General features: G+C 47.9%; 26 protein-coding genes across 26 annotated transcripts; 10 read left to right on the top strand and 16 right to left on the bottom strand.

Moving 5' to 3' along the window:
- Positions 1-65453: 65453 nt before the first annotated feature.
- UV8b_07659 (uncharacterized protein) lies at positions 65454-66306 on the top strand (the record flags this gene model as incomplete). The annotated part of the gene is made up of 2 exons (XM_043145156.1): positions 65454-65594; positions 65653-66306. The coding sequence occupies 2 exons, from the start codon at positions 65454-65456 to the stop codon at positions 66304-66306; spliced, it is 795 nt and encodes a 264-aa protein (XP_043001091.1).
- A 1263-nt stretch (positions 66307-67569) lies between these two features.
- On the top strand, positions 67570-68936 carry UV8b_07658 (uncharacterized protein; the record flags this gene model as incomplete). The annotated part of the gene is made up of 4 exons (XM_043145155.1): positions 67570-67979; positions 68042-68493; positions 68547-68648; positions 68803-68936. 4 exons carry the CDS (start codon positions 67570-67572, stop codon positions 68934-68936), a joined length of 1098 nt encoding a protein of 365 aa, XP_043001090.1.
- Positions 68937-69627: 691 nt separating this feature from the next.
- On the bottom strand, positions 69628-71244 carry UV8b_07657 (uncharacterized protein; the record flags this gene model as incomplete). Its single annotated transcript, XM_043145154.1, has 2 exons — positions 69628-71085; positions 71140-71244. The coding sequence occupies 2 exons, from the start codon at positions 71242-71244 to the stop codon at positions 69628-69630; spliced, it is 1563 nt and encodes a 520-aa protein (XP_043001089.1).
- A 396-nt stretch (positions 71245-71640) lies between these two features.
- Positions 71641-72366, bottom strand: UV8b_07656 (uncharacterized protein; the record flags this gene model as incomplete). Its single annotated transcript, XM_043145153.1, has 1 exon — positions 71641-72366. One exon carries the CDS (start codon positions 72364-72366, stop codon positions 71641-71643), a length of 726 nt encoding a protein of 241 aa, XP_043001088.1.
- A 665-nt stretch (positions 72367-73031) lies between these two features.
- UV8b_07655 (uncharacterized protein) lies at positions 73032-74345 on the top strand (the record flags this gene model as incomplete). Its single annotated transcript, XM_043145152.1, has 1 exon — positions 73032-74345. One exon carries the CDS (start codon positions 73032-73034, stop codon positions 74343-74345), a length of 1314 nt encoding a protein of 437 aa, XP_043001087.1.
- A 329-nt stretch (positions 74346-74674) lies between these two features.
- UV8b_07654 (uncharacterized protein) lies at positions 74675-76155 on the bottom strand (the record flags this gene model as incomplete). Its single annotated transcript, XM_043145151.1, has 2 exons — positions 74675-75380; positions 75509-76155. 2 exons carry the CDS (start codon positions 76153-76155, stop codon positions 74675-74677), a joined length of 1353 nt encoding a protein of 450 aa, XP_043001086.1.
- An 878-nt stretch (positions 76156-77033) lies between these two features.
- On the bottom strand, positions 77034-78396 carry UV8b_07653 (uncharacterized protein; the record flags this gene model as incomplete). Its single annotated transcript, XM_043145150.1, has 3 exons — positions 77034-77756; positions 77894-78121; positions 78244-78396. 3 exons carry the CDS (start codon positions 78394-78396, stop codon positions 77034-77036), a joined length of 1104 nt encoding a protein of 367 aa, XP_043001085.1.
- Positions 78397-79106: 710 nt separating this feature from the next.
- On the top strand, positions 79107-80693 carry UV8b_07652 (uncharacterized protein; the record flags this gene model as incomplete). Its single annotated transcript, XM_043145149.1, has 4 exons — positions 79107-79206; positions 79286-79403; positions 79466-80240; positions 80334-80693. The coding sequence occupies 4 exons, from the start codon at positions 79107-79109 to the stop codon at positions 80691-80693; spliced, it is 1353 nt and encodes a 450-aa protein (XP_043001084.1).
- Positions 80694-80857: 164 nt separating this feature from the next.
- On the bottom strand, positions 80858-82076 carry UV8b_07651 (uncharacterized protein; the record flags this gene model as incomplete). The annotated part of the gene is made up of 3 exons (XM_043145148.1): positions 80858-81007; positions 81159-81196; positions 81572-82076. The coding sequence occupies 3 exons, from the start codon at positions 82074-82076 to the stop codon at positions 80858-80860; spliced, it is 693 nt and encodes a 230-aa protein (XP_043001083.1).
- A 500-nt stretch (positions 82077-82576) lies between these two features.
- UV8b_07650 (uncharacterized protein) lies at positions 82577-83924 on the top strand (the record flags this gene model as incomplete). Its single annotated transcript, XM_043145147.1, has 2 exons — positions 82577-83641; positions 83742-83924. The coding sequence occupies 2 exons, from the start codon at positions 82577-82579 to the stop codon at positions 83922-83924; spliced, it is 1248 nt and encodes a 415-aa protein (XP_043001082.1).
- A 733-nt stretch (positions 83925-84657) lies between these two features.
- On the bottom strand, positions 84658-85511 carry UV8b_07649 (uncharacterized protein; the record flags this gene model as incomplete). The annotated part of the gene is made up of 3 exons (XM_043145146.1): positions 84658-84720; positions 84768-85195; positions 85265-85511. 3 exons carry the CDS (start codon positions 85509-85511, stop codon positions 84658-84660), a joined length of 738 nt encoding a protein of 245 aa, XP_043001081.1.
- A 245-nt stretch (positions 85512-85756) lies between these two features.
- On the bottom strand, positions 85757-86506 carry UV8b_07648 (uncharacterized protein; the record flags this gene model as incomplete). The annotated part of the gene is made up of 1 exon (XM_043145145.1): positions 85757-86506. The coding sequence occupies one exon, from the start codon at positions 86504-86506 to the stop codon at positions 85757-85759; it is 750 nt and encodes a 249-aa protein (XP_043001080.1).
- Positions 86507-86829: 323 nt separating this feature from the next.
- On the top strand, positions 86830-87327 carry UV8b_07647 (uncharacterized protein; the record flags this gene model as incomplete). The annotated part of the gene is made up of 2 exons (XM_043145144.1): positions 86830-86853; positions 86920-87327. The coding sequence occupies 2 exons, from the start codon at positions 86830-86832 to the stop codon at positions 87325-87327; spliced, it is 432 nt and encodes a 143-aa protein (XP_043001079.1).
- Positions 87328-87541: 214 nt separating this feature from the next.
- On the bottom strand, positions 87542-89595 carry UV8b_07646 (uncharacterized protein; the record flags this gene model as incomplete). Its single annotated transcript, XM_043145143.1, has 4 exons — positions 87542-88816; positions 88910-89277; positions 89361-89379; positions 89461-89595. The coding sequence occupies 4 exons, from the start codon at positions 89593-89595 to the stop codon at positions 87542-87544; spliced, it is 1797 nt and encodes a 598-aa protein (XP_043001078.1).
- A 1224-nt stretch (positions 89596-90819) lies between these two features.
- UV8b_07645 (uncharacterized protein) lies at positions 90820-91186 on the top strand (the record flags this gene model as incomplete). Its single annotated transcript, XM_043145142.1, has 2 exons — positions 90820-90945; positions 91007-91186. The coding sequence occupies 2 exons, from the start codon at positions 90820-90822 to the stop codon at positions 91184-91186; spliced, it is 306 nt and encodes a 101-aa protein (XP_043001077.1).
- Positions 91187-91633: 447 nt separating this feature from the next.
- UV8b_07644 (uncharacterized protein) lies at positions 91634-93399 on the bottom strand (the record flags this gene model as incomplete). The annotated part of the gene is made up of 7 exons (XM_043145141.1): positions 91634-91788; positions 91852-92076; positions 92146-92255; positions 92329-92407; positions 92479-92543; positions 92609-92895; positions 92992-93399. 7 exons carry the CDS (start codon positions 93397-93399, stop codon positions 91634-91636), a joined length of 1329 nt encoding a protein of 442 aa, XP_043001076.1.
- Positions 93400-95395: 1996 nt separating this feature from the next.
- On the bottom strand, positions 95396-95699 carry UV8b_07643 (uncharacterized protein; the record flags this gene model as incomplete). Its single annotated transcript, XM_043145140.1, has 2 exons — positions 95396-95401; positions 95457-95699. 2 exons carry the CDS (start codon positions 95697-95699, stop codon positions 95396-95398), a joined length of 249 nt encoding a protein of 82 aa, XP_043001075.1.
- A 2623-nt stretch (positions 95700-98322) lies between these two features.
- UV8b_07642 (uncharacterized protein) lies at positions 98323-98639 on the bottom strand (the record flags this gene model as incomplete). Its single annotated transcript, XM_043145139.1, has 2 exons — positions 98323-98328; positions 98391-98639. 2 exons carry the CDS (start codon positions 98637-98639, stop codon positions 98323-98325), a joined length of 255 nt encoding a protein of 84 aa, XP_043001074.1.
- A 1462-nt stretch (positions 98640-100101) lies between these two features.
- Positions 100102-100380, bottom strand: UV8b_07641 (uncharacterized protein; the record flags this gene model as incomplete). The annotated part of the gene is made up of 1 exon (XM_043145138.1): positions 100102-100380. The coding sequence occupies one exon, from the start codon at positions 100378-100380 to the stop codon at positions 100102-100104; it is 279 nt and encodes a 92-aa protein (XP_043001073.1).
- A 529-nt stretch (positions 100381-100909) lies between these two features.
- UV8b_07640 (uncharacterized protein) lies at positions 100910-104845 on the bottom strand (the record flags this gene model as incomplete). The annotated part of the gene is made up of 3 exons (XM_043145137.1): positions 100910-101534; positions 101606-104704; positions 104790-104845. The coding sequence occupies 3 exons, from the start codon at positions 104843-104845 to the stop codon at positions 100910-100912; spliced, it is 3780 nt and encodes a 1259-aa protein (XP_043001072.1).
- Positions 104846-109160: 4315 nt separating this feature from the next.
- On the top strand, positions 109161-116314 carry UV8b_07639 (uncharacterized protein; the record flags this gene model as incomplete). The annotated part of the gene is made up of 6 exons (XM_043145136.1): positions 109161-109449; positions 109516-109900; positions 109966-110144; positions 110223-114979; positions 115066-115386; positions 115466-116314. 6 exons carry the CDS (start codon positions 109161-109163, stop codon positions 116312-116314), a joined length of 6780 nt encoding a protein of 2259 aa, XP_043001071.1.
- A 545-nt stretch (positions 116315-116859) lies between these two features.
- On the top strand, positions 116860-117421 carry UV8b_07638 (uncharacterized protein; the record flags this gene model as incomplete). The annotated part of the gene is made up of 2 exons (XM_043145135.1): positions 116860-117000; positions 117062-117421. 2 exons carry the CDS (start codon positions 116860-116862, stop codon positions 117419-117421), a joined length of 501 nt encoding a protein of 166 aa, XP_043001070.1.
- Positions 117422-118279: 858 nt separating this feature from the next.
- Positions 118280-119308, bottom strand: UV8b_07637 (uncharacterized protein; the record flags this gene model as incomplete). Its single annotated transcript, XM_043145134.1, has 1 exon — positions 118280-119308. The coding sequence occupies one exon, from the start codon at positions 119306-119308 to the stop codon at positions 118280-118282; it is 1029 nt and encodes a 342-aa protein (XP_043001069.1).
- Positions 119309-119727: 419 nt separating this feature from the next.
- UV8b_07636 (uncharacterized protein) lies at positions 119728-121770 on the bottom strand (the record flags this gene model as incomplete). Its single annotated transcript, XM_043145133.1, has 1 exon — positions 119728-121770. The coding sequence occupies one exon, from the start codon at positions 121768-121770 to the stop codon at positions 119728-119730; it is 2043 nt and encodes a 680-aa protein (XP_043001068.1).
- Positions 121771-122347: 577 nt separating this feature from the next.
- On the top strand, positions 122348-122841 carry UV8b_07635 (uncharacterized protein; the record flags this gene model as incomplete). Its single annotated transcript, XM_043145132.1, has 2 exons — positions 122348-122407; positions 122458-122841. 2 exons carry the CDS (start codon positions 122348-122350, stop codon positions 122839-122841), a joined length of 444 nt encoding a protein of 147 aa, XP_043001067.1.
- Positions 122842-123257: 416 nt separating this feature from the next.
- On the bottom strand, positions 123258-125324 carry UV8b_07634 (uncharacterized protein; the record flags this gene model as incomplete). Its single annotated transcript, XM_043145131.1, has 4 exons — positions 123258-123518; positions 123747-124870; positions 124919-124976; positions 125034-125324. 4 exons carry the CDS (start codon positions 125322-125324, stop codon positions 123258-123260), a joined length of 1734 nt encoding a protein of 577 aa, XP_043001066.1.
- Between the last annotated feature and the right edge of the window lie 15734 nt (positions 125325-141058).

The following is a 141058-nucleotide window of genomic DNA, read 5'->3' as shown; positions in this document are numbered from 1 at the left end:
TTCTGCGTTGAGATATCGCGGTGGCTATACCAGGCGCTATGGTGGGGTATAGCGCCCCACAACGCCGATTACAGTGGGCCACAGCGCCGGTCACGGCACCGGTACAGCGACCCATATCCGGCCATAGCGGCCGGTCACAGTGGGCCATAGGGCCCACAATAAGCGGCGTATTTCTACGGGATTACTAAATGGGCAAATCAGCACTTTCGGCCTTCTACATACAGTCACCCGCTATACCGCGCCTTTACGGCACACCGGTATAGGGCTTCCGGCCCGTACGGCACACCGATATAGGGCTTCCGGCCCGTACGGCAGGCTGTTATAGGGCATGCGGCACACCGCTACAAGCCACTGGGCTTGGTTGGGTAGGCATTGGGTAGGATATTGGGCACAGACTGGGCACGGTTAGGCAGACCGACTTTTCGTCGGGTTTTTTCGCTATTTTTGCGGTTTTTTATTATTTTCAACCACTTTTTCAAGATGGTAGAAATATGCCCAAAATTCCCTCTTTCTAGCTAGAATAGTCACCAATAATTAGAATCAGATTTCCCTGACATCTTTGCTCTGGTCAACCTCTTGTGCGCTTTAAATCTTTAACCAGCTCTTTGTTTTATTCTGCAACGCCTTGTACGCCACTGTCGGTATCTAGTACATTTCCAATAGTGTTCTGAATTACCATTTTGCAACAACTACTATCTAAAAGAAAAGAAAGGAAGCAAAAGAGGGTAATTACACGATATGGCCTTTTTGTGCGTGTGCCATTGTCACGTGCATTAGCGCAGTCGGGCCGGGCTGCCCGCGTGCCCTACCGGGCTCAGGGGTAAAGGGGCAAAAGTAGCTATATTGTGCGCAACGGGTGTGCGCGGCACATCCGTCGCAATGTGCCTAATTGTGCCCAATTGGGCACCTTGCGACAGCGATTCCGACAGATACGTTATATCAAGCCTTACTAAAAATAAGGCCTGATAGAAGCCTACCTTATTTGGTATACAGTACTAATCTACTGAAAATCCGGAAGGTAAATGGTAACGGCATAAGATTAGTAAGACTACCGTAAGTCCGGTGGGATAGTCGTGAGTCCAAGAGACGGTAGAAGGGCCAGCAGTCTAGTAGACTACCGTAGGATTTTAATAAGAAAATATCACCCTTTATAATATCTAAATAATATATAGGGTCTAGTATATGTCGGAATGAAATTATTTATTGTTATTTTATTTTATTATTTTTTGGATATCTATCGCCGACAATCTCTACGCATCGCCGCATCATCAGATTGAAAAAGGTATTAAGTATTCAGTACTTATATTAATATCGCGGCTGCTAGTAAAGTTGAGTACCCAGTACTTACATACATTCCCTTACGCGCAAATGTATAATGCATCACAAATTGATCACACCACTTTATCGTCGCAAATCTCAATGCACTACAAATGCACATTTCGCCACATATCTATGATATCACAGTATGGTCAGGATATTTACGTCAGATTGATTTCACTAGGGATGTTCTATGTTGGAATATTATATATTTAAATCCCTAGATATTCCTACCCAAATAGTAGGAAGGAAGGATGGATAGATAGACGCAAGCAAGTATACACAATTAATTCACATTAGATTGTCCCTACGCCTTAGTCTCGTATCTTATCTGTGCCGTTACCTTACTGCGATTTTACCATTCCACTGCCTTTATCTTTCGCATACTGCATCATTATCTTAGCAGGCGAAAACCCGTTTGACAGTTATGAGCCCGGTTTGCACCCGGTAAATCGCTTTATTCTATCTATTTTATCCTATCGATTTCTCTCAGACTATTATTCGCGTGCATTTATTGCCAGCTGCACGCCGACAAATTACCAGCTGGTCCGACGGATTACCAGCTGCTTCCCCCTTTTTATTATACACGCAAACAACTGCGTACTGACTTTAGCCAGCTGCACGCAGCTGTGCATAGGTTTGCAAGAGTGTAATTACGCATTCTATGTAATATCAATCTTTTCTTGCTGCTATATTTCTTATACTTCTGTGCTAATACTATTACTAGGACTATACAAACGCGTGATAAATAGCGTGCAAACCTGCACAATCGCGCATTTTCATATTACAATTCTGTTACCTTATTCCGACCTTTGCCGCGCAATAGGCATACCGACTGCTTACCTGCGCACCTTCTATTATATCGTCGCTATCTTGCCAGACGATTTTCTACGATTAAATATTCTTTCCGACGAAGAAATCAGCCTCGGGCAAAAGTTCTGCTAGGGCACCCGTGCCGCCATACAAATTGCTAGTGCAAGGCATAGCCCAAAAGAACGCAGCAGTGCCGACACATTTGCCTGCGCGAAACATTTCTTCTGACTTAGGAAGCCGGCAAGCGACTTTTGACTACTAAGGCCGGAAGACCATAAGTATGGTATATTGTGACTGGATTAACTGAATTGACCACCTGGATAATTGATCCCTTTTGCCTAGGACTATTTACCGGGACTATATTTTACCCTTTGGATTTACTTGGACTTTTTATTCCGTTGGATTTTCTTTGACTAAAGCTAGGTTATTATTCTTTCCTATTGTTATTCTTTCCTATTTATCTTACCTATCCTACCTATCCTACCTATCCTACCTATCCTACCTATCCTACCTATCCTGCCTTTCCTACCTGTTCCACTATGGCTACTAATACCGACCTGGGGAACCCAGCAAACTTCTAGCTGCTAGGCAGTAAAGACTAGTTTAAATGGATATCGATAATTGAGAAGTTCGCTGTTAACAAAAATATCTGGGCCTATATCAACCCTTCTGTAGAGGAACCTAGTAGGCCTACCTTATAACAGCCCGTTGAGCCTACCGCTTCTACTATCAAGCCTTATATTTCCTCTATCCTTGACCTCAACAATTCTAATTTTACTAGGTTGCAGTATATAACGAATATCTATAGGACTGCCCTATAGGATTATAAGGATAAGAAAAAGGCCCTCGTTAATATCTAATGCTGGATTATCGCAACTATAGGCAACTACTACAATACCATAAGCCAGGAGAATGATGTTGCCGCACAGCTATACCTGTTAAAACAACGCTTGCAGCCTACCACTTGGGACCATGAAAAAGATATCCGTCAGCGCTATACAGCTGTACTGCGAAGTCCTAATAGGACTAAGATATCCAGTTGGATTACTTCCTACAAGAAAGTCTTTGCAGAAGCTATTAATATCAACATACCAGATACATAAGGACTCCGACCAACCCAGGATTTTATCGATGCTGTGGAATCTATTGCACTAGCCTTTTCTAATTATTGGAAGAATAGAATCAAGGAAAAGCAACGCAATAATAAAGAAGGATGGGAGAAGAAAATACCCGACGGTCATTATATCAGTGATTTATTCGAGCAAGAGTTTGCCTCACAACAACAAAGAGCATAAGGTGCCTTTGCCTCTTTCCAGGATATGGACACCAATAAAAATCAATAAAATAATGAACAAAAAACAACTGACATTACCAAGCCAAAACAACCATGCGTTTGTGGCTTTTTTCATCGCTAGGAAGATTATTATGTTTTAAACCAGCAAAAGGCGCCTAAGGATTGGAAGCCCAATACCACTATACTTAATAAAATCCAATCTAAGTTTTCATCTGATCAGCGCTTTAAGGATATAGTTATTAAAGCATTACAAGCGAAAGGAATCACGATTAATCCTATTATGTTACAGCTACCCTCTCCTTCTATATTACTTGGAATTGCGTTTGCTAGTAAGGATAGTAATACGTTATATAACCTTGTGCAACCCGAACCGACTATATCGTTAACGACTATTACCAGCCCATAGGCAAGCCCATAGGCATCCCTATCTATTACCAGCCTATAGGCATCTCTTTCAACCACACCCTATCCACTCAAAGATTCCTGGATACTGGATAGTGGTTCCAACACCCACATCACCAACAATAAAGACCGGTTATTGGATTACATTCTAAATATCGAGCCTGAAATAGTATTTACTAGTGAATCCAATCCTTCTATATTAGGATATAGAAGAGTGCGATTAAATACTAATAAAGGTATCTTTGAGCTACTATATATAGCATATATACCGATGTTTCATACCAATATGGCAAGCCTGGAGCGATTTATGCGTGCGAATTACCATTGGAACTCACAGACTGGCTGGATTACACACAATAAGGACCGTTTATTTTATACCAACCGGATGTTTGGCCAGCAGGTTATTGAGTATAGCGAAGTCGCTGTTGCTGCCACTACTATTACTACTGGGGATACTACGGTATTTTACCCAACTCGCAATACTACTACTACTGAGGATACTATGGTATCTTGCCCTTCCACATTTACTACCTCTGAGGATACTACGCCTCCTTCATCTATTATTAGTAGGGAAGACCCTACTATACCAGATAAAAATATGTCTCCGTCAATCAATAATTTTGCGGCTACACACTACACATCATCTCCTCCTATTCCAACCACTATAGCGCCCGCTATAGTAGTGGCTATCTCGAAGGATACCCAAAATGCGTCTGCCTCGGAAGCTACGGCTACAATATAGCATAAACGACTAGGCAACCCTAATAAGGAAGCCTTGGAAAGGATAGTCCAGTCGACTACCGGCGCTAAAATTAAGGGATTACTTACTATTAATTGTGAGTAGTGCTCACTATCTAAGGCCACTAAGATTATCAGCCGGCAGCCCCATTTACCTAGCCTAAGACCTTTCTGGCGGGTATATTGACATATTTATACTGGACCAAGCTTACAATGGTGCTGTTGCAGTACTATTACTACGGGATAACAATACTAAATTTATCTTCTATTATCCTTTATATTCTAGGACCCAATCGGAAATCCTAGGAAAGCTAGCAGACCTTAATAATTATTTATAGCGCTAGTAGAACCTTACTATCTTTATTGTTTATCGCGATAACGACCCTACTTTCTAGCAATAATACCATAATTGGAAGACATCCTTAGGTATAGAGGATGAAGTTATAGCGCCTTATACCTTAGCCTAAAACGGCCCAGCTAAACGCTCGGGGGGTATTATAGGGACTAAAGCTAGGACCTTACGACTAGCTGCTAACCTACCTAAAGATCTATGGCCAGAGCTATGGAAAGCCGCAACCTTCTTATATAATCGCACACCACAATAAGGCCTTCAGTGGATTACACTACATCAACGACTTCATTCCTAGCTAGCTAATAACGCTAGGGATACCCAATATACTAACCCTAGGCCTTCTATATCATTCCTCAAGGCTTACGGTTGTAAGGCCTATCCATTGACAATAATAGCGTTAAAAGGCACTAATCAACGAGAATTAAAGCTAGCACCACACGCTAAGATAGGATATTTAGTAGGTTACAATTCTACTAATATCTACCGTATATAGATTCCCGACCCTTATAAAGTACAACGAATTCGCAATATTACCTTTAATGAAAACAGTTTCTATAGTGGTAAAGCCACTATCACTATACCACAACGACTTGAAATACAACTACCACAATATATCGATAATGCATATGAGTATAAGGATATAGACGAGCTCTATATATCTCACCCTTCTACTACTGTTATATCTGTTCCTTCTACCCCTAGTCCTACTATGCCTTCTACTAGCATACTATTACCTTCGACTTCTATACCTACTAGTAAACAAGCTATTCTTAGTAAACAACAATATCTTACAGTCTAGCTACCTACCCCAGCTTCTATACATCCTTCCGAAGCAAGTGCTAAGACTAGTAGCAGTCCTATACTACGAAGGTCAGCTAGGCTGGCTAGTAAGAATGCTTCTAGTACGGCTTTTATTAGCAGTTTTTTTCTAGGCACTAAAGAACGCCTACACCGATTATCCCTACCGCCTGAACTAAGGTTTTGAAAAGACCTAAAAGGTCACCATTTCGAACCAGAATTTAAAGAGGCCGAAAAGAGCGAATTCTACGATAACTAGAATAAAGGAACCTTCAAGCCTACCCAACTATCAGACCTTCCTAATAATTATAAGCCTATACCACTTACGTAGGTATTTAAATACAAGTGTGATAAATACGGCTTTCTCACTAAATTTAAAGCCCGAATTTATATGCGTGGTAATCTTCAACCTTATAGTGATAAAGAGACTTATGCTGCTACGCTAGCTGCTAAGTCCTTCCGAATCTCAGTAGCTATTATAACGAAGTTCGACCTTGATACTATATAAATAGATACTGTATCGGCATTTACCAATAGTCTATAGGACGAAGTCGTCTATATCGAATATCCAGATGGATTTAAAAGACCTAGATAGGCACTATTATTACAGCGCGCCTTATATAGTCTTCGCAGGTCCCCTTACCTTTAGCAATAAGAGCTTTTATCAACCCTTACATCCCTCGACCTTACTCTTATCACAGAAGACCCTTACATTATGATTACTACCACTGTAGTAGTCTTTTATTTTGTGGATGATATAGTAGTACTATTTCAACCAAAGAATCGTCCCAAAGCGGAATCCCTCGTCAATAAATTAAAAGCAGCCTATAAAATGAAGGACCTTAGTACTCTGAAATGGTTCCTAGGTATCCAAATTATACGGCATCGGCCTATTAAGACCTGGCTATTATAAGACTCTTATATGGAAAAGCTTGCGTACGACTTCTTAAAAGAAAGAAATATTACACACAAAAACTATCCAATCCCAGAACAGCCTCTTGATAAATATACTAGTATCGTTACGGCACACGAGATATACCAGTACCAAAAGCTTATAGGCTCTATAAATTACCTAACTACTATAATCCGACCTGATACTGCTGTGGCAGTCTCCCGCCTTTCAGAATATCTACACAACCCTTCTCCTTACCATTACCTACTAGCCATAGGGGTCACAATGTACCTCTATATCACACATTACTTAGCTATTCAATATACTACCATATAACAACCAAGTGATGATATCCAGCAGCAATTATCTACTAAAGAGCTATTAATATCTTCTGATACTGCTTTTGCCGATAATAAAGAGACCCGCAAGTCTACCTAGGGCTCTTTCTTTAGCCTATTTGGCGGACCTATTAGTTGGGAAGCCACTAAACAACATACCGTTACTACATCTTCCACCGAAGCAGAGCTACTAGCACTATCGTCAACTGCTAAAACCACTATATCTATAACCCGTCTCATGGAACAACTAGGACTTAAGCTTAATCATAAGGTCATTATTGAGTGCGATAACTTACAAGCTATACGCCTAGTAACAACAACAATGCCCCGTATTAATACTGCATTAAAGCATATTGATGTCCACAACAGCTGGCTGCGACAGGCTTATCAGCAGGGTTTATTCGATATTACTTATATCCCTACTAATAATATAGTAGTAGATAGGCTCACAAAAGCTCTTATAGGTCAACGATTTACTACCTTCCGTAACTAACTAGGCCTAGTAGATATTAAAGACCTAGTACGAAAAACAGAAGATAACGAAAGTGATACCGACTAGCTAGATAGAGCTATATCCTAGCCTATCTAGGGGGGTATGTCAGAATGAAATTATTTATTATTATTTTATTTTATTATTTTTGGATATCTATCGCCGACAATCTCTATGCATCGCCGCATCATCAGATTGAAAAATGTATTAAGTATTCAGTACTTATATTTATATGGCGGCTGCTAGTAAAGTTGAGTACCCAGTACTTATATACATTCCCTTACGCGCAAATATATAATGCATCACAAATTGATCACACCACTTTATCGTCGCAAATCTCGATGCACTACAAATGCACATTTCGCCACATATCTATGATATCACAGTATGGTCAGGATATTTACGTCAGATTGATTTCACTAGGGATATTCTATATTGGAATATTATGTATTTAAATCCCTAGATATTCCTACCCAAATAGTGGGAAGGAAGGATGGATAGATAGACGCAAGCAAGTATGCACAATTAATTCACATCAGATTGTCCCTACGCCTTAGTCTCGTATCTTATCTGTGCCGTTACCTTACTGCGATTTTACCATTCCACTGCCTTTATCTTTCGCATACTGCATCATTATCTTAGCAGGCGAAAACCCGGCGAAAACCCGTTTGACAGTATAGCCCCTAATATAAAATGCTATACTGACTTTGCCCTTTTATAGGCAATATAGTTAAAATCAGAATCCTTTACCTTACTAAGGTTAGGTAAGCCGGCTATAGCGGCGTAAGTCTTCTTGAGAAGTTGGATTCCGATATACCCTAGCCTGACGTGCTAAAGGCCTGCTAATAATAGCAGCTTTTGATATGCTGTATTAGCTGCTGGTATAAGGGCGACCGGGGCCCCCTGTGGTGGTTAGGCTGTATTAGGAATAGTAGCCTCTGTTGGTACTACCGAAAAATCAGGACTAACTAGTGGGTCAGCTAATAGGATTTCTTGCGAATTAACTGGTAGAAGGTCTGAGTCAGCTGGTAGGGTAGGTAAATCCTCTGGCAGGGGATATTTCTTATATTCTTCTAGGTTGGCTAGGGCAGGTATTTTGACCAAGATATTATATATAGCCGGGTGATTTTGGCTGGTATAGTATAAAAATGGCGAATCTACCCCTTTTTATTATAAAAAGAAGCTATACTTCTTTAAATTAAGAAGCCTAATATACTTATTATTGCTATTAATTAGGCTTTAGCCTTAAATACTACTATAATTTAGATAGTGTTTAACGCCGCTAAAGATATTAATATTAAAAGCTGATATAAAGAGGGCGTTAGTTAGCTCTAAGGTGCCCTACTAAGGTGGGTTGGTGCCCTATAGTATAGTAAAACGCGCTATGCCCCACCCATTAGGCTTGATTGGGCTACTACCTATGCTAATAACTGGTCTATTTCTAATATAGTATTAGAAATAGGTGAAATACTTCTTATCGTTAATGATATGTACTATAAAACTAGTATTATAGAGCAAAGAATCTATTGGCGTTTTCCTACTGGATTGTGCACTATAGCTAGTAGCTAAAAATTGCATATATTCGCGGTCCTAGAAGGAAAAATAAGCTATCTTACTAGGTATAAGACTTAGAGTATTATGATTCCTTAACATAAAGGAATTAATAGTCTTTTCCTTTTCGTCGGTCTTTTATAGGGTATCTGCTTTTGTTGCAAAATGGTGATTCAGAACACTGTTGGAAATGTACTGGATACCGACAGTGGCGTACAAGGCGTTGCAAAATAAAACAAAGAGCTGGTTAAAGATTTAAAGCGCACGAGAGGTTGACCAGAGCAAAGATGTCAGGGAAATCTGATTCTAATTGTTGGTTACTATTCTAGCTAGAAAGAGGGAATTTTGGGCATATTTCTACCATCTTGAAGAAGTGGTTGAAAATAATGAAAAACCGCAAAAATAGCGAAAAACCCGACGAAAAGTCGGTCTGCCCAACCGTGCCCAGTCTGTGCCCAATATCCTACCCAGTGCCTACCCAATGCCTACCCAACCAAGCCCAGTGGCTTGTAGCGGTGTGCCGGATGCCCTATAACAGCCCGCCGTACGGGCCGGAAGCCCTATACCGGTCTGCCGTAAAGGCGCGGTGTAGCGGGTGACTGTATGTAGAAGGCCGAAAGTGCGGTATTAGCAGGATTTGCCCATTTGGTAATCCCGTAGAAATGCGCCGCCTGTTGTGGGCCCTGTGGCCCACTATGACCGGCCGCTGTGGCCGGATGTGGGTCGCTGTGCCGGTGCCGTGACCGGCGCTGTGGTCCACTGTAATCGGCGCTGTGGCCCATTATAATCGGCGTTGTGGGGCGCTGTGCCCCACCATAGCGCCTGGTATAGCCACCGCGATATCTCAACGCAGAGACGTCGTATGGTGGCGAGACCAGTACCAAAATACAGCTAAAAAGGCGCTGGTTTCAACAGCTTTATTAGCTAAATCTTTTTTTTCTTTATTCTTCTTTTTTTCCGGCTTATTATATAGCTGAAGAAGACCTTTATTAGGTAGAAGACCCTTGTTTATTCTTTTTGGCGTTAGTATTAGTATTTTTACCACCCTTACTAGTATTATTACTAGCTGGCTTGCTACTATTGTTTGTATTAATAGCAGTACCTTTGACCTTTGCAAGGTAGGTAGTAGCCTTTGCTATTAATAACCCTTTAATGCGTTATTCTTCCAGTAAATCAACCATATAAAATTGCAGGTTAATATTTAATGTATTTCCCTTAGTATAGGCGATTCTTATTATTGTGCGGTGCTATTCTGCCTACTAAAAAAAGACCCCTTCTATAGTATGTAAATACTGGCTGATTTAGTCAAAAGGTTGTATATAGGAGCCTAAAATTTGCAGCCTAGAAAGGTAGCTATTAAAGGAGGCGTTGAAAGATTTTAAGGTACCCTTATAGCCTATAAAATTTAGTTAATAGAAGGCAGGGTATAGGTAGGTCCGCTATACGTCTAATAAGTAAGAATACTATTTAGTGAGTAATATAAAGGCTGACTCTAGGTTAATACACCAGTTAATTACTATAGCCGGTCCTTCTATGCAATTATTCTTAATAAGTAATAATAAAAATGCTTACTCTAAATCGTTAAAATTACTAGCAATAGAAGGATCTTCGATAAATTTAGCGATATTAAATGCCTTAAGTTGAATTATAAGGACTTGTTTCTATTGGTTGAAGTTAGATGCCCCTTTTAGCTTTTAGGATTCTTAGAATCTATTGGCTGTTTCAGCTAGTTTCTTAATAGCTATAGCGCTAACTTGGCTGCTAATACTGGTTAGAACCGGCAGGGGTTGCTACTGGGCTTTAGGTAGTAGTATATTTCCCTTACCTATAGGGGTTTAGAAGGTATCTACATCCATTATATTTTGTAATAGTGGGCTAGCGATAGGCTTGACTAGTCTGTCTATTAAAGTGCCTATTTTATCAGCCAAAAAATCGGTTTTAGAATTAATTCGATTAAATTTATAGTTGAATTCTTTTCTTATTTCCTATTAGTCTTCCCTAAGCTGGGCAATTTCCTGGTTATTATTAGATTCTTCTACCTCTACTATATTGGGGATTTGGTAGCCTGGGTTATTGTGGCCTGGGTTATTGGCAGGAACGTTCTGACTGGCCATTATAGGAGTAAAAAGCCGGAATATCTTAAAAATACGAAGAAAATTAAGACTAAAAATCTAGATAAAACTAGAAGAAAGCTGCATTAAGGAATAACCTTAGAAAATCCTGTTGCAAAGGATGTGTTGCAGCTTGGTGTAGTAGCTGGGTTCCTAAATCTGGGATGATCAGTCCCTTATTAATTAGATTTTTGGAAGGTTAGCTGCCAAATGCATTAAAATCCTAAGTTAGCGTAAAAAAGTCTTAAGCTGGAAGCCTTGAGATACCGGGCTCATAACCTGTTGCAAAATAGTGATTCAGAACACTATTGGAAATATACTGGATACCGATAGTGGCGTACAAGGCGTTGCAAAATAAAATAAAGAGCTGGTTAAAGATTTAAAGCGCACGAGAGGTTGACCAGAGCAAAGATATTAGGGAAATCTAATTCTAATTATTAGTAACTATTCTAGCTAGAAAGAGGGAATTTTGGATATATTTCTACCATTTTGAAAGAGCAGTTGAAAATAATGAAAAACCGCAAAAATAGCGAAAAACCCGACAAAAAGTCGTCTTGCCCAACCGTGCCCAGTCTATGCCCAATATCCTACCCAATGCCTACCCAACCAAGCCCAGTGGCTTATAGCGGTGTGCCGGATGCCCTATAATAGCCTGCCGTACGGGCCGGAAGCCCTGTATTGGTCTGCCGTACGGGCCGGAATCCCTATATCGGTGTGCCGTAAAGGCTCAATATAGCGGGAGACTGTATATAGAAGGCCGAAAGTGCTGGTATTAGCAAGATTTGCCCATTTGGTAATCCCGTAGAAATGCGCCGCCTGTTGTGGGCCCTGTGGCCCACTATGACCGGCCGCTGTGGCCGGATGTGGGTCGCTGTACCGGTGCCGTGACCGGCGCTGTGGCCCACTGTAATCGGCGTTGTGGGGCGCTATGCCCCACCATAGCGCCTGGTATAGCCACCGCGATATCTCAACGTAGAGACGTCGTATGGTGGCGAGACCAGTACCAAAATACAGCTAAAAAGGCGCTGATTTCAACACTATCTTAAGATAGGCAGGCTCTATAATAGCCCTACCCTCCTTTACTGCCTTAATCTAATTGTGCAAGATGCATTATAATATAGGGTTCCCTATAAGATATTAATTAAGCTATACGTAAGATATATAGGCATTAGCGCAGCTCTTATACCCCTTTGCTTTTCTATAACGCTTATATATAGGCAGCTCTCCGGTCGATTATATACGCTTAGTATATTTATCATATAAAAACTCTTTATCCTTTGCATACTAATACTCTTTATCTAAAAAGTCCCCCTCTAAAAGGTAATTACTAATAGCGCGGTATAGCTTCTAAGGACGAGTAGGACCTAATTCCCCCCTAGTAGGGGCACTATTAGCAGCAGATAAAAATATATTCGGGTTCTAAATAGGGTTAGCACAAGATGCTCGCAATATAGGTAAAGACTTAAGACCTACTAATAGGCTTCACAATAGGCTAGACCGGGTCTTACTATAAAAGGAGTTAGTAACTAGCTATAATAGAGACTAATTTCAGTAAAGAATACTAATACGATCAAAACAGAAATAATACTTTAACCGATTAGCATATAATATAGGCTTAACGCGGGATAAACTTACAATAATAGGGACCTTTGATATTTATTAATAGCCTTAATAAGAAGAAGGGAAGAAGGAAAAAAGCCCCAAACAAAAAATAATAAAGACTATAGGGAGATTTCTAGCCGACAGCTAGCAAAAAAATTTTTATAACATTCCTAGCTATATCGGTTAACCTCTAGCTGGTAATACGACGACGATCTTCTATATGCTTCTACTATACTATTACTAATTGACGATTATATGACTCCTATTAATTATATAGCCATATCCGCTATACTTATAGACGAATCCTTTTTATACCCGGTAATTGGCCTATATATAGATTTGAGGATATCGCGGCGTAATAATTGGCGATATAATTAATCCCTAGTAGAAGACTAATTGACGATAGAGGGCGATTTTCCGACTCTAAGGCGGAGGGGGGGGATATATTACGGGCTCGGGCTACGCCCGCGCCATAATGTAGCTAGGACTCGGGCTATACCCGCGACTAGCTTAGGGAGTATCGGCACGGGGTCACGAGGCCTTACTAAAGACTTGGCCTATGCTACGTATAGGCATAAATAGACTACTCAGAGGCCCCTATTCGGGTCCTCTCTCTTTTCTCCTTAGTATAACGAAGTAGCCCAAAGGGCCCTAAGCGGGTGCCGCGCACATTGCCAGGTAAAAACCTACTCTCTTGACCATACGGCCAAAAGAGTACGTATTATACTAAGTTACTATTACTTGGTACAATTAACAATTATATCATACTAGCCGCGCGCACTTACTATAAGCTTGTCCTTAGTATGAGACGGGCGTAGCCTAAATCCTTAACATAGCTTCCCTCTCCGCAGGCCTTTTAAGCTCGTGCAGCTGGCGCCGACCATATGATACCACACACCCCCCAGAGGCTAGTAGCACGTCCTCTGTAAGCCCAGGTGAAGAGCACCGTATGCGGGATTCGAACCTGTGACCTTAGGTAACTTGGTATAAATGTAACGAAGTAGCCTAAAGGGCCCTAAGCGGGTGCCGCGCACATTGCCAGGTAAAAACCTACTCTCTTGACTATACGGCCAAAAGAGTACGTTTTGCACTAAGTTACTATGACTTGGTATAATTGACACCTATATCACACTAGCCGCACACACTTACTATAAGCTTATCCTTAGTATGAGACGGGCGTAGCCCGAATCCTTAATACTTAGTCTATTTAATATATTCATTTGATGCCTATCCGCAGTAGCCCTAGAGCTAGTCCTTTACAAATTCCTTTCTTTTGCCTCTTTTTCCCTCTTTTAATAGATAGTCATTAGTAAAGTAATAGAATACCTTTGCTTAGTGATCACCCGGTACATAATACTACGCGCGCGACCTTACGTACAACTGGGTATACCGAGTTTATATCAATATATTTAATTCACGTATAGTACGGGAAATCAAAGGCAAAGGCACAGATACCCTATATAAGAAATGTAGGCTTATAATATAGGGTCATAGTGATAACGAGAAGCGATTAATATTGACTCAATCCCTTATAATTCAATAAGCTAGTTAATAGCTACTAATATTAATAGCTCTATTACTATAGCGGTCTCACAGCCTATTCCTTTAGATACGGGATATCACGTAGGCTTACGTATAGTTATTTACAACCCTTAATCGGTTAATTATTGCTAGGCTACCTAAGCAGATAGCTCACTAATACCCTAATAATACTATTATGGAAGTGGTCAAGCTACTATATGAAATAGCTGAGGCAGGCACCTACTAGTGGGCAATATACTTCCGGTATTATTGCGAGAAATTGGGCATAACCATATCGACCTACGACCCCTGTTTGCTAATATCTGCCGGTGATAACCGCAATACTAACCGTACTAGCGATACCATATGCTTCGGTATTATAGGCATACAGACTAATAATACCCTCGGCTTTAGTGACGATGCCTTCTTCTAATAAGAAGAATTAGAGCTTACTAAGACAGGCTTCAACGCTAAGCCTAAAACGAAGCTATTACCAACCGTACCCTTAATATTCAACGGATGTATACTAATAGCTACTACCGACGGCATAATAACGTTATGCCAGAAAAGTTAAAGTAAGAAGATCATGACTATCAATAAGAATACGCCTATAGCCTAATATAATTATATCAAATAATATACTCATAGTGTCGGAATCGCTGTCGCAAGGTGCCTAATTGGGCACAATTGGGCATATTGCGACAGATGTGCCGCACACACCCGTTGCGCACGATATGGCCACTTTTGCCCCTGTGCCCCTGAGCCCGGTAGGGCACGCGGGCAGTCCGGCCCGACCGCGCCGATATACGTGACAGCGGCACACGTACAAAAAGGCCACATCGTGTAATTACCCTCTTTTACTTCTTTTCCCCTTTCTTAGATAGTCATTAGTAAAGTCAATAAATCCTTTACTTAGTGACCTCACGGTATATAATACCACGCGCGCGACCCTATATACAACTAGGTACCCCGAGTTTATATCAATACTGATCAGTGGTGATAACTACCACTCATAGGATAATTATATCCCGCAAAGAACGGTGCATTATAGATCAGTAAGATTACTCTCGAAGAGACGATTTCTATTGTAAATCGTGCTAATTAGGAAGGCAGATAACTTATTCCATTGAACGGTTATGCTGCCAACTAATTGGAAAAACGATATGGACCTCTTCTACCTCCGTCTATCACGAAGGAAGAAAATATACTAACTATCACGATCTTTAAAGATATCCTTAGTATATATAGGAGGCGGCTGACCCATTCCGTTAAACGGTCACCCTGCTAACTATAAGAGGCAAAAATAACCCATTTTATTGAACGGTTATCTCGCTAACTAACTCCTTCTTTTCTTTCCTTTACCCCTACCGGTAAAGGCCGACCCTGCACTCTTTGCAAGAGGATCGAATCTTATACTCCTTATAAGAGGATCAAATCTTATACTCCTTGCAAGAGTAAATATTGCACTCTTTGCAATATATCCCCCCCCCCCCTCTCTTAAACCCTCCTCTCAACACTATAGCATAATTACAATTATCAATATTACAACCAGTACTGCCCAAAAGGCTACAGCGATTTGCCCCCTTACTCGATAACAATTAGACCACTGCGATAGAGCTAATTACGCCCGATGCCACTACTATAGCATTACACAACCGCCTGGCCTTCTTGATCTATACCTATAAGAAGGATTGTATAATTGACAATAACCTATGGGAACTATTCCACGAAGACTATAGTAAATAGGATGAATAATTATTCAACCGCATTAATCCTCCATTCCTACGCGAATTCCGCATATATCTACGGGATTATAGCGTATATATCGGAGCATTAGGCTCCATTATAATACCTACTTTGATGGAATACTTTTAATAATAATAGAACCCTAAATGGCCTTAAGAAGAGATCGACCGTTAATTAGGGCGTAAGATATTCCGGTTACGACTCAACCCTTATAGGGAAGTATTAGTACCTATCGGCAATTTCGACCAGGAAGTTATAGGCTCACGCATAGGCTTACGGAATTCATTACGAGCACCTATAACGGTCATACAAATGCCCTCGCTAAGGCTCTTAAGACGACCCTCATAAGCTTTAACAATAAAGGACTTCATAACACCAAAGGTGGCCCGATTACAGTTACAGCAACCTATTATCCCCCCCTCAATATCGAAGAAGCCTTATACCCCTGCCCCTATTGAAGAAGAAGAAGATAGGGGCCGGTCCTAATAACGAAAAGGGAAGATGCCTATTTATAATAGGTCGCTATTCAAAACAGGGGAAAGCTCCCGCTATTAATAACATATAACGGCCGACGATAATTACAGCCCGACCGACTAAATACTTCACCCTAGGGGTTATACCCCTAGCCGGGCTAGCCGAGGCGGCTACCTTAATGCCCCTCGAGGTTATAGTATACCCAATAGAGCTCGGGTTATAGGCCCCGATAATATGCTTCCTTCCATAGAGGACCCCGATAATAATACCCTCCAAGCTAATGCCGCTAATGCCGCCTGTAATACCAAATATCGGGCCTAAATGCCTTATCCGATAATGCTAAAAATAGGCACGGCACCTAGCCCTTCCCGCCAATATCGGCCTATTTAGGCCGATAAATAGACGGTTTTAATAGGAGGAAACAAAGCCCCTGCGAACTTCTTACTATAGGGCAATAACCGATAAGCTGTTCCGGAATACCCTCCGGAATACCCTTAAGATCACACCCGAAAAGCCTACGTAGAGGCTGGGTTTAACTAAGAAGATCATTCCTAAACCGGGTTTAATAATATATCGAAGAAGATATCTGACCTCTTATACAGCTATCGTATAAAGGATAGATATAGCGGCAAAATAGATGACTTTATTATACCAAAAGTCATCTCTTTTAAGAGTAAGTGCTGCCTACTAGGATTACCCAATAATACATTCGCTAGAGCCTTCTAAATCATACTTATCGGCGATACTAAGACCTTCTACTTTAATAATATTGAATGTATTTGCGATACCCTCACTTTTGACGATATAGTCCGCAAAGTCAAGAGCCATTTCGAAAATGAGAGCATAAAGTAATTCTATTTATACCGTTAGAACAGAATAACGCTCCAATTAACTATCGCGAAACATCCTAATAAGTCAAAGCTAAAATGCCTTAATATCCTATTAGAAGAACTTTAATGCCTATATTATAGTCTTTTTCCCCCCTTTACAGCTGATATAGAGCTTTACCAATAAGTGCTTAACGCTATAAGGGATACCCCTAAGTATAGCCAGGCTATATATCATTATGCCTCTATATTTAAAGGCCTCGCCGCTAACCTATGGCAATCCCTTTCTATCTATAAGTTAATTCATACAAATCAATAGCATTATTTCCTTTAATAATATTACGATACTGATGATGTTGATAATAATATGGCGCTATTCACTAACTGTAGATATAATCAATCCTATAACCGGTATCAACGCCCCTAACGATATAGACCCCCTTAACGCCGATTTGGCTTATAGCAATAGTATCAATAATAGAATCGTGCCCTTCTAAATAGGCCCTATTAAAGAAGATGCTTTATTTGCAATAAATTAGGATATTAGTCATCTAACCATATTAATAAAGAGCAATAAGAATTAAAGGCACGATAGCTAAAGAACTGCTCTAACCGGACCGCCCCTAATGATAAGAAATTCCGTATTTTCCTACAGGAATACGAAAAGACTGCCGACTAAGACCTTAATAATGCCGATCTTAATGATATCGCTAAAGATATTGAAGTAATAATGGCAGGGGTTATACATTAGGATACAGAGGACGCTATCGCACTACAAATTATAGCCACTTAGTATTTCTTAGCCCCTACGCAAATAGAACCGTCACCTTCTTCATCTATTGCAATATTATAAGCCTTATAGGATGAATCATGCCGATATGCCTTCCTATAAATTGACCCCTTCCGAATGCCCTCACCAAACCGTAATTCTGCCTTTCTAGAAGAAGAACGCTATAGTGACTATACCTTCTGCGGAATCCTACCGGATACCGGCGCTTCCGGCCTATTAATAGCAGGCCTAGGTTAAGTAAAGGCCCTGATGAGATTGATAAAGACCCTGACTATCGAGGCGACTAATAAAAAGCATACGGTAAACTTTAGCGCTAGCTCTACCATATCTTCCGGCATACTGAATATTCCGACGATATTCAGTAATATCCCCTTCCACGTCCTTAATAGCAGCACCCCCTTCCTTTATTCTATTACAGATATAGATAGGATGGGCGTAAAGCTTAATAATATTAATAACCTATTAATCTAAGGGAACATTAAGGTTCTAATTATTAGGAAATAGGGACATCTATAGTGGACTCTCAGTGCCATAGATACTGCAGCCTTCTATCTATCGTCATAAGAAATCTATTAGCTATATCGTCGATTCGGACATCCCTCTATCAATAGGCTTACTAAATTGCTTTAATGCGCCAGATATAATAATAATATTGACTGCAATATCATCGAAAGGATCACCTATATATGCTATTAATGCCAAATGAACGTAAAGGCACCTAGCCGATTCAAATTCACACTTAAGGATGACGATACCAGCTAATTCAACTACGAAATTATCGTCGATATCTTTTATATTAATAATCGGCCGGTATTATATATTATAGATGCCGCGATAAGCTTCTAGGCAGCTAGGTTCCTTAATCCATAAAGACAGAAGGCCTGAGATATTTAGAATGCCCTCAAGGAATGCTAGATCGATACATACCTTGGCCCGCCGGATTAGATAGTCCATAATGCCAGTCTAAACTTCGCCTCTGCTGAATTCCATTATAATGCCTGGCTTCTATCTATCAATATAGATGAAATTCCTATAGAAGCCCATAATAGCATTAGTAAAGTCGAAAGATATCACGCCTTATTACGCCGAGCCTATACCATTATTGATAACAAAGTAGGCGACCTAATAACAAAGGAACAGAAATTACAGCTTGCTGTAAAAGCTGTCAACGATTCCGCTAGACCTAATAGTCCAATGCCTATATTATTGGTCTTTAGAGTATATCCTCGACTTACGGATGATTTACCCCCTAGTTTATTAGTATTATAACGCGCCTTAACGTTACGAAAGGCTACTGACGAAGCTAGGAAATGTCTCGTAAGGCGTTAGGTCTGCAATGCCCTCAACTAATAAAACGGCCCTAATATATAGCCTACCCACCGACTACCCCTATAGTCCGATGTATAGGTATAGCGAGAGAAAGGTGGCTGGCACGAGCCGTACCGGCTAGTCAGCCTTAACGGTAAGACCTGCATCGTATAGATGCTATATGGCCCGGTCAAGTTCCGGTTAATGGTCGTCAAGCTATATAACTACGATCCTAACGATGCTAATGATATTATCTATACTAAAGGCCCGACCCGCCCCGGCCGGATAGAAGTCAGGATACCAGCTGCAGCTATACCTCCAGCCGCAATAATACCTGCAGCCGAGACATTATCGACACCTGCAGCCGCGATATATCCATCGCCAGCTACTAGGTCTGATTAAGCCAGGCCACTATCACTATCACCAGCAAGGGTGGTATCCGATGTCATAATCAATAAGGACTAAGAAGAAGCTCTCGTTAATACTATAGCTTCTAATGCCGTTATTGATATCTTTTTTCTAACCGCTAAAGAGTAAGCCGACCTATAGCTTACTAGCTAATTACGCTAAAAAGGGAAGATCATAACCCCTAGAGCCCATTTCGAACAGTCTGACTATATAGAGATAGAAGTATTATAGGCCCGCGATATATTCCGATTTATCACCTTTAATATCAGTCAATATAAAGCCCAACGCCTATTTAACTTACATATAGTACGGGAAATCAAAGGCAAAGGTATAAATACACCGTACAAGAAGTCTAGGCTTATGATATAAGGTCATAGTGATAACGAGAAGCGATTAATATTAACTTAATCCCCTATAATTCAATAGGCGAGTCAACGGCTACTAATATTAATAGCTCTATCACTTATAACGCTCTCACGGCTTATTCCTCTAGATATGTGATATCACACAGGCCTATATGCAGTTATCTACTACCCTCAATCGGTCGATTATCGCTAAGCTACCTAAGCAGATAGCGCACTAATACCCTGATAATACTATCATAGAGGTGGTTAAGCCGCTGTATGGAATAGCTAAGGCCGGCACCCACTAGTGGGCGACGTACTTCCGGCACTATCGTGAGAAGTTAGGCATGACTACTTCAACTTATGACCCCTGTTTGCTAATATCCGCCGCTATTGACGATACTGACTATACTAACGTTCCTGACCGCACTAGCGATACTAACGATACTAGCACATGCTTCGGTATTATAGGTATGCAGACTGACGATACCCTAGGCCTAAGTGACGATACCTTCTTCCAATAGGAAGAATTGGAGCTCACTAAGGCAGGCTTCAATGCTAAGCCTAAGACCAGGCTATCACTAATTATGCCCTTAATATTCAACAGATGCATACTGACGGCTACTACTGATAGCACGTTGACCTTATACTAGAAAAGTCAAAGCAAAAAGATTATAACCATCGATAAGAATACGCCTACGGCCCAGCATAACTATATCGAGCAATATGCTCGCGATGCTTATATAGCTACAGTCTGCTAGCCCGAGGCGTCTTTTGACCTGTCTATCGCGGTATAATACTAGCAACCTGACCCTAACGATATCGCGAGGTTGAACAAGCGCCTTCAATAGCAGCTCGATAACCAGGGTCGTAGCCTACGGTATATCAATTTGGCCCTTAATATAGCTAAGATCTTTATATTTATTGACGGATCCTTTGCCAACAATAAAGATTTAAACTCCTAGATTGGTTACGTAATTATGCTAAGCAACGAGGAAGATACTGCGGATAACGCCTTCAACCTAATAGGTAATATCATTACTTATAGCTCTACAAAGAGTAAGCGTGTAACACACAGCGCACTCGCTTCGGAGCTGTATAGTATAGTGCAAGGGGTCAATATCGCATATGCGATAGGCACGACCCTGAATATAATTACCAGCAGGTTGGGACTACCAAAGATTCCCACAGTAGTATACATAGATTCTTTTTCGTTATACGAATGCCTTATTAAGCTAGGCACTACGAAAGAGAAGAGGCTTATAATAGATATTATAGCCTTGCGATAGTCATACGAGCGCCAGGAAATCTATAAGATTTACTAGATTAACGGGAATAATAACCTCGCCGATGCAATAACTAAGGGAATAGCAAATAAAGCCCTTAAGACCTTCGTCGACTAAAATAGGGCTGTTATACATATGGAAGGGTGGGTAAAGAGGCCGGTCAATATCTGACTGCGTTTGGGAGATATTAGTGATATCATAGGTGGCAAGTGTGTGGATTTCCTTGTGTTCAATACTGCATTTAATGCTTTTATTGCGTTTACTACTGCCCCTTGTTTTGCCCCTTTGTTTTGGCTACGATATTCAGCATACCGGCTGTACGGTATAATGCTGACGCGCGGCGCGACAACATTATCGGCGGCATAACCTGCCGAGACCGCGCCGCACTTTCTTTTCTATATGTGCGCCTTACATCCTAGCGATTCCAATGTTTGCTTCTATAAAAAGAGAAGCTGCTAGTGTCGGAATCGCTATCGCAAGGTGCCCAATTGGGCACAATTAGGCACATTGCGACGGATGTGCCGCGCACACCCGTTGCGCACAATATGGCCACTTTTGCCCCTGTGCCCCTGAGCCCGGTAGGGCACGCGGGCAGTCCGGCCCGACCGCGCCGATGCACGTGACAGCGGCACACGCACAAAAAGGCCACATCGTGTAATTACCCTCTTTTGCTTCTTTTCCCCTTTCTTAGATAGTCATTAGTAAAGTCAATAAATCCTTTACTTAGTAACCTCACGGTACATAATACCACACGCGCGACCCTACGTACAACTGGGTACCCCGAGTTTATATCAACACGTAGCGCTTATATTACTACGGTCTGCCAGCCCGAGGCATCTTTTAACCTATCTATTGCAGTATAACGCTAGCAACCTAACCCTAATAATATCGCGAGATTAAATAAATGCCTTTAATAGCAGCTCAATAACTAGGATTATTGTAAAGGACTGGCCCTAGGGCTACTATGAATAAGCGTCGAATAAATATATTAAATAGACTAAGGAGGGAAGAGAGAGGACCCACATAAAGGCCTCTGAGTAGTCTATTTATACTCATATATAGCACGGGCCGAGTCCTTAGCGAGGCCTTATAACCCTATGCCAATACTCCCTAGGCTAATTGCAGGCGCAGCCCGAGTCCTAGCCATATTATAGCGTAGGCATAGCCTAAGCCCGTAATATACCCCCCTCCTCCGCCTCAGAGTCGGAAAATCGCCCTCTATTATTAATTAGTCCTCCGCTAAGACCAATTATATCGCCGATTACTATATTACGATATCCTTAAATCCATATATATGTCACGGGCTCGGGCTACGCCCGCGCCACAATGTGGCTAGGACACGGGCTGCGCCCGCGTCTAGCCTAAGAAGGGCAACAGACGGAGTTACGGGACTATACTAGGACTCCGATACGTGTCATAATCGGGATATAAATAGACTAGATAGAAGGTTCCTACTTGGATCCTTTTCCTTCCTCTTTAGTCTATTTAATACATATCATTGACGCCTATTCGCAGTCGCCCTAGGGCCAGTCCTTCACAATATAGGCTAATTGCCGGGTATAAAAAGGATTCGTCTGGAAGTATAGCGGATATAGTTATACAATTAGTAGGAATCGTATAGTCGCTAATTAGGAATAGTATAGTAGAAGCGTATAGAAGTTTGTTATCGCATTACTAGCTAAAGGTTAACCGATATAGCTAGGAATATTATAAAAAATTTTTCGCTAGCTGCCGGTTAAAAATCTCCTTATAGTTTTTATTATTTCTCGTTAGGGGCTCTTTTCCTTTTTCCCTTCTTTCTATTAAGGCTATTAATAAGCATTAAAGGTCCCTATCGTCGTAAGTTTTATCTTATATTAAGCCTATATCATATACTAATCGGTTGAAGTATTATTTCTGCCCTAATTGCATTAGTATTCCTTACCGAATTCTATCTTTATTATAATTAGCTATTAACTCCTTTTGTAGTAAGACCTAGTCTAGTCTATTATAAAGCCTATTGGTAAATCTTAAGTCCTTACCTATATTATAAGCATCTTATATTAACCCTATTTAGAACCCGAATATATCTTTATCTACCGCTAGAAGTGCCCCTACTAGGGGGGGATTAAGTCCTACTTATCCCTAGAAGCTATACTATACTACTAACGATTATCTTTTAGAGGGGGACTCCTTAGATAAAGAATATTAGTATATAAAAAATAAAGAGTTTCTATACGATAAATATATTAAGCATATATAGTCGACCGGAGAGCTGCCTATATATAAGTATTATAAGAAAGCTAAGGGGTATAAAAGCTGCGCCGATTTTTATATATCTTACGTATAGCTTAATTAGTATCTCGCGGGAAACCTTATGCTATAATGCATTTTACGCAATTAGATTAAAGTAGTAAAGGAGGGTAAGGCTATTGTAAAGCCTACTTATGCTAAAATAGACACGTAGAAAGCGTATATTACTATCCTAACCCCTAAGTTTCGGGCTTTAAATAATTAATAGTATTATGCTTTCGCTATTGAGTAGTTAGCCCCCCGCGCCTTATATTTAGCATTTGGGCTAAAAGATACCTCCGGTATAGTTTCTACTATATTTGTGGTATTAATGCTCTCCCGATGCTAGGCTAGATCTATTATAGATCTCGCCCCTATACTGAATATTATAAGAGAAATATAAATAGAAGCCTAGGAATATTATACTAAAATAGAGCAGTATTAAGTTAGAGCTTAATGCCTTTTGTTGAAATCAGCGCCTTTTTAGCTGTATTTTGGTACTGGTCTTGCTACCGTACGATGTCTCTACGTTGAGATATCGCGGTGGCTATACCAGGCGCTATAGTGGGGCACAGCGCCCCACAACGCCGATTACAGTGGGCCACAGCGCCGGTCACGGCACCGGCACAGCGCCCCACAGCCGGCCACAGCGGCCGGTCACAGCGGGCCACAGGGCCCACAACAGGCGGCGCATTTCTACGGGATTACCAAATGGGCAAACCAGCACTTTCGGCCTTCTACATACAGTCACCCGCTACACCGGTCATTTACGGCAGACCGATATAGGGCTTCCGGCCCGTACGGCAGGCTGTTATAGGGCATCCGGCACACCGCTATAAGCCACTGGGCTTGGTTGGGTAGGCATTGGGTAGGATATTGGGCACGGTTGGGCAGACCGACTTTTCGTCGGGTTTTTCGCTATTTTTGCGGTTTTTCATTATTTTCAACCACTTTTTCAAGATGGTAGAAATATGCCCAAAATTCCCTCTTTCTAGCTAGAATAGTCACCAATAATTAGAATCAGATTTCCCTAATATCTTTACTCTGGTCAACCTTTTGTGCGCTTTAAATCTTTAACCAGCTCTTTGTTTTATTCTGCAACGCCTTATACGCCACTATCGGTATCCAGTACATTTCCAACAGTGTTCTGAATCACCATTTTGCAACAGGTTATGAGCCCGGAGTCTTAAGGCTTCCAGCTTAAGACTTTTTTACGCTAACTTAGGATTTTAACGCATTTGGCAGCTAACCTTCCAGAAATCTACTAATAAAGGACTGATCATCCTAGATTTAGGAACCTAACTACCACACTAAGCTGCAACATATCCTTGCAATAGGATTTACTAAGGTTATTCCTTAATGCAGCTTTCTTCTAGATTTTTTTTATCTAGATTTTCAGTCTTAATTTTCTTCGCATTTTTAAGACATTCCGGCACCTTTTCTCTTCCTATAATAGCCAGTCAGAACGTTCCTACCGCCGATAACCTAAGCTATATAGCAGAGGTAGAAGAATCTAATAATAACCAGGAAATTGCCCAGCTCAGGGAAGACTAATAGGAAATAAAAAAAGAATTCAACTATAAATTTAATCGAATTAATTCTAAAATCGATTTTTTGGCTGATAAGGTGGGCACCTTAGTAGATAGACTAATCAAGCCTGCTACTAGCCCACCATCCCAGGATATAATGGATATAGATACCTTCCAAACCCCTGTGGGTAAAAGAAATAACCTACCATCACTACCCAAAGCCTAGCAGCAACCCCTGCCGGTTCCATCTAGCATTAGCAGCCAAGTTAGCGCTATAGCTATTAAGGAACTAGCCAAAACAGCCAACGGATTCCAAGAATCCCAAAAGCTAAGGGGGGCATCTAACTTCGACCAATGGAAACAGGCCCTTATAATTCAACTTAGGGCACTTAATATCGCCAAATTTATCGAAGAACCTTCTATTACTAGCAAATTCAACGATTTAGAGTAAGCACTTTTACTATTACTTATCAAGAATAGTTGCATAAAAGGACCAACTGCCGCTATCAACTGGTGCACTGACCTAGAGTCAGCCTTTATATTACTCACTAAATAGTATTCTCACTCATCAGACGTACAGCAGACCCACCTATACCCTGCCTTCCATCAACTAAATTTTACAGGCTACAAGGGTACCTTAGAATCTTTCAACGCCTCCTTTAATAGCTACCTATCCAGGCTGCAAATTTTAGGCTCCCACATACAACCTTTCGACCAAATTAGCCAGTATTTACATACTATAGAAGGGGTCTTTTTTCAGTGGGCAGAACGGCACCGCATAATAATAAGAATCGCCTATACTCAGGGAAATACATCAAATATTAACCTGCAATTTTATATGGTTGATTTACTAGAAAAACAACGCATTAAAGGGTCATCAGTAGCAAGGGCTACCACCCACCTCGTAAAGGTCAAAGGTGCCGCTACTAACAATAGTAGCAAGCCAGCTAGTAACAATACTAGCAAGGGTGGTAAAAACACTACCACTAACGCTAACAAAAAGAAACAGGGGTCTTCTTCTACCCAACAATAAGGGTCTTCTTCAGCCACATAAGGCAAGCCAGAAAATAAGAAGAAGAATAAAAAAAAAAAGATTCAGCTAATAAAATAGATACCCCACAAAAGACCGACGAAAAGACTATTAATTCCTTTATATTAAGGAATTATAACACTCTAAGTCTTATACCCAGTCAGACAGCCTATTCTTCCTTCTAGGACCGCAAATATATACAATTTCTAGCTACCAGCTATAGTGCATAATCCGGTAGGAAAACGCCAATAGATTCTTTGCTTTACGATACTAGTTCTATAGTGTATATCATTAATGATAAAAAGCACTTTACCTACTTCCAACACTATACCGGAAATAGACCAGTCATCAGCATAGGTAGTAGCCCAATCAAGCCTAATAGGTGGGGCACAGCGCGTTTTACCATACTACAGGGCACCAACCCACCTCAGTGGGGCACCTTAGAGCTAACCAACGCCCTCTTCATACCAGCTTTTGATATTAACATCTTTAGCAGCATTAAATACTATCTAAATCGTGGCAGTATTCAGGGCCAAAGCCTAGTTAACAGCAATAACAAGTGCATTAGGCTTCTTAATTTTAAGAAGTACGGCTTCTTTTTATAACAAAAAGGGGTAGATTCGCCGTTTTTACACTATAATAGCCAAAATCACTTAGCTTCGCATAATATCTCGGTCGAATTACCTGCCCTAGCCAACCTAGAAGAATATAAGGAATATCCCCTACCAAAGGATTTACCTACCCCACCAGCTAACTCGGACCTTCCACTTCCACCAGCTAATTCGCAAGAAATCCTACTAGCTAACCCACCAGTTAGTCCTAGTTTTTCGGTAGTACTAATAGAGGCTGCTATTCCCAATACAGCCCAACCACCATAGAGGGCCCCAGTCGCCCTCAACCCAGCCCCAGTTATAATACCAGCTGCTAATACAGAATATCAAAAGCTGCTATTATTAGCCGGACTTTGGCATATCCGGCTTAGGCATATCGGAATCCAACTTTTAATGAAAACCTATACATCAACCACAAGGTTACCTGATTTCAGTAAGGTAAAGGATTCTGACTTTAACTGCATCGCCTATAAAAGGGCAAAGTCAGTTCGGCATTTTACATTAGGGGCTATACCAGACCCTATGCATTATTTGGATATTATAGAGGGTGATATTTTCCAAATTAATCCTCTTCTATATAATAAACGCCCTATTTGCCTTATTTTAGTTAACCGGAAATCACGCTTCCATTAGGTACATTTACTACCTAATAAAGAGGGACCCACAGTATTCCCAATATTACAGGGGTTCTTCTAAGGTCTTAGGAATCACTACGGCAAATCAGCTATTAAATTCTACTATAATAGTGGTAAGGAAATCAACAACGTCATCATAGCCTGGCTAGCTCTTAAGGGCATAGATTTTTTAACCTCTTCCCTTTACATTTATAAGCAAAATGAGTTAGCAGAACGCTCTATATAGGTTATCGTTAACCGACTTAGAGCTACTATACTTTAGTCTCGGTTATCTTCTTACCTTTAGTCTATAGTAATTCTTAGTATTACTACCTTAGTAAATCTAATAGCAGTCTTAAACCGTTCCTCGTTACCTTTCGAGGAATTAAAGAAGGACTTTCCGGAAATTATATACTACCACCTACCCGACCTTACTAGCTTTAGGGCTATTAGTACGGCTATAGAGGTGCTAATCCCTTTAGAAAAACGGGTCATCAGCCATAAGCTAGCCCCCCGGACCGAGTCAGGTAGGTTACTAGTTACGCTAGGTAACAGCACCTACCTCATCTACATCCCATATCGCCAGGTCGTCACTAAGACCTCTTTCATTACTTTTACCTACCAAAATAAAAGTATAGGCCCTATTTCAAGTGGCCTAGAGGGCAAATTCGACTTCCTACCGTCTTCCATTTTAGAAGGGGTAAATAACAACCAAATTGCCTTAGAAGAGCCTATTTGGAAGTCGCCTCGCCTAAATATGCCTATTTCAGGCCTAGTCGAAAGCATAGGCCTACTATAGGCCACGGATCCAATACAGCCTACGGATCCACCACAACCAATAGGCCTACCAATTAGCCCGCTATAGCACTCTGCAACATTTCCCAGCAATTCGCCGTCTTTCGATTCTAAATCGCTTCAGTCTAACTCAGCTTTTCAGCTTAGGCAAAACGGTCCTTTTTCACCGGCTAAGGAATTTACGCCTTTTTCCCATACAAAAAGGCTACAAATACTAGGAAATACAGAAAGCTCTCGTCACCAGGAATCTTAACCACAGAAATTTTCTAAATCCATCACAAAAGTAGGCATACCCCGCACATATGAAAATTCTGACTCGCCCCACATAGAAAATTTTCAATAGTCTGAATCTCAAAGCCCCACACATACTGATTTTCTGCGACTTTCCGACATAATAGATTCTGCCTTTTTGCCCGGCTTCCTAGTAAATACAGCATTTCGCCATAGTAAAACACTGCCTACACTAGAATATCTAAAATTCGAGAGTCTAGATATCGCCTTAAATAAGAGACTATAGGAGAAAATATTTCGAGTATCAAAAAAGTTGCCTATTCAGCCATACCAGGTTAGGGCTACTAGGGGTAGAATTCGAGGAAGAATACAGCCACAGATACAAGACGTACAAGGTATCTTAAATTACGGATACTATAGGTCACTTTCTAGCCTACAAGCGGACCAATAGGGCTTTTTCCCACCCACACAGCCGGAAAACAACGGCATTTTCAGGTTCCCACCCACCCAGCCGAAAAACGACCAGATTTTCGGATACCCAGGCAGCCCCCCAGAGGCTTCCACACAGGATTTCCCCCCTTCCTATGCTTTTTACGATATTTACTATGCAGCAAAGATTAAGGCTGTAAAACGGGCCCCAGAAGGTGTGCCTAATAGCTAGAAGGAAGTCTTACACAGCCCACATAAAGATAGCTAGGTAAAAGCCTTATTTTCGGAATTCGAGCAATTAATCGATTTAAATATCTTCCAATTTATTCCTAAGACTAATATTCCTACTAGTAGGAAAATATTACGTAACCGGCCTGTTTTTCGCGTTAAGAAAGATGCGAATAATAACCCGGTTAAATATAAGGCACGATTAGTTATCAAAGGCTTTATGCAGGTATTTAGGCAAGACTTTACGGAGACCTATACCTCTACTTCAATCCCACCAACATAGAGGATTATCCTTACTCTTGCTACTACAAACAATTAGGAAATAAAGCAGATCGACTTTATTAGTGCCTTTCTAAATAGTAAACTACTAGAGACGATTTATATAGAGATTCCAGCTGGTTTTCTAGAATTTGCAGAAAGCCTACTCTCACCTAACCCAGCCTTATGGTCTAACCAGCAACGTCGTCGACTTCTAGCCTTACTTACTAAGGTTGGATATAACCCCTCTGCATTATAGGTCATACTATTAAAGAAAGCCTTATATAGGCTAAAACAAGGCCCTTGCGAGTAGCAGTTACGGTTAAAAGACCTTCTAATGCAAGAGGGTTTTAAGCCGTTATTTTCTAATGCTGCCGTCTTCTATAATAAAGGAACGCATACCTTTATTGTGACCTATATGGATAACTGCTTAATTGTTGGTCCGGATCTTAGCTATATTAACCAGCTTAAGACCAAGTTCCATAAGGTTTACGCTATAGAAGACCAAAAACCTGCCTCCTTCTTTCTTAGAGTGCAGATTATTAGGGATAGAGAAAAGGGCCTATTATGGCTACACTAATCGCAATTTATTGCGGAAGTCCTTAAGAAATTCAACCTTAAGGACGTACGACTGCATCTAATCCCACTACAGCCCGGTATACTTGCTAAGTCTAAGGCTGGTAATATACCGCTAGATGCTAGTAATCAACACTTATTCCAGCAGCTAGTAGGAACAGCGATATGGTTAATAATGATATCAAGACCTAACCTTGCCTTTCCAACGCAATACCTATCACGATATATGCAACAGGCTTCCATTACACAGCTTAATGCTACTAAAGGCGCTTTTCGCTACTTAGCTGGTACAGCAAATACAGCCATTTATTACCGTTACCGAGCCGCTAAAGCTACCATAGTATTAGCTGCATTTTCTGACAGCGACTTTACTAGGTGCCGGCTGACTTCGAAGTCCACTAGTGGTTATCTTACTACCTTAAATAGTAGACCTATTAGCTGGAGGTCAAAACGGTCTTCGACTGTGGTTTTATTAACGCTTAAAGCCGAGTCTGATGCAATGCTTAAGGCAATTCGCGAAGTGGAGTGGATATCTAATTTATTTAAAGAAATCCAGGTCGATATTTAACGCCCGATACTACTATACTGCGATAACCAAGGGTCTATTTCTAATGCAAATGACCTAAATTAGTATGCCCGCACTAAGCATACCTTGCTTAAATTCCGGTATATACGTAAGAAGGCCTACGGTGGCCTAGTAAAAATATCTTATTTACCCACGATAGATATGCCTGCGGATGGACTTACCAAACCACTTCCAAGCCCGAAATTCCCTATATTTCGGCAGCTATTAGGGCTGCAATCCCTATAGCATCATCATCTTTTTTTTCTAATTTTTTATAGGGTTTCTTTCTTTTATTCTAACGCTAGGATTGGCTATGTTGCTAATCAGAGGGGGTGTTGAAATCAGCGCCTTTTTAGCTGTATTTTGGTACTGGTCTTGCTACCGTACGATGTCTCTACGTTGAGATATCGCGGTGGCTATACTAGGCGCTATAGTGGGGCATAGCGCCCCACAACGCCGATTACAGTGGGCCACAGCGCCGGTCACGGCACCGGCACAGCGCCCTACAGCCGGCCACAGCGGCCGGTCACAGCGGGCCACAGGGCCCACAACAGGCGGCGCATTTCTACGGGATTACCAAATGGGCAAACCAGCACTTTCGGCCTTCTACATACAGTCACCCGCTACACCGGTCATTTACGGCAGACCGATATAGGGCTTCCGGCCCGTACGGCAGGCTGTTATAGGGCATCCGGCACACCGCTATAAGCCACTGGGCTTGGTTGGGTAGGCATTGGGTAGGATATTGGGCACGGTTGGGCAGACCGACTTTTTGTCGGGTTTTTCGCTATTTTTGCGGTTTTTCATTATTTTCAACCACTTTTTCAAGATGGTAGAAATATGCCCAAAATTCCCTCTTTCTAGCTAGAATAGTCACCAACAATTAGAATCAGATTTCCCTGACATCTTTGCTCTGGTCAACCTCTTGTGCGCTTTAAATCTTTAACCAGCTCTTTATTTTATTCTGCAACGCCTTGTACGCCACTGTCGGTATCCAGTACATTTCCAACAGTGTTCTGAATCACCATTTTGCAACACCTTTAATTACCCCTACCTCTATTTCGGCCTACCCTCCCTATATATTACGTAGAGGTGGAACTATTATATAACTAGGGCGGCTGGTATTATATAGAAGCTCTACCGCTGCCGGCATAAGGTTATCTAATATAACCCCTATAATAGTAGGCAGATCCTACTCTATAGCCTCTTATGCCTTTACCGTTTTTATTATAGCCGCTACTATAGATATTGTATTATCCGGCCTTATCTTATTAAAGGGTCTTATTGTCTCTTAGTATGCCTTTGCCGTATTCGCCTTATAGTAGCCTATAGACTCTATTATATTATAGATATATAGGGAACTATCCCTATTTAATATATAGCCTATAGGCGTGCCTTATCCTATAAAGACTCATACTACTATTAGCCTATATGCCGCTATAAGAATAGGAGGAGGCTTAAGGAGATAAAAAGTGGCCCTAAAAGGGGGCATATTAAGGGTAAGCCTATATCGGCCTTAGTTTAGTTTATTATATTTTTTTTAAAATATTTTTATTATTTTATATTTTACTTATAGTAGTAGGCGTTCGGCATTATTTATTAGTCTAATAGACCCTATTTTAAGACCTAGCTAGGCCTATTATAAGTCCTAATTGTCACGGACTCGGGCTATGCCCGTGTCATGGATTGACGGACTCGGGCTATGCCTGTGTCATGGATTGACTGAGGCTCGGGCTGCGCCCGTGCCTAGTCCGGAACGGATGATATAAGGTAGACGCGCGGGCCTATAAGGGCAACGCTAGGGCTCTAGCCCGCGCCATACACGGATGTATATAGACTGCGGAAGGGACCCGATTCGGGCTCTTCTCCCTTCCTCCTTAGTTTTATTAATATATCCGATTAATGCCTATTTGTAATCGCCCTAGGGCTAGTCCATTATAATTAATAAAACTCTCTTAACCCTTATTGTTATACTATATATAACTGCCGATAATAGATATAGGGCCCTTATAGAATACTACGGGCTTAGATAATGCCTAATGTGCCTCCGCTTATTAATAGGCCGTTTAATAGGAGTCAATTACTAATGCTATAGAAGTCCTTAATATAAGGTTCTAAGAATAGCTATCCTAAAGCCAGAAGAGTGAGTATTAAATGCGCGCTTAGGCCGAACAGACCGAGCGTTAGATACTAGCCCTTATCGACCAAATGCAATAATAACTATCGCTAGCCCTTATAATAACCCCTAACCGGTCTTAGACTGACTTTATCCTAACCCTAAAGGAAACCTAACCTAGGCGTAAGCTAATACTAGTTGGGGAACCCGTTAACGGTAAAAAGGCTATATTTACTGTATAGAAGACCTTTATAGAGTATAAATTAGAGATCGATTGGGACTTTATTGGTAATAATAAGACCTAATAGATATTTATCTATTAGAACCTCTTAGCTATAGTCTAATCTTAAGTTGCGGTATTTTTTGAGAATGGCGTGGCCTTCTATTACTACCCTATAGCTTTCTTTAACTACTTATAGCGACTCTTTGAGGACTTATATTAGGAGGAATATGCGATTAGCGAGCTTAAGTATACCCTCTATTAGGCGCTAAAAGAACCCTTTTTTACCTTTTTTATATATTTTAAAGAGAAATTAGTATTAATAGGGGGGCTTAAATAGCCTAAATCGGTTAAGCTAGAAATACTCCGATCCGCCTTTAACCCTTATATATTAGATAAGATTATCGGCCTAAGGGTCTCTCGTAAGGATTATAATACAGCCGTTATATAGTACCGTAAAATCGCTATCGACCTAGAGATAAGCTTTACCGCGAAATGCTATACAGACCCTTATCGGAATTATAACGATAACGCCTAGGATCTGTAGGCAACCGCTTAGGATAAGGATAGTAATATGCCTATAATAGGCGTTAATAAATTAGGTTCGAAGGGCAAAGAGAAATTATCCGTTAAAAGGGCAGTATAGGTTTTAAAAGAGGTCCTTAAGGAGTACTACTAGAAATCACTTTATACCCGATGTAGAGATACCGGCTATAAAATGCTGGAATATAAGCTAAGGCCGGCCCGGCCTCTACTAGAAATAACTATAGCTTTTATAGACCTAAAGGCCGTAAAAGCCTTATAAATTGCCAAGCTTAGAGATAGTAATAATAGCAATCCCTAGGGAAAAGACTAGCCTTTAAGCCGAATCTCGCAAGAAGGCTTAAAAAACGCACCTAGCCTCTAGCTAGGTTACGATAGGAATACTATATAAAAGAGACTAATAATATTAAGGACCGTATAGATAGACATCCCTTTTTAGTCCCAATATTATATAATAATTCTACCTTTATTAATACCCTAATTAATTCTAATTATAACTACTATAGTGCGATAAGCGAAAGAACCATCTAAAGGTTAGGACTCTAGCCTATCTGCCTACCGTCTTATAGGAAACTTAGAACTATAGTAGACGTAAAGAGTCGATCGGGGGAGCGGTAGACTACCCCCTCGATTACCTATACTATCTATATTAATATTAATATCGATAGATAGCTATTAGCCATAATACTATATATTATCCTAGGCTTTACCCGCGATATTATCCTAGGGTTGCCTTAGATAAAGTACTATAATATCAAACTTTAGGTAAAGCGGTATTAATTAAAAATTAGAGCTATTAGCAGCCTTTTTATAAGGGAATTAACTACTCGATCCTTTAGGCCTGCCATAATTAATATTCTTAGATCGGTCTTTTATAGTATACTATAACGCGCGGTATATACCTAAGATAATTCGACCTCTTTTTTCTTTATAAGCCTATAGGAGCTTATATGCATCCTCTATATTATACTCCTACTGTATTAGAATTTAGCTTCCCCTCCGGCCTAGCTATAGACCCTACTACTAGAGCTCTAGGACTTTGCTAACCTCTTCGATAAGGTAAAGGCCTTTAGCCTCCTACTATACTAGGGCATACTTAATTACTATATTAAGCTTAAACCGACCTTAGATAGGGGGCTACCCGACCTCCTATAGGGACTGCTATATAATATACCGCGGGACTAGCTACTTAAGGTTCGGAGATAGGTAATAGACCTTATAGATAAAGGATAGATCTATATAAGCTCCTTATCGGTAGTAGCATTAATCCTATTCGCGAAAAAGGCGAACGGTAGATAGCGTTTTTATATAGATTATCGGGCCTTAAATAAGGTTATAGTATAGGATCGGTATCCCCTTCCCTTAATTAAAGAGATACTATATTCCCTATCTTAGGCGAAATAGTTTATAAAGGTAGATATTTACGCTATATTCTATAAAATCTATATTACTGAAGGCGATAAATACCTAATTGTATTCTAGACCCGCTTCGGCCTCTTTAAGTAGTTAGTAACCCCCTTTAGCCTAACTAAAGCCCCCGCGATATTTTAATATTATATTAATAGGGCCTTAGGGGACTTATTAGGGGATTTTGCTATCGCCTACTTAGATAATATTTTAGTCTATACCGGCAGCTTATAGAAGGAATATATAGACCGCATTAGGGTTATCTTTAAATACCTATAAAATGCCAATCTAAATCTAAATCTAGATAAATATAACTTCGCAGTAAAGGAGGTATATTACCTCGGCTATATTATAATAGTAGGGAAGGAGATCTACCTAAACCTTAAGAAGATTAAGGCGATCTAAAAATAAAAAGCCCCTATAAAATTATAAGGCGTCTAAAGCTTCTTAGGTTTTACAAACTTTTACTATAATTTTATCCTAGACTTCTCCTACTTAGCTAAGCCCCTAATTCGATTAATATAGAAGGGTATTCCCTTTTAATAGCTCGAAAAAGAGGAAAAGGCTTTTTAAATACTTAAATAGTGCTTTATCTTATACCTAGTTTTCGCCTAATAGGACCCTAAGAAGGAAATAATCCTTAAGGTAGATAGCTTTAGTATAGCTTTTAGTAGCTGCCTCTCCTAGATCGGGGAGGATAAAATACTTTACCTAATCGCATACTATTCGGTATAGCTTATAAAGGCTAAACGGAACTATACTATCTATAATAAGGAGCTGCTTACCATTATTATATACCTTAAGGCGTAATCGGCTGAACTCTATTCTATTACCGCCCTATTTACGATCCTTACGGACTATAAAAACCTTAAGTATTTCGCCCGACTAAAAGAGATATTAGAACGCTAAGCGCGATAGGCTAAAATATTAGCCCTTTTTAATTTCTACCTTTAGTACCGGCCCGGCTTATAGGCTTAATGCCCTAATGCCCTTTCGCGATAGGAGCAAAAGGCAGATAGCGCAATACTAAGGTTTAGCTAAATCCTTTAACTATTATCTATTTCCACTATAGAGGCAGATCTAATAAAGGTCTAGCCGGACCCGATAAGAGATCGGCTAATTATAGCCCTAGATATAATAGAGGATAAGCTAATAGCGGCTTTATCGACCGGAGTCTTTTTACCTAGCGGCTCTTAAGTCTTTACTAATATATACCTATAGGCGCTTTAAGACTAGGCTATAGCTAAAGACGAATTATATCGGGCCTAATAGAAGGCTATAGCGAATAAAGAACGATAATTCCCTATAGAGGCGAAAATTAGAAAATAGATCGTAGATTATACCCTAAATACTTATAGAGCGCTACTCTACTAGGGCTAGATTTAGCTCCCTTTATTTAAGCTACTAATAATTATAGTAATCTAATAATACTATAACTCCCCTACCGTAGGGCACCTAAGGAAGAATATAACCTTTTAATTCTTACAATAAGACTACTACTTTAATAGTATATCGTCTAAGATAGTTTAGTTTATTTAGAATTACTAATACCGTAGGGCGCATAAGAGCTGCTAATTGCAATAGGGCCTACTCTAGCCTTTACCGATCCTAGATCGTTTTTAATTTTAAATCTCTATTGACTTTATAACTAACCTCCTAGCCTAGGATGCCTCCGACCTATATTACCTAATAGTTATTACCGACTGCCTATCTAAGTATATTTAGCTTAAAGCGATATACTTAATGCGAGTAGAGGATTATACAAAACAGTTTCTCAACTACTAATAGCAGTACTATAGATTTTCCATCTAGATTATTAGCAATAGAGGCTCAGACTAAGTAGGCTAATTCTAGACTATAATATATAAGGCTATTAGAACTAAATAACTCCTTTCGACTATATACTACCCCTAGACCGACGGTAGTATAGAGTATATAAACTAGGAGGTCTAGGCTATCTTATACGTTAAAGTAGCATTCGACTAATACGATTAGCCCCAATATCTCACGATTTATTAATACGCTCTAAATAACTATACTTCTTTAGTTACTAGATATAGTCTTAACTATCTTTTGAATGGCTTTAACTCTCTTATTATAGTACCTTCCCTTAATATTATATCGAGTCTAACGACCCCTAAAGGGCGAGCGGCGCACTTTTTAGCTATAATATAGGAGGGGGGCGAACTCGCTTAGGCCGCTATCGCCTTTACCTAATAGCGGTAATAGGATATAATAAACCGCTCCCGATGCCTAATAGAATATTACTAAATTAGGGACTAAGTCTAGCTAAGCCTATGGAATATTAAGACTAACCGGCCTTATAAGAAGCTTGATTAGGTATCTGCTAAGTATACTATTGTAGCCGTCCTATCCCCGCTTAATATCCGATTTAATATTCCTAATAGTATCCACCTAGTTTTTTATATTAATCTTATAGAATATACTGCTTCCGACCTACTGCCGAGCTAAATACTTATAGATACTAGGCCCGGTCCCCTACTAGTCCTACTAAAGGACTTTAATACCCCGCATAAGGAATTTAAAGTCGAAGAGATACTAGCTACTAAAAACGCTCGGGGTTATAGCGGCAAATATAATATACTAGTAAAATAGAAAGGGTATAACTCGCCGACTTAAGAACCGCTAAAGAACTTTAAGGATACCGCAGCGCGGGCGGCATTTAAGGTTAAATAGGGGGATATTCGGATATATAATAGACCCGGTCGAACCCTATAGTAACCCCGATACGGAACGGATGAAATTTTTCCCGGCGAAGGGGGGTATGTTACGGACTCGGGCTATGCCCGTGTCATAGATTGACGGACTCGGGCTATGCCCGTGTTATAGATTGACTGAGGCTCGGGCTGCGCCCGTGCCTAGTCCGGAACGGATGATATAAGGTAGACGCGCGGGCCCATAAGGGCAACGCTAGGGCTCTAGCCCGCGCCACACACGGATGTATATAGACTGCGGAAGGGACCCGATTCGGGCTTTTCTCCCTTCCTCCTTAGTTTTATCAATATATCCGATTAACGCCTATTCGCAGTCGCCCTAGGGCCAGTCCGTCACACTAATATCCCCCTATTTAGCCTTAAATATTTCTTATATAATAGTATTCTCGAAGTTTTTTAGGGGTTTTTATATTAGTAAATCGTATCCTTTCTATTTTATAAGTATATTATGTTTCTATCCTTAGCTCTATACGTTTTTTACTATAAGTATCTCTTTAACCTTATACTCCTTATATAGGTTTATAAAGTCTTAGGGGAAGATAAATAGGGGCTTAGGTTATATATCGGTTATTACCTAATTAGGTAATAAATTGGAAGCAGCTTATTTAATTAGATTAATATAGAAAACTAAATAAATACTTTATAGAATATTAAGCTAGATATTAAGCGGTAATAGGATAGCAATAATAATATATTTAATAGAGGCCTAATCGAGCTTCTTATATAGGCAGTTCGTTTTAATATTCTAGAGGTTTAATTATATCTAGTTACTAACCTAAAAGCGTTTAGCCGGGCATTATAAACGGTTAATGGTATTTTACTATTATTATTATGCGAAGGCGATAGCAGCTTAGGCTAATTCCTATCCCTTTTTAAAGTTACTAAAAAAGAGAGCTATATGCCCCTTTAGGGTAATTAAGCTTAGGGTTACCTCTAGAGGCAAAGCGATAATTAGAATATTAAACCTATTAAGTAGCTAGTTTAGGCTAAACCCAGTAATAAATAATATCTAGTTATTTAACGCGAGTTAATATACCGTAAGATGGTATAGCTAATCGTACTAATTAAAAGAAACTATAATATAGAGGACCGCATATACCTTTTAGTTTATTCGCTTTATATTGCTATTGGTTTAAAGGTGGTATATTATTAATAGAAATTGCTTAGTCCTAACTAATTTATATAGTATAAACTAAAATTAGCCTACCTAATCTAAACCTTAATTGCTAATAATCTCCTTAGGGAAGCTATAAAAGCGCTATTAGTACTATTAGAAGCGTTTTATATAGTCTTTTGCTTTTATTAAGTATATAGCCTTAAGTTAGATATACTTCGATAAGCAGTCTATAATTACTATAAGGAATCGCGGGTTAGAGGCGTTATAGGTAGGAAGGTTAGTTATAAAGTCGACTGATATCTATAACTAAAAGCGGTCTGCAATTAGTAGTAATTATAGTAGCCCTTAGCGCAATTAGCGGCTCTTATATATCCCGTGGTATTAGTAATTCTAAACGTATTTTGCTACCTTAAATAATATATTATCGAAATAATAATCCTATTATAATAATTAGAAGGTAGTATTTTTCCTTAGGTAGCCTACAATAGGCGAGTTATAGCAGTATTAGATTACTATAGTGGTTAAGGGCTTAAACGATAGAAGCTATATCTATACCTAGTAAAAGAGCATACTATATGCATTTAGGGTATAGTTAGCAATTTATTTTTATATCGCCACCTCTACTAGAAATTATTATTCCTTATTCGCAACTACTATCTATTAGGCCCGATATATACTATTGCAATTCTAAAGGTCACTATAAAAGCAGAGCCTTACTAGCTAGCTAGATGGCACGAGACTGTCTGCGACCTTTAGAATTGCAATAGGTTATGAGCCCGGGTTTTACTTCTTTGTTTCACCCTACTTTTTGTGTTCACCCCTTGATCTCTTTTGCTTATTAGTACTACTAATATAGCTAATTCTTTGGCACCTTCGGCTTACCCTTATTACCTTCGGCTTACCTATTATTACCTTGGCTTACCCTTTATTACTACGGTATTATCCTGCGGCAATCAACGGCGTACATAACGGCAACTTACGGCGTAACCTCACGGCACTTTTAGCGTAACCTTACGTTATTTTCGGCGTAACCTACGGCACCTACGGATTTTATAGTGTAATATCTAATACACTATATCACTGTATAACACTTTTGCACCTAGTGCACGATACCTACTGCACTGTACGGCACCTGTTATACTCTTCCACTTATAGCACCTTTGGTACGGCACTTACGGCACCTTTATATTACGGCACCTACAGCACTCACGGCACTCACGGCACCTATATTACAGCACCTACGGTACCTGCGGCACTTACGGTTCCCATATTGCGGTACCTATAAGCACTTTGAACACCAACGCTATAATACGGACTTGCATAACGCCTACGGCATCTGTGCTTTTATATTGAGACCTACCGCTATACTCTGCGGTCACCTTTTATAGTAGGCTACTAGCCACTATATATACTGGCTATTTTACTAATTATTCGACTATTTTGCTAGCTATTCAGCTAGTTATTCCTCTGTTCTTACAACCATCGGCACCATTTTTCAACGGATTTTTAAACCCTTTTTGCCCACAATGGCAGAATCAGGGTCCTCTACCTATAAGGTCCCTGAATCCGATACTGAAGCTGATGTTAATGCACAACTACAGCTAGATATGGATGATATGAAGTCCCAGATGAATACACTAACTAACCTTATACAGGGCCTAGTTAGTAGGCAAAATAACGATACTTAGACCACCCAGGCTACTAATAAGGAGCCTACTAAAGCTGGACCTTCCACTAAGACGACTACCACTAAAGATAATGATGAGGATGACGTTATGGAAATCGACCAACCTTCTACCCCTATAAAATATAAGGGTAAAGAGCCTCTTTATACCATAACGGCACCAACAACAACTATTACCAACCAAATTAGTGATGGGGCTATTAAGGAATTAGCTAAGACTGCTAACCGCTTTAAGGAGTCTCAGAAGCTAAAAAGCCCCTATAATTTCGACTAGTGGAAGCAGGCCCTTACAATACAACTCAGGGCCTTTAAAATAGCTAATTTTGTCAACGACCCTTCTATGGCAAGGCACTTTGATGAGTCTGAGCAGGCCCTTTTACTACTAATGCTAAAGAATAGCTGTGGCGAAGAGGCTGCAGAGGCTATAGACTGGTGTAATGACCTAGAGGAAGCTTACCTTTTACTAGTGGCCCAGTACTGCCGCTCACCAGAAGTACAGCGGGCACACTTATACCCTACGTTTCACACCCTTACATTTACCGGTTATAAAGGCACTTTAGAGGCTTTTAACAGCGAATTTAATAGCTATATATCTCGCCTTAGAATCTTAGGTTCTAAGATTGACTCTTTTGACTAAGTTAACCAGTACCTTTAGGCTGTAGAGGGGGTATTTACCCGCTAGATGGAACGCCAACGCTCTATGATTAGGGCTTATAGCGCCCAAGGTGTTATTAATAGCAGCAAATTTAACCTCCAGTATTTTATGGTTGACTTACTAGAAGAACAGCGTTCTAAGGGGTCTTCTAAGGTGGCTGCTAATAACCCTAAGCAGCTTAAGGCTTCCAAGAACTCTAAGAAAGGGTCTACTAATGCCGCTTCTACTAATAATAGTAAGAATAATTCTACTAATAATAGGAAAAAGAAGTAGCAATAGAAGAAGAAACAGGACTCTAGCAATAATTAGCAAGATGTCGAGGCCTTTATTATAGGCAATTATAATACCCAGAATTCTGATATATCTTATTCTTCTTCTTCTTCTACTATATTTACTGATATAAGCTATAGTGCTAAATCAGGCGGTAGGACCCCTAAGGATGCCCTCCTTTACGATACAGGTTCCACTTGTCATATTGTTAATGATAAGAAGCATTTCACCACTTTTCACCATTTTAAAAAGGATGATAAGCTTGTAATTACTACTGGTGGTGGCCCTATTTCCCCTACTGGTTGGGGCACAGCACAATTCACTGTGTTATAGGGCGTTAATCCCACCAAATGGGGTATTATAGAGCTTAAAAATGCACTATATATTCCTGCCTTGGATATTAACATTATTAGCGGTGTAAAGCACTATGCCGCTAAAGGGGTACTAATTAAAAATCAGCTTTGGTCAGCAAGCCGTAAATGTATCGGCATTTTTAACTTTGAAAAATATGGCTTTTTCCTTCCACAGAAAGGAATAGACACACCACTGCTACATCAACCTTGCAGCCATTATACTGTTACTAATAGTATAACAGTAGAGGTCCCCAGCCCTACTAACCCTGCTGATTATAGTGATCCTCCGGAGACTACTATTACCCCCGTTCCTACTATTACAACTAATAAGGAACCCGTAGAGGCTACTAGCCCTACTACCAACTCTCCCGCTATTACGACCAGCAAAGAGCCAGAGCCCGCTATTACGACTAGCAAAGACCCTGTAGTGGCTATTAGCCCTACTCCTGCCCCTATAGTAGCTGATGAATATCAGAAGCTACTACAATTAGCTGGCATTTGGCATATACGGCTAGGGCATATAGGTATTCAGCTACTTAAAAAGACTTGTACTAATACCCCTGGTCTACCTAACCTTAATAAGGTTAAAGATGCTGATTTTCGCTGCCTAGCCTGTATACAGGCTAAGAAGGTTAGAAGACCTTCTAAAAATGCGATACCTAATCCAGCTAAATGCCTGGATATTATAGAAGGTGATACTTTTGCTATATTACCTATACCATATAACAAACAACCTATTGCCCTTATATTAGTAAACAGAAAATCCCGATTCCGTTGGCTTTACTTGCTGCCTAATAGGGAAGGCACCGTTGTATTTAAAGCATTACAGAGCTTTATACAGAGCCTACAGGTCAGATATGGTAAAACGCCTGTTGAATTCCACTATGATGGTGGAAATGAAATTAACAAAATGCTTAGTGATTGGCTTGTCGAACAGGGTATAGCTTTTAATACCTCTTGCCCCTATATTTACGAATAAAACGGCCTAGCTAAGCGTTCCATTAGGGTTATAGCTGACAGGCTACATGCTACTATGGCCTGGTCAAGGCTACCATCTAACCTCTGGTCTACTGTAATTGCTGGCGTTGTTATGCTAGTAAATATAACAGCTATTACTAATAGACCTTCTAGCCCCTATTAGGAGCTATTAAAAGATTATGACCAGATAACACCGGAGCACTACCTTGACCTTATTAACCTTAGGGCTATTGGAGCAGCTATTGAAGTGCTTATACCACACGAAAAGCGTGTAAAAAGCAGAAAATTAGCGCCCCGTACCGAGCCTAGTAGGCTCCTTGCCACTCTAGGTAATAATACTTACCTAGTCTACCTTCTAAAGAAGAAGGTTGTTACTAAAACAACTTTTATTACTTTTATTTATCAAAATGAAGGTATAGGCCCTATTTCTAATAGCCTAGAAGGAGACTTTCACAGAGGGCAAAATACAGGTTCAGAGGGGGTATCTAGCAGTAAAGAACCTGCTATTTTACTGGATGACCTGGAAAGCATCCCTGACCCTACTAACCTTACTAACATTAATAATACTAATGTTATTCTGGATGACCTAGAAAGCATCTCGGACCCTACTAATCTTACCAGTATTACCAATACTAATGCTGCTATAGATTACCGTCCTACAATATAGTCCCCAGCTACTGCAAAGGATGACCTTATAGATATCCTTACCAGCCTTAATCCTACCGACCTTACTGGCCCTGCTGGCCCTGCTGGCCCTGCTGATCCTACTCGCCCTACGGGCCCTACTAGCCCTACTGGGCCTACGGGCCCTACTAACCCTACCGGCCCTACCGACTTATTCCCTCAGGAAGGTAATGCTTTATACCACCTGATATGGGATTCCTACTATGCAGCTAAGCGTAAGCTAGGCAAGAAGGCCCCTGATGGTACGCCTAATAGCTGGAAGGATGTGCTATAAAGTCCTAAAGAAGAAAAAGACCTTTGGATAAAGGCACTATTTAAGGAATTCGAGTAGCTTTTGGATACTAAAGTCTTCCAATTTATTCCTAAGTCTAGTGTTCCTGTTGATAGGAAAATTATACGCAATAGGCCTGTTTTTCGGGTTAAAAAGGATGCTAATAATCAGCCTATAAAATATAAGGCTAGATTAGTAGTAAAAGGCTTTATGCAAGTCGAAGGGAAGGACTTCCAGCATACCTATGCTTCTACCTCTATCCCACCTACCTAGAGGGTTATACTGGCTTTAGCTGCTAGTAATAACTGGGAAATAGAGCAAATTGACTTTATAGGTGCCTTTTTAAATAGCGAGCTTTCTGAGACTATTTAAATAGATATTCCTAACGGATTTCTTGAATTTACAGAGAGCTTACTACTAACTAATAGCGATAGCAAGCTTTGGTCTAATATTCAACAACAACAGCTACTAACTTTGCTTAAAGAAGCTGGCTTTGACCCTTCTATAAAGCAAGCTATTTTATTAAAGAAGGCCCTATACGGGCTAAAACAAGCACCCCGCGAATAGCAACACCGGCTAAAAGATCTGATTTCTAATGAAGGTTTTTTACCTTTAGCTTCTGATGCTGCCGTCTTTTATAATAAGCAAACCAGCACCTTTATCGTTACTTATGTTGACGATTGCCTATTAGTTGGTCTAAATATAACTTATATTAACCAGCTAAAAAGGAAATTTTATAAGGTCTATGCTATAGAAGACCGCGGTCCGGCTTCCTTCTTCCTAGGCGTATAAATTATACAAAATAGGAAGGAAGGTTTATTGTAGCTACACCAAGCCCAATTTATAGCAGAGGTCCTAGCTAAATTCGGCTTACAGGATACTAAACCTCAGCTTATTCCACTTCAACCAGGAATTCTTAATGAATCTAGTGGAAAAGACCTTAGCCCTACTGATCAAAGCCTTTATCAGAGCCTTACTAGCACTATAATGTAGCTTATAATAATGACTAGACCCGACCTAGCATTTCCTACTCAATACCTCTCTCGGTTTATGTCTAAAGCAACTAATGTGCATCTAAATGCTGCAAAAGGCAGCTTTAGCTACCTTAAAGGCACTGAGAACCAAGCTATTTGCTTTACTAAAAGCAACTAACAGCCTATTATAACCGCTTATTCTGATAGCGATTTTGCTAACTGTAAAGAAACTTCTAAATCAACTGGAGGCTTCCTTACTACTATTAATAGTGGTCCTATTAGCTGGCGTTCTAAGCGAGCCTCTTTAGTAGTACTATCTACTTTAGAAGCTGAAACTGATGCATTACTTGAGACTATCCGTAAGGTACAGTGGCTTTCTAACCTTTGTAAAGAGCTAGAAATTAATATTCTACGCCCTATACCGCTATACTGCGATAACCAAGGCTCCATTTCGAATTCTAACGACCCTAATCAGCATACTCGCACTAAGCATACACTATTAAAATTCCGGTATATTAGGGAGCAAGCCCAGCTGGGCTTGGTTAAAATTACCTACTTACCTACTAATAGTATGCCCGCTGACGGTCTTACCAAGCCACTGCCGGGCCCTAAATTTACTAGGTTCCGTGAGTTACTAGGTCTTAGGGCCTGCTAACTTATACTAACTTATACTACTTTTACTAAGGTTTTTCCTATGTTTTTCCTTAGCACTTTTACTGCATTTTCTTTCCCTATTCTTTATACGACGATTAGCTTGCTACTACAGTAGCTAATCAGAGGGGGTGTTAAAATCCTATAGTAGCCTAATAGGCTGCTGGCCTAATGCCCTACTAGCCTACTGACCTTCTGGCCCTCATACCGCCTCTTAGACTTACGGTAGTTTTACTAACCTTTAGGCCTTTGCCTTTTACCTTGAGGATTTTCAGTGGATTATTTACTGTATATCAAGTAAGATAGGCCTTATTAAAAAAGGTGTGGCATTGCTAAATTAGCGTGGTGGCCTACTAGCGTAGTGGCGGCCTACTAGCGTGGTGGCTAGTCTACTAGTGTGGTGGTTAGTCACTAGCGTGGTAGTTGGTTACTAGTGCGGTGGTTAGGGTGGTTGGAAAGGCCGGATATAGCGGGGTTGCTGACGTATCATATACGTGGCATAGCGAGCATTACGGGGAGCCCTCTTACTGGCTACCCTGGATGCCTGGGCCCACCCCTCCTTTGTGTATATATAGGATAGCTTTCCCCCTTCTTTCTAGATAGTAGAAGGGCAGCACAATCGAACCTGTTAATGCACTATATGCCTCTTAACTTCCACCTTCCCTGCGTTATTCTGGTTATCTTATATTTGCTTTGCCTTTACACTTGCCTCGCTTTATAGCACTTGTATAGTCTTAGGACTTAGTGACGAATCTAGTATTTATACTAAGATTAAGTCACAGGTCGCAGACAGTCTTGTGCCATCTAGCTAGCTAGTAAGGCTTTGCTTTATAGTGACCTTTAGAATTGCAATATATACTATCTTTAGATATCGCTTAGTTTTAGATAGCTTAAAGGTAAGAGTTAGTAAAGATATATAGGCTGTAAGATAGGATAATCTATAGGGCTAAAGTCGGTATTATTTTGCCTTCTATTTTATCTATATCAAATGCTAAAATAGATAGCGGTTTTAGGATTTAGCTAATTTATAGCTCTGCCCTATCTGCTTTTTATTCCTATTGAGAAAGTATATTAGGGCATTAGGCTTATAACTTTAGCCTATACTAAAGATAAAAGTTAAAGAGTATTAAAGTTTTAGCCTATTAGGCTTATTGCTTAGATATTTCTTATAATTAGGCGAAATATTTTAGGTTTTTATAGTCGGTAAAGATAGTAAAAAGGGAGGCTATTAAGTGGAGTTCTATTAATTATACCTTAAGGTAAGAGATAATAGTAAGGAGTTCCTTATTATATATAGTATAATTCTATTCTATATCTAATAAGCGAGCGGAATAGTATATAATAGGGTAGAGTATATTATCTTCCCCGACCTATAATAGATAGTTATTAAGGGCCGTACTAGAACTATCTACCTTAAGGACTATCTTTTTATTAGGATCCTATTAAATAAGAACTAGAGATAATATAAAATACTACTTAAGCGCTTAAAATACCGCCTTTTTTTCGTCTAACTATTAAAATAGGACCCCTTTTTTTATTAATCTAACTAAAGAGTCGATAAGGTAGGAAAAGTCTAGGATAAAGTTATAATAAAAGTTAGTAAAACCGAAAAAACTATAAACGCCTTTTAATTTTATAGGTACTTTTTAGTTCTAAATAGCCTTAATCTTTTTAGGGTCTAAATAGATTTTCTTTCTAGCTATTATAATATATCCTAAGTACTAGACCTCTTCTTTTGTAAAGTTATACTTATTAAGATCTAAATTTAAGCTGGCCTTTTATAATTATTAAAGGATTTCTTTAATACACCCTATATAGTCTGCCTTTAATCCCTTAGTATAAATTAAGATATCGTTAAGGTAGGCAATTATAAAGTCTCCTAATATATTCCCTAAGGCCTTATTAATATATCTTTAAAAGGTCGTAAGGGCCTTAGTTAGGCTAAATAGCATAATAAGCCATTTAAATAGTCTGAATTATATATAGAATATAGTTAAGTATTTATCGCCCTCTATAATATGTATCTTATAGAATACTATATATATATTAACCTTAGTAAACTATTTCGCCTAGGATAGGGATTATAAGATCTCCTTAATTAAAAGAAGGGGATATTAATTTTAGATTATAATCTTATTAAGGGCCCGGTAATTAATATAAAAATACTACCTACTATTCCCTTTTTTAGCTAATAAGACTAATACTACTACTAATAAGGAGTTTATATAGATCTATCCTTTATCTATTAGGTTAATTACTTATTTCTAAACTTTAAGTAATTAGTCTTATAGTATATTATATAATAGGCCCTAAGGTAAGTCTAGCTAGCTCCTATCTATAATCTTTTTAAGCTAGATATAATAGTCTAATATACCTTAGTGTAGAGGGAGATTAAAAGCCTTTTCTTTATTAAAAAGGTCAGTAAATTCCTATAATTCTATTAAAAGTACCTATAGCTCTTGCGATTATAGGATAAAATCTTAATAAGGTAGCAGTATAATATAGAGGATATATATTATCTCCTATAAGCTTATTATAATAAAGGAAGTTAATTAGTCCTTAAAGCGTTTCGCTTATTTTAGTATATTATAGAAGATTAAGCTAAAGATATTTACTATAATTAGACCCTATTATCTTTTTATTAATTCCTTAATAATAAGGCTACCTATCGATCTAATCTTTAATTAGTACTACTTCGCCTATAGTATAATATTATAGTGCTTTATCTAAAGCATCCTAAAGATAATATTATAAATAAAGTCTAGAATAATATAAAGTATAACTATAGATAGCTATCTATTAATATCGATTGCTATATAGACGATATAAGTAATAGAAGAATATATTACCTTATATTCTCTTAAATAGCTCTAAATATTTACTACCGTTCCGATTTCCTTATATTATAGTAGGCGGATAAATTAGAGGCCTAACTATTATATTATCTTTTTACTTATAGTACTATAGTAATTATATCCTAAGTCGATTAAGGTATTAATAAAGGTATAGGATTTATATAAGATTAATACTAAAAAAGGGTATCTATCTATTTATTTTGCGATTTCCTTTAATTCCTTTTATAATTAGGCTAGGGTTTATATATATATCTTAAGCCCTCTAACGAGATTAGGTTTAAAAGCTATTCTTTTTCCTAATCTTTATTATTACTTTCGACCTTTATAATTTATAAATTAAGCAAGGCTACCTTAATTATATTAGGTCGGATTGCTAGTAATAGGTAATATATAAACGTCTAATACTTAGGAGAGCTATATTAAAGATAAAGACCTTTCTTTTTACGATCCTTATATTATTCTTTAGAGACCTATATCGCTTTAGATATATATTAATTACCCTTTAAGTCTAACTTATTAATACCTAATATTTATATATCGCCTTTAGAATCCTAAGTATAAGTTAATCGGGAATAGATTAAGCTTAATTAGTAGTTAATAGTTAGGCTAGTCTTAATATTAATAGCAATTTATTAATAGCGGTTTACTACCGAATAGTAATTATAGCGGGAGACCCTAAGGCTAATAATCTTATTAGTTATATAAGCATTAAGTGCTAATTAAAGATATTTTAGCTTAACTTCCTTAGGCTAACCGAGACCGCTAATAAGTATAAGTTTTTCCTTAAATTATATAAAGAAGGCGGTAAAAAGTTCTTTTAGGCCTTAGCGTAAGGAGTATTTAAGCTTAGTAATAGTACGATTCTACCGATATAAATCCTTAAAGAGATATTAGAGGTATTTAAAAAACTTTATTATATTATAATTATAAGCCGCACTATTCTTAAAGAAAGCTGCGACTTATAATTAGACTATAGATAATAGGTTCTAAAAGATAAATATCTATTAGGTCTTCTTATCTTTAATAAAATCCGTATCGACCTCAAGCTTATATTGCATAAAGGTCCGCTAGGCTATAAATATAGCCTTTTTGCTATTAAAAGGGTCCCCTATTAGGATCGGCTTACGCTTTAGCTAGGTATCCTAAGCAGTAGGGAGGGGGTTATTCTATTATACGACTAGGGCCGGTTAGGTAGTATTTTAGGAGCTATTTAATTAGTTCACGAAAAGGGTCTGCAGTAAGGCAGTAATAGCAGTAAGGTATTACGTATTAATCTGCATTTATGCCTTTATCTATTATAACCCTATTGCAAGCTGCTCTACTTAGGTATATATATTATATCGGGGGCGTTATAGTCTTGGGTTATCTAGGCCTATTTCTCTAGGTATACTCATCTCGATGTCTTATATAGCCTGTATTATTGGCTCTATAATATAAGGTTATAATATTCAGGCTGAGAGAGTCTATTTAAATATAAAGGACTGGCCCTAGGGCTACTGCGAATAGGCATCGAGTGAATATATTAAATAGACTAAGGAGGGAAGAGAGAGGACCTAAATAGGGGCCTCTAAGTAGTCTATTTATGCCTGTATGTAGTACGGGCCGAGTTCTTAGCGAGGCCTTGTGACCCCGTGCTAATACTCTCTAGGCTAGTCGCGGGCGCAGCCCGAGTCTTAGCCATATTGTAGCGCGGGCGTAGCCCGAGCCCGTAACAATTATAGCCTATAGTATATTAATTTAGCCCTTACAACAGCTAAGATCTTTATATTTATTGACAGGTCCTTTACTAATAATAAAGATTTAAGCTCCTAGATTAGTTACGTAATTATACTAAGGAATAAAGAAGATAACCCTATAGATAACGCCTTTAAGCTGACCAGTAATATTATTACTTATAGCTCTATAAAGAGCAAGCGTATAACGCAAAGCGTATTCACTTCAGAGCTATATAGTATAGTATAAAGTGTTGATATAAACTCGGGGTACCCAGTTGTACGTAGGGTCGCGCGCGTGGTATTATGTACCGTGAGGTTACTAAGTAAAGGATTTATTGGCTTTACTAATGACTACTATCTAAAAGGAAAGAAAGGAAGCAAAAGAGGGTAATTACACGATGTGGCCTTTTTGTGCGTGCCGTAGTTACGTGCATCAGCGCAGTCGGGCCGGGCTGCCCGCGTGCCCTACCGGGCTCAGGGGTAAAAGGGCAAAAGGGGCCAAAGTGGCCAAAGTGGCTATATCGTGCGCATTAGGTGTGCGCGGCACATCCGTCGCAATATGCCCAATTGGGCACCTTGCGATAGCGATTCCGATACTGGCAGCTTCTCTTTTTATAGAAGCAAACATCGGAATCGCTAGAATATAAGGCGCACACATAGAAAGAAAAGTGCGGCGCGGTCTCGGCAGGTTGTGCCGCCGATAATGTTATCGCGCCGCGTGGCCGGCGTCATACCGTACAGCCGATATACTGAATATCGCAGCTAAAACAAAGGGGCAAAAAGGGGCAGCAGTAAATGCAGTAAAAGCAGCAAATGCATATAACATTGAATATAGGAAAATCCACATACTTGCCACCCATGATATCACCAATTATACCTAAATGCAGTCAGATATTAACTGGCCTTTTTACCTACCCTTCTATATATATAATAGCCCTATTTTGGTCGACGAAGGTCTTAAGGGCTTTATTAGGCGTTCCTTTCGTTATCGCATCGGCAAGGTTATTATTCCTATTAATCTAGCAAATTTCGTAGATTTCCTAGCGCTTATATGACTATTGTAAGGCTATAATATTTATTATGAGCCTCTTCTCTTTCGTGGTGCCTAGCTTAATAAGGCATTCGTATAACGAAAAAGAATCTATACATACTACTGTAGGAACTTTCGGCAGTCCCAACCTGCTGGTAATTATATTAAGGGTCGTGCCTATTGCATATGCAATATCGACCCTTTGTACTATGCTATATAGCTCCGAAGCGAATGCGCTATGCGTTACACGCTTACTCTTTATAGAGCTATAAGTGACGATATTACCGGTTAATTGGAAGGCGTTATTCGCAGTATCTACCTTATTCCCTAGCATAATTACGTAACTAATCTGGGAGCTTAAATCTTTATTATTGGCAAAGGATCCATCAATAAATACAAAGAGTTTGGCTATAGTAAGGGCTAGATTGATATACTATAAGCCATGATCTTGGTTATCGCGCTGCTATTAAAGGCGCTTATTCAACCTCGCGATATTGTTAGGGTCAGGTTGCTGGTATTATGCTATAATAGATAGGTCAAAAGACGCTTCGGGCTAGCAGACTATAGCCATATAAGTACCGCGAGCGTATTATTCGATATAATTACGCTAGGCTATAGGCGCATTCTTATCGATAGTCGCGATCTTCTTGCTTTAACCTTTTTAGTATAATGTTATTATGCCGTTAGTTTGGTTAATTATAAGGATACATCCGTTAAATATTAAGGGCACAGTTAGTAATAGCCTTGTTTTAGGCTTGGCATTAAAGCCTGCCTTAGTGAGCTCTAATTCTTCCTATTAGAAGAAGGTATTATCACTTAGGCCGAGGGTATTATTAGTCTGCATACCTATAATGCCGAAGCATATGGTATCGCCAGTATAGTCAGGAACGTTAGTACGGTTAATAACATTGCGGTCAGTATCGCTAGATATCAGTAGATAGGGGTCATAGGTTAATATGGTTATACCCAATTTCTCGCGATAGTGCCGGAAGTATATCGCCTACCAGTGGGTACCTGCCTTAGCTATTCTGTATAGTGGCTTTACTACTTCTATAATCGTATTATCGGGGTATTAATGCGCTATTTACTTAGGTAGCTTAGCGATAATTAAACGATTAAGGGTTGTGGAAGATTATATATAAGCCTGCGTGATATTATGTATCTAAAGGAATAGGCCGTAAGAATATTATAGTAATAGAGCTATTAATATTAGTAGCTTTTAACTTGCCTATTGAATTGTAGGGGATTGAGTCAATATTAATTGCTTTTTGTTATCACTATGACTTTATATTATAAGCCTAGACTTCTTATATAGGGTATTTATGCCTTTACCTTTAATTTCTCGTATTATATATAAGTTAAATAGATGTTGGGCTCTATATTTACCGATATTAAAGGTAATAAATCGGAATATATCGCGGGCTTATAATATTTCTACCTCTATATAATTAGACTATTCGAAAAGGTCTCCTAGGGTTATAATCTTCCCTTCCCGATATAATTGACTAGTAAACTGCAGGTCGGCTTACTCTTTTACGGTTAAAAAAGAGATATCGATGATAATAGTATTAGAAGCTATAGTATTAATAAGAGCTTCTTTTTAGTCCTTATTAATTATAATATCGGATATTATATATACTAGCGGTAGTAATAGTGATGCTGGCCTAACTTGATTAGAGCTAGTAGCTAGCGATAGATATATCGCGGCTGTAGGTATTATCGATAATATCGCGACTATAGGTATTATCGATAATATCTCGGCTATAGGTATTATTACGGCTAGAGGTGCGGGTGTAGCCGGTATCCTAACTTTTAGCCTGCTAGGGCAGGCCGGGCCTTCGGTATAGACGATATCTTTAGGATTATCTATATTGGGGTTATAGTTATACGGCTTAATAACTATTAACCGGAACTTAACCAGGCCATATGGCATTTATACGATGTAGGTCTTACTATTAAGGCTGATTAGCCGGTACGGCCTATATTATCCACTCTTTTCTCTCTATACCTGTATATCTAACTATAGGGGTAGTCGGTAGATAGGCTGGGTATTTAGGCCGTTCTATTAGGCAAGGGTATTGCGAACCTATCGCTTAGCGAGGCATTTCCTAGCTTTATTAGTAGCCTTTCGTAACGTTAAGGCGCGTTATAATACTAATAAGCTAGGCGGTGAGTTATCCGTAAGTTGAGGATACGCTCTAAAGACTAATAACGTAAGCACTAGACTATTAGGTCTAGCTGAGTCATTAATAGCCTTTATAGCGAGCTGTAATTTCTGTTCCTTTATTATTAGATCGCCTACTTCGTTACTGATGATAGTATAGGCTCTGCATAATGGGGCGTGATATCTTTCGACCTTACTAATGCTATTATGGGCTTCTATAGGGATTTTATCTATATTGATAGATAAAAGCCGGGCATTATAATGGAATTCGGCAGAAGTAAAATTTAGTCCGGCATTATAGACTATCTAATCCGGTAGGCTAAAGTAAGTATCGATCTAGTATTCCTTAAGGGCATTCTAAACGTCTTAGGCCTTCTATCTTTAAGGGTTAAGGAACCTAACTGCCTAAAAGCTTATTGCGGCATCCACAATATATAATACCGGCCAATTATCAATATAAAGGATATCTACGATAATCTTATAATTAAATTAGCTAGTATCGTTATCTTTAAGCGTAAATTTAAATCGGCTGGGTGCCTTTGCGTTTATCTAGCATTAATGGCATATATAGGCAATACTCTTAATGATATTGCGCTCAATATCATTGTAACCAGCCTATTGAAGCAATTTAGTAAGCCTATTAATAGAGGGGTGCCCGAATCGATAATAAAGCTAATAGATTTCCTATAACGATAGATAGAAGGCTACAGTATCTATAGTATTAAGAGTCCACTATAGATATCCCTATTTCCTGATAATAGGGACCTTGGTATCCCCTTAGATTAATAGGTTATTAATATTATTAAGCTTTATGCCTATCCTATCTATATCTGTAATAGAATAAAGGAAGGGGGTACCGCTATTAAGGATATAAAAGGGGATATTCCTAAATATCATAAGGATATTTAGTATGCCGGAAGATATAGCAGAGCCTGCGCTAAAATTTACTGTATGCTTTTTATTAGTCGTCTCGATAGTTAGGGTCGTTATCAATCTTATTAGGGCCTTTACTTAACCTAGGCCTGCTATTAATAGGCCAGAAGCGCCGGTATCCAGTAGGATTCTGCGGAAGGTATAATTACTATAATATTCTTCTTCTAGAAAGGCGGAACTTCTAGGTTCGGGTGATAATAGTAATAAGGGCATTCGGAAGGGGTTAATTTATAAAAAGGCGTATCGGTATAATTCATCTTATAGGGCTTATAATATCTCAATAGATAATATTAGTGACGGCTCTACTTGCCTAGGGGCTAGGAAATACTATATGGCTGTAATTTATAGTGTGGTAGTATTCTCTGCATTCTAGTTTATATCTCCTGCTATTATTACCTTGATATTACCGATAATATTATTAAGGTTAGCCTCTTCTTCTTCTTTTTTAAGGCCTTAGGGGCTAGGCTCTTTATATTTCTATAGGAAAATATAGAATTTCTTATTATTAGGGGTAGTATAGTGGGATTAGTTCTTTATCTATCGGTCCTTTAATTCTTATTGCTCTTTAGCAGAGTGGTTAGATAACTAATACCCTATTTTATTATAAACGAAGTATCTTCTTTAATAAGGCCTAGATAGAAAGGCGCGATTCTATTATTACCGTTAATACTACTGCTATAGGCCGAATCGGTATTGAGGGCATTAATGCCGATTATTAGATTAACTATATCTACGGTCTATAAATAGCGCCATATTATTATTAATATCGTTAATATTGTGATATTATTGAAGGAAATAATGCTATTAATTTATATGAATTGACTTGTAGATAGAAAGGGATTGCCGTAGGTTAGCGGCAAGGCCTTCGAATATAGGGGCATAACGATATAGCGCCTAGCTACACTTAGGGGTATCCCTTATAGCGTTGAGGACTTATTAGTAAAGCTCTATATTAGCTGTAAAGGGTGGAAAAAGACTACGATATAGGTATTAAAGTTCTTCTAATAGGATATTAAGGCATTCTAGCTTTAACTTATCGGGATATTTCGCGATAGTTAATTAGAGTATTATTCTATTCTAATAGTGTAAATAGAATTGCTCTGTACTCTTATTTTCGAAATGGCTTTTAACTTTGCAGACTATATTATTAAAAGTGAGGGTATCGCGAATACATTTAATATTATTAAAGTAAAAGGTTTTAGTATCGCCGATAAGTATAATTTAGAAGGCTTTGGCGAATATATTATTAGGTAATCCTAATAGGCGGCACTTACTCTTGAAAGATATAACCTTTAGTATAAAGAAATTATCTATTTTGCCGCTATATCTATCCTCTATATAGTAGCTATATAAGAGGTTAAATATCTTCTTCGATATATTATTAAACCTAGTTCGGGAATAATCTTTTTGGCTAAACCCTTTTTAGGTATGATCTTCTTAGGGGTATTCTAAAGGGTATTTCGGAATAGCTTATCGGTAGCCTTATGGTAGGCTGGCGGGAGCTTTAGCTGGGTTATTCTATAATCTAGGTCGGTCTAGGTTTATTGGTCCTTCTGTTAAGACGGTCTATTTATTAGCCTAGGTAGGCCGATATTAATAGGAAGGGCTAAGTGCCGTGCTTATTTTTGGTATTGTCGGATAAGGCGTTAGAGCCGGCAGTTAAGGCATTAGTGTCACGGACTCGGGCTATGCCCGTGTCCGGGCTATGCCCGTGTCATGGATTGACTGAGGCTCGGGCTGCGCCCGTGCCTAGTCCGGAACGGATGACATAGGATAGACGCGCGGGCCCATAGGGCAACATTAGGGCTCTAGCCCGCGCCACACACGGATGTATATAGACTGCGGAAGGGACCCGATTCGGGCTCTTCTCCCTTCCTCCTTAGTTTTATCAATACATCCGATTGACGCCTATCCGCAGTCGCCCTAGGGCCAGTCCGTCACAATTAGAGCTTATAGGCCGCGATACTGCGATTCGTGATATTTGGTATTAAGGGCGGTATTAGCTTAGAGGGTATTATTATTGGGGTCCTCTATTGAAGGAAGTATATTATTGGGGCTTATAACTCGACCTCTATTGGGTATGCTATAACCTTAAGGGGTATTAAGATAGCCGCCTCGGCTAGCCCGGCTAGGGGTATAATCCCTAGAGCGATATATTTAGTCGGATCGGTCTTATAGGCTATAATTATCGGCTATTATATATTATTATTGATAGCGGGAGCTTTTCCCTATTTCGAATAGCGGCCTATTATAAATAGGCGTCTTCCTTTTAGGTTATTAGGACCGGCCCCTATCTTCTTCTTCTTCTTTAATAGGGGCAGGGGCATAAGGCTTCTTCGATATAGAGGGGGGGATAATAGGTTATTATAACTATAATCGTGCTACTATTAGTGTTGCGAAGTCCCTTAGTATTAATAGGGCTTATGAGTGTTATAACGCGAGCCTTAGTAAGGGTATTTGTATAACTATTGTGGGGGCTTATAATAATAATGATGAGGGCCTTGTGTGTGTATATGAGGGTGTATTTTGAAGCCTTTATATCTCTTGTTTGGTATTACCGATAGGTAGTAAGGCTTCCCTAGTAGGGTTAAGCCAGGATAGGAATACGCTGCGAGTAAATTGCCGGGTTACTTCCTCTTGAGGCTATTATGGATTCTATTATTATTAAAGGCATTTAAGTAGGGTTAGTATTATTAGGGAACCCGATACTCTAATATATACGCCGCATTCCCGTAATATTAAGCGGAATTACTATAAAACCTAAGTGTTAATACGGCGGAATAGGGCTTTATTCTATTCGCTATAATCCTTACGGAATTATTCCTAAATGTGACGGACTAGCCCTAGGGCGACTGCGAATAGGCATCAATCGGATATATTCATAAAACTAAGGAGGAAGGAAGAAGAGCCCGAATCGGGTCCCTTCTGCAGTCTATATACATCCGTGTGTGGCGCGGGCTAGAGCCCTAACGTTGCCCTTATAGGCCCGCGCGTCTACCTTATATTATCCGTTCTAGACTAGGCATAGGCGCAGCCCGAGCCTCAGTCAATCTATAATACGGGTATAGCCTGAGTCCGTGATATACCCCCCTTCGCTGGGAAAAATTTCACCCGTTCCATATTAGGGTTACTATAGGGTTCGACCGGGTCTATTATATATCTAAATATCCCCCTATTTAACCTTAAATACCGCCTGCGCTGCGGTATCCTTGAAATTCTCTAGCGGTTCCTAAATCGGCAAGTTATACCCCTTCTATTTTACTAGTATATTATATTTACTACTACGACCCTAAGCGTTTTTAGCAGCTAATATCTCCTCGACCTTAAATTCCTTATACGGGGTATTAGAATCCTCTAATAGGACTAATAGGGGATTAGGCCTAGTATCTATAAGTATTTAGCTCGGCAGCGGGTCGGAAGCGGTATATTCTATAAGATTAATATGAAAAACTAGGTAGATACCGTTAGGAATATCGAGTCGGATATTAAGTAGGGATAAAATAGCTATAATAGTATATTTAGCAGATACCTAGTCGAGCTTCTTATAAGGCCGGTTAGTCTTAATATTCCGTAGGCTTAGCTAGATTTAGTCCCTAACTTAATAGCATTCTACTAGGTATCGGGAGCGGTTTGTTATATCCTACTATTGCTATTAGGTAAAAGCGATAGCGGCCTAAGCGAGTTCGCCCCCCTCCCATAATATAGCTAAAAAGCGCGCTACTTACCCCTTAGGGGTTATTAAACTTAGTATGATATTAGGGGGAGGTACTATAATAGGAGAGTCGAAGCTATTTAGAAGATAGTTAGGACTATATCTAGTAACTAAAGAAGTACGGTTATTTAGAGTATATTAATAAGTCGTAAGATATTAAGGCTAATTATATTAGTCGAATACTACCTTAATATATAAGATAGCCTAGACCTCCTAGTTTATACGCTCTATACTACTATCGGTTTATAGGTAGTATATAGTTAAGAGGAGTTATTTGGTCTTAATAGCCTTATATATTATAGTTTAGAATTAGCCTATTTAGTCCGAGCCTTTATTGCTAATAATCTAGATAGGAAATCTATAATGCTGCTATTAGCAGTCGAGAAACCATTCTATATAATCTTTTACTTATATCGAGTATATCGCTTTAAGCTAGATATATTTAAATAGGCAGTCGGTAATAACTATTAGGTAATATAGGTCGGAGGCGTCTTAAGCTAGGAGGTTAATTATAAAGTTAATAGAGATTTAAGACTAAAAACGATCTAGGATCGGTAAGGGCTAGAATAGGCCTTATCGCAATTAGCGGCTCTTATATGCCCTATAGTATTAGCAATTCCAAATAAACTAAGCTACTTTAGATAATATACTATTAAAGTAGTAATCCTATTATAAGAGTTAGAAGGTTATATTCTTCCCTAAGTGCCCTATAGTAGGGGAGTTATAGTATTATTAGATTACTATAGTTATTAGCGGCTTAAACAAAAGGAGCTAAATCTAGCCCTAATAGAGTAGCACTCTATAGGCATTTAGGGTATAGTCTACGATCTACTCTTTAGTTTTTGCCTCTATAGGGAATTATCGTTCTCTATTTACTATAGCCTTCTACCGGGCCTAATATAGTTTATCCTTGGCTATAGCCTAGTCCTAAAGCGCTTATAGGTATATATTAGTAAAGACCTAAAAGCCGCTAGGTAGGAAGATTCTAGTCAATAAAGCTACTATCGGCCTATCCTCTATTATATCTAGGGCTATAATCGGCTGATCTTCTATTAGGTCTAATTAGACCTTTATCGGGTCTGCCTCTATAGCGGAAATAGATAGTAGTTAAAAGACTTAGCTAAACCTTAATGCTGTGCTATCTGCCTTTTACTTTTATCGCAAAAGGGCATTAGGGTGTTAGGCCTATAAGTCGGGCTGGTATTAAAGGTAGAAGTTAAAAAGGGCTAATGTCTCGGCCTATTGCGCCTAGTATTCCGATATCTCCTTTAGTCGGGCGAAATACTTAAGGTTCTTATAGTCTATAAGGATTATAAATAGGGTAGTAATAGAATAGAGCTTAACCGACTATACTTTAAGGCATACGATAATAGTAAGCAGCTTTTTATTATAAATAGTATAATTCTATTTAGCTTTTATAAGCCGTACTAAATAATATATAATTAGGTAAAGCACTCTATCTTCCCCGATTTAAAAAAGGTAGCTATTAAGAGCTATACTAAAGCTATCTGCCTTAAAGATTATTTCCCTCTTAGGGTCTTATTAGGCAAAAACTAGGTATAAGATAAAGTATTATTTAAGCGCTTAGAAAGCCTTTTCCTCTTCTTTAAGCTATTAAAAAGGAATACCCTTCTGTATTAATTAAACTAGGGGCTCGGCTAAATAGGAGAAGTCTAAAATAAAATCGCGGTAGAAATTTATAAAACCTAAGAAGCTTTAAATACCCTATAATTTCGTAAAGGCTTCCTACTTTTAGATTGCTTTAATCTTCTTAAGGTCTAAGCGGATCTCCTTCCCTGCTATTACGATATAGCTAAGGTAGTATACCTTTTTTACTATAAAGTTATATTTATCTAGATTTAGATTTAGGCTGGTATTTTATAGGCATCTAAGGATAACCCTAATATAGTCTATATATTCCTTCTATAAGCCGCTAGTATAGACTAAAATATCGTCTAAGTAGGCAATAGCGAAATCCCCTAATAAGTCCCCTAAGGCCTTATTAATATAATGCTAGAATATCGCGGGGGCCTTAGTTAGGCTAAAGGGGGTTACTAACTACTTAAAGAGGCTAAAACAGGTCCGGAATATAATCAGGTATTTATCGCCCTTAGCGATATAGATCTTATAAAATATAGCGCGGATATTTACCTTTATAAACTACTTCGCCTAAAATAGGGAATATAATATCTTTTTAATTAAGGGAAGGGGATACCGGTCCTATACTATAACTTTATTTAGGGCCCGGTAATCTACGTAAAAATGCTATCTACCATTCGCCTTTTTCGCGAGTAGGACTAATACTATTGCTAATAAAGAGTTTGTATAGATTTATCCTTTATCTATAAGGTCTATTACCTATCTCTAAACCTTAAATAGTTAGTCTTATGGTATATTATATAATGGTCCCTATAGGAGGTCGGGTGGCCCTTTATCTAAGGTCGGTTTAAGCTTAATATAGTGATTAAGTATGCCTTAGTATAGTAAAAGGCCGGAGGCTTTTACTTTATTAAAAAGGTCGGCGAAGTCTTAGAGCTCTAGTAGTAGGGTCTATAGCTAGGCCAAAAGGGAAGCTAAATTCTAATACAGCAGGAGTATAATATAGAGGATATATATAAGCTCCTATAGGCTTATAAGGAAGAAGGAGGTCGAGTTATCTTAGGTGCATACTATATATTATAGTATGCCATAAAAGACTAATCTGAGAATATTAATTACAATAGGCCTAAAGGATCAAATAGTTAATTCCCTTATAAAGAGGCTATTAGCGGCTCTAATTCTTAGTTAGTATTACTTTACCTAAAGTTCGATATTATAATACTCTATCTAAGGCAATCCTAAGATAATATCGTAAGTAAGGCTTAGGATGACGTATAGTATTACGGCTAATAGCTATCTATTAATATCGATATCGATATAGATAGTATAAGTGATTGAGGGGATAGTCTACTATTCCCCCAATCGACTCTTTATATCTACTATAGTCTTAAATTTCCTATAAAATAGTAGGTAGATAGGCTAGAGTCCTAACCTTTAGATAGTTCTTTCGCTTATTATACTATAGTAATTATAACTAAAATTAATTAGGGTATCGATAAAGGTAGAATTATTATATAATATTAGGACTAAAAAAGGGTATCTATTTATACGGTCTTTAATATTATTAGTCTCCCTTATATAGTATTCCTATTGTAACCTAGCTAGGGGCTAGGTGCGTTTTTTAAGCCCTCTCGCGAGATTCGGCTTAAAGGCTAGTCTTTTCCCTAAGGATTACTATTATCGCTATCTCTAAGTTTAGCGATTCGTAAGGCTTCTATAGCCTTTAGGTCTATAGAAGCTATAGTTATTTTTAGTAGAGGCTAGGCTAGCCTTAGCTTGCATTCCGGCATTTTATAGCCGGCATCTCTATATTAGGTATAAAGTAATTTCTAGTAGCGCTCCTTAAGGACCTCTTTTAAAACCTATACTACCCTCTTAGCGGATAACTTCTCTTTGCCTTTCGACCCTAGCTTATTAATGCCTATTATAGGCGTATTACTATCCTTATCCCAAGCGATTGCCTGTAGATCCTAAGCGTTATTATTATAATTCCGGTAAGGGTCTATATAGCGTTTTACGGTAAGGCTTATCTCTAGATTGATGGCGATTTTACGGTACTATATAATAGCTATATTATAGTCCTTATAGGAGACCTTTAGGCCGATAATCTTATCCGATATATAAGGGTTAAAGGCGGATTAAAGTATTTCTAGCTTAACTAACTTAAGCCACCTAAGCCCCCCCGCTAATACTAATTTCTCTTTAAAATGTATAAAGAAGGTAGAAAAGGGTTCTTTCAGCGCCTAATAAAGGGTATACTTAAGCTTACTAATTATGTATTCCTCCCGATATAGGTCCTTAAAAAGTCGCTATAAGTAGTTAAAGAAAGCTATAGGGCGGTAATAGAGGGCCGTACTATTCTTAAAAAATGCTATAACTTAGGATTAGACTGTAGCCGAGAGGTTCTAATAGATAAATATCTATTAGGTCTTATCGTTACTAATAAAGTCCTAATCGATCTCTAACTTATACTTTATAAAGGTCTTCTATACGGTAAATATAGCCTTTTTACCGTTAAAGGGTTCCCCGACTAGTATTAGTTTACGTTTAGATTAGGTTTCTTCTAGGGTTAGGATAAAGTTAGTCTAAAACCGGTCAAAGGTTATTATAAGGGCTGGCGATAGTTATTATTGCATCTAGTCGATAAGGGCTAGCATCCGACGCTCGGTCTGTTCGGCCTAAGCGCGTATCTAACGCTCACTCTCCTAGCTTTAGGATAGCTATTCTTAGAACCTTATATTAAGGACTTCTATAGTATTAGTAATTGACTCCTATTAAGCGGCCTATTGATGAGTAGAGGCGCGTCGGGCATTATCTGAGCCTATAGTATTCTGTGAGGGCCCTATATCTATTATCGGCGGTTATATATAGTATAACAATAAGGGTTGAGAGAGTTTTATTAATTGTGACGGACTAGCCCTAGGGCGACTGTAAATAGGCGTCAATCGGATATATTAATAAAACTAAAGAGGAAGGGAGAAGAGCCTAAATCGGGTCCCTTCCGCAGTCTATATATATCCGTATATAGCGCGGGCTAGAGCCCTAACGTTGCCCTTATGGGCCCGCGCGTCTACTTTATATCATCCGTTCCGGACTAGGCATGGGCGCAGCCCGAGCCTCAGTCAATCTATAACACGGGTATAGCCCGAGTCCGTGACACTAAAGATTATTATCTAGGTAGGTATTTTCCTTATAGGTATCTATAAGGAATGCAAGACGGTTGTATAGCTATATATTTATAGTATTATTAGGGTCGATAGGCTCTATAGTATTGGTCTAATTATCGTTAAAGAGTAAGGTAAATCGTTATATCCTCTTAGGTAGCTTTCGTAATTATTGTAATGATGATAATAAGGCTATAGTGTTGAGAAGAGGGTTTGAAGAGGGGGGGGGGGGGAATATATTATAAGGAGTGTAAGATTCCTTCTTATAAGGAGTGTAAGATTCGAAAGGGCTTTTACCTATAGTAGTAGGGTAAAAGAAAGAAAAGGGTAGAATAGAAAGAGGTTATAAATCGTTCTTCCTAAATACTAAGGGTATCTTTAAAGATCGTGATATTTAGTATATTTTATTCTTCTTTATAATAGATAAGGGGAAGGAGAGGTTATAAATCGTTCTCCCTCTAGTTAGTATAGCTAAGAAAGCTTAACTGCCTCTTCGAAATCAATATCTTACTAATCTGTGATGCACCGTTTTTTGCGGGATGTAATTATCCTGTGAGTGGTGGTTATCACTACTGATTAGTATTGATATAAACTCGGGGTACCTAGTTGTATGTAGGGTCGCGCGTGTGGTATCATATACCGTGAGGTCACTAAGTAAAGGATTTATTGGCTTTACTAATGACTATTATCTAAAAGGAAAGAAAGGAAGTAAAAGAGGGTAATTACACGATGTGGCCTTTTTGTGCGTGCTGTAGTCACGTGTATCGGCGCAGTCGGGCCGGGCTGCCCGCGTGCCCTACCGGGCTTAGGGGTAAAAGGGCAAAAGGGGCCAAAGTGGCCAAAGTGGCCACATTGTGCGCATCGGGTGTGCGCGGCACATCCGTCGCAATGTGCCCAATTGGGCACCTTGCGACAGCGATTCCGACATAAAGGGTCGATATCGCATATACGATAGGCACGACCCTTAATATAATTACTAGCAGGCTGGGATTGCCGAAGATCCCTACGATTATATATACAGATTCGTTTTCGCTATACGAATGCCTTATCAAGCTAGGCACTACTAAGGAAAAAAGGCTTATAATAGATATTATAGCCCTGCGATAGTTATACGAGCGCCGGGAGATATATAAGATCCGTTAGATTAATAGGAATAATAATTTCGCCGATATAATAACTAAAGGAACGCCTAATAAAGCCCTTGAGACCTTTATTAACCGAAATGAGGCTGTTATACATATAGAAGGGTAGGTAAAGAGGCCGGTCAATATCTGACCAAATTTGGGTATAATTGGTGATATTATATATGGCAAGTAAGTGGATTTCCTTATATTATTGTTTTTCTACTGCATTTACTGCTGCCCCTTTTTGCCCTTTTCTTTTGGCTACGATATTCAACATACCGGCTGTTGTACGGTATAAGGCTGTATAAGCCGGCCGCGCGGCGCGACAGTATTACCGGCGGCATAACCTGCCGAGACCGCGCCACACTTTCTTTTCTATATATGCGCTTTATATCCTAGCGATTCCGATGTTTGCTTCTATAAAAAGAGAAGCTGCCAGTGTCGGAATCGCTGTCGCAAGGTGCCCAATTGGGCACACTGCGACGGATGTGCCGCGCTCTATTGCATACGACGTGGCCACTTTTGCCCCTGTGCCCCTGTGCCCCTGAGCCCGGTAGGGCACGCGGGCAGCCCGGCCCGACCGCGCCGGTGCACGTGACCACGGCATACGCACAAAAAGGCCACATCGTGTAATTACCCTCTTTTGCTTCCTTTCTCTTTTCTTAGATAGTCATTAGTAAAGTAATAGAATACCTTTGCTTGGTGATCACCCGGTACATGATACCACGCGCGCGACCCTACGTACAACTGGGTATACCGAGTTTATATCAACAGCTATAGTTCCCTCGGTTACACGTGTCCACTCATAGCCGAACATTCCCGACATTATACGAATCCACCGGTATCCATGCCGACATTTTCCCTGCGCCCTGATAGGCCGCACGGCCGGCCCGCGCCAGCGCACGTGACTGCGGCACACGCACAAAAGGCCACATCGTGTAATTCCTATTTTGCGTCTTTTCCTGCTTTCTTAGATAGTCATAAATCAAAGAAGAATATCATACCTTTGACCGGTGACCACACGGTACACAATACCACGCGCGCAACCCTACGTACAACTGGGTACCCCTTGATGTGAAATCAACAGTTAGAGTTTTTTTTGATGTGAAACCAACAGTTAGAGTACCACAGAATTCGCCTACCCACTTTGGGCACCCAGGTAGGAGGTACCTCTTGTTCCGGGCCATTTAGGACAGGGCGTTAACGGGTCAAATATCTCCTGACTTTCATCGTTAGCGCCTACAACGCAACCCGGTTTACAAACGCTCTTTCCTACTAGCGATATGATCTTGTGATTATCCTCCCAGCCTCCTTCGCTACCGTCGCCTCTGCGTAACATAGTCAATATCTCGTTCAAGAAGTATGGTAGCGCCAAAGGGATTGTCAATGCCGCTGAAGGACAGTCGAGACTCAACAGTGAGCGGGAGTTATTATATGCAGTAGCATTGTTTACTAGGCATGTCATTTCATTATAAGCACAACGGGCCGCATTTCGAGAGTGAGGTCCTACCGATTTTCTTTTGGCCGCGATTGGCCCCTTACATTGCTTGTATGGCGGCCCACTAGAGTCTTTCCTTTAATAAGTATTCATTGAAAAACCTCCATTGACCTTAATGCGAAGGCCCGCATATGTTTGTGCGCTATTTGGGGTGCACCTGTGCTCAGTCATATGAGACTCATTATTTCTTTTACTATGTGCTGCAAGCAAACGCCTGATACAACATGTATGCTTTATTGTAGAGCGTTATACATAGCAGCGTACTCGTCCCCTTTCCATCGACGATACTCCGTACGTTGAACAGGATCAAAAAGTAGGTGGGTCCTACGACTTGACCAGGCCAATAAGAAGAAGCGGGTAAACATCGCATCGCCCCTTAAAGAACCGCAACCTTGAATCCGGCATGCACCTATTTACTCCTTTCCAAAATGTAACAAGCAGCTTCATTCAAAGCCACGCAACATGACAGAAGCATGTGCACTTTCATCCCTTGTCTCTCGAATCTCGTCGGAGAAGCAGTGGAAATTCCAGACCCCTCACCAGCGTCATAAAGGACCATTCAAATCAGTTGCTAAACAGCCTGTGCTGCCCTCGGAGAAAATAGTATGCCGACATATAGTATGATAATCTGGGGATACGATCCAACTAATAGACTCGCCAGAATTTCCGATTTCGAACACGTCTAATATACGCGACTGCCACAAAAGCAAGCTTTGACTTCCCCAACGTTCTTCATCTCCAAATTTGCCCCTCTATTATAGACCGAATGATAGATCGACTACTCGATCTCCTCCTAACGTCTTGGCGCGACCGGGTCGGCAGGTACTTTCCAGAATGGAATTTACCACCCTGCCTCATTCTAAAAATGTGTAAAAAGAATTGGGATAAGGAATTTGAAGTAGAAAAGTCGACATATAAAGCTCTCGAGATTATTCAGGGAACTAGAATCCCTAACTTCTATGGCGAGTTGAAGTATAACGGTAAAAAGGCTATACTAATCTCTGATATTGGTGGTGTTTGTCTTGGAGATCCTGCAGGGGCCGTTTTAGAGATACCCGACTTTCTTGACTTAATGAAGGAAGCATTAACTGATCTCGGTCGATTTCACATACAGCCAGATGATATCAAGCTGAATAACTTTCGTCTTGTTAATGGTCGAATCATGGTCATTGACTTTGAGATGGTGCTAGACAAATTCGATACGAATGAAGACTGCGCTAGGGAGATTTTGGGTTTAACTTATTGGCTAGGTAGACAGTATGAGGGTCGGCAATCGTGCCATTTGGCCGATGGCTTGATCACACAGGTGAAATAGATAACCGCGAGGGTAGTGAAGCTTGGATTATAGAAACGCAGTGTTTGTGTTTCCTTTATAGTGATCGATATCCGTTCTATGGGTTTCCAAGTAATTACCTTATCAAATGCGTTGGCTTTTTACCAATAAAAAAGCGTCGAGAAATTTACTTCAGCGCATGATTGAAAGAGGTAGTTGTCATGAGCGAATAACCCTCATGGCCCCAATTAGGGTCAACTATTTGGTTACTAGCCTGCCTCTTAACTGCGGAGGGAAGGAACCCTTTTCTATCGGTCTCGAGGCCGGCCGTCAGAGGCACACAGAGAGGGAGAAGTAGCCGCTTCTCTTCGGGAACTGCATTGCAATGGTAAGTAAAAGTACCATCCCTTTGAATGCTATCCCTTTGGGGACTTTTTGCGGACTACCTGTCAGTACAGCGGTATGCTGTTGCTTTTTTGCCTGTGCACGTTGTACCTACATGTACCTGTGTAAAGGAAACTCCGCAACCCGCACGCCCGCTACGGTCAAGGCTGTGCTCAGGTTTGTGTGTGTGGAAGTTTCCGCGGGGTTGAGGGGCCCTTGACTCTGCTTGATGCACTAGGTACCTGGCAATGTCTCGGAGCATTTTCTCTTGGATTGGCTTGGCAGTCAACCTGCAAGATGTCAGATGCGGCGTCTCAGCCGCGCTCAATTTCATATCAAATACGGAGTACTCCGTAATCCATCCAATCTCCCTATGCTACCGCGCCATTCTACGGAGTACTCCGTACAAACTCAGTTGGCGACGCATCACGTGGTCTAGTCCTTTGCCCTTGATTCGGCGGAAGAATGGCCAGGCTAATGAGGGGCTGGATCCACCCAATCACGAACCCGTACGTAGGTAGCCAACGTCGGCAACGTAGGCCAGGGCGAGAGCTACATTGACTTGCTCACTTGGCTTGCCAATCACAACCACATTCGTAGTCGACTGCTAGGCGGACTCGCTAGGCCATTCAGGCCATCGTGTGCAGCTCTCCAGAAGTTTGGTGCTAGAGACGCTGCTAGTAGAACAAGACGTCAATTCCTGCCAGCCTGTCCCCAACGCACCATGGCCGGCAGCTCCCTCTATTCAGCCATGATTTGCGACGCGCCCTTGCTACGCGCATCCAAGGGTTTTCCAAGCGTTTCGGCCATTTCAATCCGCCCCAAAACGCTCAGTGTCTTTCGTTATATGTTTGCTTTCCCACCTCGGACTCCGGCAGGCAGGTCGCGACCACAACTACCAACCGGCATCACACAGACATAATGGAGCAATTACAGCCCCAGCATAAGCCGGTCAAATGGAAGGTCTTGTCCAAGAAGCAGGAATACCGATACAAAAACTGGCGGCTCGAAGCGATGCGATATGGCCGCTCTAGGAGACCAAACCTGTTCTTCAGCTTGTCCCTAGTCGCCTTTGTTCTCTTTTGCCTCCGATACATGGGTTACCCCCCCTTCAGGAGGCAAACGGTCTTTGAACCCAGCAACAACTTTGAGCCAGGGAGCGTCCCCAAAGATGGTGTCGAACTGGTCGTTGCGAGCATAAAGGAAGAAAATATGACTTGGCTGAATGATTACCTCCCCTACTGGAAGAAGAGCATATACATTGCAAACGACCCGACGGCCGAACTAACAGTACCCAAAAATAAGGGCAAGGAGGCAATGGTTTACCTGACGTTGGTTTTTATTGCCCAAAATTTCCCCCCTTGTCTGTGTGCGTGCTGACACAATACTCCAGCTACATTATCGACCGATACGACTCCCTACCCGGCAACATCATTTTCCATCACGGCGGCCGCTTTCAGTGGCACACGGATGACCCTCACTACGACGGCTTACCACAACTGCGCGATTTTCGTCTTCAGCACCTGAAAAAAGTAGGCTACGCCAACCTTCGCTGTTCATGGCTGCTCGGGTGCCCAGCAGAAATCAGTCCCGAGGTGAACGACGATCCCGATCCCAACACCCCTGCCCACGCCCAGCATGTGTACAAGAAAGCATTCATGGAATTGTTTCCCGGGAAACAGGTCCCCGAGGTAGTCGCCGTGCCTTGCTGCGCCGAGTTTGCGGTCCGTCGGGAATTAATTCGCAAGCGGCCCCGGAAGGATTGGATTCGCTACAGAGAGTGGCTGATGAACACGGAACTGGATGACAAGCTGAGCGGTCGAGTCATGGAGTATTCCTGGCACAGTGAGTGGTCGGGTGTGCTTTTGCCGCAGCGTGTCGAGACTAACCCGCCGTAGTGATGCTAGGAAGGCAACCGGTGCACTGCCCCGATGTGAAGAAGTGCTACTGCGAAATGTATGGAAAGTGCAATCTAACGTGCGGTCGAAATGCGTGTGTTGGTCAGTACAAGCTGCCGAGGTACTTGCAGCTGCCGGGCGGATGGCCACACACCGGCTGGGACGGCGAAGACCGGAAATGGACGGGGCTTCCGTAATAGGCATCAGGCCGTCAGCAGCTTGCTTCCATGGGATTTTGCCTCAAATCAACTCATAGATGCCAGGCTGAAGGTGCCGTCTAGTTCGGGATCCCGGGCTTTTTGGGAACTGACTCCACTCTGCGGCATGATATGCGAGGGAGCAGTTCCAGTCAAGTATCAGGAGCGCAGGTTTTCTCGTATGGCTCACTGAGACAAGGCCATTTAATCCGCGCATCACACTAGGCGCGAGGGTGCAGACCTTGTCAACCACGAGGAGCATGGGTTGTTTCCGAATGGATAAGATTCTAAAAACAAGGGCCTTGAATCCAAGTATTACACAATGTAATGTAGGGATCAACTTTTCGCGGCATCCAGCATCGCTCCGATAGTTCAGAATCAAAGGTTCTATCGTCCTTGTACTTTCCCACCTATTGCTCCAATGTTGGACTGTCATCCGTTGCCTTACACATACGCAGCAGATACTGTCAGAATGGAATTATTATTAATTATTAATTATTAATTATTTTATTTTATTACTTACGGATATCTATTGGCGACAATCTTTACATATCGCCGCACCATCAGATTGAAAAGGTACCGAGTATTCCGCACTTATATATATATGGCGAATACTAGGTAAATTAAGTACCCAGTACTTATATATATTGCTCATATCCTTGTCAGGCAGCTATGTGGCCCGCTTTGAGGTACCTGACGGGTATATCTGAAGCGAGCCTTGTCACAGCCTTGGGTAAGGTCAAAGCAGGTGCCATGCAACTGCATCAAAGCATAATGGAGGATGATCCTTCAAAAGGGACGTCTGGAATCAAAGACCAAGCAGTAAAAGAAAACCACTGTAAAAAAAAAAAATCAATACGCTGGCATGGACGAAATCGTACACACTAATCCAAGCGGCGGGTTCGGCCCCAGATTTCATCCACGTCCCTCCTTCCCTTTGTTTCGGGAACCCTGGCGCTGACGAAAGTGGCACCCAAGGTCGCGAACCCTGCGAACAAAAAGTACACCCATCCTGCCTTGCCAAGAGCATGATTCAAGGCCGTGTTGATGATGGGGAAGAACTGGGCGACGATAAACGTGGCAATGTAATTGGCCGCCAAACACCAGCTCTGGGTCGCGCCCACGGCTTCCTGGCCGACGAGCTCCGAAGCCATGATGAACGGGACCGGCCCCAAGCCCACCGCGAAAAAGGCCACGAAGAAAAGGACAGCAATAGCCGACAGGATCTTGGCTCCAAAGATGATGGACAATGCCAACGCCAGAGAGCTTGAACCTTGCCCAATGATGGAAAGGAGTAGGCAAGACTTTCGACCCAGCCGATCCGGCAACGGGGCACACGCAATCGTCATGCCGAGATTGATTCCAGAGATGATGATGGTGAGCAGTGCGGAGGAGACGGGCAGCAGGTCGGCGAGAAGCGAAACCGAGTACATGATGATGGAGTTGATTCCGCAGAACTGCTGCGTCACCATGATGCCAACCACGGCAATGATGGCCGGTCGGGTTGTGACATCCCTGGCCACCTCCAGGAAGCCCATGTGGCGAGTTGGAGCTCTGGCAACGGTTGATGGAGGGCTTGCGGCCTCGTCAGTATGGGACAAAAGACCCTCTTCTTCTGCACTGCGTGATGATGTAGCTCCATCTTGATCCCATTGCGACGTCTCGTCCCGCAGGTTGGCGGTTTTCGGCCGGATGCGTTGCAGAACCCTCGCCGCCCCGGTTGGGTCTCCGTGAGCAGCCAGCCAGGCCGGGCTCTCGGGGACAAACAAAAGGCCGATAAACTGCGCTGCGGCAATACCCCCGGCAACGGTGAATATCCACCGCCAGGCCTTGCCGTAGCTGAGGAAGTAACCCAGCGTCTGGGTGAGAAGAATGCCAATGTTGATGGAGACTTGGGTCATGGCGCCAAACAGTCCCCGCTCATTTGGCGGCGAGATCTCGCTGATGTAGAGCGGGACAATGACGGTCGAGGCGCCAGCCGCAGCGCCAGCCAAGAGCCGACCGAGGCAGATGACGCCAACGCTGCTGGACATGGCCTCGACCGCGGCTCCCAGGACATACAGCGCGGCCGTGTGCTTCATGGCAGGCAGGCGACCTCTTTTGGACGCCAGCGGACCAGCCGCCACAGCGCCGGCCAGCCCGCCGACCATGAACATGGAAGAAACGGTGGCAAAGGCAGCCTCGCTCATGGGGATGCATTCTCCGAGGAAGCCCGGGGCGGCGGAGCGGCTGGCGCTGGCGGACCTGCTTACAGCTTCGCGGAGGCCAGCAGCTACGCGGGCCAAGGTCGAGACGGACTTTTTGCGACAGGTGATGACATCCTGGGGTGCATTGAGCTCGGCCTGGGTTGGAGAATTAGTAGCTGCGGACTGCGGAGGGGGTTGCCTACCACTTGCGAGATGGTAACCGAACTGGAGGGATCCTAGAGTGGCGACGAAGACGAGCAGGGCCAGGTACGGCGTGATGTCGTGCATGATCTGGCGGATGCTCCGTCCGGCCATGGTGAATGCGAATTCTGCTGCTGATGCGGATGTTGTCTTGAGTCGAGGAAGGGGAGGGAGGGAATGGCCGGTCTGGCAGGGAGCTTTGAAGTGACGTTGCAGCTGTCAAGCCGCCATTCTGCAGCTCATGGACTGGAGGAGGTACCCCAGCCAACTACCTAGGTACATGTAGGTACATAACATGTGTGCCAGCCTGTATGTTGGTGCCTGAGAGCCCCTCCACAGCAGTCACGCCAGGCACGCATGTGCTGTATCCGCGCCCCAGTTTTGTATACATGTATTGCCCGGCCTCTGCTGCTCCTGGTTACGCCGTCGCCAATATTCAATGCTTGATAGGCTGTCAATTACCCTAGGTACTTTACGGCATTGAGTTGACTGTTTCTTCCTAATCACGGGTCACATCGTCACATCTGCAACGCCCCCTTCTGCGCCCAGATCCTCCAACACCGTCCGCCCTCTCACGCAGTCGTCCTCGTGAAACGGCTCCCTCTCCGTCTCCGCGATCCCCTCGGCAACCCACGCCTGCACGGCCGCGTGCGCAAACAGGTGGTCCAGGTACTCCTGCGCCCTGCCCGCCAGCCGGACGCCGTACGTGACGCACCTCGACGCTACCGGCGCGAAAAACGCATCGGCCGCCGTAAACGTCCCCCCCGCCAGGTACGGCCCCCCGAACCGCTCCAGCCCCTCCTCGAACAGGGCCGTCAGGCGGTCCAGGTCCCGGGCCAGCGCCTCGCTCGGCGGCCCCAGCTGGATCCGCAGCCCGACGTTCATGGAGCACTCGTCCCGGATGGCCGCAAAGCCCGCGTGCATCTCGGCGGCGGCGGAGCGCGCAAACGCCCGCGCGGCGGGGTCCCGGGGCCACGCGGCGGCGGCGTGCTTCTCCGCGACGTGCTCGCATATGCTGAGGGAGTCCCAGATGGCGGCGCCGCCGGCGACGTCCGAGTCGTAGAGGCAGGGGACCTTGCCGGAGGGGGAGAAGCGCAGGAAGCCGGGCTGGCGCGCGCCGGGCTGGAAGAGCTGGCGCCTCTCTTCAAAGGGGACGTCGAGGGCTTTGAGCAGCACCCACGGCCGCATGGACCAGGAGGAGTAGCGCTTGTTGCCGATGTAGAGGGTGAGGGGCATGTTTGGAGACGGTGATGCCGTGAGGGTGGAGCTTGACCGGGGGGGGGCGGTGTGGTTGTCGTGGGAGGAGAAGCCGCGGGATAAATAAATAAATAGCTGAGCCGCATGGCCAGCTGAGGGCACCTTAGATGGACCCTGCGAGAGGAGCGTTTTCAACTCGCTTGTCAAGCTGAAGGGCGCCGTCTCGCATCTGCACCCGCATGGGGGTTTCGCTCCAGAGTCCAGACGCCCTTCCAATGACATGGAGGGGTGTGGCGCTATCGCCGTGCGTCTCTGGAGTGACATGGACAGGCCAGCACTAGCGTGAGAAGCACGTCGGGCGAAATCGGCGGGTTGCATCGTGCTCGAGGCAGCAAAACCATTACCCTGCCAGCCCAACAGCACAAGCGCCGTGTAATGGGGGGTCTCCGGGTTCATCATCGCAATCTCATAACACCGCATACCCGGGATGTACAATATCAATCATTCACATCCAAGGCTGCGAAGAGCAACAGCAGGCGTGGGGCGCTGCCTCGCTGGCGCCTGGTGCCTCAGGCCTCCCCCGCCCGTTGACCAGCTTGCATGGAGACCGCAGGCCACCAACGCCCAAAAAAAAAAAAAAACCTTTGATTCCGTAGATCCCACAAGTCACCATCCGACGTTCGCATCCAATCCAACCCAAGACCATGCTTCCCGCTCCCTGGATCTGCCGCAGCTGCACGCGCGCGCTCCAGCGTCCTTTCAAGCACCGACCCTCCAAGCTTCCGCTCGCCCGCTTCGCATCCCGCGGTCGGCCAACCCCCCAGGACCTGCCAGCAACCACATCCACGCTCGCTCCGGCCCTTGTCCGACGCGCCCAAGTCCTCTCTCAAGAGTACCAGCTCCTCCAGCAGTCCCTGGCCACGTCGTTCGACCCGTCCAGGGCCAAGCGCGCCGCCGAGCTCCGCCGCGTAGCCGCCGCCCTCTCGTCATGGCAGTCCACCCTGTCGGCCATCTCCGAGATCAAGGGCATCATGGACGATTCCCGCATCGGCCGCGAGCTAGCCTCCCTGAGCATGCGGGAGCTTGAGCTCGAGGCGGCCAATCTCGCCGTCGCCGAGAAGCACCTCTCCGCCTGCCTGACGCCCCAGCACCCCTTTGCCGCGCTGCCCTGCATGATCGAGTTCCGCCCCGGCCCCGGCGGCCTCGAGGGCCGCTACTTCGCCGACACGCTCTTCAAGATGTACAAGAACCTCTGCGCGCGGAGGGGCTTCCGCGCCGAGGTGCTCAAGTACGAGATGGCCGACGCGGCGGGCGACCAGTCCTCCCCTGCCGGAGAAATGCCCCTGCAGGAGGCCATCCTGGAGGTGCGGGACCCGGGCGCGTACAACGTGTTCCGCAGCGAGGCCGGCATGCACCGCGTGCAGAGGATCCCCAGCACGGAGAGCAAGGGGCGCGTCCACACGAGCGCCGTGGCGGTCTGGGTTCTGCCGTCGTTTCCCGAGAGCGAGAGCGCCGGCGAAACGAGCGACGACGACCCCGAGAGCGACTTTTACCTGGATCCCAAGGACGTCCGGGTCGAGACGATGCGTGCCCGCGGCGCGGGCGGCCAGCACGTCAACAAGACCGAGTCGGCCATCCGCATGACGCACGTGCCCAGCGGCACCACGGTTTCCATGCAGGACCATCGCTCGCAGCAGCGCAACAGGGAGGACGCGTGGAAGCTTCTCCGGTCGAGGGTGGCCAGTCAGCGGGCCGAGCAGCGCGAGGCCGAGGCTTCGCGGCTGAGGAACAGCGTGCTTTCGCAGGCGCAAATCACCAGGGGGGACAAGATCCGCACGTACAACTACAACCAGGATCGGTGTACGGAGCACAGAGCAGGCGTGGATGTGCACAACCTGCCGAGCGTGCTGGAGGGGGGGGAGACCCTGGACAGGGTGATGGATGCGGCGAGGGAGTGGCTGGTCAACAAGGAGTTGGAGGGTGTTTTGGCAGAAGAGGAGGCCAAGCTCGGCCAGTGACGCACATGATGCTACAGGCTGTATATTACGGCTGAAAGAAGGCAGCGTATCTGCTGCGTACTTTAGTCTGCAACCATTTCCCAGGCATGAGCCCCAAAGGGAACTGGATTAATTTTGCGTGTCTAACGCGGATTGAAGCCCCCCCCCCCCCTTACCATCCCTTGCGGGATTCGTTTCGCTACTCGCTCCTCGCGGTACTCCAGCCCCTAGTGGATAAGATTCTCAAATTGCGCCCCCTCCCCCCCGTGTTACGCCTGATATGATCGTATCGTACTAGCAGAATCGGCCGACAAACGCCCTCCCCTCAGGTGGAACCATCCCACAGCCCGTCACATCAGCCCCCCCAGGACCACCTTCCCGATGCTAGCCACCTCGGCCCTGATATGGGCCCTGCTGTGCTCCTCAAACTCCTTCACCACGCCCTGCACAATGATCTTGCGCAGCCTCGCGTCCGCCTTGGTGAACATCTCGGCGACCGGGGCGGAGCACTCCCTCGGCGTGGGAATCAGCGCCAGGAAGCGCGAGTAGCAGTCGATCAGCACGTCGCACAGCGTGGCAAAGGTCTCGAAGAAGTCGGGCTCAAAGGGCAGCGCCGGGGTCAGCAGGTAGGTGTACTCCTCCCCGGGGAGCAGGTCCGACTCCGACGCGGCAAAGTTCATCACCGACGGGGTGCCGGCGGCGGGCGGGAGGGCGTGCGACTCGTCGAGGTGCACGTCTGTGGCGGACGATGTCGAGCGCCGCGCCTTGCTGCCCGGGCGGCGGAACATGGTGGGCAGGCGGGCCCGGGCGAGCGACGCCGACGAGTCGCCGTGCAGCTGCTGGAAGGAGTCGAACTCGGAGAGGAGGGAGTTGAGGCAGCGCAGGAACTCGATCGGCGTGGACGAGTACAGGTCGTTGATGGTGGGGATGGACAGCCCGAGGAGGAGGTAGTTTGTCGCCTTGCGGGCGAGCTTGCGCGGGTCGAAGCACGGCATGCGCGCGAGGTCTGCTCTCTCGAAGAGGTACGTGTTGAACCAGTATACTCGGCCCTCGTGGCTGGGTGCAAAAGCTGGGTGGTTAGCTGCGGGTGCCCCCTTTTATCTCCTTCTCCGCCCTCGCCCTCGCCCCTCCCCCCCCCCCAACAACACGGCGGTCTGGTTGGTGGAACGGCATGGCATGCTTACGCTTTCCGCAGGTAATCCAGCGTCGATATGCGCTTCCCCGCCACCTCGGTGATTTGCTGATGGATGGCGCTCGCCTCGCCGTGCTGCCAGGCTGCCGCGCCGGGGGCCGACACGCTCGACACTCCAGCGGAAGCCGTCGGCGGGCCGCCCGCCCCCGGCCCCGTCGCCGCGCCCGCCGCCGCCGCGGTGGATGCGGTTGCGAAGAAGAAGCCGCCGCCGCCGCCGCCGCTCATGGGGCTGACAGGGCTCCGGAGCGGATCGTCCAGGCTGCCCAGCTCGCGCGCGCGCCTCTGCTGCCCCTTGGCCCTGGCCGCCGCGGGCAGCGCGTAGTCCGGCAGAGCAGGCGGAGCAGCCGCGTCGGTCACGACGGCACTCGACGCCGCGGCCGAGGAGCCGACTGACGATCCGCGGCGTCGCGCGGCGGCCCCCGACTGCGAGGGCTTCCTCGAAAACGACGGCTTGCGGGCGTCCCGGGCGGACGGGATCGGCGGGGGAGCCGCGTGCGGCGGCGGATGGGGATGCAGAGGGTCGACGCTGCCGTCGCGTGTGGCTGGTCGGGACAACGAGCTCGGCTTGGAGAAGATGCCGACGGAGAACAGGGGGAAGGCAGGCGTGGCGGGCGGCATGGGCGTCGCTTTCTGCATCATCGCGCTGGGGCTCGACGGGGGGACTCTTTGTACGTTTTTGTCTTTCCTTCCGACTGAATAGGGGGCGGGTCGTTTGGGAGGTGCGTGGTGCGTGGTGCGTGGTGCGTGTTTGCGCTAGGGAGCCACAGCGGAGAGATGGCGTCTGGCCGCGGCGCGCGGCTGGAATGCTGGAGCCAGCCTTTGCAGCTCGATGCTTAAAGTTTTAGATTCTGGTGTTTGCTGGGCGGTTTGCGGCGACGGCTTTGGCTTAGCTCCGCGTGATGCGTGATGCTGTGATGCTGCGATGACGAGTTGATGATGGCTCGGGCGCCGGAGAGAGCCCGAGTTCTGGTGGCAGCTGGCAGGTGGCGTTTCGTCAGGGACGGGCGGGGGCGGCGGCTGGCGTGCCTGAGACTACAGTACTGTCAATGCACGGGTGATGTCGCAGCCCCAGGGCCCCGAACTGAACCGATGGGGTCTGGTCTGGTACCTGCTTTAGAGGGGCCCAGTTGAGACACGTATTCGCGCAGCCAGACGGCGGCGATTGGTCGAGCGCGAAGCACTTGGTTGCCCTGGAAAGTGTAAGAGCAAAGCTAATGCTAAAGCCGCAAGAAAAAAAATATATATATATACAAAAAAACGCACACACTTGCTACGTGTCCTGGTTACCTTGCAGGGCGCTCAAATGTCCTCAAATGTCCAGCTCTGCAGCGCCGTCAGTGTGCCCTACCAGGAGTTGCACACCGTTGTCAAAGAGTACGACCAGTTTAGAATTTTGACCAAGAATATCCTCAAGCAGGCCATCTTCACGGGTTGGAAAACTGCATCCGCTAGTGAATGACATCAAAATAAACTAGCCTTTTCTCTCTCGCCGCAGCCTTCATCTCCGGCCCCTTTTTTTACATGTACACCCTGGGAGATGGTGCAGAGCTGGTTGGCGAGCTGGGACACACGCATCCCTGGCGGGCAAGACTCGTCACCGGCGGCTCGTTGCACGTCGCCTCGGGCGTGAATGCGGGATACGACGGCCTGGGCTGCGGTGGAATCAGCTCGGCCTCGACGAGCACGGGTATGATCTGCCCCGTCGACAGGCTGAACAGACGATGGTTCAACGCCTTGAGCAGTGCGGCAATCTGGCCAGAGTGGCTGGTGACGCTGATCCACGTGGCATCGTCGTGGGTGAAGACGTCGTCCAGCACCGCTTTGCTGCGCGCGAGCTGGTGCTCCGGGGACTCGCCTCTGCCCCGGTCGCCCTCCCACAGCTCGTCGTCCTCGGCAAACCCCGCCTCGAACCGCCACCAGGGCACCAACGTTTCCAGCTCGGACCGCTTGGAGCGGCGATCGCAGGTGTGGATGCTAATGTCCTCGCGGAACCCCTCCTTGATGGTTGGCGCGAAGGGGTGTTGCTCGGGCGTCTGCAGCGTCGCAAACGTCGCGTTGGCCGTCTGGATGCACCGCCGGAGAGGGGAGCTGTAGTACGTCTCGAAATGGGGCATGCGCTGCTGCTCACGGAGCGTCTCGTAAAAGGCGCGGGCCTTTTGCGCCTCCGCGAAGCCGTCTGGCGTGAGCAGCGCATCGGCCCACGAGATGGTGCCGTTGCCTTCCAGCTCGGCCCAGTAGCACTTCAGGCCACGGACAAATCGTCCCGGGGTCAGCGCCTCGGCCTGTTTTTTGACTATTCCGCGGGGGTAGCCCGGGGGAAGGAAGGGGAGGGAAGTGTTGGACGACGTGTGCCAGCGCAAGCAGGCCGTTTACTCACGTTCCAGGCGGGCGTGCCGTAGAAGCTCTCGGCGACATTGTGGTAGCCCTGGCCGTGGCGACCGAAAAAGAGCACCTTAAACCTGGTGTCCCTGCTCTTGCCGCAGTTGTTGTGGTTGAGATGGTGAAGCCATTTCTCGAAGCGTTGCCACTGCGACTTGGTGCCGTGGGGGTCAAACGTCTCGTCGGTGGCGTATCTCCTGTCCATCAGTCCAAAGTTGTGCTGGGCCTGTTGTTGCTGACATCAGAAGGCGACCAGACGAGTTCGACCCAACGGCCCCATGTCCGTCGCAGGCAAACAGTCAAATCCCGGGGTACGGAGACCGGGGGGGGGGGGGGGGGGGGACGCACATAGTCAAACCCGGCTGCGTTTGTGCTGGGATCGTCCTGGAGAAAGTAGCCCCCGACCGAGGTGTAGCGAATGTCTCTGCCGCGGGCTCGATGCCAGAGACCCGCCGTCGGGGCGGGAAGCGCCAGCGATAGTGTAAGAAGGGCCGCCTTCATCGTGTGCGTGCGGCTCGTCAGAAGGACGCCCGGTTGAGCTTGCATACACGCTCGTCAGGGTTGATGGCCTGGCTTGTGTCAAACCGGGGTGTCAGCGAGGCGATGCCGCTGGCGCAGGCGCGGCTGTTTCGCAGCTTTGGTCGAGAAACGGATTGAGCAGAAATGACCTCGTATTAAGGAAGCAGAGAGAGGAGGTCTGCTGGCTGGCTGGCGGCGGTCAAGGGGCCCAGCCTGCTGCGGTTAGCCAACCCTGTTTCCACTCTAGGCCGTTGGGTCTCATTGACGTCGTTTCTGTCCGCAAAAATTGACGCTCGAAACTGTCTCTCGACCGATTCCCGCCGACTCCAGCAACAAGTTGACAAAAAAGCACGGAATGAAGCACCAAGCACCAAGCACCAAGCACCCCCACCCCAAGCCAAGCTTCCTTCCTTCCTATGTAAGAAGGCCCTCCCCCGTCGCCAATCAACCAGCTCCAGCCAATCAGGGCTCAGCTCTCCCTGCGCCACGCCATCCCGCCCCGCGACACAATTACACCGTTGTTTTTCGCGACTGTAATCACGGTATTTCCCCTGACCGCTTTCGCCTCTCCAGACGGAAACCAAACGCCAGTCAGGACATATCCGCGAAGTGTCGAAAACGTTTTTTTTCCAGCCCTTGCCGCACATAAGCCTACTCGCCATCGCGTCGGATTTCCCGTAGACAGCCCCGCCATGAATCCTGCAACCAAGGAGGGGCTTCAGGGAGAAGCTGCCCCCGAGCTGCTCGAGGGCCGCATTTGGGTTGACGGATGCTGGGATTTCTTTCACCACGGTGGGCAGGACTCGAATGCTTTCCGCCGATGCATGATCTTCTTGGACCCTTTTTTTTTCTTTTGGCTAACGCAGGGCAGGACACGCTGGAGCAATGGTTCAAGCGCGGCAGCTTGGAGACGAGCTATATGTCGGTGTGCATTCTGACGAGGAAATCTTGGCCAACAAGGGCCCTACCGTCATGAGCCTGGGAGAAAGGTCAGAAAGGGGCTCATTGCCGCGGACTTGCCCGACCTTGTAGTGCTGAACCGGTATGCTAGATTGGCGGCCTCGGATGCCTGTCGATGGGTCACCAAGTCCGTTGGTCACGCGCCCTACGTCACCGAGCTTGACTACATCTCCCATTACGGCTGCAAATACGTCGTCCACGGGGATGACATCACGTCCGACAGCGACGGCAACGATTGCTACCGGTTCGTGAAGCAAGCCGGGCGGTTCAAAGTCGTCAAGCGCTCACCAGGCATCTCGACCACGGACCTCGTGGGCCGCATGCTTCTGTGCACCAAGACGCACTTCATCCATTCCTTGCAAAAGACGCTCGCTGGCCTGGAAGGATACGGCAGCCCTGACGAGCGAAAAGCGCAGGGGCAGGCGATGCTGGAACGCCTCAAGCTGTATGCTACCGACGAGACCGCCAAGGCGCCCGGCGCGGACGTGTGGTTCTGGAACGCGTCGACCCAAGCAAAGGCCGAGGATACGGAGGAGGAAAGGGGGACTTTTGAGAAGATGCTCACCGCCGGCGGGCCAAAACCAGGACAGCGGATTGTCTATGTCGACGGCGGATTCGACTTGTTCTGCAGCGGCCACATTGAGTTTCTGCGAAAAGTCGCGGTCGAGGAGGAGGAGCTCGCGCGCAAGGCGGGCTGGTACTCTGAAGAATCCAAACGCAGGCGAACGAGCGACGGCGGCAAGGACTATGGCCCGGCATACGTTGTGGTCGGGATACACGACGACGAAGTAATCAACCAGTGGAAGGGCGTCAACTACCCCATCATGAACATTTACGAGCGCGGGCTTTGCGTCTTGCAATGCAAGGTATGTCCCACGTCGCCAACAACCCGTCATCCCCCCCCCCACCAACGTGCATGCTCACGCATCCTTGCCCCCTTCTTCCCCCAACCATTGCAGTACATTCACGCGGTGCTGTTCGGCGCCCCGTTTACGCCAACCAAGGCGTATCTGAAGTCGTTGCCATGGGGCATCCCCGACGCCATCTACCACGGACCTACAGCCTTCATACCACTCACCTACGACCCTTACACGGCGCCCAAGGAGATGGGGATCTACCGCGAAATCGGCAAGCATGCCTTTTCCGAGGTCAATGCGGGCGAGATCGTGCAGCGCATCATGAAGAGCAGGGACAAGTACGAGGCAAGGCAGCGGGCCAAGGGGGCCAAGGCCGAAGCAGAAGCGGCAGCCCGACGGCGAGAAATCCTGGAAGAAGAGCAGCGGAACAGGGAGAGCGAGAGAAACGGCAGAAGCACGTGAGCAGGGAGTCCACGATCTATGATGGGTCTTTTTTCGACGGAGTGCTGTTTTCTTAGTTCAACTCATGTAGACTCGGGGCATGGCAGGGTCACTGGGCAGAGGATGCAGGGAAGTTCTGGCTTCGCCTGGCATAATAGCCAAAAAAGCGCGGCGAATAGACTTGTTTACAAGAAAAGGGGGCGGTGAAACGACGTGGCAGCAGCCAGGCAGGGAACGTCGGCGCCCAGAGTCAACGACATGGAGCCAGCGGTTTTCGGCGGGTTGTTGGTGGACGCGGCTATCCACGGCGGACAGAGCGGGGCCCTGTCGTGTCGCTTGCACGTCCGTTGTCGGAAATTCCGCGCTGGCCAGGTGGGCACGGTCGCAGCGCTGCGTCGGCGTCATGGAAAGGGCGCGTGAGGGGGCCAGCAAAGCACCAAACTCCGGGGCGGGGCCCGGGGGGGGGGGGGGGGGTAACGCACGTACCGACGTAGGGAGCTGCTGGACCGTGGGTACTCCGTACGCTGCAAGTTCCCGTGCCCGGTTAGCGACGTGGGTGCTGCTGTCTGGTTGCGCGTCGGGGATTGCCCAACCGTGGCCATGTGTTTATGTTTTGTCCCGTTTTTTTTTTTTTTTTACCCGGCCACGGCCCTGTTCCGCGCCAAGGGTGCGGAACACAAAGCCGCGGCGGCGCCCAGGGGATCCAGGAAAGCGGCACGGAAAAAAACAACCAACAGAGAAGGAAAAGTTAGAGGAGAAATAGAGGTAAAAAAAGAAAGGAGAAGAAGAAGAAAAAGAGACAAAAAAAATTAAAAATAAAAGAGCGAGCGAGCGAGAAGCTACCGCTGTGAATTACGGCGTCGCCGTGCCTAGCTCCGATCGCGCTACGGAGTACATACATGCACCAGCTGATACACGCCAGCCGGGGGACAAAGGTCGCACCACCGCAACAGTGGAGCCCAGAAGCCCCAGCGACGTAAGCCGAGAAAAAGCGGGGCGCGCGTCGCCGTGTTGCGCGAGCGGCACGCATCGGAGGTTTCGCAGGCCGCCTTCGCAGTCACGCGGGCCAGCCAGGTTGTTTCTGTGCGGCCCAGCGCCCACCCGTCCCTGTGCCACTGCCAAGTTTTCCGGCTGCGTCCTGGGACGCACGCTTTCCCAAGTCGGAGCCCTCTCGTGCGGCGCGGGCGCAGCGGACACGAAGCTGCTGCGCGTTGCGCTGGACGAACCGTCCGGCGCTGGTGGGGGCCCGGCGGCGCGGGCGGCTAATGCAGGGCGGGCGTGCTGCGCGTCGGCGGAGTGGGAGCTACGGCGCGGCGGGCTGTTTTTCCGGCTGGCCCGCGGGGCGGAACCCGAAAGAGCCAGGGGGGCCAAAGATGGGAAGTTGGAGGAGGCATTGCATGGCATGGCATGGCATGGCATGGGGGGGGGGAGGGGGAGCGCGGCGGAGTTGCGCTCAGGCCGGTGGAGGAGCGTGTGGCCCGTCGCACCAGACACCGTGGACGTGCAGCCGCGGCCGAAACTCGGACCATGGGGTCGCCGCTAGCGGGGGGAAGGGCGTGTGGAGGGCGCCCAGGGGAACACGACGAGCGCCACGGGTGTCGTGGGTGACGGGTGGATGGATACATATAATAATGCTCTGGGCTTGGGTCTTTTCCCCGGAAACAAAACCTGGACGCAGACAACTGCTTGGCAACACCGCTGTCAACACCGCTGGCCACACGCACCGGACGAATACTCACTTGGTAAGCTGCAGAGCGTGCTCCTATTGCCGTCCCGCTGGGCTGGACAAAATCCCTCGACGAACAAGTGGCTGACCGACCGCATCCAGCCCGTCATCCATTCATCCATCCATCCATCACCATCATCTTCATCATCTTCATCCCCCCACGCCCACGCTGCGCAAAATGGCCCCCTCCGCCGTCCCCCAGCAGGACGTCGACCTCACGGCCGCCGCCATCCAGCGCAAGGAGGCCGCCGCGCCGCACGTGCCGTCCGCCCCCGGCGCCGTGCCCGCCCCCCTCGACGCCTCCCGGCTCACGTACGCGCTGACCGCGTCCCCCCGCCCCGTGCCCGACCACGCCGCCGCCAACGCCGGCGACGAGACCGTCGCCACCGACCACATGGTCACGGCGGCCTGGACCGCCGCGGCCGGCTGGGCGGCGCCCGCCCTCCACCCCTACGGGCCGCTGGCCCTCATGCCCACCGCGTCGTGCCTGCACTACGCGACCGAGTGCTTCGAGGGCCTCAAGGTCTTCCGCGGCCACGACGGCCGCCTGCGCCTGTTCCGCCCGGACCGCAACTGCGCCCGCATGCTCCTGTCCGCCGGGCGCATCTCGCTGCCGCTCTTCGACCCTCCCGAGCTGCAGAGGCTGCTGGTCGCGCTGCTGGCCGTCGACGGGCCGCGCTGGCTGCCGCGCGACCGCCCCGGCCGCTTCCTCTACCTGCGCCCGACGCTGCTCGGCACCCAGCCCCAGCTGGGCGTGCAGGCGCCGCGCCAGGCCCTGCTGTACGTCATCGCCACCTTCATGCCGGACATGGACGCGCCCCCCGGCGGCATGCGCCTGCACACCTCGCCCGAGGACATGGTGCGCGCCTGGGTCGGCGGCTTCGGCTACGCCAAGGTCGGCGCCAACTACGGGCCCTCGCTCATGGCCACCCAGGACGCCCGCCGCCGCGGCTACCACCAGGTCCTGTGGCTGTACGGGCCGCAGGGCGAGTGCACCGAGGCCGGCGCCTCCAACTTCTTCGTCGTGTGGAAGCGCCGCGGCGACGGCCGGCCCGAGCTCGTCACCGCCCCGCTCGACGACAAGCTGATCCTCGACGGCGTCACCCGCCGCAGCTGCCTGGACATTGTGCGCGAGCGCATGGCCGGCGAGCTGCAAGTCACGGAGCGCAAGTACACCATCGACGAGCTGCTCGAGGCGGATGCCGAGGGGCGCATTCTCGAAGCCTTTGCTGCCGGGACTGCCGTAAGTTTTTGATCCCTCTTTTCTTCCTCTTTTTCTTCTTCTTTTTTTTTTTTTTTTTTTTTTTTTTTCCCACAAACGCGCCCGCTAAATGATGATGCAGTACTTTGTCTGCCCCGTGTCGCAAATCCACCATCGCGGCAAAGACATCAACATCCCCATGGGGCCTCAAGGCCAACCCGGCCCCGTCACCGCCAAGGTCAAGGGCTGGCTCAGCGACATCATGTACGGCCGCGAGCAGCACCACTGGGGTGTCGTCATTCCCGAAAAGGAGCCAGCAAACTGACGGCGCGTCGCTCAAATATCCACACACCAACACACACACACACACACACACACACACACACACCGGCAATTGCCGTGTCGAAGCGCGAGTTTTTGTTTGCGGTGAGCGAGCATTCGCGGGTTGTCCGAGGCTTGTGCCCTGCTTGGGCTACCTTATCTCTTGTGGGTCGTTTATTTAACTGCGGGAAAAACAGGCTCATGCAGACTTGGAGTTTGGCGAACCCTATTCATGACGGCGTGGGAACCAGGTGAAGACGGCAACGGATAGGTGGGAAAGAATGTGATGGATGCGAATGAGAAACTCGAGTTCGCTGATGGTGCCTTTCGGGAGGGAGCATTGCGACTGCACGCTGGAAGACTTGGGTTCTGCATAATCAAGGCATTCTGATTCTGGGTCTTGTCTGCTAATTCCTTCCGCTCATGTGTATTATCTATCCGCTGACGGAAGAGGCGATATGCAAGGATGCTTGCGGGACGTTCCCTATCTTGACTGACCTTGGTCGACGCTGGTGGTATTGAATGAGCCCAGCAACCCGCATCTGCCCTGTGTGTTAATAGCGACTCCTTTGGACTAGACAGGGAACTATCCCACATTGCAATCCAAGACATGTATGCCTTGTAGGCATTCGATGGTGAATCATGCAAGTCTCTACGTCTTTGTTTCGTACCGTTTTCTATTCAGCTAAGCAGCTTATTCACACCACACCGGCCTGTCCGGATGCCCACGGTCGCAACTAGTCTGCCATCATGGCCTGCATCATCTTCTTCGACTCGGCCCACAACAAATCTCGATATTCCTACGTCCCCATCAGCACAATTCACGAAATCACGCACGCCTACTCACCCGGTCCAGCTCGTTAATCTCGCTCGTCTTCTTGGCCACGATATCATCAACCTCGCGCATATACTTCTCCTTCAGACATTCCGCTTGGTCATCCCCGTCGTTTCGCTTGCATGTCAGAATCCGGACCTCCTCCGCAATGCAAGCTTTCCACTCCTCGTTCAGCTTTTCGAGTTCGTCCTCGGCGGCGGACAGCCGCTTTTGAAGCGTCCGGATGTGCTTGGCTATGCTCGCCCGGGGGAGACTCTCGGAATGGCACACAGTGGCGGAGAGAGGATATACAATGTTGTCGTACAGGGCGTGGGCGCGGCCGAGTGTCGACGAGACGCGGGCTTGAAAACCTGCTATTTCGGACGAGGTGGCTTTGTGAGCGGACTGGACGGCTTCGACGGCGGTGTTGTACACATCTTGGCCGTAGCGGGCGAATGATTCTTTTTGCGAGTCAGTCCGTGACAGTCTCCCTGGGAGAGGGGATGGCAGGCGGTTCAGTTCTTCCTTACCCGCTATATGGGCCATCTGGGCGTTCGTGCTCCCCGGTCTGGAAGGCTCGGCTTGCAAAACGGCGGAAAAGTTGGCTTGGAGCTGTCTGTAGATGTCGCGGCGGCTTTGGCCATCTGCTCGAGGGCCGGCTGCGTGGTGATGGTGGACCAGGTCTTCGCTGCGGAGTCTGGCGCGTAGAGAAGTCGACTTCTCGGCAGCCGTGGACGAAGAAAGTGCCTTGGGGCTGGGATCTCGAATCGCAGACATGGCTTGGCTGCAGGCATCCTCCTCGGGCGTGGACTTGGAATGTTGGACAAGGCGGGCAAAGAAGGAAGCGGCAGACGGCGATATGGGTGGAGGTGTGGGTTTGGCTTGCAGCCGTCAAGGCGTCTTGTGACAGGTTTGACCAACTGCCAGACAGCTGCAAAGGGCTCAACACCCCCCCCCCCCCCCCTCCCTTCCTCCAAGCAACATCCACATCGTCTTATCCAGGTTTAGGATATTCCCCCCTCTCAAACCTTCACCCCCCCGGCTGAAGGAGCCGTCTTCTCCAGACCAAGCTTCTTCTCCGCCTCGGACACAATCTCCTGCCAGCTGACCATGGCGCCCTCGCCCACGTCATTGCAGGCCAGCGTCTTGGACACGGGCCTGAGAACCTGCACCCAGCCATCGTCGCCGCCCCAATCGTCCTCCAGCGTCTTGATGTGCCTGGCCGTCAGGGGATTCCGCCACATGGCCGTGTTCATGGCCACCGCCACGACGATGCGCTTCCGGACGCCGTCGATGGACCCGTCGTGGTCCCATGCGCGCACCACGCTCAGCAGCAGGTTGTCGCAGATGCCGGCCACCATCTTGGCCATGGTGTTTGCGCTGAGGGGCACAATCATGAGCAGGTCGGCCCATCTGCGCAGCTCGATGTGGAGGATGGGCGCGCCGCGGGTCCACGGTCTGGTCCACTCGGCCGCGTCGGTGTAGAGGCCGTCGACGTTGGGCAGGCGCCGCACCTGGGCGAGCGTGGGCTGCTCGTCGGCCTGCCCGGCGAGGAAGTGCTCCGCCGAGGCGGTCAGGATGAGCCGGATGGACAGGTTGTCGTGGTGGGCGAGGCCGCCGATGATGCTGACAATCTTGATGGTGGCGACGGAGCCGCTGACCGCGAGGAGGAGATGCTTCTTGCCGTCGCTGCGCGCGAGGGAGACGTTGCCGGCGGCCGAGGGGGGGAAGTCTGCTTGCGGATCGGGGCCGGTCCGCGAAACATGCAGCATTTTTGTGTGCTTCCGCTGGGAAAGCTGGTTGTTTATTTTTTTTTTTTTTTTCGACGCGCAGGCGTGGTGGTCATTTACGGTGTCGACTCCTCGGTACTTTGTCAAGACCTCGTGTTCCTATGACGGATGCAGCTCCACAGCTTACAAACTTGCCGAGATTAAATTACGGAGCAAATGATTGGTCAGCGGCACCACCTCCATCGCATCAACGTCTTGGTTTAGCCGTGTCATCACTGCCTTTTCGTTTATTTGTCTCTTTTTTCTTCTTCTTTTTCCCATTTCCTTTACCAGCCAACCTGCGCCCTCACCACCTCGCTGCAGCCATGTTCTCACGCACCGTAGCATCTGTACGAAACCCTGCGCCCCCGTTCCCAGCCGCACCCGCACCCACCCGCACAATCTAACAGAGCCAGACCCTGCGACGCGCTGCTCGACCAGCCATCTCGCCTCTCCGGTCGTTCCAAACCCGACTCCTGTCCAGCGAGACCCGCGCCGCCATCGACAAGGCCGTCGCCTCCGCCCCCGTCGTGCTCTTCATGAAAGGCACGCCCGAGACGCCGCAGTGCGGCTTTTCCGCCACCGTCATCAAGATCCTCGGCATGCAGGGCGTCAACCCCGCCAAGTTTGCCGCCTTCAACGTCCTCGAGGACCCGGAGCTTCGCGAGGGCATCAAGGAGTACTCGGATTGGCCGACCATCCCGCAGCTGTACGTGGACAAGGAGTTCGTCGGCGGGTGCGATATCCTGCGGACGATGCATACCAACGGCGAGCTGGCCAAGGTTTTCGAGGACAAGGACGTTGTTGTTCTGGAGGATGCCTGACGAGGGCAGGAAGAAGATGTAATGGACGGCCGGAGACGAAGTTCGGGCGGCAAAATAAATGTACGATACGGACGAGGCGTAGATCGAGGCTGCCGCGAGCACGAGTGTCTGGAACTAAAAGGAACAGCAGTATCCCCCAAGCTTCCCGTCACGCTCCCAATCCTTCATTCATCATGTGCGATGGATGACGCGGACAAACTCCCGGCGCCTGCTTCTACAACGGGTACGCCGCTCCATCAGCCCTCATGTCGCTTCCGGCAGACCAGACCGCCGTCCCCTCTACCGGATCAACCGCGTATCGAACAATCTGCCCCTTTCCAAACAAGCCTCTCTCCCTGCCCTCCACAACATTCACCTTGTGCCCCAGCCTCATCAGCCCCTCAATCGTCTCTCGGGGCATGCCGTCCTCGACATTCACCGTCCAGTCGACGCCATTTCCCTTGTCGGGGATGCCGCCACCGATGCAGATCCTCGGCGCGTCCAAGGCCTGCTGGGGATCCAGCCGCCCGACCACCTGGCCCAGGAGAACCTGGACGTGGCCCTGCGGCTGCATGAACCCGCCCATGACGCCAAACGACGAGTGCAGCGAGCCGTCACGCAGGTTCGTCACCATGCCCGGGATGATGGTGTGGTAGGGCCTCTTCCTGGGCTCGATGCGGTTGGGATGGCGCGCGTCGAGGGAGAAGTTGGCACCCCGGTTCTGCAGAGTGAAGCCGCACCCGCGGGGGATGATGCCCGTGCCGAACCCGGCGTAGTTGGAGTTGATGAAGGACGCGGCGTTGCCCTGGGCATCCGTCACGGTGAAGTAGACGGTGTCGCTGCTCGACAAGGCGGGCGACACGAACGGCGGGTCGCCGTGCTCGCGGGCCCGACCCGCCCTGCCGGGATCGAAGAGCTCGGCTCGCCGGGCCAGATACTCCTGCGACAGCAAGCCCCGGACCGGGACCTCTGCGACGTCGGGGTCGGCCACGAACCAGGTCGCGTCTGCAAAGGCGAGCCGCAGCGCCTCGATGATGGCGTGCAGATACGGCGCCGAGTTGAAGTCGCGCGGCGCAAACGCGGGGATCCTGCCCTGCTTCTCCAGCTCCTGGATGATGCCGAGGGCCATGAGGGCCACGATGCCCTGCCCGTTGGGCGGGTGCTCCCAGAGCTCGACGCCTCCGTCCGGCCCCGCGCCCTGGCCCTGGAACTTCAGGGAAACGGGCTCGACCGTCTCGCTGCCCACGTGCAGATGGTGCGCCAAGTCGTCCATTTCGAGCAGACCGCCCAGAGACTGCACAACCTCGACGAGCTCCTCGGCAACCCTGCCCGTGTAGAAGCCCTGCTTCCCCTGCTCGCCCAGCGCGCGAAACGTCCTCGCCAGCGTGGGGTTCCTCATGATCTCGCCGGCACGAGGCGCTCGAACGCCGTCCTCGGCGCGGGGGTCGTCCTTGAGCATTTCCGAGAAGTTGGGGGACGCGGCCCGAATGCGGGCCTCGGACGCTTGCCACTTTTTGGTTATGCCCCAGTCAACACGGAACATGCGTTATTTTCTTTTCTTCTTCTTCTTTCCTTTTCTCTTCCTTTCCTCGGCAAAACATACAAGATACGCAGCTCCCTCGGACACAGGGAACCCCTTCTCGCCCAGCTCGACCGCCGGCGCCAGAACACGCCGCATGTCGACCTTGCCGCTGCCGAACCTCTCGACGGCGTCCACCCACCCAGCAGCCGCGCCGGGCACCGTCACGGCGAGCGCGCTCGGCAGCGGGATCTGGGCGTCGCCGTCGTCGTCGCCGCCCCCGCCGCCGGGGAGCTTCAGGGCGCTGCGCACCGCGTCGAGCGTGCACCTGCGGCCCGCGCGGCCGGAGCCGTTGACAGCCCTGACCTGCCGCGCGGCCGCGTCCCAGAACAAGAGGAACATGTCGCCGCCGATGCCGGTCGAGCACGGCTCCGTCACGTTCAACCCGGCAGCTTTGCGCGACGTTAGCCAGGCTCTGCGTCATCTACCATCGGTATTTATTTATTTATCAATTTTTTTTTTTTTCTTTGCGTACCGACTGCCACCGCGGCGTCCTGGGCGGGCGGTTAGGCTCTTTTCTGAAGAAAAATAAAATAAAATAAAACCATCACCGCAGGGTGGGAAAAGAAACGCACAGCCGCGTTGCCGCCTGCGCGGAGGACGTCGAGGCCGCATTTGGCGGCGAGGGGTTGCGTGCAGGCCACGATGCCGGCGGTGCTGTGGACGACGCTCCTCCTCGAGGGGAATCTGAAGGGGTCGGGGGACGGCATTGGCGGTTTGAGTCGTGTGTTGACGCGGGGAGAGTGTAGGTGGAAGAGGCGGGCGTCGCGACATGCCGCGTGGCTGCTGAGGGGGTGGTGGCGTGGACGAGGAGGATCAGATCAGGCATTTGTCTGCTGCCAATGAAATGCACGCATCGGGTCTCCACAGCGCACAGCACAATGCCGCTTCTTGCCGACCGGTACGTACAGCTTCTTCTGCCCGGCCAAAGCATCGTGCGCTGACTCACCCGGCATTGACGGTGTGTCCTGCGACAAGTCAAGTGCTGCCATTGCGGCTTAACGCGGAATGTCGACACGGCAGTTGACCAGGCGCGGCGGCGGCGGCGGCGCCAGGCCCCTGGGCCCGCTATTGGCCCGCTAGTAGCCGTTGCCGCCGGTCCGAGGCCGCTCGCTGCCCGGCTCGTCGATTCGCCGATCCAACTCAAAGCACAGCCTCGACAGCCAACACCCGGAGCAGACGGCCCTGGCTCGCTATCGACACGCCCAGTTACGATTTCCCGTCGACCCATCTCGTTACCCAACTGCGCGAGGGGGGGGGAGACTCCCAACCCGCCGAAAGACGGGCACTCGTTTTGCGCATCGCATCGCATCGCATCGCATCGCATCATCTGAACTCCACCCCGACCTGCCGCAAACTCCGAAGCATGAAATCATCGCGCACCGTCACGTAACCCCTCCCCCAAAAGCCCTGCGCCCCGCGCCCCGGTTACGTCATCCCAGGCCAGGCTGCGGCGGGCGCGGCCCTCCACCCCGAGTCATGCGTGCTGGCGAGAGGGTGCCGGAGCGCAAGCCCGGGAGATGCCACTTACGCCTCGTCGTTTGGGGGCGATTCTTGCTGCTTCTCCGAACGCGACGTACGCCCGGCCGTCATTGACAGCTCCTCCCCGGGCTGCCGCGGTTTGCATGTGACGTGCGCCCGAAATCCAGGGAATCATGATGACGACGGGATGAGCGCACCAGCGGCGACTGGAGACGCACTCGCCGCCCAAAGGTCATGAATCACCCCCGGTGCTGCAGATCCTGACGACGGGGCCGAGGTGACGCGCGCAAAATTCCTCGCTGCTGTGGGATCCGTGGCGAGTCCCCCGACGTATAAATGCCGGATTCATGCCGCTGCCAAAAAGGGGCTGGAGTCGTTCGAATCGGGCAAGATTTTTACAACAGGAAAAACACGCACAATTTGAAACACGCAAAAGTCACAAGATACAGACAATGTCGGGCATCACGTCGCAAAACGAGCGTGGCCAAGGCGTCTCCCACGCCACGGGGGAGTCCAAGGTCCCGTCGTCCGTCCAGGACAAGGTCCCCAAGGGTGTCGAGGAGAGCCTCCCCGACTCGGTAAGCCGTCTGCCGTGCTCCGTCGTCGTGGGCGACGTTTTGAGCTAACCAGTCTACCTAGGTGCATCCTACTGGATCCAACCCCGGGCAGTCTACGAACCAGACGCATGCCAAGGACGGCGGCGCGGCTTCCATCGTGCCGCAGAAGCTGCAGGAGAAGCTGCCCGAGAGCGTGGAGAGAGCGGTTCCGAATGTGCTTCACGATACTGGCGACAAGGGCGGGTTGCATAGGAACAAGTAGAGTGTGGCACGCTTGGAGGAGATTGCTATTGGATCATGGGCCGCTTCGAATTTTGGTAGATACGAGTAATGTTACGCAGAAATAACCCAACATTTTTGATGGTGATGAGCTGTAAAAGATGCTGTGTGCCGTCGTGACATGGCTAGGCTCGGTACTATTACCGGCTGCATATTACGCCCGTTGAAGCCAGCATGCCCGATATCGGACTGAAATGCTATTGCTTCATTTAATCGACTTGCCAAAGCCCACCCGAGCTGCGCGCGAATATCGGCGGATTGCCGGGCAGAAACCCCCGGTAACGTCGCAGCCGCATCGGCGAACCGCCCCGTCGAGGCAAGAGAATGCACGAGCATCGATGCTACTGGATTATGATGACGTACTCGCATGTTCCTAAATTACTGCAATTACATCACAGCCGTGGCTGGGTTTGCATCCGCCCCTGCGTCGTCAATGGCTCGCCCCCCGTCCCGGCACACCAATGACGGGGCTGTCGAAGAAGTCATCCGGCAGCCGAAACGCCGGGTCGTATTTCTTCATGGCATCCATCGTCGTCCGCACGACGTCGAAGCCGAAACTGTACCGGGCTATGGAAAGAAAATCCGCTGGTTTGCGTGTCAGCCAGCGTCGAAGGCGCCTCGGTCGTTTGCCCTCGCAAACCGACTTACTGGGGATCTCGTCCTCGCTCATAAACTGGCGCAGCTCGTCGCTTACGAGACTGGTCTGGTCCGCGCCGACGTTGCTCAAGATCTGGATCGCGCTTGTGCGCCTGTGTCGAGTGCTGTAGTAGATGTCGAGGCGCTCCCGGATGTCTTGGGGGGTCTCGGCGCCGCAGAGGATGATGCCGAGGGCCAGGCCGTCTTCAAGCCCTTGGGCGCCGCCCTGGCCCTGGTCTGCCAAACGGTTAGTTGGGGGGCTGACTTTATTTTCTGGCCGTTTTGTCCCAACGGTTGCGCACTCACGGGGTAGCATGGGATGCGCCGCGTCTCCAGCCAGGGTCAACAGGTCCTTGTTCCAGGTCGGCAAGGGGTGCCGATAGAGAAGCGGCCACCGCTTGACATCTGTTGCTTTGCTGCGGGAAGGTCTTGGTAAGAAAAAAAATACTTCAGAGGCCCGTCAGGGGCAGAAGAAAATAGCAAACCTACCTAATCACGTTGAGGAGTCGAGGGTCGTATCCCGCAAACTTGTCCAAAACTTGGGCAACGTCGACCGTCGCGTGCCAATCTAGGAGCCGATTAGTCAAGGCGTCGAATAGATTCTGTACCCCGGACCTTGTTGCTCGCTCTTTGACGTACTCTCCCTCTCGCTATAAGGAGATTCTGCCTCCCACAACATGCCGACGAAATTCAGAATCGTGTTTCTGCAGACAAAGTCAGCCGCGCTGGCCCGGTCAGTTGTTCAAAGTCGATCAAGCGCCCCCCTCACCCTCGGCAGGGGTACACGATGAGTCTGCGTTTCATCTCGTTATGCGCAAACACTCTTGACCAGCCGGCAATGTCCTTTGTGAAGAACCGGGTTTCGGCGTCACGCTCCAGCCGCTCAGTGGGGATGAGGAATCGATAGCAAACGTTGGCGTTTGCGGGAGACACGGGCTCGTTCTTGCGGCCGAGGACTGCTTCCGTCGCCAGCGAGTGAATGCCGTCAGCACCGATGACAACATCACACTCCACCTCGCGGCCGCCCTTGAGCGTAATGGACGGTTTTGACGGATTCTGGGGCCCGCGTCAATCACGTTGGCAGCTGCAGTGCGAAGGCATCTACTCCCCCTTCTGCCGCCGACGGCTCAACAAGTGGACCAGGCAACTCACGTATGCTTCAACGGGAGAGCCTAGGTGGAGAGTCGCGGGGACTCCCGGTCCGTCTGGTTTTGTCGCCAACCACTTCAGAGCGTTATGCAGGTCCACCCTGTGGGAGAACCACAACGGGACGCCTCCGATGGACGTTGCCGTGTCCTCGTCGGAGATGGCCGGTAGAGTTTCCAGGGTAAACGGGTCGCTGAATTGCATACGACGTGAGTGAACCCATTGCCAGCGGACCGGATCAAGCCCCCAGGCCAGCAGGAACCTCGCCGCGTTGGGGGGGACGAAGATGGCGGCGCCAACCTCGTTGTTCATGGATGACTTTTCGTACACGTGGACGCGGTGGCCAGCACGCCGAAGCGATATGGCGGCAGATAGCCCTGCGATGCCCGCGCCGACAATGTTGACGTGGAGCATGGCGGCTGGTTTTCGACAATGGACTCAAATGCAGTTGTCGCCGCGACAGTATCGAGCACCTAACCTACCCGAGGGGAAAAAAGAAGGGCCTTTTGTGCCAGAGCAGATGCCGAGCTTCGGAGCCCAGTGGACCGACTGGTGGACTGAGGCATGATGAGTGAATCACGCGGCGATGGGGGCCAGGCCCCGACGGGGTCAAGAGGGTCTGGTCTGCAGGATCTGCAGGATCAATCATCAAGGACCACTGTTCAGCTCCTCAGCCCATCGTGGGGGCGGCGCGGGACGGCGCGGTGAGCTGGTCGGGAACGTGGCGCAACTCGCGAGATGCCCAGTTGGTATCGGAGTGAAGGCCGGGCACCCCGCACCAGGGCGACGTAGCTGGTCGCGGCGCTTCATACTGCAGGCATTGATTGATGGATGACGCGGATCGGCTGTGAATGGATGGAACGAGAAGAGACGAGATGCTACCGGGCTATTTTCGAGGAGCACAGTGTCAGTTTCGCAGAACGTACTGTGTCGCGAACTGCGGGGTGTGTACTACGGAGTGTATACTTCGAAGGGGGGATGTACTATTACCGCGGTACCGTTAGACCTAGCCAATTTGCGTGGACGGTGCGCCAAAGCCAAAGGTTGCCGCTGGTGCCGACCCTGCGACTGGCTGGAGAGCAAATCCCAGCACCAAGCAGTGCTGGCATGACACCACACCGTGATGCGCGACAACTTGACATTGAATGCAACTTGGCCGCGTGGGCCGCATTGTTACGGCTTTGTGGGGGCGGGCCCGGCATAGTGGCGCCGGCATCACACACCTCCTCCACTTCAACAAACCACACATGTTGGGCGGGTACGCAGTACGCAGTATGCTGTATCCTGGCTTGGTTGTCGGGCGTGAAACTTGTTGCCCGTGACCAAAGGGTCGGAATGGAGGTATATACCTTTGGTATGTAGGAGGGTAAATCGAGCTGGTGATAATATGTGCCGCTAACCCCCAGTACCCCGGAACAACGTAGGCCCGGGTTCTCCTCTGCTGCCAGTAGAAGCTTTCTTCGGGTCTGCAGCCCTTCTGCGCACATTCAACATCAACCTGAGCCGATATTCCACCAACACATCCCGCGGCACTCGGTACAAGAGGCCCAACAGAGCTGCCCTTGTTACAGCCCGACACCCAGTATTTTAGCGCGATACCAAAACGCACAAAGACCCGCCGTCATATCCGAGATGCGCAGCAGCGCTTTTTCTTGCCGAGGAATCCCGCCGCAGGGCCCAACGTGGGAATAGCCAGGCCTTGTGTGGTCGCAAGCGGCCTCGGCGCAGTCGACGGTGAAAGTATCGCATCTGTGGAGCTGCTGGATCTGCAGGTATGCGAGAGCTGCGGCCATCAAATCATCAAGTGGACTCGGTGGTGCGGCTCGAATGTCGGTACGGGCAAGCCGGGTGGACTGAGCGAGACACGGACATGGACTACAGTACTCCGCTCGGTATCACCGCCTCGACAGTTCTTTAAGCGACCTGCAGACCTGGCCAGAGCTAGGGGGGAGGGGGTGGGCTGCCCACGCCAAGACGGGCGCGAGCGGGAACCCCTTCAACTGCGAGCAGGGTCTTGTGCTTTCGGGGTATAACGAGGCGACGACATCTGCCAGTCAGCGCAGCCCAGCATGTTGCCAGTTGCAGCGATATCACGCAGTCACCGAGCGTCCGTTGGGTCGACAAAAAACATTCCCAGTCTACATATATACACATAAACACAGATATATACACATATATACGGCGCAAAAAAAGATCCAGTCTACACCACATGTACCACACGTCCAACGCCAAAAGTATCCAGCGTACACACAAAGCAGGCGCACCCACACAGGTCCTTGTCCACCCGGCCTTGTCCATCCGGCATCACATCACAGCAGACGGGTGTAAACGCAGCCAAGGGCAGCCCACGTCGCGACCCGCAAGAATGGCCCCCGACAACCGCCCACTTGACCGGGCCAAAAGCCTCCGCTCAGCACTTGACAGCAAGGGTTAGCGCAAAGGCCGGCTTTTGCACGCAAGCGACCACGTACCCAGGTATTGTTAATATAATCAAAGCTCCAGGTAGCACATTCCCCGCCAAGGCTGCGGACGCATTCGGGGCAGGAAGGCACATAGGGGTCGTCAACGTTGGCACACTCGTTGAGCTCGCCCGAGTTGCAGTTGTCGGTCGCCTCCGCCTGGCGTTTTCCCACGGCGACGGATGCGTCGTCGAGGGGGGCTGCGAGCGCCGCGACGGCGAAGCCGGCAAGGACTGCGAGGAAGCAAGTCTTCATGGTGGCGGGCGTAGAAGCGTCTTGGGGGCTGGGGCTGGAGCTGGGGCAGGGGCTGTGGTGGTGGTGGTGATGCTCGGTGTTGGGAACTTGGTGAGCCGGGTTGTGGGTGTGGTCGTGGATCGGTTGACGGTGTGGCAAGCAGGGCTTTATATGTGTTTCCAAGGTTGATGGGTATCTGGAGCCCCGGCCCGGGAGCCCTGGGCATGAGTAATGCGCTCGGGACGGCGTGCCTTGCCATCAGTCGGTCGTTGCGAACGAGGTCGACGGAACAAGGTGCCGGAGAGAGGTCGCATACGTTGCCGCCAGGCATTCTAGAATCGCCGTGGCGCTCGGGTCGGCGTTGCGAGCAAGACGCCCGGGAGAGGTAGAAAGCGCCATCACGGTCTACGTTTTGACCGTCTAGTCACCAAGCAAGCCTTGGCTAGCAGTCGTGCAGGACGCATGATGGGCGCGAGGAAGCAAGCAGCTCGATGCTATGTTTTCCGGTCTGCCTTGACGATGCCGAACTATCGGGTTTTTTTTTTTTTTTTTTTTTTTTTTTTTTTTGGGGTCTGTACTGTATCAAAGGGCCACGTCGCTGGTCCCTTTTTGCGTTGGCGCGCCCCCGCCAGCAAGGACTTTTTTGGTAAAGCCTAATCAAACCTTCGGCTCGCAAAACTTTTTCAGAGGCCCCCCGCCAGAGGAGGCCCGGCGATTCGTAATGCGGCTGCGACTTGTCCGGCAACCCGGCACGTCGGGGGGGGCGTTTGCCCGGGCCGGGGAGGAGGGGGGGGGTTGTCGGAGCCCGGGGGCTGTAGGCCCGAAAGCTTTCCGCTGCGTATTGTCCACGTCGCACTTCACACTGGGGCGGAGCACTTTAGTAAGCCCCCCCGCCCCTCTTCTACGGGGCACGGCAGCAACGTTTCCCGCGCGTTGAAAAACCAAGTCCCCCAGCCGGCCCTCGGTCTGGTCGCCAGCCGCTAAAGCCTCTCGCCCAATCACAGCCCGTGCTGGGATCTATCATCCGCCCTTCTCTGCTCCGACGCCACGTGGTGAGAGAACAAAGCGTGGCGCCAACGGCGTACGCCACGCCAAAAGCGTCAACGACACGTGCGCGGCGGCTGTTGTCTTGTCGGCCGTCGGCACCGGGGGTTTAGTCAACGGTCGTGCCTAGCGGGCTGGTACATTAGGTACATACGGAAACGCGGCACGTCGGGGGCGTTTGCCCGGCCTTGGCGCTGGCTGGCGGGCTGCCCGTAGACGGCTGGCCAAGCTATTGGAAGTAAAAAACCATTGACATCTGGCCGAATGCAGTTGACAGGTCTGAGCATCGAGTGCCTAAAATTCATCATGCCTGGCGTTTCCTTGGAATGTCCTGGTTTCCCAAGCAGAGAGGGCATACCAGGCTCTACTCTACTCCCGAGGTACCAGACCCCCAGTCCCTCCCTTATATGGCGGCTACTGTAGCGCAACGGTGTGCGAAAGTACGCACCGGACGGTGCATGTCGTGTCGAGCAGTCAGTCATATGTACAGTTTGGGGGGGGGGGGGGCTTGGTACATAGACTCTGCGGCCCTCGGGCAAGGAATCGACGAGACTGCACAGAGAAACAGATGCGCCAACTCGCCCATTCAACAGCATCTGTTCCTAGTAATCAGCGTCCGGCGAGTGATCTGGCCTGCAAGCGCGACAATCTCGCAAGCAGGTCTTTTTTTCTTCTTTTTTTTTGCTCTTTTTTTTTACACGTGCCGCGGGGTGTTTCTGTACCGTTGCGCGTGAAGTAAAGCCCTGGCTAACGCCGGCAAGGCAAGGTCGCTTATTTCAGATCACCAAATTACCCTAGGAAGTGCGTAGGCGTGGCGCACGCACGTAATGTGGCGAATGATCAAGTATTCAGAGCACGTCATGCCGCTTGTGAAGGGCGCAAAGCAGTGAGGCTGACGGGTCATGTTGCCCCTTTGCGAGTGAGGGCTTCACGCTGTGCCGGAGGGCGGCGTGTTGCGACGGCATCCCAACCGTCGCGTGGTGGAATAAGGCACATACATGCGCCAGCCAGTGCTCCAACCAGCGCGACAGCGGCGCAAGTATCGCAGGCATCGTTAAGTTGGGGTTTCGAGGCAAATCGTGCCGAGCACTGCGTACACCAGGTCCCTCTGGGGACGTCGCCCCGATAAACGGGCGCTATTTTGCGCATCTTTGTTCCTGCTCTGCTTGCAAATGGAGTCGGCAGTGCTGCCGCGGCACATGGGTACACTCTTCGCTCTTTGCGATTACAGAGTCCAAAGCATCCAAACTAAACCTGACCGCTGGCCTTTGCCCTCGTCCCCGGCGTCCTTGCGCCCGGTGCCAGCCCTTGGTATCCAGCCTGCATATGCACTGCGCAGAAAGCATCCCCAAAACAAGCCATCACATGTACACACGCTTCACGCGCCCTTGCTCCCGGTCGGCAAGCAACCATTTCCCACAGCCCAGTGCCCTCGCCATCCGGCGCAGCAAGTTGGTCATGTACAAAAACGCCGCATCTATATACAACAAACAGCACGAGGCACTCCGCCCAGCCCCGCCGCGCCCACCACGGCCAGATGTGTACATGCGTATATGTACAAACGGCCAACGACCGCCGCCTTCGCCCCCTTAAGCTCAGCTCAGCACTGCGGAAGGGTTAGCATCGTGCCGGCAGTTGCGCGGCGCAGGAAAAGCGCGGCCCACGTACCCAGGTATTGTTGATGTATTCAAAACTCCAGGTCGAGCACTCGCCGCCCAGGCTGCGGATGCAGTCCGGACAGGAAGACAGGTAGGGGTTGACAATGTCGGCGCACTGGTTGATGGCGCCGATGGTGCAGTAGCTGCTGGGCATGGTCCGCTTGGCGCGGTTTGCGGCGAGGGACGCGTCGTCCGCCAGGGGGGCGGCGAGCGCCGAGGCGGCGAAAGCGGCAAGGGCTGCGAGGGAGCAAGTCTTCATGTTGGGAGGGGGAGCTGTTTGGGAGGGCTGCGATGCTGGTGGTGATGGTGGAACTTGCTTGGCAAGCGTCGAACTGTTTGGCAGGGCTGCGGTGCTGGCTGTGATGCTGGTGGTGGTTTTGGAGCTTGGCAAGCCGTCGTCGTCGTCGTCGTCCTGTGGCAAGCACACACGTCTTTATATGTTTCCCGGGACGGATTCCCGTCTAGTAAGCCGGCCCGGACTCCCCTCAGGCATGAGCAGCGAGCTGCCGGAACGGCAACATGCGCCGCCCTTTGACCTTTGCCCCCTGCGAGCAGGACTGGCAAAAGAACCGACTCGCCTCGCGCCCTAATCAAGACAGGCATTGCCGGGTGGGGGGATGCCTGCGCAGGCGACTCAGGAATCTGCAGCACGGCGCTTGGCATTGACTCTCGACTCTTGATTACTCGCTACTCGGCACTCGGTGGATGGGCTCTTTGTTCCCGGGGTCGGCGTGCGGCTCCGCCGCTCCGCATCCCTGGGCTGAAATGCCACCAGCCGTCGCACGCGCACAGGGGATGGATGGCAAGGGGACACAAAACCCCAGCCACCTGTCAAGCATAGCTGGCTGCTGCTAAGCGGCAGCAACAAGGACCAAGCACCCATGCCGTGCTCGTGCTGCCTTGGTCTGGTCTCTCTGGCCGCGCCGCACGCACGCTCGCGAATTGGAGGCAAAGCGAGAAAAAAAAACAAAAAAAAACAAAAAAAAAACAAAAAAAAAAAGAAGTTACAAAGGCCGATGCGGCAACACTATTACTAACATATATCTTTGCCCTACTCACTAAAACTGTATTTTTTTTTCATTGCCAATATACATCTTTGTCATGGGGGCGGGGGCATTGAAGCTTTTTTTTTTTTTGCCTGGGGCTCACCCAATCATGCTCCGCCTGGAACAAGGGAATCGTATCCGCATTATTCAGTGTTCGCCCGGCGGGAAGAGGGCAAAAAGGGGCATGTAAAATCCATAACCTACATTATGTAGTAGAGAAGAAGTTGGTGCTGCAGGCCGCGCGTGCGCAGCTAGCCAAAGCGGGCAGGGCAGGGCAGGGCAGGGCAGGGCCAAACACCGCGCTCGGCGGGCCAATCAGGATGCTGCCTGGCCATCCATTTGACTAAGCCGGGTCTTGGCGCTGGCTGCTGCAGATGGAGCCGAGCCCCCCACCCGCAAGGCAGGCAGAGAGCTCCAGTGTCTGTCTGCTTGTTGCCGGCCTCGGTTGCCGCGCGGCCTTGCGCCGGTCCAACGACAAAAGGCAACGAGGTGTGCATATGCCATGGAAGCCAAGGCGACTGCTGCGCAGAGGCGAGACATGGCCCCAGGGCACATCGCGTCGAGGAGGAAAATCCCATGCCTTGCTGCTGAACCACCCCGCCAAAAAAGAAAGCCGTGATGGAAAGCTCGCCGCAGGGGGTTTTTACGCGGACATGCCAACGAGGCGTGCTGAAATCAGGGTCCGGCGCCACAAGATAGCCGAGCCGAGCTGACTTGCTGTACTGTGGGCCTGCGGGCCTGTGGGCCTGTGGATACAGACAGCCACAGACAGCCATGTAGTCCGTACACGTACTGTACTGACGGGACAAAAGTTCCCATGTCGTCTGCGTCTGGTTGGTCTGCCAGCATAATGCTTACTCGGCGAATGCAGCCCTGCCAGCGACGACCAGCACCCAGCTTACTATGTACAGTATATACGCAAAAGTGTCGCAACAACCCCCACATCAACGCCATCACCACATTATCGCGTAAGAATTCAAATAGCCACAACTTAGGTAGTAATGCATTAATTCTAATAAAACAAGATGTGGCGAATAGCCCTGCTTTTCGCGATCAATATTTAGTATACCAACCACGTGCGCGAATCACAGCATGTAAGCGCTGTGACGGACGACGCGTACGCTGCCACCCTGCGAATTTATCGCACCGCATTCTTCTCGCCGCGTCCATCGTGGGGCGGGCCTTGCCTGCGTTGGCGTCATTTGTGCTCTGTGCTCGGTGCTTTGCTCTTTTGCTGCACGTGTCAATGGGTGCCGGGAGGTCGCGGAGCAGCAGAGTTTGTGAAAGCGTCGGATCAAATGCCAGACAAACGTTAAGGCCAGGACTAACTACAACTTCGGTGCGCCGTGGCTGGAGTCATTGGTGTATTTTCATCACGGGCCCCGGGGGCGCATAACCTGGCAGCATCATCCAGAAGAACCTGCTGAGGTCTGGTCGGGTATGTCATGCAGCTCGGCAAAACGCCCTTGATCGCCATTCGTCGTCATAGTAACCCCTTGAGCGCCAGAATATGCTTCAGCTCCCTAATCTTTGCCGGCTTCGTCAGAAACAGGTCGATGCCGCTGGCCGCCGCTTCCTGCTGCGCCTGCACCGAGGCCAGCCCTGTCAGTGCGATAATCACGCACGCTGGCAGCTCCGCTTCCCTTTCCTGCTGCCGTATCAGGCTCGTTGCCTCGTATCCATTCATCACCGGCATGGTAATGTCCATAAATATGCACCTGTACGCCCCCGCGTTTCTCTTGAATGCCTCCACCGCCTCCTTTCCATCGCGAGCCACGTCATGCTCCAGTCCCATCTTGTCCATGCACGACGAGAGTATCTTGATGTTGATGGGATTGTCGTCCACAATGAGAAACTTGCTGCTCATAGCGTGCCCCTCGCGGGAACCATCCGCCCTTTGCTCATCTTCCGGATCTGGCCATGGAGACTCGCATCTCTCACTCGCGATTCCACCCGACGTTGACCCTCCGTCGGCGAGAGCCGCGAGGTACCGGTCCGGCTCCGGCTCGGCCGGTGGCGTTAGTTCTGGTGGCATGCTGACCGACACCATTGCTTGTCTCCGCTCAAGGCTCGATGCCAGGACCTTTGCCAGCTTCCGAGGCCCGACGCTACAGCGTGTGTGTGTATACACATGGTCAGTATTGGGCGATTGAACACGAAAACGAGTGCCCGGACTTACGGCTCAGAAATGAATTCGAGCAGCTGATTCACGAGAAATTTCTGGTCTTTGCTCGCTTCTGCCCATTTCGCCTTCATCTCGCGCACGAGTAGCGCGTTGCGGCAGACAATGACAACAGGTGTTGGGATTAATGGCCTCGTGGCATTGGCGAGGAATCGGTCCGCGTGGTCCTGGCTGCACAGAATAACGTCCACTGTCGCTCCCATGTTTTCCTGACATTCCAGCACGTGCATTTGCAGCCATTTTCGACACGTGGCCGTCAAGGTAGAACCAACATCATGTTGGCTGCCCATCGCGGGAAACCGTCTGGCCGGCTTGGCGGTGGCGGCGGCGGTGGCGGAGGCGGCGGATTTGAAGCCCAAAAAGCGGACTCGGAGACCCTTGAGTTTGGCCATTTCAGGCGCAAAGGAGTCAGCACCTTGCTCAATATCCCCTTCCAGAGTATGCTGGCCTCCTGGCACTGGCGGCAAACTCGCCGAGGTCGTCTCCAACGGCAAGCTGACAGTAATGGTGGTACCGTGGCCGACCCGACTTTGAACCTGAATGTGGCCGCCAAGCGCCGAGGTGATGCGCTTGACGAAGCTCAGTCCCAAGCCAACGCCGGGGCTCATCCTGTTTTCTTGAGAAAAGGGAACAAACAGGCGATTATGCAAGTAGTCTTCACTCATCCCCTGCCCAGAGTCGGAAACCATGATGCAGACATTTCGAACGTCGCGGCCTGTTCGTGCCTGCTCCGAGTTTGGCGGTGACGGCCACGGAGATTGGCTTATTCTGACGGCTATGAAGCCCTTTTCGGTGTACTTGAGGGAATTCCCCACCAAGTTCATCACCACTCGACGAAGTGCACCAGCTTGGGTGTAAAAGGTCCACGACGCTGCAGGTTCGATGTACAGGCTCATTGCAACGTTGTTCGACGCGGAGCAAGCCGTCTCGGGTTCGTCCATGGCCACTTGCATGGCATCAAATCGTCGCAAGGCGCCTCGGTCATCATTGGGTGGCGAAGCTTTGGCCGAGCGAGCGACAGTGAGCTTCTGATAGGTGTGGCCCACAAACACGCTCTCGACAACCTCTTCAACCAGCATGTCGATTGGCACATGCCCAGTCAAGCTGATCAGATTAGCGGCAATTTTACTCGGCTCGGCTCCGTCTTGACTAGCGTTCGTCTCAGCGTCTCGTCCACCCACTACCGCTCGTCTTGCAGCTTTCTTCGTGGATAGGTTATTAATCTTGGTCCAATCCAGGAGGTGATTAACAGTATCTAAAAGCGTGCGTCCGCAAATCTCCACCGTGTGTAATACATCCTTTTGGAACGAGTCGAGAGATGTCTCGTGCAGTAGCTCGGAGCCAAAGACCACCCCGTGTAACGGAGAGCGCAATTCATGCGACAGGGAACCTAGCATGTCCATTTTGGACTTATCCGCCAGCGTGGCTTTGAGGCGGGAGACCTCGGCCATGGCCACGGCTCCAAAGGCAACGAGGTAGCTGAGGTCACCTCGTGCAGTAAAGATACGGGTGTGTGTTTTGGTATACGCAAAGGCTCCGGCGAACCAACGCTGCTCCTGGGGGTCCCACACCGGCACAAAGGCTATGCATCGCGCCCCGGGAAGCATCCTCATGAGCACCTCTTGTTCGCTATGCTTCATCCTTGAGCGCGGACTCGACGTCGTTTTCCGGACTCGATCCCCCCCGCCTGTGCCGTCAGCATCCGCAGATGTTGTTTCCTCACTCGATGAATCGCTCGACTGTACCGACCCATACTCGTCAAAATTAAAAATGTTTCCTCCAGGATAACGTCGAAGGAGTTTCCGAAGAAACTTGTCCGGAATTCTAAAAGGAGGCGGCGCGTCGGAAACCTTTGCGATGTTTGAGGCGAGTGGACGGGTCGCATCAGCAGCTGGATCTGGAGCTCCATCTTTGCTCATAGACATAAAGGACAAAATCTTCTCGTCGCTACTTGACGATGAGCTGCTCTCTTTGCCGTGTTTTATCCAGTTTGCGTGGTCTCGGTCACTGAAAGAAGATAATGGCGTCTCCAGAAACACTACACCGTCTATTTCCATGGACTCGCGTATGATCTTGGATGCCTTGTCGAAGATTTTTCGGGCCTTGCATGTGTATTCATCCTCTTTGATCCTGACACTAGTTGCTTCTTCTTCGGTTTCGTGATTGGATGGGTAATGGATGCCAGGTTGGACTGCCTCTGAAAATGGATCCTGCTTTTCATCCACGTCTGGAGATGCCGTCGTTGAATCTATCTGTGAAGCTGACTCGCCAGTAGCGGCATATGCTGCTAAGTGAGCGGTATCAGGTGGGGCAAGACCAATAACTGCTGATGAGGTCAACGTCGGTGCCCCGTGGACGCCGTCTTCATTGGACGCCTCAACTTCAACACGGGTGGCGACTCGGCCGTTTTTAAAAGCCGAGCCGCGCCTCGTCTTTCTCCTGGTCAGGGTCGTAGACCCATCGACAAAATTCCCGATACCGCGGATCATGTGCTCGCTCAAGCGCTTGGCGGCACTGGTGCGCTTCGATTCGAAGTGGTTCATGATGACCGCCGAAAGTTCTCGCATCGTCTTTAAGCCCGACGAGTCAAGCCCATTCCGTGGCTCGTCGTCGAAAACAGAGAGCACGCCTATATTGATGCCGGAGCGACTGCGGATGGCAACACCCGCATAGAATCGATTCCGGGGCCACTCGTGGCGGAGAATTGGTTGGTCTCGGAAACGAGCATCCTGCGACAGGTCGTCCACCACCAATACAGCCAATTCGTTTTCCGTAACCGAGGGGGGCGATAATGAACAACAAAGAACATGGTCGCATATCCCTAGCGATCGAGGGATCCAGGTGCCTGATAACCACAAGGGAAATCCGCTGGCGACGTCACGCGGGCGAAGGGAAAGATCCTGCGTGGCCTCGGCCACAACGTATTGGTTGCTCCCATCAAACAACGATACCAGAGCGCGAGAAACGCCAAGACGCAATACGGCAAGTTGAGCAAACGACGTGAGCGAGGCGTCAGACGATGAGCGAAGCTGGCAAGAAGGAATGAGTTGTTCTGGGTCATTTGGAACCGTGCCGGCAATAAGGGCGGATTCGTACCTTTTACATTATTAGAAAAGTTGTACAGTCAGTGCTTTTGGTAATCACAAGAGAATCGGGCGTCGTAGCTTTGGGCAGGACAAACCGAAACGTCTCCCGTACACGGTTCGCCTCAGATATGGGACCAGGAATCGTCACCATTTTCGAGATGATGTCCCCCCAAGCGAGCTCTTTGTAGTGGACCAACGCCTGATAGCGTAGTCCGCTGTTGTCGCCTGAATGCAGGGAATGAAGGAAGCAGTGTGAGGAGAGACATGAGTGCGCGGATAAAGTCGATGAGGGCGGCGAAAACAGAGGGGTGGGATGATTGGGGTTTAGGACGAATGAATGACATGGCAACCACGAGATCTCGATCTAGGAAGGTGGAACCTCGATGCAGCTGTCAAACCCGGAAATCCTTCCACCCATGTCCTATGTGGCTCTTCCTGTGCGGTGCATCCCAGAGTCCAAGCCCCAGGCGATTCCAGGTTCTCTGTTCCAGGGGCAAGTAAGTCCTGACAGCCAGTCATGTGATGGACGCCTTGTGGATGCGTATCTACGCCTTGTTTATGGATATTCTGCGGAATCACCTACGACCCTGAGTTCTCCATAATGGAAATTTTTAGTAACGGAAGACCATTTCCAGGCACCAGACACTTTTTCACGTCCCATCTTTGACGGGACAGGGCGGCGAGGTGATTGGCCAAATGTCACGGAGCAATTGCTCCGAGACGAGTTGTGGTTCAGCAGGGAAGGGAACATGCCCTGCCCTGCCCTGCCCTGCCAAAATTTTAAATTGCAACCAGGACGACTCTTATTTTTCGTCAATCTTGGCATGCAACTCGTATTAGAAATCCGATATAGACACTGTTCTTTTTTTTTTTTTTAACATTCCATTTGAGATATGGAGATGCTAAAACTTGAGACTTGTGATTCAGCTTGTGATGGCGCTCAAATTACACAGTACCTGTTACATGAACAAGGTGGTGGGGTATTTAATGCTAAGCCACAGATGCAAGACGATTTCGATTGACGCAAGCAAGACACTCGTGAAAGCAGAGATGCCATTTTAGACCCACCAGCTTATGCCACCAGGTACCTATAGGCACCTCAGGCTAGTACCCACCAAGCTCATAACCCCGCTCAGTATTCGCAAATATCCATCCTTTGGCGGCGACAGAGAAACTCCAGAGTCCAGGCACTGGATCGCAATCCAAGCGGCAGGAGGTAGAGTGTTCGTGAAGACGAGGTTGATGTTGCACCCAAAAGTCGGGCGTGGACAATCATGCCTCAGGATCTCCTATATTCGTGAAACAGTTGCAGTCTGGTGTGTCTCGATCACCTATCGCATTATACAAAGGCCAACAGAGCCGCACGCAGTGTAGCGTGTGGCGTCACATTTTGAGGCAACAGTTATGCGCGGCTACAGCCTGCAAGTTCTAACCCGAGTGCAGAGGTATACAAGCAAAGTCGTGTGTCTGCGCTTTCGAATTAATAGACAGTAGATAAGTACCTAGGTAAATAGCAAACGTCTCGCCTGGTCTTGTATATTACCGAGCGAATCGTGTGCTAGTTGTCGCAGTTAATTATCGCGCCATTTTCCATCAAGTTGGCAACTGGCGGCCAGCCGAAATAATTCCACAGCTGCTTCACCCGTTACACACAGATGTTGCAAGGGAGGTGCTACACTGCCATTTACGTCACAAGTGGAGTCTGGTGGCTGCACTGCAAGTCGTCAAGTCGTCAAGGTGCCTGGTGTCTGGTGCCTGGTGCCTGGTGCCCAAAGAAATAAATGCCGAGCACCAACTAATTCGCACACAATGCTCGCCATTTACTCCAGCCTCGTCCTACTATTACCTCGCGTGCATCTGTAAGCCCTGAAATTCGCATGAATGTTGCTCCTCAAGTATTAATGTGCTGAAGCTGCAGTTTCTTCAGATATGCCAGGATAGAACATCCCGGAAACAAGCTTCAGCAGCGAGCTTTCCGCAGCAAATAAAGACTCATCATGGCGCCAAGTTAATCAGGGAGAGGGACCTGTTCAGAGTCGAGCTGTATCCATCCAGAATCTTCTCTTATCTTTCGCAATCCACGATCGATGGCGTTTTGATGGTCCGAACAATCGAGAAGATCCTGGGGGACTCGCCCTTGGGCATGTCGCCAAGGTTAACCCAAACGTCACCTAGGGCGGCCAATCCATCAATTTCAATATATCAGGAAAGCTTCTAAGCACCAACAGAGGTCTCGCAACACCGTGTTCAGGATACTACATAGGATCCATCAATCCATTCGAGCCCAGGGGTTCTCAATGGCGACTGCTTCATCGACAAACAGTGTCAGCAGGAACTCGAAAGTTTTCTCATCCTGCGCTCATACAAAGCTTCGATACGTATTTAGTCGGGAGAAAAAGCGACAAATCGAAATTACCGTGCGTACCATGTAGGCAGAGCAGCTTTATTTTGGATAACTGCACAGAAGTGATCGGGTAAAATGCCAATGAAACGAGTGTTTTTTTTTCTTTCCAACCAGATCAGGCAAGGGTCCGATTCTTCGAGGAGTTGGGGAACTGGGCAATACTGTGTTTATGAGGTGGTTGATAAGTACTACAGCTTACACCTTCTTTTCCTCCCGATGGACGAACTTTTTCCAAATGCCGAGATCGACAAGGACCCTACCGGGATATTCGGGCTTAAACCAAGTGTATCAGTCGACTCTATGCTCATGTCTTACCCCCAGCAACTTCTTCCAAGGCGAGGATTGGCCGAGGACAAATTTCATTACAGTTTTCGACTGCCTAGCCTCCCGACAGCAATATGCACAGCTCCTGAGTGGCATCTCATCTCGCCAACGACTAAAAAAGTGATTGGCAGGCTGACGATGAGCATGACGAGCTGTGATGCAATGCATGCACGCTCAAGAAAGCCAGCCCAGCGCAGTTTATCTCATTTGCTGCTCAATCCAAAATTACAAGCTCCTTTTCCATATTGGCAATTGATCTTCCTCTTCTGAACCGTCATGTTGCACTTACGATGTTAAAAACTGAGACTGAAACACGCCTAAAGGAAGCTCCACCACCGGCACTTCCCCAATCCAGAACTTCAGGTCGGACCTGACTTGTGGAGTGGCCCGACGTTCCTCTTCGATTTACAGGCATCCAATTATCCCCGAAGACCGACTTCCGTTGTGGCAACGCTAGCCCCTGGGACTTCCGCGATTTTAGCCTCAGGAGACTGAGTCTCCGTCAACCCAGGACAGCTCATGTTCATCACCTTGTGGTTTGTATTCTTAGCCTGCCGACCTTCCTTTTAGTCGGTGCCTTGGTCTGTGCCGATTCTCCATGTCTCCAGTCCTTGTCTTGAAAGTTCACAGCAGCGGAAGCCGCCGGCTCCCTTGATTTGATGCAAGTAGAGTCTGGACTCTGGGAAGAACGTCCGTGTTTGCCTGCAGACGGCCATGCATGCAAAAACGGACGATAGTGGAGTTGTTCCAGGATATCCACAACTTGCGGCGACATGGTAGGTGCATCCGGATCATGGCATGCAACCTCAGAATAACAGTCGTATGAAGCAGCATATGTCCTACAACTAGGGAAAATGTTTTCTCTCATGCGCGGTGCATTTGGGACAAGTTTTTGGTTTACTAGCCGGCCTCTGCTACTACCTAGCTAAAGGCTCCCTCTCCCAAGACTGCGCACCCAGGTAGTCCTGAGAAGCCCACAATTGTCTCGGCTCTACCTGTTTTTGTGTGAGAAAAAAAGGAAGCAAAGTCCGGCATGATCTAACCCAACGACATGAGCATGGTCCCAGGCTCAAAGGCAAAGCTCCCTATCCTTGTTCTTCATGGCCTTTAAGTTGCCTGCAAGCAGCATGTACCATGAGGGAGTGGTAACCGCGTGTGCTTGACCGGCTTTTATGTCCTCCGATTGCACGCTCAGCGCTAAGGGAGGAGCAGGGAGTCCTCATCGCCATTGCGTCTCTCTATCTCGGCCTGCAGTTATGGGTTTGAAAACGACAGTGAGTTCTTAAGTAAGACCTCTGCCCACTTACTTCCGCTCCAAGGACGCCTGGCGCGGATTCATATAGCAAGCGCGCTTGCACATATACATAAATTCGATTCAAGTCGGCACAACATCCCCTCGTCGTTGACTTCTCCAGAGAAAGTGCTCCCGCATTCACTCCCATATTCTTTGCCGACATGTTCAATCGCGGCCTGAGCTTTCGTGACCCTACTACCTAAGTAGTCTATCTTCGTCTAGCCCGGGTGAGCCCGATCTTGCGCTGCCTGATCGTTCAAAGCACCCTCACTTCGAGTTGTCTCAACTACATTGGCACTTGAGAATCAGCAGAGCGCCGGTGCAAAAAAAGTCAAGGCCATCGCACTTTCTGGGGTTGCGCCGCCGCCTTTGCCTATTTTTTGTCGGCTCTTCCAAATCTGTCGACTCTTTCTTCGTCTAGCTCCTACATCCACTACCACAACCATGTCTGCAATCACTGAGAAATGGACAGAGCCCATCGCTATTGTTGGCATGTCTTGCCGACTCTCGGGAGATGTAATGAGCCCAGATGATTTATGGACACTCTTGTCCAGATCGCGAGATGGATGGATGCCTGTGCCATCAGACCGATTCTCGGCAGACGCTTTCCATCACCCCAATCCTCAGAAGGCCGGCTGTTTCAACGTCCAGGGTGGATATTACATGAGGCAGGACTTATCACAATTTGATGCGCCGTTTTTCAACATTACGAAACAAGAGGCCATGGCCATGGGTACGTCAACTGCTGCAAAGCATGCCATCGTTGTTCAGGTCGCATCGCGGAATTAACTGCTAGCAGATCCTCAGCAAAGACAGCTCCTTGAGTGCACATATCATGCCCTCGAGAATGCCGGCATGTCTCTCAGGTCTATTGCTGGGAGTAAGATGGGTGTTTTTGTAGGCGGCAAGGCCTCCGATTACCGCGTTAGTACACTTAGAGACCTTAACCAGGTTCCCATGTTCGATGCCACAGGCAATAGTCCGTCTCTACAAGCAGGCCGAATCTCTTACTTTTTTGACCTGCGTGGACCTTGTTTCTCAGTAGATACTGCCTGCTCATCGAGCTTGATCGCACTACATGCCGCTGTCCAGAGTATCCGTAACGGGGAATCCGACTCTGCTATCGTGGCCGGCGCCAACTTGCATCTGCAACCAGATGAGATGGTGGCCATGTCCATGCTGGGGTGAGTTTCAACCTTGCTTTTCCCTTTGATGGGCTACACGTTGATTTCTAAGTCTTCATACACAGTATCCTGAATGAGCACGGAAAGACCTATTCCTTTGACCATCGCGCGAAGTCAGGTTTTGCAAGAGGCGAGGGCGTTGCCTGCTTAGTCCTGAAAGCAGCTTCCCAAGCTCTGAAGCACCAGGATTCAGTTAGATCATTGATTGTCGGCACTGGGACAAACCAAGACGGAAAGACTGTTGGTGGGTGGAAAACGGGAATATACCCATCTCGACTTCCGTTACCAGCTTCTGGCTCTATAGTCTAACACGACGTTCCAGGTATTTCCGCACCCAACGGCGAAGCCCAGGAGCAACTAATTCGAGAGATTTATGCCCGCTCCGGGATCTCAACCGATGACGTTGGATTCATTGAAGCGCATGGAACAGGCACCAAAGTCGGTGACCCCATCGAAGCACACGCTATTCACCGCGTCTTCGGGGGCGGCAGAAGTAAAAGGCTTCCTTTGTACATGGGCTCGGTCAAGAGCAATGTCGGTCACCTCGAGAATGTGAGTGGCATTGTGTCCGTCATCAAGGCGGCACTGATGTTGGAAAAACGTTTGGTTTTGCCAAACATCAACTTTGAGAGAGCAAACGAAGCTATCCCGCTCGATGAGTGGAAAATTGAGATTCCCACCGTGCTGCGGCCCTGGCCTTCTGGCAAACGCTTCGTCAGTGTTAACAACTTTGGGTTTGGAGGGTCCAACGCCCACGCTGTTCTGGAGGGGCTGCCTTTTAGTAGAACTAGACATCTCCCTGAAAAGGCCGAGCTCCGCGTCACCCGGTCTAAACTCATTGTCCTCTCAGCATTTGACGAAACTGCAGCAAACCGGGTGGCATCTCAACTTGGCGTGTACATTGAGCAGCACCCGGAAGTCTTCGAAAAGCGCATCCTCGGCGACATTGCCTATACGCTCGGTCAACGCCGCTCACATCTCCCTTTGCGCATGGCTTTTGCTGTGTCAAGCTGCAGTGATCTGGCAGCCATGCTTAATGGATGCCAAACCGCTCCTCGTCGCGCTTTCAAGACACCAAAGATTGCCTTTGTTTACACGGGACAGGGTGCTCAATGGCCTGAGATGGGCAAGCAATTGTTGGAGTCTCACAGCGCCTTCTCAGATGCCGTCCATTCTGCTGCTGCACACCTCGTATCTATTGGGGCAGATTTTGACTTGGTCGAGGAGCTGCGCAAAGACGAGGCGACCTCCCGTGTTAACCAGGCACACATCTCTCAACCCATCTGCACCGCGGTTCAGATCGGTTTAACGAACCTCTTCAGCTCCTGGGGAGTCAAACCTGCGGCTGTAGTCGGTCACTCAAGTGGAGAGATTGGTGCCGCGTATGCCGTGGGGGCAATCTCCATGGAACACGCCATTGAAACAGCTTACTTTCGCGGAAAAGCCGTGTCGAGGATGAAGTCAAGGTTCGAGGGAGTCCGAGGTGCAATGCTTGCTGTTGGCGAGGGCATGGTAGAGGTCAAGAGGATCGTCAAAGCCATGCAACTGCACCAAATTCAGGTTGCCTGTGAAAACTCACCACGCTCAGTCACTATTTCTGGTGATGAACAAGAAGTAGACGCATTGAGGGCAGAGCTCGACGCAAAGTCCGTCTTCAACCGAAAGTTGCGCGTGGAGGTCGCGTATCATTCCCCACACATGATGCTGGTCGCGGACGACTACATGACGTCCATCAAGGACACCACAGCACAGCACACCGAGGGGGCAAGCTTCTACTCTTCTCTTGTGGGCAAAAGGCTCCACAACCATGCGGCCCTTGGCCCGTCGTACTGGGTCGACAACTTGACCCAGCCTGTCCTCTTCTCTACTGCTCTGAAGGAGCTGTACATTCAAGAGAAGCCAAACATCATTCTTGAGGTTGGACCACACGCTGCTCTTGAAGGACCTGTCAAGCAGACTCTGACTGGAATCAACGACGCTGCCGCTTCTGCAGTAAAATATGTTCCGACACTGGTCCGCAACCAAGACGACACCCTTGCCGCTCTTCAGTCAGCGGGCAACCTCTTCGTCAACGGCTGCGAGTTGGACTTTGGCGCTGTTAATCAGGAGAGTCTGTTTGGACAATCACCGGCACTGATCAAGGACTTTGAGCCTTATCCTTTTACACAGCACAAGTACTGGTTCGAGAGCAGAATCGCCAAGCAGCACCGGTTGAAGCCGTTCCCTCGCCACGACCTCCTTGGCCTCCTGGAAGATGTTTCCAGTGACATTGAGCCGTCTTGGGTGAATACCCTGACATTAGATGACGTTCCTTGGTTAAAGGACCACCGCATGCAGTCCCTGACGACCTTCCCCTTCGCCGGTTATCTCTGTATGGCCGTTGAGGCGGCTTTCCAGAGGGCTCAGCTTCGTGGGATCCAGTCTGACCAGATTGCTGGATTTCGCTTCCGCGAGGTTCAGGTATCAAAGGCCCTCATCATGGATGATGGCTCCGACTACGAGACGCACATGACCCTGAAGTCTTATGCGGAGGGCACAAGATCATACTCGAACGACTGGGATGAGTTCCGGATCTCTTCTTGGATTCCTTCCAGAGGGTGGCTGGAGCATTGCCGAGGTCTTGTGGGAGTCACGAAGCCGCAGGGGGAAAATCCCGTTCATAGCTCGTCTTCACAACAGACCAAGGCCCGTAGGTCGAAAATGGCTGCCATGGTTGATGGCCATCTTGACCTGAACACCTTCTACGCCGAGCTTTGTGACTTGGGGGCTAGTTACAACTCTGTCTTTACCATGAGCCCGGCTAGTAGCCTTCGGGCAGAGGGTAACTATTCTGCCGCCAATGTATTTGTCCCCGACACCGCCGAACTAATGCCGTTTGCCCACGAAAAAGACTCGATCCTGCCCACCGCTTTCATGGACCTCTTCTTCCAGCTAACATTTGCGATTCTCGGTGCCGGAAAGGGTCGGATGTCTTCGCTACACGTGCCGTCTGCCATCAAAAAAGTCACCATTCAACGAACAGTTCCGAGGAAGCCTGGGACTGGTGTACAGTCGATTGCTTATACTTCACAAGACTTGTCAGCTCCTGGCCCAGTTGACTTTGTTGTTGAGGCCTGGAGCGAAGGGCTGGCAGAACCTGTCGTCGAGCTCGAGGGACTCAGAATGACAGCGGTGCATGGTGACTCTCCAGAGGCTGCCGGACCTCATTCGCTATGCTACAGCATTCAGTGGGAACCTGCATCCACGTCCTCGAAAGTCGCAAACAGTCGAACAGACAAGGATGCTGAAAGGCTGAGCAATGGCAACGGTCATGGACTCGCCCATGGAAATGGACGAGTAGAAGGAAGCGGTGCAAATTCGGCCTCAAATGGCACAAATGGTGGTCCAGTGGTTGGCAGCAATGGTCGGCACAACGGCCACTCGCAGGCCGAAGCCAATAGTAATGCAGTCGGACACGCGACGGCTCAATCTGACGGCCACGTTCAACAACCCGGGTATCCGGGTGGGCCTATGATTGAGCTTATAACCGGCAACACTCTAGATGAAGAGCTTCTTGCCGCCTTGGCAAATCTTGTTGACCTCAAGACAGGCCAAAAGCCTCCAGTCTCAACGTTCATGAACATCGAGCCATCGATATCCAAGCAATACATCTGCCTCGTCGAACTCGAGGAACCTCTGCTGACGCAGATGAATAAGGAGAAGTTTGACAAGCTCAAAGCTCTTCTCATCTCTAGCAACTCGCTTCTATGGGTCACCAGCGGCGCTTGCCGGTACGCGGAAATGCCGCAGAAGAACATTTCTCTCGGCCTGCTGCGGACGGTACGGTCGGAGATGAACAAACCCGCCGCCAGCATTGACCTAGATCCACAATCCGACCTTTCGGCCGTGGAAAGGGCAGGTCTCATCCTTGAAGCCCTGAAGTACTCGCTGGAGACGCCGACAGGCGGTGGCCCGGTCGACTATGAGTTTGCTGAGCAAGCCGGCAAGCTGGTGGTGCCTCGCGTTTTTGAGCATGAGGGCATGAATCTAGCCGTGTTCCGCGACACCCAAGCGTCTCAGCCCTACCCTCAATCCTGGGAGCAAGCCAATCGCCGCCTCAAGATCAAGGTTGGCACCCTTGGAGCTTTGGACTCGCTCTACTGGGATGAGGATGAGGCGAAGCCCCTGGGTAACGACGAGATCGAGCTCAAGGTCGTTGCTACCGGAATGAACTTTAAAGACGTCATGGTTGCAATGGGTCAAGTGACGAGTCCTCATCTCGGCGTCGAGTGTAGCGGAGTCGTCGCCCGGACTGGCGCTGGGGTCTCGTCGCTTAAGCCTGGGGACCGTGTTTGCGCAGTATCCTTTGGAGCGTACAGCACATTCGCACGATGCCCTGCCACAAGCGCTGCTGTGATTCCGGCTGGCATGAATTTTGAAATTGCTGCTTCTATTCCCGTTATCTACAGCACCGCCTACTATGGCATGCTTGAGCTGGCGCGCACGGGGCCGGGGGAGAAGGTTCTAATCCATGCGGCCTCGGGCGGCGTAGGACAGGCGGCCATGCAGCTTGCACAGATGATTGGCGCCGAGGTATTCGCCACGGTGGGTAGCTTCGAGAAGAAGCAGTTCATCATGACGACCTACGGCGTTGCAGAAGACCGCATCTTTTACAGCCGGGATGCCTCCTTTGGAGCGTGCGTGAAGGAGGCAACGGGCGGAGCTGGTGTCGACGTAGTCATCAACTCTCTGGCCGGCGACCTTCTTCGCGAGTCGTGGGAGTGTCTCGCGCCGTTTGGTCGCTTCGTCGAGATTGGAAAGAGGGACATCACCTCGAACACGCGGCTAGAGATGGCGATATTTGACCACAACTGCTCGTTCCATTCGGTCGATCTGGCCCTTGTCGCCGAGAAGCGGCCTAGACTCATGGGCAGGATCCTGACTGCTGTTATGAAACTTATTTCCAGCCACGTTGTCAAACCAGTCAGCCCCATCAACGTGGTTGGAATCTCTGACGTGGAAAGCGCCTTGCGAAAGTTGCAGAGCGGCAAGACTACCGGCAAAGTGGTTGTAAAGCATAACCCAGCAGACCAAGTAAAGGTGAGGTAAAACATCCGGCAAAGCGACTTACCCCTGTTCTCCGCAGGGTCCATATGAAGCAGAGCTGACGAGAAACTCTTGCATAGGCTGTTCATCCTGCTGAAAAGCCGTCCTCCCTGCACAAGAATGCAAGCTACATCATCGTTGGTGGTACTGGCGGCCTCGGCCGGGCCATATCTCGGCGGCTGGTGAGTCGTGGCGCTGGCCACATAGTTCTCTTGTCTAGAACGGGCAGCATGACTGCGGAACTTGCGGAGTTGGCCAAGGACGGCGAGCGGCTTGGAGGGGAAATTCATGTTCGACGCTGCGACGTAGGCTGCGAGCAAGACGTACAGAACCTCTTGGCAGATATGAAGAAGACATTGCCTCCTGTTCGCGGTGTCATCCACGCCGCCATGGTCCTCAGGGTAAGGATTCAAGTTTTTCGTCAAACGCTTCTGGCCGCGCGCTTCAATTCCACTCGGTTAACGCTGAAGAAACATCTAGGACATGCTGTTTGAGTCGATGACGTTTGACGATTACGACGCCGTGGTCCGGTGCAAGGTCTCTGGGGCCTGGAACTTGCACAAGGCGCTGGAAGACACCCAGCTGGACTTTTTCGTCGTCCTCTCCTCGGTTGCCGGCATCGTCGGCAACCGAGGACAAGCTGCCTACGCGGCTGCCAACACGTTTCTGGACGCGTTTGCGTCGCACCGGCGAAGCAAGGACATGAAGGGCACCTCGCTCAACCTCACAGCCGTCACCGACGTCGGCTACCTGGCGGAAAAGGCAGCCAGGCAGGAAAAGGTGCTCAAGACCCTTTCGGGGGCCACCATGACTGGCGACGAAGTGCTGGCATTAATCGACGCAGCAATCGACGGCCGGGTGTCTGCGACGTGCAACGGCCAGTGCATCACCGGGCTGAGCTTCTCGGACCCGTCCAACCTGCCGTTTTACGCCGCGGACGGCAAATTCAGGCACCTGAGCGAGGCGGCGCTCGCGCAGCGTCTCGACGCAGCCGGGCCGCACCACGCCGCCGACGTGCCCATGGCGGAGAAGATTCGCCAGGCGCCGGACCTGGAGACGGCGCAGGAGATTGCCACGGGCGGCCTGCGCGACAAGCTGGGCTCCATCCTCATGATTCCGGCCGAGGTCATGGAGACGCAGCAGGCAAGCACGTCGGTCATGGCCTTTGGGCTGGATTCGCTGAACGCGATTGAGCTGCGCAACTGGATAGGCAAGGAGTTGCAGGCGCATCTGCAGGTGCTGGAGCTGCTCACAGTAGGAGGGCTGAGCGACCTAGCGGGTCTGGCGTTGAGAAAGAGCCGTATCAAAGGGGCATGGGCGGCAGGTTGACGTATTGCTGTGGCCTTGGTCGGCTGCGGACAAGCCGTTTGTCGCAGTGCCGTGCTGTGACGGCTGGGGAGAGGGTGAAGCGGAATCGGTGATTTGCTTCTGGACGGTTGTGCGCCGTGCTGCCCTTTGAGAAAGTGTCGCAACCCGCACGACGTCGTGCCAACATAAGGACCAACAGGGATTCTCTGCTTAGATGGGTTCCAGACCGCAAGGCAGCTAGCGCGGCTGGACTTTGGGACGACTCGGACTCGGCTGATGGATCTGCGGATTGCGGGATTTGGGACGGATGGGCTGTTGAAACCCTTTGAGCCTTTTTTTTTATAGCTCGTCGTAGTTGCGCGAAGCGCACAAAGGAAGGGCCAGGCTTGTCGATAAGCGTTTGCCTCCCCTGCCACGTTCTTCTATTCTTCGTTTCTTTTGTCGGTGCTTCCCTTCCGTCTCTGTGAAACAGCTCGGTTCAATAGATGCACCAGGATTGGCGCTCGGACTTGGTTGCCTGGATACTAGTGACTAATGGATGAAGCCCGACGGAAGCAGGCGCCGCCATGCCTCGGGGCCAGCGCTCAAAGGCACGCCAGACGCAGAATCATCAGGGCAACCGCCACCATGGGCCCTTCTTCCCCGCCAGTGACAACCAAACCACTCCTCGTCCGAGTACGCGGCCCAGGAGTCTGGCACCCGTCGGCGTAGGTGCCTCGGTTGGCGCTCCCGTCCGTGCCGCCAACCCCCGACTGATGGAGACAACAGAGAAACACAGACATGGCCGTCGGGCCGAAGAACCCAGATGCGACGCTGCAACCTGTGATTCGGGTGCCGCGCCGGGCGACCTCCGTCTGCGGCGTGCGGCGTGCGGCGTGCGGCGTGCGGCTTTTGCGGCAGGTGGGGCGAGCTCGGGCCCGGGCGGGCGGGAATCTCCGACAGCTCGGCCGGAGCGCCGCCGCACGGCCCACCTTGTGGAAGCGCCCCCGGTTCCCGGGCGGCCAGCCACGTCAGCCGCTGGTTGCTGCCCGCTCTGTGCAGAATGTGACGCCGCGCCGTGGTCATCATCTACTACGAGGCCAGCACCGCGATGCCAGCTCCAGCGCTGAGAGCCGTCTCTGGTGTTGAAACCCCTGGACAGGTGGCGGGCAGCTCGTCAGCTTACCCGCAGTCGATACGTGCTGGGTGCTTCCGCCGCTGCTATCAATAGCGCATAGCGCTGCATAGCCGCTGCTAATAACGGCCCACGGCGGCCCACAGCATCCGTCGTTGCAGGATAGCTAGCCGCGGCAGACTATGCGGTAGCAATAGCGTACTTGCATGCAGTCGTTGCAGCAGCAGGGCAGTATCTATTGCCCGCATCTATCGCAATGAGCAGCAGTAATCTGATCGAGGCATCGGTCATTAGAAAGCCGGCGCAGAGTGCTGCAAACAGTACGCCCAATAGAACCAGGTCTCCGGATACGGGCGCCTCGTATCCGGAATTATCGCCGAACAACGACAACGGGTAAAGGAGCAGTAGCACATACGTACCAATACAGGCATCAAAGATGATCTTTGTTCGGACAGAGAGGCCGTGCATAAACGCAATGTGGCACGTATACTGCACAGGAAAATAGGAGGATAGGATGCTGGAAAGCAACCCATTTAGATAGCCTAGATGCGGCAGCTAGTAGATGAAAATCAGAGGCCGTTTATCCCCCCCGATTCTAGCTCATCTATTCGTTCCGTTTAATGTTGATTTTCCTACTGCCACGAGCAAGCATATCTATTTCCCTGTGCGATATATCAACCGCGATAGCAGCAGCCTAGTATATCGGCTGCAGACCGTAGCAGGCCACTTGCAGCGGCAAACCGCTGTCGGCAGCTTCCGTCACCGCGGCTGCATCAGGCGATGGACCATTCGACATGGTCTGATGCTCGCAATCTGCGTATATCCAGACATGTAAAATACCGCATCACACAGGTACCCGCATTCCATCCGACTCAATCTCGCCCCTCCCCTCCCCCTAACGCAGCAGAACTCGACCCCCCCAGCCCCTGCAGCTCCTCCTCCAGCCTCGCCGCCTCGGCCATGAGCTCCCTTACCGCCGCCTTGGCCGCGTCGCCCGCCTCGTCGTACGGGTGGCGCGGGCGAAACAGCTCCTCGGCGCGCTCTATGCCCGCCAGCGCCGCCGAGTACACCGCCACGGCGTACTTTGTGCTCGCCAGGCCCGCCTTGCACGGGCGCTCGGCCAGCGCCGCCACGCGCTGCAGCCGCAAGGCCTCGTCGGCCCGGCCCTCCCCCCACAGGCGGTATATCTCCGCCGTCAGCCGCGGGAACACGTTGGCAAAGGCGGCGACGCAGCCCGCGCTGCCGGCGGCCAGCCCCCCGACCAGGAAGTCGGCCTGGCCGCCGAAGACGGCGAAGTCGCCCGGGCGGTGCTGCGCGGCCAGGCGGGTGATCTTGCCGACGGACCCGCAGGTCAGCTTGACGCCGACGACGTTGGACACGCCGGCCGGGGAGGCGGCGGCGCTGCGGCGCACAATCTCCGTGATGGCGTCCGAGTCGAGGTCGACGCCGTTGCAGACCCCCGGGAAGTTGTAGATGACGACGGGGAGCGGCGCCCGGGATGCCAGGTGGGCGTAGAAGCGCTGCACGACGGCCGGCGTGGTGGCCGCGCGGCCGGGGTACGCGGGCGGCAGGACCAGCAGGTAGTTGGCGCCGGCGGCGGCGGCGTCGCGGGCCAGCAGCAGCGTCTGCTTGGTGGAGTGGGCGCCGACGCCGGCCATGATGGGCAGCGCGGGGCCGGCGGCGGCGCGGGCGGCAGCGACGAGCTGCGCGCGCTCGCGGCGCGTCAGGAGCATGGCTTCCGAGTTGGTGCCGCCGATGACGAGGCCGGCCAGCCGGGAGCGGCTGAGGTGGGCAAAGTACTTGGTCTGGGCGGCCAGGTCGAGCTCGTCGTCGGGGGTGAAGCAGGTGACGGCGGGGACCCAGACGCCGGGGGGTGGGACGTGGGGGAAGGGCTGGGGCATCACGGCGGCGGAGGTGGTGGTGGACGACGACGACGACGACGACGACGACGACGAGTGGACGAGAGGAAAAGAGAACAAAGGGCGAGGCGAGGACGAAAAGGACTGAAAACTTGCGAGATGCAATCGCCTCTGCCTTGGGCCGATAGCGGGCGGTGGCGTCAGTGGAAAGTGGGGAAGCGCAAAGTGCCGGCACTGCCGGGGGCGGTGATTTGCCTCCGACTACGGACCCCGGGCTCCGGACTCCGGAGAGTACTCCTGATTGGTGTAACCTCCAACGCGTCGCCAGACGGCAGCCCAGCCGCAAGCAAAGCGCCCTCGCGGGAAGCCAGCCCCCAGATTCTATCGTGCGTCTATCCCAGCCCAATTCTACCATGCATCCATGCATCCATCTATCCAAAACGCTGCACACGACTACGCCTCTAGTTGCGCTTCGGAAACGGCCACCACCGACCAGCCAGGCGGCGCACCCGGCCCGGCGTCCGCAGCACGACCCCCCCGACTCGCCACACGGCATCGACCAGCATCCCCCCCGGCACGGCCACGCACCTCACCACCGGACGCGCCACCCAGGCCAGATCCCTCGCCGCCCCGCCGACCGCCCACTTCAAAAGAGACGTCCGCTTCCTCCTCGGCGGCCGCACGTCCATCCTCGACCCCGGAAACTCCCCCGGACCCTTCCTCTTCCCCCGCACGTCCTGCACCGTGATGCCGTGGTCCTCGTGGCCTCGCTCCCGCACGCTCTCCCTGGCGAGCTTCCGCCGCAGCGCGTCCTTGTCCCCGTCCGGCAGGTCGCCCCACCACTCGCGCACCGCGCCAAACATGTACTTCTGGATGTCCGACCGTGGCCGCGGGAAGGCCGGGTGGTGCAGGATAGCCAGGACGCGCTCGATGGTGTCGTGGGCGCTGACGCTCTCGTCGTCCCAGCACCGCACGACCTGCTGCGTGGTCCAGTTGGTGGTGACGGTGGCGACGAGCCCGGCCGGCGGGTTGAGCACGTTGCTGAAGTGGTCCTTTGACAGGTCCGAGTGGCTGGGGTCCGAGGCCTTGGACCCGTCTTCGTAGACGGCCGCGGATTCCGACTGCGCGGCCTCCTGGTCGACTCGGACTTTGGCGGCTTTGAGCGCGTTGCGGAGCTCCTTGACCGACGACTCGATGATGTAGCCGACCAGCTGGAAGACAAACTGGTTGGTGGTTTCGCCCAGCTGCGTGCTCGTGTTGCCGGGGTCGGACGGGTCGTTGGTCTCGGCGTCCTCGGTGAGCCACTTCTTGATGCGGTCGTGGATGTAAAAGACGGGCTCGATGGCCTGCCAGAGGATGCTGGCGTTGACGACTTTGCCGCCGCCGCCGCCGACACCTCCCGTCTCGGCCGCGGCGTCGTCGCCCTCGGGCGTCGAGGGGGAGCCGCCGTCGTCCTTGGCCTGCTGTAAAATCATGTCCACCACCTCGAGCTGCTCCAGCAGCGCCGTGTTCTGCGACGAAAACTTCTGCACCGCCGCAATGGCCGACTTGATGGCCTGGAACAGCTGGTCAAAGGCGACGCTGCCGTACCCGAGCTTCTCCTCCAGGTCGCCCAGCGTGCCCCTCGACTGCAGAATGGCCATGTCGTCGGCCTCGCCGAGCAGGCTGTGGAAAATGTCCAGCATGCCAAACGTGCCCGTCACCAGGGGGGCGACCAGCCGCCCCCTCCGAAAGTGCGAGCGCGGCGTGCGGACCCTGCAGCGGTCGCCGACGTACGCAAAGACGTCCCGCTCGCCCAGCTCGTGCAGGCACAGCTCGACAAAGTTGCTGTGGGCGGCAAAGTCCTCGAGCGTGTGCAGCGCGGCGCCGAGGTGGATGAACGACTCCTTCTGGGCGCCGTGGTGGCCCCGGCGGCCCCGGCGGCCCAGCTCGATGCACTTGCCCAGCTGGCGGCGGATGTAGTCGGCCGACGTGTCCCAGCCGTGGCCCGAGTTGGCAATGTAGTTCTTCATGCCCGTCCTCCGGTCCAGCTGCAGCTCGCGGGGGTCGACGGGCCCCCGCAGCCGCTCGTCAATCTGCTTGGCATTGTCGGCGTACCCGCGCGGGTTGTCAATGTGCTCGACGTGCGAGTAGCACCCCAGCCGGTCGCGCGTGACGTCGAACTCGTCCGTCGCGAAGCCAAACTCCATCATGGCCAGGACGGACACGATGGCGCGCAGGATCGGCTCGGGCATGTTTTCCAGGCAGGTGGTGTCGACGACTTGCGAAAAGTCGCGCAGCCAGTTGCCAAAGTAGATCTGCCGTCGCTGCAGCTTGGTGAAGCTCTCGCGCGTGACGAAGCTGAAGGGGAGGAAGCGCAGCACCTCTGCAATGTCGCCGTGGCGCCAGACGAACTCCTTGAACTCGCTGTCGGCGGGGACTTGGCCGGCTCCAAAAGCAGAGACGGTGCCGGCCACGGCGAGCAGGACGAGCAGGATGCATAGGAAACGCGCCGAGCCGGCCATCTTGGTGGCGGGCAGGCGAGGAGGGGGGGGGGGGGGTGTTTCAGGAGCAGGGCGGCGAGTTGGTTTGAGCCTTGTTGATGTTGGGGGTTGAAAGGTTGGATGTTTGCACGTTGGCATGTTTTGGATTTTAGCCCGATAAATTTTGGAGCCATTCCCTGTTCCCGTGACAATCAACAACGCATTGACCGAGAGACCTGGGGGGGACATGGGGGCGGGGCGGCCGGGGCAGACGCTCCATGGGCCGGCACTTGTATCTCGACGTCACTGGCCGTAGACGTCTCTGGAGACTGGCCCTAGCCGCATGCAGCATAGCGCCAATGGGTCCTGCCGCCAGCATTGTGGAGCGTTTGGCTTTTGGCAGCGGCCCCATTACCCCATGCCCATGCCCACTGTCGCGTCATGCAGACATCATTGAGGCCATCCCACCCGACAAAGCAGACAAAATAAATACCATGACGACCCGAACCGCAAACAAAGCAAACCGCTTCAAACGCCTTCAACCAGCGTCTGGATCGAATCCACATCGCCCACGCCCAGCGTAACCTTGCCACTGCCACGTCCAAAACGCCAAGCGGCCATGAACCCCCACCGAGATCCCACAGCCAACGTCCCGCCAGCACAACCTCCCCCCAAGGGCGTGAGAAGGAATCCCCCCATTTCCCATTTCCCAGACTGATCCCCGCGCAGGACCTCGCACCGGCTGGCCAGGCCGACAGCCGCGCCCCCGTGTTCCACGCCGAAACGCACCCTCCCGGCACGGCGCCCAAGGATTCCACCTTTCTGCCCCAGCCCGTTGGGGAGTTTCCCGTCCGGGATTTCGACGCAAGCCACGACGTGCCCGTCGGCGGGGAGAATTTCTTCCCGGGGGCCACGTCGGCGGATGTCCACCGGGGTCTGGGGCACCCTGGCCAGGGCATGACCAGCCGGGAGCTCCACGGGGGGCGGGAAAGGGACGTTGGCATGTCGATGGAGGACTCGATTGGGTCGCGGAAGCTCGATGTAGGTCGCGGTCGGGGCAAGGCGTCGGCCGATTATCCCACCGCAGAGGAGAGGGTGCCTGATTCGGCCTGAGCCTGGGGAACGTTGCTGGCCAGCTGAGAGTCGTGACTGGGTGTGTGATGCAGACCATCACTGGGGCAGTCATGGCAGCGCAGCATGATTTTACCAAGGACACGCGCCATTTACCCGACTTGGCAAGCTGTTGAGAAAATAAAGAAACCCGACTTGGGTATATTTAAAACAGGTGCTCTCTTCCAAGGGTAGCTGGCTCTTTGCTGCAAGTACAAAAAAAATTTTCGCCCATCACCTGGCGCAACGCTTTTCTGAATCCCGTACGTCAGCATCACAGAGTTCTCAACACTTGATTTACACGCGTACATGCGAGCCACTGACGGCAAAAAGTAAAGCACCAAGAAAAAAAAAAAAAAAACAAGAACCGCAGTTCCGGGCCCCCCAGGCCCGCAGCGCGGCAGACTTTGGCATGCAACTTAGCAAAACTCGTGGAGGATACGTCTCCAAGCAGGGTATGCGGCGACCCTGGCTCTGTATGCCTTGATCTCGTCCCAGTCGACCTCGCGACGGCCAGTGTCGACGTCCATCTGGGAGGTCCGTACCCATCCCTGGCGTTTCCAGATGTATCCGACGACCCAGAAGCAGAGAATGACGGGAGCGGCAAGATACTGCTGGAAGAAGCTCTCGGCGGTGGCCAAGCCAGTATTCGGGGGGAGCACAGTAATGGCGGAGTAGAACTCGATGGATGGGTTAGCAGTGATGGTGCCAGAGTAGCTTGGGGAGCGACAATGATTCTCTTCTTTTTTTTAATTTTTTTTTTTTTTGATTTTTGGGGTTTCCAAACAAGAAGGAAAAAAAAAAAGAAGAAAGAGAAAAGAAAGAGGAAGAAAAATTAAGGCAAAAAGAAGAGGAAGAGGAAAGGCAAAGTAAAAACAATTTCATGTTAAAAGGCCAAAAAAACTCACCTGAGCCATGAGAACAAGCACGCAAAGAAAGAGACCCAGCCACGAGCCCCAAACTCCACCGGCAGCTCGAAAGGGAATCTCGTCAAGGGTATGCCCGTGGTAAGCCCACGCCTTGCGGAAGCGGATGTGAGCCAGACACACCGATCCCCAGGTGAACAAGACGGCAAGACCAGAAATGGCCTGCAACCACGAAAACACGACGGGCCCAGAGGCGCTCAAGCTGACAAAGGCGATGCAGCCAAACAGAATGAGCGCAAGGACCGAGAATAGCGGCCGGCCCGACTTGTCAATGTAGGTGAAAATCTTGGGCGCATAGCCCTGCTGGGCAAGCGCGGTGAGGGTCCTGGAGCCTCCGTAAATACCAGACACACCAATGGACAGGACAGAGACCAAGATGGTAAAGTTCATAAAGTGGTCAAACCCCTTGAGGCCGGCGTATTGCCCAACAAGCACAAAGGGCGACGCCTTGGGGTCGTTGTTGTACGAGCCGGTTTGCAAGAGTCTGTCATCTCTGTCATCGATGAGAAGGCCGACGAAGAACAAGCCCAGGATGTAAAAGAGGGTGATGCGCCAAAAGACCTGCTTTATAGCAGAGGGCATGGACTTGGCGGGATTGCGAGACTCTGCCGCAGCAAGACCGACTAGTTCGGTGCCGGAGAAGGAGAAGGCCGCGGTAACGAAGACGGCGCAAAAGCCCTTGAATCCATTCTTGAACGCTCCAGGGTCATGCCAATATCGCGCACCCCAGTAATGGTCGTATCTGTAGCCTTTGGGACCGCCGCCGCACACTAGCACGAGGGCGATGATCATGAATATCACAATGGCGATGAGCTTAAAGGCCGATGCCCAGAATTCCTCTTCCGCATAGCCCAGGGCCCCGAAAATATTGATGATGATGATGACGGCGATGAAGACGGCGATCCAGACGCCGACGGAAATGTCGGGGTTCCAGTACTGGATGGTGATGCCGCAGACGGTAAGCTCGAGGGGGAGAACCGAGGCCCACTGCAGAACATAGTTCCAGCCCATGGCGAATCCCCAGGATGGATCGATGAAGCGAGCCGAATACGTGTAGAAGCCACCTGACACGGGGAACAGGACGGCCAGCTCGCCCAGGGCGTGCACTGCGCTTGGTGAGCAGGGTTTCGAAGAGCAAGGAGCCGTTTACGTACCGACATTGAACATCATGATGCCGATGATGAGGAAATCCACAAACAGCGAGCCGGGTCCCTGCAAAGATTAATCGACGAAGCCGCCGGGGCTCCGGGCGGAATCGGGTAGACTTACGCCTTTGGCAAGCGCATTGCCGGATCCAACAAAGAAGCCAGCGCCAATGGAGCCCCCGATGGCGATCATGTTGAGATGGCGCGCCCGCATGGGTCTCTCGAGCTCGACGAGCCCCTTGCCGTAATGGGCCTTTTTGAACGACTCGATGTTGAGCCCGTTTCGGGTCATCCGGTCGGGATGGGGTTCGCAGGAGACGACTTGCTTGGACATGACATGGCTGGAGCTTTGGAGGGTAGGCTGCGAATGCGCCTTTTCCTCGTTGGCCAACGGGCCATGGTCATCTTTGGGCATTGTCCACGCTGGAGATGGGCGCTGGAGATGGGCGCTGGAGGTTAGACGCGGTTGATTTTGTTTGTGTTGCGGGGTTGGTTTTTCTGGAACGAGAAATGGAAAAGATGGAAACGGCTCCCAGCTCCCAGCTCCCGAGGCCGACTTGAATGGTCAGCAGACGGCACGTTCAGAGGTGAAGCTGTCGAGTCCGTGCTTCATTCATGGGATGGGGGTGACGCGAGACGAGAGGAGTCGGCCAGAACTGGGGTCTGGTGCCAAAGGGGTCAGACTGGCCGAGCCAGCCGCGGCTCGCTCCCATGCTTGCTTACTCTGTACTCTGCACTTGCTTGTCAGTACTCCGTAGGTACTAGGCATCACCACGAAGGAATTGGTGGGGTTGTGCAAAGATGCTGGTCCGTTTTGATCCGATGGCTTGGGCGAAGGGCTGCGGAAACGCTGCTGGTCCACACTTGCGGAAACGTCACAGCCGTGATGTTTGGGCACCCCTTTGCACCCCCCGTCTTTGCCGCGCGGTCGAGTCTGCCATGGGCATATCAGAAGCAGGCGGCTCTGGGCGTGGGCGAGGGCGTGGGCGAGGGCGTGGGCGAGGGCGTGGGCGAGGGCGTGGTGGGTCTGTGTTACATTGATCCTTTGTTTGCAGGTCGGCGAATTTCCGCGGGGTGCTGCCTCCTAGCTGCCATCAATCCTTTTCCTGATCCTGGCTTGGCTGGGTCTCATGGATGGTGGTGGCATGGTGCTGGTTGCTGATGCGTGATGCGGCGGATGCGGAAGGCAGCACGACGTGGGGGTCTGCAAGCAGGACTGGGCACTGGCGAGCACGGATTGGAGAAGCTCGCCTGGTTGGTCGGCCAAGGGCTCGCTGTCAGCTGTCTGGCTGTCCGACGGAAAGCAACATTAAACATTGAGTTGACATTTTGAAAGCACAATGTGACACGAACCAGACCATTTCCGTGGGGCTGGACCTGCGGCCTGGCGCCTTCAGGTCGGGACAGAGCCGAGCTGAGCTGAGAGTAAATGCAACATGAAGCGACCGAGTCTGAAACCGTCTTGTCGCTCCGCACCTGGACGAACCAGGAGCTGAAAGTTTCAAACTCATGTTTTGTCTTGGTCGAGGTTGGTCTGGTTCGTTTTAGGAGCCGCAGGCCAGGCCCCGCAGCTGTCAGCTCCCGCCAGGCTGGCTGTAGCTGCAGTTGCACTGCACTGTGTGCTCAACGGCAGCCGTCTGGTCGCTAACTAAATTGACGGCTGCCTAAACGGCTGGGGAGACTGGCTGGCAGCAGGGGGGGGGGGGAGGGGGGGTCGGTCGTGCAGGTCAAGGTCAGGTCGTCCATCGATGGAGGCCTGGGCGCAGAGGGCTGACATATGGAACCACGTCGCCGTCAGAGGCTCAGCACCATCATCACCGTCATCACCATCATCCCACTACACGACTCCTCTGGCCACAGCCTTTGACCAACTCAACCCAACCAGCAGACCTCGAGGCTCACCCCATCCTCCCGCCCCGTCCATGACCGCTAACGGCACCTGCCTATCAGCAAGCGGCAAGCCAGCAGGCAGCAATCCAGCACTCGCCAAAGGGCAAAAGCCCCGGCGCCCCTTGCCGTCGCGACATGCCCGGCCGCTCAACGCGCGTTTGATGCAGAAGCCCACGCGGGTGGCGCGATCCCGTCCCCCCCCGGATCTCAGGCGGACGAACCACGCGGTTGACTTGGGCCTTGCCCTTGCGCAGTTCGGCGCCCGCCCGTCTTGGCAATCGAGAGACGGGGCGCCTCGTCTTGACCGCATTTGGAAAACACCTGCTCTCCTAGACCTAGATTGTTGGGGCCATGCCATGGGCATCAGTCGCCTCGGGCTAACGGGGGCAAAGCGGAACGTTTAGTGTCGTGCATCAACAGTAATCAATCACCCACCCGCTCCAGGCCACAGACAGACAGACTCGAGCAATCGCGCCGAGAAAACAGCTTGGGCGTGTCAAAGTCCAGTCGGCAGGGAAGCTCAGTCCCTGCCGCAGCTTTGCAAAGTCTGGCCGAGTCTTGCAGCAACCAGGCCGTCATTTGCTTCTGCTCGTCACAACCGCACCCGTGAAAAAACGGAGCCGAGGAGCCGCGAATGCACGCCGGCCGTGTCGTGTCGCGTGGGAGAAGAGCAAAGACATGAAACGTGCTAGGGCGAGGGCCCTTCTTAAAGTAACCACATGCATCCTTGTTCCCCGAGGGCAAGAGCTGCAGTGAGGTCGCTCCCATCGGACGCCGGGCGGGCTGGTTGGAACTAGGACCGCCCCCCCTCCCTTGGACTCGGCACTGCATCGCCATGGAGCATATCAGATATCAGTGGCGAGATGAGCGTCTTTCCGCAGACTCGCCACGTCTCCATGCGAGGGAGGGTACAGGTCAACCGACCTATGTCCCCCCCTTATCATCCGACCCCCCCATAATAACTTAACTGACCTGACCATTGCTGTGGGCTATACTCTTAATATAATTGGTTTATTAGGGAGTAGTGGGTCAGGTCACTTTATATAGAAAACTATATGGAGAAGTACTTTCTCTGATATTTTACTAGGTTCTTAGGTAGGGGTACCTAGTAAAAGAAATTAAAGAAGTTGCTTTCCTTATAAAATATAAGGAGAAGTACTTTCTCTACTGTTTTATTAGGTTCTTACGTAAGGGTACCTAGTAATAGTACTAAAGAAGTCACTTTATATAGAAAATAGTATAGGAAAGTACTTTCTCTACTATTTCTTAGGTTCTATAGTAGGGGTACCTAGTAAAAGAAGTTAAAGAAGTCACTTTTTATAGATATATATATATATAAAGATACCTCTTTTTCTATCCCTAGTAGGTACCTAGGTACTAGGTACTTAGTAGAAATATAAGAAGTCACTTTATATAGAAAAATATATATAAAGGTACCTTTTCTATGTATAGTACCTAAGGACCTAGGTACCTACCTAATAAAAGAAAGGAAGTCACTTTCTATAGAAAAGTCTATATAATAGTACTTTATCTACTTTTAATATTAGGTTCTTAGGTAGGGATACCTAGTAAAAATATAAGGGAAATCACTCACTATAGAAAAATATATATAAAGATACTTATAGTCTAGTGGCTACTATAGATTAAAGGATCTACTACTATTTATTAGCGTATCTCTATATTAGGAAAGAGCATTGGTCAGGTCTGTTAAGTTATTATAGGGGGGTCGAATGACTAGGGGGGGGCATAGGTCGGTTGATATGTAGTCTCCCATGCGAGGTAATGCCTAGCGCGCCGACCTAGGACCGCCCGATGCAGATACAGCTGCCGGCCGCGTCAGCCTTCGCGCCCATGGAGTGCAAGGTCTGCGCAATGCCCGCGGCATTTCCAGACGTTGCTTGTTGCTTGTTGCTTGTTGCTTGTTTGTTTTGGGTTGCATTGCTGCGGCAAAGGAAGCATTCATATTCCTACGGATAAGTAGCAGAACATGCAAGGAAGGATTTCGCATCATGCAACAACGCTAACTAAAACGGATGACGTACCTACGCATACATTTTTCTTATAAGCAGCTACATACTCATCCGTTTTAGGATTAGCGTTGCTGCATGATGCGAAATCCTTCCTTGCATATTCTGCTACTTCCTACGGATTCACGCAAGGAACAAGAGCCGGGCTGCGCTGCATCAACAGGTCTGGTATATGCTTGTACATATGTACCCCCTGTCACCCTGAGCTAATGTCAGAATGCACAGGGAAAATGCGATAATGCTTGATTGAAGGAACCAAGTCTTCTCTAAGAGACTTATATTCCCAGCTATTTATAGTGGGATAGGGGGTACCCCTAAGGGCTTACTGATCCAGGGAGAACTCAGCACATCCACCCTCAGACATGACCGATATCCACATTACAGACAAGCTAATTTCCCTCCAATACACCCCCTCAGGATATACTTTCCTAAGGATATCCTGCCATATAGCTAAATTCAGTATAAAGTAAGATAATAAGTAGAAATATCAATCCACTTAAGACGTTATGCGCAAAAATGACGGTACCCTTATTGAATAGGCTACCTATATAGGGGTAAATTAGCCCATTAGCACACATACAAAGTAAGAAAACAGCAACAAACCATAGATTCCAATTTTCTATAGGAAATAAGTACAGCTATTAAAAAGCCCCTTTCAATCTGATTTTTTAAGGCGTCTTTTAGTCCTTAGAGGGCGTCTTTTAGTCTTTCTAAGGCTCTTCCTCACCACTAAGAATAACATCATAAGACTGCAGTCTAGCGTCGTAGGATCCCTTTAAAATAACAAGCCTAAGCTAGCGGCGGAAGATTTTAAATTTCTAGCCTATTAGAGGCTTTGTGAAACCATCAGCAACTATATCGCCCGTTGGAACCTATATAATATCGATCGTTCCTTTCTGAACCTCTTAGCGCAGCTAATAATAATAAATATCTACATAACGAAGCTGTATCATAAGCTTAAAGAATTCCTCCTTCAATAGGCGAATAGTCTGGATATTATCGCATTAAATTATAGGGATATCGGCATATAATTAGAGCCCAACTTCCTCGCATAATCTCTTAAAGGCGATAACCTCCTTTGCTGTATAAAATATCGTAAGAAGCTCTGCCTCTATTAACGATATTGTAATAGTATCCTATTGACCCGATTTATATATAATCGGGCCGCTAAAGAGCTTAATTATATAGCCCTAACTGCTTCGTCGTATCGTGATATTATCGGTATAGGAAGCATTAGAAAATGCCTCTATTTCTGCTACATTAGCCCGGAATTCTATCGCGGTATTCTTCTACATATAGCTATAGTCGAATGCCTTCCTTACGGCCTATAAATGGTCTAGACCTAGATTTTAAAGGAATCTTAATAGCTGCGATCTAATATAGCCTAGTTTAGGCTTTATAATTATGATTAGATATACTAACAAGCCTACTATCGATTAGTATTGCTTCGTATCGTATGGTTTAGCTATCCTATTGAATGCCTTAAGTCTTATAGCGTGCAGCGGGTATTCCGGAAGGCGGTCCTTAGTATTATCAAACGCGGTAAGATTATATTTTATCGCCAGCTTATCGAAGTAAGCCCTCTATATGAGCTATAACTTTCCGGCTGTGTGGTTGCGAATAACCTTAATTGCTAGGAACCACTATAGCTCGCCGAGATCCTTAATCTTAAATGCCGCTATTAATACCGTATAGAACGATTCAAATGCCTCTATCTATGACTTATAATAAAGCACGATTAGGTTATTAACGTAGAAGAATATAATAAAGAGGCTATTAATAAAGATATAGGGGTCCTCGCAGACCTATTTAAAGCCTCATTACAATAGGAATCGTGATAACTCTTTAAACCATAGTAGCGGAGACCTTCGAAGCCTATATAGGGCACGCAACAACCTAATGAATATAAAACTATCGTGGAATCCGTCGGGTTGCTTGCAATAGATGGTCTCATTAAGTAGTATATTGAGAAAAGCCATAACGAAGTTATATTAGTATATTTCTAGGTTAAAGAAGTATATTAACGCTATAAGAAGCCGAAATATACATACCGTAAGCGCCACTGCCTAGGTATTATAAAGATTATAAGGTTATTGATTACTACGAATATATAATCGTACCTTATAACCGGTGAGATACCTATCTTAGTCCTATTTGTAGGCAAATACCTACTTTAGGTCTAATAGCTTGATCTTAGGGTCGATAGATAAATCATTCCGTTAAATAATACACCTAATCTCCCTATTTGTAACCTTTAAATATTCTTCTTTTGCGGTAGCGATAAATTCCTCGCATTTAGGGTGCTTCTTAAGCTCCCTCTATATCGCCGGCTCCTTAGGCATATTCGTGATATATAGTGCCTCTATTATAGCTAAAGGCTTTGCGATAGAAGCTACGAAAATATCGTAAGCGTTTCCTTTAAACTTTATAAAGAATATATTATCGAAAGGAGTAATCGGCTCGAGTTTATTATTAGGCTTAGGCGAAAATAGTAGGGACGGTAGTATCACTTAAGCGATAGCTTCTTCGGGGTAGTCTATAACCTTAAGATCAATTTCCATCGGTTAAAAGGCATCATTAGTAGCTTTATTTTATACCTCTAGTGCCTATTTAATAATAGGATCGTTAGTAAAGATATTTTCAATCGAATTCCCGGATAATATAAGTTTAAAGTCGTCAATAATAGGTGTTTCTTTAATATTACCGATAAGGCTATTTAGGGCCTCTTTTTATTATTTAGAAATCGGTAAGTGTAAAGGACTGGCCCTAGGGCTACTGCGAATAGGCATCGAATGAATATATTAAATAGACTAAGGAGGAAAGGAAGAGGACCCGAATAGGGGCCTCTAAGTAGCCTATTTATGCCCGTATGTAGTATAGGCCGAGTCCTTAGCGAGCCCTTATAACCCTGTGCCGATACTCCTTAGGCTAGTCGCGGGTATAGCCCGAGTCCTAGCTATATTATGGCGCAGGCGTAGCCCGAGCCCATAATATACCCTCCTCTTCTGCCTTAGAGTCGGAAAAATCGCCTTCTATTATTAATTAATACTCTATTAGGGACTAATCACGTCGCCGATTACTATACCGCGATATCCTCAAATCTATATATAGGCCAATTGCCAGGTATAAGAAGGATTCGTCTATAAGTATAGTGGATATAGCTATATAATTAATAGGAGTCGTATAATCGTTAATTAGGAATAGTATAGTAGAAGCATATAGAAGTTTATCGTCATACTGCTAGCTAGAGATTGACCAGTACAACTAGGAACGTTATAAAAAATTTTTCGCTAGCTGCCGGCTGGAAATCTCTTTATAGTTTTTATTGTTTTTTGCCGGGGGCTCTTTTCCTTCTTCCCTTCTTCCTATTAAGGCTATTACTAAGCATTAAAGGTCCCTATTATTATAAGTTTTTATCCCGCGTTAAGCCTATATTGCATGCTAATTGGTTAAAGCATTATTTCCGCCCCTTCCGCATTAGTATTCCTTATCGAATTCTATCTCTATTATAACCGGCTACTAACTCCTTTCGTAGTAAGACCCGATCTAACTTATACGTAAAGCCTATTGGTAAGTCTTAAGTCCCTACTTATATCATAAGCATCTCGTGCTAACCCTATTTAGAACCCAAATATATCTTTATCTACTACTAATAGTGCTCCTACTAGGGGGGAATCGGGTCTTACTTATCCCTAGAAGCTATACCGCACCGCTAGTAACTATCTTCTAAAGGGGGACTCCTTAGATAAGGAGTATTAGTATGCAAAAGACGAAAAATTCCCATATAATAGATGCACTAAATATATATAAGCGACCGGAGAGCTACCTATTTATAAACGTTATAGAAGAGCTGTCGAACAAAAAACGATGGTTTTTGCGCCTGCTAAGATAATGCAGTATGCGAAGGATAAAGGCAGTAGAATGGTAAAATCGCAGTAAGGTAAAAGTAACGGCACAGATAAGATACGAGACTAAGGCGTAGGGACAATCTGATGTGCATTAATTCTGCATACTTGCTTGCATGCATACATCCATACATTCCTTCCCACTATTTGGTAGGAATATCTAGGGATTTAAATACATAATATTCCAACATAGAATATCCCTAGTGAAATCAATTTGACGTAAATATCCTGACCATACTGTGATATCATAGATATATGGCGAAATGTGCATTTGTAGTGCATCGAGATTTGCGACGATAAAGTGGTGTGATCAATTTGTGATGCATCATATGTTTGCGCGTAAGGGAATGTGTATAAGTACTAGGTACTCAACTTTACTAGCAGCTGCCATATAAATATAAGTACTGAATACTTAATACCTTTCTCAATCTGATGATGCGGCGATGCGTAGAGATTGTCGGCGATAGATATCCAAAAATAATAAAATAAAATAACAATAAATAATTTCATTCTGACATACCCCCCTAAATAGGCTAGAATATAGCTCTATCTAGCTAGTCGGTATCACTCTCGTCATCTTCTGTTTTTCGTACTAGGTCCTCAATATCTACTAGGCCTAGTTAGTTACGGAAAGTAGTAAATCGTTGACCTATAAGAGCCTTTGTGAGCCCATCCGCTACTATATTATTAATAGGGATATAAGTCAGGTCGAATAAACCCTGCTGATAAGCCTATCGCAGCCAGCTATTGTGGATATCAACATGCTTTAATGCAGTGTTAATACGGGGCATTGTTGTTGTTACTAGGCGTATAGCTTATAGGTTATCGCACTCAATAGTAACCTTATGATCAAGCTTAAGTCCTAGTTGTTCCATAAGACGGGTTATAGATATAGTGGTCTTAGCAGTTAATGATAGTGCTAGTAGCTCTACTTCGGTGGAAGATATGGTAACAGTGTGTTATTTAGTGGCTTCCCAACCAATAGGTCCGCCAAATAGGCTGAAGAAAGTGCCCTAGGTAGACTTTCGGGTCTCTTTATTATCGGCAAAAGCAGTATTAGAAGATATTAATAGCTCTTTAGTAGACGATTGCTGCTGGATATTATCACTTAGTTGTTATATAGCAGTATATTGAATAGCTAAGTAACGTGTGATATAGAGGTACATTGTGACCCCTATGGCTAGTAGGTAATGGTAAGGAGAAGGGTTGTGTAGATGTTCTGAAAGGCGGGAGACTGCTACAGCAGTATCAGGTCGGGTCATAGTGGTTGGGTAATTTATAGAGCCTATAAGCTTTTAGTACTGGTATATCTCCTGTGCTATAGCGATACTAGTATATTTATCAAGAGGCTGTTTTGGAATTAGATAGTTTTTATATGTAATATTTCTTCCTTTTAAGAAGTCGTACGCAAGCTTTTCTATATAAGAGTCTTGTAATAGCCAGGTCTTAGTAGGCCGATGCCGTATAATTCGGATACCTAGGAACCATTTCAGAGTACTAAGGTCCTTCATTTTATAGGCTGCTTTTAATTTATTGACGAGGGATTCTGCTTTGGGACGATTCTTTAGTTAAAATAGTACTACTATATCATCTACAAAATAAAAGACTACTATAGTGGTAGTAATCATAATGCAAGGGTCTTCTGTGATAAGAGTAAGGTCGAGGGATTTAAGGGTTAATAAAAGCTCTTGTTGCTATAGGTAAGGGGACCTGCGAAGACTATATAAGGCGCGTTGTAATAATAGTGCCTATCTAGGTCTTTTAAATCCATCCGGATATTCGATATAGACGACTTCGTCCTATAGGCTATTAGTAAATGCCGATATAGCATCTATTTGTATAGTATTAAGGTCGAACTTCGTCATAATAGCTATTAAGATTCGGAAGGACTTAGCAGCTAGCGTAGCAGCATAAGTCTCTTTATTACTATAAGGTTGAAGATCACCACACACACAAATTCAGGCTTTAAATTTAGTGAGAAAGCCGTGTTTATCACACTTGTATTTAAACACCCACGTAAGTGGTATAGGCTTATAATTATTTGGAAGGTCTGATAGTTGGGTAGGCTTGAAGGTTCCTTTATTCTAGTTATCGTAGAATTCGCTCTTTACGGCCTCTTTAAATTCTGATTCGAAACGGTGACCTTTTAGGTCTTTCCAAAACCTTGGTTTAGGCGGTAGGGATGATTGGTATAGGCGTTCCTTAGTGCCTAGAAAAAAACTGCTAATAAAAGCCGTACTAGAAGCATTCTTACTAGCCAGCCTAGCTGACCTTCGTAGTATAGGACTGCTACTAGTCTTAGTACTTGCTTCGGAAGGATATATATCAGAAGGATATATGGAAGCTGGGGTAGGTAGCTGGACTATAAGATGTTGTTATTTACTAGGAATAGCTTATTCACTAGTAGGTATAGAAGTCGAAGGTAATACTATGCTAGTAGAAGGCATGGTAGGACTAGGAATATAAGGCTGGGTAGTGCTAGGGGTAGAAGGAATAGGTATAACAATAGTAGAAGGGTGAGATATATAGAGCTCGTCTATATCCTTATACTCATATATACTATCGATATATTGTGGTAGTTATATTTCAAGTCGTTATAGTATAGTGGCGGTGACTTTACTACTATAGAAGCTGTTTTCATCGAAAGTAACATCGCGAATTTATTATACTTCATAAGGGTCAGGAATCCACATACGGTAGATATTAGTAGAATCGTAACCTATTAAATATCCTATCTTAGCGTGTGGTGCTAGCTTTAATTCTCGTCGATCAGTGCCTTTTAATGCTATTGTTATTAATGGATAGGCCTTGCAACCATAAGCCTTAAGGAATAATATAGAAGGCCTAGGATCAGTATATTGGGTATCCCTAGCGTTATTAGTTAGCCAGGAATAAAATCGTTAATATAGTGTAATCCACTAAAGGCCTTATTGTGGTATGCGATTATATAAGAAGGTTGCGGCTTTCCATAGCTCTGGCTATAGGTCTTTAGGTAGGTTAGCAGCTAGTCGTAAGGTCCTAACTTTAGTCCCTATAATACCCCCCGAGCGTTCAGCTAGGCCGTTTTAGGCTGAAGTATAAGGCGCTGTGACTTTATCCTCTATACCTAAGGATGTCTTCCAATTATGGTATTATTGCTGGAAAGCAGGGTCGTTATCGCGATGAACAATAGATATAGCAAGGTTCTACTGGCGCTATAAATAATTGTTAAGGTCTGCTAGCTTTCCTAGGATTTCCGACTAGGTCCTAGAGTATAAGGGATAACAGAAGATAAATTTAGTATTATCATCCCGTAGTAATAGTACTGCAACAGCACCATTATAAGCTTGGTCCAGTATAAATATGTCAATATATACCCGCCAGAAAGGTCTTGGGCTAGGTAAATGGGGCTGCCGGCTGATAATCCTAGTGGCCTTAGATAGTAAGTACTGCTCATAATCAATAATAAGTAATCCCTTAATTTTAGCGCTGGTAGTCGACTGGACTATCCTTTCTAAGGCTTCCTTATTAGGGTGGCCTAGTCGTTTATGCTATATCGTAGCCGTAGCTTCCGAGGCAGACGCATTTTGGGTATCCTTCGAGATAGCCACTGCTATAGCGGGCGCTGTACTGGTTGGAGTGGGATGAGATGATGTGTATTGTATAGCCGCAGAATTGTTGATTGATGGAGATATATTTTTATCTGGTATAGTAGGGTCTTCCCTACTAATAATAGATGAAGGCGGCGTAGTATCCTTAGAGGTACTAGATATGGAAGGGCAAGATACCGTAGTATCATTAGAGGGGTAAGATACCGTAGTATCCCTAGCAGTGGTAGTGATGGCGGTTGGGTAAGATACCGTAGTATCCTTAGTGGTAGTAGTGGTAGCAGTAGCAATAGCGACTTCGCTATACTCAATAACCTGCTGGCCAAACATCCGGTTGGTATAAAATAAACGGTCCTTATTGTGTATAATCCAGCCAGTCTGTGAGTTCCAGTGGTAATTTGCACGCATAAATCGCTCTAAGCTTGCCACATTAGTGTGAAATGTCGGTATATATGCTACGTGTAGTAGCTCGAAGATGCCTTTATTAGTATTTAATCGCACTCTTCCATATCCTAGTATAGAAGGATTAGATTCGCCTGCAAATACTATTTCCGGCTCGATATTTGGTACGTAATCTAGCAACCGGTCCTTATTATTGGTAATATGGGTGTTGGAACCACTATCCAGTATCCAGGAATCTTTAAGTGGATAGGGTGTGGTTGAGAGAGATGCTTATGGGCTGGTAATAGATAGGGATGCCTGTGGGCTTGCCTATGGGCTGATAATAGTCGTTGACGATATAGTCGGTTCAGGTTGCACAACGTTGTATAACGTATTACTATCCTTACTAGCAAACGCAATTCTAAGTGATGTAGAAGGAGAGGGTGGTTGTAACACAATAGGATTAATTGTGATTCCTTTCGCTTATAATACTTTGATAACTATATCCTTGAAGCGCTAGTTAGATGAAAACTTGGATTGGATTTTGTTAAGTATAGTGGTATTAGGCTTCCAATCCTTAGGCGCCTTTTGCTGGTTTAAAATATAATAATCTTCCTAGCGATATAAAAGGCTATAAATGTATGGTTGTTTTAGTTTGGTAATATCAGTTGTTTTTTGTTGATTTTTATTGGTATCTATATCCTAGAAAGAGGCAAAGGCACCTTATGCTCTTTGTTGTTGTGAGGCAAACTCTTACTCGAATAAATCACTAATATAATAACCGTTGGGTATCTTCTTCTCCCATCCTTTTTTGTTATTGCGTTGCTTTTCTTTGATTCTATTCTTCTAATAATTAGAAAAGGCTGGTGCAATAGATTCCACGGCGTCGATAAAATCCTAGGTTGGTCGGAGTCCTTATGTATCTAGTATGTTGATATTAATAGCTTCTGTAAGGACTTTCTTATAGGAAGTAATCCAGCTGGATATCTTAGTCCTATTAGGACTTCGCAGTACAGCTATATAGCGCTGGCGGATATCTTTTTCATAGTCCCAAATAGTGGGCTGCAAGCGTTGTTTTAATAGGTATAGCTGTGCGGCAATATTATTCTCCTGGCTTATGGTATCGTAGTAGTTGCCTATAGTTGCGATAATCTAACGTTGGATATTGACGAGAGCCTTTTTCTTATCCTTATAATCCTATAGGGCAGTCCTATAGACATTCGTCATATACTGCAACCTAGTAAAATTAGAATCGTTGAGGTTAAAGATAGAGGAAGCATGAGGCTTAATGGTAGAAGTAGTAGGCTCAACGGGTTGTTATAAAGTAGGCCTATCTTGCATAGAAGGGTTGATATAGGCCCAGATATTTTTGTTGACAGCGAACTTCTCAATAATCGAGATCCATTTAAACTAGTCTTTATTGCCTAGCAGTTGGAAGTTTGCCGGGTTCCCCAGGTCGGTATTAGTAGCTATAGTGGAATAGGTAGGAAAGGCAGGATAGGTAGGATAGGTAGGATAGGTAGGATAGGTAGGATAGGTAAGATAGATAGGAAAGAATAACAATAAGAAAGAATAACAACCTAGCCTTAGTTAAAGAAAATCCAACGGATAAAGGTCTAAGTAAATCCAAAGGGCAAAATAGTCTTGGTAAATAGTCCTAGGCAAAAGGGATTAATCCAGGTAGTCAATCTAGTTAATCCAGTCACAATATACCACACTTATGGTCTTCCGGCCTTAGTAGTCAAAAGTCGCTTGCCGGCTTCCTAAGTCAGAAGAAATATTTCGCGCAGGCAAATGTGTCGGCACTGCTGCATTCTTTTGGGCTATGCCTTGCACTAGCAATTTGTATGGCGGCACGGGTGCCCTAGTAGAACTTTTGCCTAAGGCTGATTTTTTCGTCAGAAAGAATATTTAATCGTAGAAAATCGTCTGGCAAGATAGCGACGATATAATAGAAAATGCATAGGTAAGCAGTCGGTATGCCTATTGCGCGTTGCACGGCGAAGGTCGGATTAAGGTGATAGAATTGCAATGTGAAAATGCGCGATTGTGCTGGTTTGTACGCTATTTATCACGCGTTTATACGGTCCTAGTAATAATATTAGCATAGAGGTATAAGAAATATAGCAGCAAGAAAAGATTGATATTGCATAGAATGCGTAATTGCACTCTTGCAAACCTATGCACAGCTGCGTGCAGCTGGCTAAAGTCAGTACGCAGTTGTTTGCGTATATAATAAAAGGGGGAAACAGCTGGTAATCCGTCGGACTAGCTGGTAATTTGTCGGCGTGCAGCTGGCAATAAATGCAAGCGAATAATAGTCGGAGAGAAATCGAAAGGATAAAATAGATAGAATAAAGCGATTTACCGGGTGCAAACCGGGCTCATAACTGTTGAACAAAAAACGATGGTTTTTGCGCCTGCTAAGATAATGCAGTATGCGAAGGATAAAGGCAGTGGAATAGTAAAATCGCAGTAAGGTAAAAGTAACGGCACAGATAAGATACGAGACTAAGGCGTAGGGACAATCTGATGTGCATTAATTCTACATACTTGCTTGCATGCATACATCCATACATTCCTTCCCACTATTTGGTAGGAATATCTAGGGATTTAAATACATAATATTCCAACATAGAATATCCCTAGTGAAATCAATTTGACGTAAATATCCTGACCATACTGTGATATCATAGATATGTGGCGAAATGTGCATTTGTAGTGCATCGAGATTTGCGACGATAAAGTGGTGTGATCAATTTGTGATGCATCATATGTTTGCGCGTAAGGGAATGTGTGTAAGTACTAGGTACTCAACTTTACTAGCAGCTGCCATATAAATATAAGTACTGAATACTTAATACCTTTCTCAATCTGATGATGCGGCGATGCGTAGAGATTGTCGGCGATAGATATCCAAAAATAATAAAATAAAATAACAATAAATAATTTCATTCTGACAAGAGCAAAGGGGTGTAAAAATTGCGCTAATTCCTACGCATCCTATATATAGCTTAATTAATATCTCGCGGGGAACCCTATACTACGATGCATCCTATGCAACTAGATTAAGGCAGTAAAGGAGGGGAGGGCTATTATAGAGCCTGCCTATCCTAAGACGGATATATAGAAAGTGCGTGCTACTATCCTAACCCCTAAGTTTTGGGCTTTAAATGATTAATAGTATTATACTTTTGCTGCCGAGTAGGTGGCCCCCTATGCCCTATATTTGGCATTTGGGCTATGAGATATCTCTGGTATAGTCTCTACTATATCCGCAGCGTTAACGCCCTCCCGGCGCTAGGCTGGGTCTATTATAGATCTTGCCCTTATACTGAATATTATGAGGGAAATATAAGTAGAAGCCCGGGAATATTATACTAGGATGAAGTAGTATTGGGTTAAAGCTTAACGTCTCTAGCTGCCCCTGCCCCTATCTTATCCCGCCCTCCCCGCATATTATATAAAGGGGGAACTATCGTATGACCAAGGCGGCTAGTACTATACGGAGGCTCTGCCGCTACTAGCGTAAAGTTATCTATTGCAACCCCCGTAATAGTAGGTAAAACCCTCTCTGCAGCCTCTTGCGCCCTCGCCGTCTTTATCGTAGCTATTGCCGCAAATACTATATCGCCTGGCCCTATCTCGTTAAGGGGTTTTATCGTCTCTTAGTACGCCCCTGCCGTATTCGCCTTATAGTGGCCCGCAGACTCTATTATATTATGGATGCATAGGGAACTATCCCTATTTAATATATAGTCTATATATGTGCCCTGCCCCACGAGGACCCCCGCCGCTACCGGCCTATATACCGTTGTAGGGATAGGAGGAGGCTTAAGGAGATAGAGAGTGGCCCTAAGAGGGGGCATATTAGGGGTGAGCCTATATTAGCCCTGGTTTGGTTTATTATATTTTTTTTTTTTGAAGTGTTTTTATTATTTTATATTTTGCTTATAGTGGTAAACGTTTAGCATTATTTACTAGTCTAATAGACCTTATTTCGGGACCCAGCTAGGCCTATTATAAGTCCTAATATCCCCCTATTTAGCCTCGAATATTTTTCGTATAATAGTATCCTTAAAGTTTTCTAAGGGTTCTTATATTGGTAAGTCGTACCCTTTCTACTTTATAAGTATATTGCGTTTCTATCCTTAGCCCTATGCATTCTTCGCTATAAGTATCTCTTTAACTTTATACTCCTTATATAGGTTCATAGAGTCTTAGGGGAGGATAAGTAGGGGCCCGGATCGTATATCGGTTATTACCTAACTAGGTAACAGATCGCTACGCGGACGATATAGGTGATAGAGGAACGCGTTACTTTGCGTTCTCCTAAATAGCTCCGAATATCTACTACCG

Source organism: Ustilaginoidea virens, chromosome 6 (genome assembly GCF_000687475.1).
Source record: "Ustilaginoidea virens chromosome 6, complete sequence".
In the NCBI taxonomy this organism is placed as follows: Eukaryota; Fungi; Ascomycota; class Sordariomycetes; order Hypocreales; family Clavicipitaceae; genus Ustilaginoidea; species Ustilaginoidea virens.
This window is presented reverse-complemented; position numbering and strand designations above follow the sequence as displayed.